At 52.2% G+C, this 142,562-nt stretch overlaps 2 protein-coding genes and 1 long non-coding RNA gene across 3 annotated transcripts; 2 read left to right on the plus strand and 1 right to left on the minus strand.

Moving 5' to 3' along the window:
* Positions 1-42,174: 42,174 nt before the first annotated feature.
* DLX5 (distal-less homeobox 5) lies at positions 42,175-47,747 on the plus strand. The gene is made up of 3 exons (XM_029070939.2): positions 42,175-42,547; positions 44,030-44,214; positions 46,061-47,747. Exons 1-3 carry the CDS (start codon positions 42,175-42,177, stop codon positions 46,388-46,390), a joined length of 888 nt encoding a protein of 295 aa, XP_028926772.1. The 3' UTR covers positions 46,391-47,747.
* A 17,119-nt stretch (positions 47,748-64,866) lies between these two features.
* Positions 64,867-69,738, minus strand: DLX6 (distal-less homeobox 6). The gene is made up of 3 exons (XM_029070148.2): positions 68,959-69,738; positions 67,585-67,778; positions 64,867-65,164 (listed from the first exon to the last, which is right to left on the minus strand). The coding sequence occupies exons 1-3, from the start codon at positions 69,515-69,517 to the stop codon at positions 64,913-64,915; spliced, it is 1,005 nt and encodes a 334-aa protein (XP_028925981.1). The 5' UTR covers positions 69,518-69,738; the 3' UTR covers positions 64,867-64,912.
* Positions 69,739-72,242: 2,504 nt separating this feature from the next.
* Positions 72,243-111,991, plus strand: LOC114813690. Its single transcript, XR_003761414.1, has 3 exons — positions 72,243-73,113; positions 93,423-93,519; positions 111,521-111,991. It is a non-coding gene; the product is annotated as an uncharacterized LOC114813690 (long non-coding RNA).
* The last annotated feature ends 30,571 nt before the right edge of the window (positions 111,992-142,562 follow it).

Genomic DNA, 142,562 nt, shown 5'->3' on the forward strand with positions numbered 1-142,562 from the left:
TTCCCCAACCACCATCTTCCCACTGGCGCCTCAAGTACGAGGAAAGGGTAGTCAGGAAGGATTCATTCAGTCCTTCATTCAGATGGATTTATTGAGCGCTTATTGTGTGCAGAGCGCTGTAGTAGACGTTGGGGAAAGTACGATACAACAAAACACAGATGTAATCCCTGCCCACAATGAGTTTACAATCCAGGGAGGGAGACAGACGTGAATACAAAGAAATAAATGGCAGAAGTGGACGATAAGCGGTGTGGGACTGGGATGGGGGGATGAAGAAAGGGAGCAATTCAAGGCCAGGCAGAAGGGAGCGGGAGAAGAGGAAAAGGGGGAAGGCTTCCTGGAGGAGGTGGGCCTTCAGCTTTGAAGGGAGGAAGAGGAATTTTCTGTGGGATTTGAGGAGGGAGGGCGTTCCGGGCCAGGGGCGGGACGCGGGCGACCTGCTAGACGAGATGGAGGCCCAGGGAGGAGGTCGGCGACACCGGAGAGGCCGAGTGTGTGGGCTCAGAAGGAGAGAAGCGAGGCGAGGTAGGAGGGTACGGTGGTGGACTGCTAATGGCGAGGAGTTTGTGTTTGATGTGGAAGCGGATGGGCAACCGCTGGAGTTTTTCCATTCATTCGATTGGATTTATTGAGCACTTACTGTGCGCAGAGCAGGAGTGGGGGGAACGTGTCCTGAACGGTTTGTTTTTTTTCAGACAAATGATCCGGGCAGGAGAGGGGGTCTGGAGCGGAGAGAGGCCGGGAGGTCAGCAAGGAGGCTGATGAAGGAATCCAGGAGGGAGAGGATGAGGGATGGGATTAACGTGGTCGGATCAGTTCTCGGTCCCCTTGGATTGTCCGTCCACACCCACTCCCTTGGTAGACGTTTGGATGGAGTGGAAAGGAAAGGAACGAATCTACCCATTCTCACTCATTCACTCACTCGTTCAATGGTATTTATTGAGTGCTTACCGTGTGCAGAGCACCGGACTAAGCGCTTGGGAGAGGAGGATACAACCATAAACAGTGACGATCCCTCGCCGCAGTCTGGAAGAGGGGGAGATAGACATCAGTAAAAATAAAATGACAGTTATATTCATAAGGGGTGTGGGGATGGGAGGGGGGAAGAGCAAAAGGAGCAAGGCAGGGTGAGGCGGAAAGGAGTGGGAGGTGACAGGAGGGCGCAGTCAGGGAAGGCTTCTTGGAGGAGGTGGGCCTCCAGGAAGGCTCTGAAGGGAGGAAGAGGAATTTTCTGTGGGATTTGAGGAGGGAGGGAGTCCCGGGCCGGGGGTCGGAGGCGAGATGGGAGAGATGGAGGCCCAGGGAGGAGGTGAGCGGAGGCAGAGGAGCGGAGTGTGAGGGCGGGGATGGAGACGGAGAGAAGGGAGGTGAGGTAGGAGGAGGCCGGGGGATGGACGGATTTAAAGCCGAGAGTGGGGAATTTTCGTTTGCTATGGAGGACGGGCAACCCCTGGAGGTTTTTGAGGAAGGGGGTGACACGTCCTGAACGTTTCCTTAGAAAGATGATCCGGGCAGCGGAGCCAGGTCTGGTCTGCAGTGGGGAGAGGCGGGAGGTCGGGAGGTCAGCGAGGAGTAATCCAGGCCCGAATCCCGAGCCCAGCTCCCGGGCCATCATTATCCGCGTCGTCCAGCTCCAGGCAGAGCCGCAACAAGAATCCACACTCCGTCCACCGGACCGCAATTTACTTCCAAGCGCTTACTGTGGTGCTCTGCGCATAGAAGCAGGGTGGTTCAATGGAAAGAGCCCGGGCTTGGGAGTCAGAGGTCACGGGTTCAAATCCTGGCTCAGCCGCCTGTCAGCGGTGTGACTTTGGGCCAGTCACTTAGCTGGGCCTCAGTGACCTCATCTGTAAAATGGGGATGAAGACTGTGAGCCTCACGTGGGACAACCTGATCACCTTGTATCCCCCCACCGCTTAGAACAGTGCTTGGCACATAGTAAGTGCTTAAGAAATGCCATCATTATAGGCCCCCACTTTCCCTCTGCTCCCCCTCCCTTCCCCACCCCACCCTCTGCTCCTCCCCCTCCTCCCTTCCCCTCCCCTCAGCACTGTGCTCATTTGTATATATTATTTATTTTGTTAATGAGGTGTCCATCCCCTTGATTCTATTTATCTTGATGATATTGTCTTGTTTTTTTTTAGTTCTGTTTTGCTTTGCCATCCGTCTGCCCCGTCTAGACTGGGTGCCCGTCGTTGGGCAGGGATGGTCTCTATCTGTTGCCCAATTGTCCATTCCAAGCGCTCAGTACAGTGCTCTGCACATAGTAAGCGCTCAATAAATACTATTGAATGAATGATAGTGCACAGGCCTGGGAGTCAGAAGGTCGTGGGTTCTAATCCCAGCTCCGCCACACGTCTGCTCTGTGACCCGAGGCAAGTCGCTTCACTTCTCTGTGCCTCAGTTCCCTCATCTGGAAAATGGGGATGGAGTTTGTGAGCCCCATGTGTCCAACTTGATTTGCTTGTATTCACCCCAGCGTGTTGTACAGTGCTTAGCATATAGTAAGCACTTAGCAAATACTATTATTATAATTAGTATGTTATATTAATTGATATAATAATAATAAAAGACACATTCCCTGCTCACAAGGAGCTCTGAGTTTTTGGGAGAGTATTGCAGAAGCAAGATGTTCGCGCTTCCTACCCCCCAGGAGTTCATTCATTCATTCAGTCGTATTTATTGAGCGCTTACTGTGTGCAGAACACTGAACTAAGCACTTGGGAGAGGACAGTAGAACAATAAATGGACACATTCCCTACCCACAGCGAGCTGACAGTCTAGAGGGGGAGACGGACATGAAGAGAAATCAATAAATGAGATATATGGACGGATAAGGGGTGTGGGGTGGGGAGGGGGGAGGAAAAAAGGGAGCCAGTCAAGGTGAGGCAGCAGGGAGCAGGAGAAGAGGAAAAGAGGTTGCGGTAAGGGAAGGCCTCTGGGAGGAGATGGGTTTTCAATAATAATAATAATAATGTTGGTATTTGTTAAGCTCTTACTATGTGCAGAGCACTGTTCTAAGCACTGGGGTAGATACAGGGTCATCGGGTTGTCCCACGTGAGGCTCACAGTCAATCCCCATTGTACAGATGAGGTCACTGAGGCCCAGAGAAGTGAAGTGACTCGCCCACAGTCACACAGCTGACAAGTGGCAGAGCCGGGATTCAAACCCATGACCTCTGACTCCCAAGCCTGGGCTCTTTCCACTGAGCCACGCTGCTTCTCTGTGCTGTTCTAAGCACTGGGGGAGATACAGGGTAATAATAAGGTTTTGAAGCAGGGGAAGGTCCTTGTCTGTCTGCAAGTTAGAGGAACTTACAGCCTAATAAGAAATCACCCCTGTTGGCTCTCAGATGCAAAATCAAATGCAGTTCCCCAGTGCTTCCTTCCGGGAATATTTGGGCCCGTGTCTCCCCACTCCTCAAGAACCTCCAGCGGTTGCCCATCCACCTCCGCATCCAACAGAAACTCCTCACCGTCGGCTTTAAGTCCATCCGTCCTCTCTCCCCCTCCTACCTCACCTGGCTGCTCTCCTCCTCCAGCCCGGCCAGCACGCTCCGCTCCTCTCATGCCAACCTCTTCACCGTCCCTCCATCTCTTCTATCTCACCGCCGACCCCAGGCCCGCATCCTGCCTCTGGCCTGGAAGGCCCACCCTCCTCAAATCCCCCAGACAGTTCCTCTCCCCTCCTTCAAGTCCTTATTCATTCAATCGTATTTACTGAGCGCTTACTAAGTGCCGAGCACTGGACTAAGCCCTTGGAGCGGGCAGTTCGGCAGCAGATAGAGACCATCGCTGCCCAGTGACGGGCTGACGGTCTAATCGATAATGGCATTTGTTAAATGCTTACTATGTGCCAAGCACTGTTCTGTCGATACGAGGTAATCGGGTTGTCCCCCGTGGGGCTCCCAGTCTTCACGCCCGTTTTACAAGGGAACTGAGGCCCAGAGAAGAGAAGGCCCACAGTCACACAGCGGACAAGAGGGAGAGCTGGGATGAGAACCCCCATCCTCTGACTCCCAAACCCGGGCTCTTGCCACTGAGCCACGCTGCTTCTTGAAGGCCCACCTCCTCCCAGAGGCCTTCCCTGACTGCACCCTCCTTTCCTCTTCTCCCACTCCCTTCCGCATCAGCCCGACTCTCTCCCTTTCTTCACCCGCCTCCCGGCCCCGCACCCCTGATGTCCACATCCCTCATTTATTGATTTCTGTTCATGTCCATCTCCCCCCACCAAGCCTCTCGGCTCCTTGTGGGCAGGGCCTGTGTCTGTTCAGTGTGCTATGGGGCTCTCCCAAGCGCTTAGGCCAGTGCTCTGCGCAAAGCGAGGGCTCAATAGATGCGATGGGATGGAGGGGAAAAGTTCATTATTATTTGGCAGCAGGAGGGCAGCTAGTAGGGCCTCTAGGTGGCGCTGCCGCCCCACCGCCTTCACCCAAAGACCTTCAATTCACTTATTCTTCAATCATCCATTTATTCAATCTTATTTGCTATCATCATTAGCAGTAATAAGTACTATTTTTATTTTTATCATTATTTAAAATATTATTTTATTGATCATTATTAGTTATAATGCTAATGGCACTTGCTAAGTGCTTACTATGTGCCAGGCACTGCACTGAACCCGAGGGAAAGACCTTGAATTGATCTACTCATCATTCATTCATTTAGTCAATCGTATTTTCTATTAGTAGTAGTAGTAATAAGTGCTATTTTTATTATTAAAATATTATTTAATTAATACTTATTAGTTATAATGCTAATGGCACTTGCTAAGTGCTTACTGTGTGCCAGGCACTGCACTGAACCCGAGGGAAAGACCTTGAATTGACCTACTTATCATTCATTCATTTAGTCAATCGTATTTTCTATTATTATTAGTAGTAGTAATAAGTGCTATTTTTATTAGTAAAATATCATTTTATTAATCATTATTAGTTATAATGATAATGGTACTTGTTAAGTGCTTACTGTGTGCCAGGCACTGCACTGAACCCGAGGGAAAGACCTTGAATTGACCTATTCATCATTCATTCGTTTATTCAATCGTATTTTAAATTATCATTAGTAGCAATTATTATTTTTATTATTAAAACATTAATTTATTAATAATTGTTAGTAATAATGGTAATGGTATTTAAATGCTTACTATGTGCCAGGCACTGCACTGAGCTGGAGGGAAAGACATTGAATTGACCTATTCATCATTCATTCATTTATTCAATCGTATTTTAAATTATTATTAGTAGTAGTAGTAATACCAATGATAATGGTATCTGTTAAGTGCTTATTATGTGCCAGGCACTGTACTAAGCGCTGGGGTGGATACAAGGAAACCAGGTTGGACCCAGTCCCTGTCCCACGTGGGGCTCACCGTTTCCATCCCCATTTCCCAGATGAGGTAACTGTGGCCCAGAGAAGTGAAGTGACTTGCCCAAGGCCACACATAACAAGCACTTAGTACAGTGCTGTGCATATAGTAAGCGCTCAATAAATACGATTGAATGAATTATATTGATTTCTGTTTGCTTTTTAAAATGATAATTATGGTATTTGTTAAGCGCTTAACTACGTGCCAGGCACTGTACTAAGCACTGGGGCACGTGATGTCTGTCTCCCCCCTTCTAGACTGTGAGCCCGTTGTGGGCGGGGATTGTCTCTCTTTGTTGCTGAATTGTACTTCCCAAGCGCTTAGTACAGTGCTCTGCACACGGTAAGTGCTCAATAAATAGGATTGAAGAAATGAATGAATGAAGCGGCAAAGCCGGGATTAGAACGATGACCTTCTGGCTCCCAGGCCCGGGATCTATCCACTACGCCACCCTGCTTCTGTTACTGAGCACTTAATAATAATAATAATTATTATTATTATTGTATTTAAGTGTTTACTAGGAGCAAAGCAGTGTTCTAAGCACTGGGGTTGATGCAGGGTTGTCCCACGTGGGGCTCACAGTCTAAATCCCCATTTTGCAGATGAGGTAACTGAGGCGCAGAAAAGTGAAGTGACTTGCCCAAAGTCACACCGTTGATAATTGACAGAGCCAGGATTAGAACCCCTGACCTCTGACTCCCAAGCCCGTACTCTTTCCACTGAGCCACGCTGCTTCTCATAAAGTATGCACAACACTGTACTAAGCGCTTGGGAGAATATAATATGACAATAAACAGACACATTCCCCTCCCACAAGGAGTTAACGGTCTAGCGGGAGAAGATAATTTGCTTGGACACGGTTCCTTACTATGATGGTACTTGTTAAGTGCTTACTACTACTAATAATAATAATGTTGGTATTTGTTAAGCGCTTACTATGTGCAGAGCACTGTTCTAAGCGCTGGAGGAGATACAGGGGAATCAGGCTGTCCCACGTGAGGCTCACGGTCTTCACCCCCATTTTACAGATGAGGTCACTGAGGCACAGAGAAGTGAAGTGACTCGCCCACAGTCACACAGCTGACTAGTGCCAAGCGCTGTTCTAAGCGCTGGGGTAGATGCAAGGTCATCAGGTTGGACACAGTCCCTGTCTTACATGGGGCTCAGGGTCTTAATCGCCAATTTACAAATAATAATCATCACAACTGTGGTGTTTCTCAAGTGTTTACTATGAAGCAGCATGGGTAGAGCCCGGATCTGGGAGTCAGGAAGTCCTGGGTTCTAATCCCGGCCCCGCCTCTTGTGTGCTGTGTGACCTTGGGCAAGTCACGTCCCTTCTCTGGGCCTCAGTGACCTCATCTGTCAAATGGGGATGAAGACCGTGAGCCCCACGTGGGACGGGGACTTTGTCCAACCCGATTTGCTGGGATCCACCCCGACGTTTAGTACAGGGCCTGGCAGATAGTACGTGCCTAACAAATACCTTCGTTATTATTATGTGACCGCGATAATAATAATAATGTCGGTATTTGTTAAGCGCTTGCAAGGTGCAGAGCACCGTTCTAAGCGGTGGGGGAGATACAGGGTCATCGGGTCGTCCCACGTGAGGCTCACGGTTAATCCCCATTTGACAGCTGAGGTCACTGAGGCCCAGAGGAGTGAAGTGACTCGCCCACAGTCACACAGCCGACGAGTGGCAGAGCCGGGAGTCGAACCCACGACCTCTGACTCCGAAGCGCAGGCTTTTTCCACTGAGCCACGCTGCTGAAGCGAGGGGGGCGGTGAATGATCGTCCGTCGCATCAGAAGAGGGAGGCCTTCCAGGCCAGAGACGGGATGTGGGCGAGAGGTCGGTGGGTGGTGAGATCCTGTCCCGGGCACAGGGCTTGGCCCAGAGTGAGCGTCGAATGGATCCCCCGGTCGTTCTATTATTATCGTCCTTGGCCAAGGAGGGTGAGGGAGCTTCCTGTCAGGGGCCCCGGCTCTCTGCCGGCCTTGCCCTCTCTGCCTGAGCTCTGCCAACCTCCCTTGGGCGGGAGAGTTTTCCCGACGGGGCAGGGCGGGTGGTTCCGACGTCCCTTCCTCCTCCTCCTCCTCCTCCTCCTCCTGTGGCCGGTCAGGGAGGGACCCGGTCCAGGGACCCACCCGCGAGGCCTGGGCCGCTGCCCGGACCCCAGGGAAGGGGTGAGCCCAGCGCGGCCTTCCAAACCGGTCCCGGGCCGGGCCCGAGGTCGGGCCCGAGGGGAAGCGGCTCTGGAAATAGCAGCCGTCTGGTCTCTGCGGTCGTCCGTCCGTCCGTCCGCCCGGTGGGTGGCCTGCGGAGGCCGCCGGGCCCGGGCCCCGGGGGGTTTGGCCCCAAATCTGCCCCTCTGCTCTCCCTGGAAACCTTCACGGACGCTCACGAGACTCACTCCCCCCCACACGGCGAAACCCGGTGGCCCGCTCACTCACAAACACGCTACTACCTTATTTATTTTGTTAATGAGATGTCCATCCCCTTGATTCTATTTATTGCTATTGCTTTTGTCCGTCCGTCTCCCCCGATTAGACCGTGACCCCCGTCAGTGGGCAGGGATGGTCTCTATCTGTTGCCCAATTGCAATAATACTAATAATGTTGGTATTTAAGCGCTTACTATGTGCCAAGCACTGTTCTAAGCGCTGGGGGATACGCGGTGATCAGGTTGTCCCACGTGGGGCTCACAGTTTTAATCCCCATTTGACAGATGAGGGAACTGAGGCCCAGAGAAGTGAAGTGACTTGCCCAAAGTCACACAGCTGGCAAGCGGTGGAGCCGGGATTAGAACCCATGACCTCTGACTCCCGAGCCGGGGCTCTATCCACTGAGCCACGCTGCTTCTCAGGCGCTTAGTCCAGTGCTCTGCGCAGAGTAAGCGCTCAATAAATACCGTTGAATGAATGAATGAACAGATACACTTAAACAGCGTGGCTCGGTGGAAAGAGCCCGGGCTCGGGAGTCGGAGGCCATGGGTTCGAATCCCGGCTCTGCCCCTTGTCAGCTGTGTGACTGTGGGCAAGTCACTTCACTTCTCTGGGCCTCAGTGACCTCCTCTGGAAAATGGGGATTAAGAACATGAGCCTCACGGGGGACAACTTGATTACCCTGTATTCATTCAATAGCATTTACTGAGCACTTACTATGTGCAGAGCACTGTACTAAGCAGTGTGGCTCAGCAGAAAGAGCCCGGGCTTGGGAGTCGGAGGTCATGGATTTGAATCCCGCCTCTGCCACTTGTCAGCTGTGTGACTGTGGGCAAGTCACTTAACTTCTCTGTGCCTCAGTTACTTCACCTGTAAAATGGGGATTAAGACTGTGAGCCTCATGTGGGACAACCTGACGACCCTGCGTCTCCCCCAGCGCTTAGAACAGTGCTCTGCACTTAGTAAGCGCTTAACAAACACCAACATTATTACTAAACGCTTGGAATGGATAATTCGGCAACAGATAGAGACCATCCCTGCCCATCGACGGGTTTACAGTCTATCTCCCCCAGCGCTTAGAACAGTGCTCTGCACATAGTAAGCGCTTAACGAATACCAACATTATTATTATTATTACACTCACACACAGTGACACGCATATACATTCACACGCATTCGTACCCCTACCCCTTCACGTGCACAAATTCACGTGCTTGCAGGCACGCACCCTCACTGTACTCATTCCCACCCTCCCACAGAGACACATTGGCAACCCACCCATACGCTCACACGCGCTCCGTCACGGACACGGTGACCCGGTGACACGGCTTCCGGCCGGAAGCGGAGACAGGTGGGACCAGAGCAGAGATATTATTATTATTATTATTATTGTTATTATTATTAGAAAGTGTCGTCGAGTCATTTCCAATTCATAGCAACGCCACGGATGTACTTTCTCCGGAGCGTCCCGTCCTCTGCCATAACCCACAGCCTTTCTAACGGTTCCTCCGCTATCGCCGTTAGGGTCTCTACCCATCTAGCTGCCGGTCTCCCCATTCTGGAAGTGGGGCGCGGAACTAGTGGCTAGGCGTTTGGGTCGGGGGATGCCAGGTCATATGACAATAATAATGATTATGGTATTTGTTAAGCACTTAGTAAGTGCCAGTGACTGTACTGAGCGTGGGGATGGATAGAAACAAATGAGGTTGGACACAGTCCCTTGTCCCACGTGGGGTTCACCGTCTCAATCCCCATTTTATTGAGGCCCAGAGAAATAAAGAGACTCGCCCAAGGTCTCACAGCGGATAAGTGGCAGAGCTGGGATTAGAACCCATGACCTTCTGACTCCCAGGCCCGGGCTCTACCCACTAAGCCACGCTGCTTCTGGGTCTCCAGCAGTGCTCGGGTCACGTCCATCCGACGCTCCAGCATTCGTTCAACTGTATTTATTGAGCGCTTACTGTGTGCAGATGCCGGACAGTGTGCAGAGTTGTTTATTTTGTTTTCCCAAGCGCTTGTACAGTGCTTTGCACATAGTAAGCGCTTAATAAATACGATTGAATGAATGAGTGAGCACTGGGAAGAGGAAAATACCACAATAAACAGACACATTCCCTGCCCACGGTGAGTTTACGGTCTAGAGGAGGAGACCGACATTAATAGAAATAAATAAAAGACATGTATGGACAAAAAGGCAGTGGGGTTGAGAGAGGGGAAGAACAAAGGGAGAAAGTCCGGGTGACGCAGAAGGGAGAAAAGGAAGGGGGGCTTAGTCAGGGAAGGCCTCTTGGAGGAGATGGGCCTTCAGTAAGGCTTTGAAGAGGGGGGCAGAGTCATCGTCTGTGGGATTTGAGGAGGGAGGGCGTTCCGGGCCAGAGGCAGGACGGGGGCCCGGGTCACTCATCCAGCAGGGCAAGGGTCACGTGTCCGCACTCCGCTCCAGCATTGCCCAGCTCGCGCGTCCATCCTCCCCTCCGGCAGTGCCCGGTCACCCGCCCATCCTCCCCTCCGGCATTGCCCGGTTCACCCATCCATCCTCCCCTCTAGCTGTACCCGGCTCACACGTCCATCCTCCCCTCCAACAGTGCCCGATCACCTGCCCATCCTCCCCTCCAGCATTGCCCGGCTAGTACGTCCATCCTCCCCTCCAGCAGTGCCCGGTCACCCGCCCATCCTCCCCTCCAGCAGTGCCCGGCTCACACGTCCATCCTCCCCTCCAGCAATGCGTGGGTCGCACGTCCAGCCGCCGCCTGGGAGTCAGTCCCAAGGGGTACCACCAGCCTTTGCCATCTCCCTTGCCACCCCTCTCTTCCTTCCCCTGCCCCGCCGGCTTCCCCCGCCTGTCACCCCCGACCCCGACACCCAGGGATCGAGGCCAGCGGCGGGCGAGAGGCCACGGGCTAATCCGTGCCCGTGGGCTCCGGGCTGGCTCCGACGGGCAGCCGTTCGGCTTTGCCGGGCCTCAGCCCCCGTCGCCCGGCGAGGGCAAAATTATACCCGAGCAACAGTCAATTAGAGACACTTATGGTCTGATTAGCCCAGATGAGCCTGCGGGGAAGGCCCAGACGGTCTATGGCCTCAGAAATAAACAACCGAGGCCCCGCCGCAAAAATGAAAACTGCTCTCTCACCCTGTGGGGCAGGAGGAGAGGGGAGAGAGAAGAGGAGGAGGAGGATGAAGAGGAGAAGGAGAGGAGGAAGAGACCTTCCTGGGCCTCGAGGCTCATCCTTGAGTCATTTCGCAGAATTGATTTATTTATATTCATTCACTTGTATTTACTACTAATAATGATAATGTTGGTATTTGTTAAGCACCTACTATGTGCAGAGCACTGTTCTAAGCACTGGGGGAGATACAGGGTCATCAGGTTGTCCTACATGAGGCTCACAGTTAATCCCCAATTTACAGATGAGGTAACTGAGGCCCAGAGAAGTGACTTGCCCACAGTCACCCAGCTGACAAGTTGCAGAGCCGGGATACGAACCCCTGACCTCTGACTCCCAAGCCCGGGCTCTTTCCACTGAGCCACGCTGCTTCTCTAAGCACTTATTAAGCACCTACTGTGCGCAGAGCACTGTAATAAGCGCTTGGGAAAGTACAATACAACCATAAAGAGAGACAATCCCCGCCCACGACGAGCTCACAATCTAGAGGGACGATCCCACATTCATTCGATCGCATTTATTGAGCGCTTACTGTGTGCAGAGCACTGGACAAAGCGCGTGAAAGAGGACGACAGTAAACAGACTCCTTCCCTGCCCACAGGGAGCTTAGAGGTTAGAGGGGGAGAGACAAACATTAATATTAATAATAAATGGACACGTTCCCTGCCCATAAGGAGCTTACAGTCTAGAGCGGGGGAGACGGACATTAATATCTGTAATTTATTTATTTCTATTAACATCCGTCCCCCCCTCCGGACTCCAAACAGATCCATTCCCTCAGCTTACAGTCTAGAGCGGGGGAGACGGACATTAATATCTGTAATTTATTTATTTCTATTAACATCCGTCCCCCCCTCCAGACTCCAAACAGGTACATTCCCTCAGCTTACAGTCTAGAGTGGGGGATTAATATCTGTAATTTATTTCTATTAACAGAATGTATCTGTTTATTGTTCTGTTGCAATAATAATAATAATAATCGTGGTATTTGTTAAGCGCTTACTGTGTGCCAGGCCCTGGGGTGGATGCAAGCGAATCTTGTCCTCTCCCAAGCGCTTAGTCCAGCGCTCCGCACGTAGTAAGCGCTCAGGAAATACGATCGAATGAATGAAGGAGTCTCCGAACGGGGCTTGGCCGTCCCTCTGAGAACCGGCCTCCTCTTGCTCCCTGCCACCCACGTCGGACTTTAAATCTGGACCGGAGAACTGCTGAACTGTGAAGCTTCTGTTTGTGTGACCCTCCCCTCAGCTGCCCCGAGAAGCTCAGGAGAAGCAAAGAGAAATCTGAATCCTTCAAAACCCTGGCTTTTCCCCGGCCCGCAAGGTTATTATTATTATTAGTAGTAGTAATAATAATAATTGTGGTATTTAAGCGCTTACTATGTGCCAAGCACTTTACTGAGAGCTGGGGTGGATACAAGCAAGCCGGGTTAGACGCGGTCCCTGTCCCGCGTGGGGCTCACAGTCTCCATCCCCATTTTTACAGATGAGGGAACTGAGGCCCGGAGAATCATAATAATATTAATTTTGGTATTTGTTGAGCGCTTTGCTATGTACCAGGCAAGCAGATCGGGTCGGGCACAGTCCCTGTCCCACGTGGGGCTCACAGCCTCCGTCCCCATTTTAGAGATGAGGGAACTGAAGCCCGGAGAATCATAATAATATTAATTATGGTATTTGTTGAGCGCTTTGCTATGTACCAGGCAAGCAGATCGGGTCCGACACAGTTCCTGTCCCACATGAGGCTCACAGTCTTCATCCCCATTTTACAGATGAGGGAACTGAGGCCCAGAGAAGTAAAGTGGCTTGCCCAAGGTCACAGAGCAGACAAGTGGTGGAGTCGGAATCAGAACCCATAATAATAATAATAATAATAATAATAATAATGTTGGTATTTGTTAAGCGCTTACTATGGGCCGAGCACTTTTCTAAGCGCTGGGGTAGACACAGGGGAATCAGGATGTCCCACGTGGGGCTCACAGTCTTCATCCCCATTTTACAGATGAGGTCACTGAGGCCCAGAGAAGTGAAGTGACTTGCCCACAGTCACACAGCTGACAAGTGGCAGATCTGGGATTCGAACTCATGACCTCTGACTCCAAAGCCCGTGCTCTTTCCACTGAGCCATGCTAACCCACGACCTTCTGACTCCCAGGCCCGGGCTCTAGTCACTACGCCATGCTGCTTCTAGTAGGAGGAGAAGTAATAGTGGAATTTGTTAGGTGCTCACTATGTGTTAAACACTCCTCTAAGCACTGGGTTGGGTACAAGTTAATTAGGTTGGACCCTGTCCCTAACCCACATGGGGCTCACAGTCTATGCAGGAGGGAGAACAGGGATTGAATAACGGTTGAGGAAAGGGAGGCCCAGAGAAGTAAAGTGACTTGCCCAAGGCCACCCAGCAAGCAATTGGCAGGGCCGGGATTAGAACCCAGGTCCTTCTGGCTTCCAGGCCATGCTGCTTCTCACAAGGTGAGGGAGCGTCTGAGTTTCAGGGAGGAGAAACCGATTCATTCATCCTTTCTTTCAATCGTATTTATGGAGCACTCTCTGTGTGCAGAGCACTGTACTGAGCGCTTGGGAGAGAACAGTACGGCGCGTCTCAGTGGAAAGGGCTCGGGCTTGGGAGTCAGAGGTCACGGGTTCGAATCCCCGCTCTGCCACTTGGCAGCTGTGTGACTGTGGGCGTCACTTCACTTCTCTGTGCCTCAGCGACCTCATCTGTGAAATGGGGATGAAGACTGTGAGTCTCACGTGGGACAACCTGATGACCCCGTATCTCCCCCGGCGCTTAGAACAGCGCTCAGCACACAGTGAGCACTTAGCAAATACCAACATTATTAGTAAGCACTTAAATACAATTATTATTATTATTACTTCTATTCACGTCTGTCTCCCCCTCTAGACGGTAAGCTCGTCGTGGGCAGGGAACGTGTCTGTTAATGGTCATATTGTATTCTTCCAAGCACTTAGTACAGTGCTCTGCTCATAGTAAGCGTTCAATAAATACTATTGAATGTATGAATAATAATAACTGTGGGATTTGCCAAGCGCTACTACAACCTAATTATCCTACATCTCCCCCAGCGCTTAGAACAGTGCTCTGCACATAGTAAGCACTTAACAAATGCCAACGTTATTATTATTATTCTATTTGCCAGTCACCATACTAGGCACTGGGGTGGATCCAAGCAAATCGGGTTGGACACCGTCCCTGTCCCACGTGGAGCTCCCGGTCTCGATCCCCATTTTCCAGATGAGGCAACTGAGGCCCAGAGAAGTGAAGCGACTCGCCCAAGGCCACACAGCAGACAAGCGGCGGAGCCGGGATTAGAACCCACGGCCTTCTGCCTCCCAGGCCCGGGCTCTACCCTCTAGGTTTGTAAACCCATCAATGGGCAGGGACCGTCTCTATCTGTTGCCGAATTGTACATTCCGAGCGCTTAGTACAGTGCTCTGCACATAGTAAGCGCTCAGTAAATACTATCGAATGAATAGGTCAGCACCCTACGGCTCAGTGAATCAGCCCACGGCACAGGATCGTCTCTATCTGTTGCCGAATTGCACGTTCCAAGCGCTTAGTACAGTGCTCTGCACACAGTAGGCGCTCAATAAATACGATAGAATGAACGAATGAGTGAACCCAGATTCCCAGCCCCAACGTATTGTCTTCAGACCGATTTAATAAACGGGCCCAAGCCCTCCTGGATGTTATTAGAGCCCTGCCAAGAGAGCGGCTTGGAAAATTTGGCATCAATTGTACAAATAAAAGGAAATGAATAAGTTTTTCATTTAAGGGAGTTTACTTCAACCAAATATTGGTTCAGAAGTTGTGGAAGCAGCCGGATTTGATTAAACAACTCCTAAAAACCCATGTTTTCGGCGGAGCAGACACGCTTACAACCATCTGTCTTTTGACGGAGTCTCAACATAGATTTGGCTAAAAAAACCCCGACCTCTTCCATGACAAATTTATGAAAATTCTCATTATCCTACCGGGCTGAACATCGCGAAGGGCCTAAGTATAGCTCCGAGGAGCCGAATTTCCCGGCGGGATTAAAAGTGTGTCAGACGTTTCTGGGCTCTAACGCCGCCGATATTCCCGAGCCGGAAGAGCCCGCGAACCCAGGTATTCCCTGTCCCTAGAAGCCCTTTGGAAAAGTCGCCTCCTCCGGGATAATAATAATAATAAATGATAATGTTGGTATTTGTTAAGCGCTTACTATGTGCAGAGCACTGTTCTAAGCGCTAGGGGAGATACGGGGTCATCAGGTCGTCCCACGTGAGGCTCACAGTCTTCATCCCCATTTTACAGATGAGGGAGCCGAGGCACAGAGAAGTTAAGTGACTTGCCCACAGTCACACAGCTGATAAGTGGCGGAGCCGGGATTCGAACTCATGGTCTCTGACTCCCAAGCCCAGGCTCTTTCCACCGAGACACGCTGCTTCCCGACCTCTTCCCGATGTCTTCCCTGGTTTGTCCGACCGATCACCGGTATTTAATGAGGATTCACCATAACAATTATGGCATCTGTTAAGATCTTACCACGAGCCGGGCACTGTACTAAGCGCTGGGGTAAATACAGGCAAATCAGCATGGGCCTGGGAGTCAGAAGGATCTTAATAATATGAATAATAATAATGCTGGTATTTGTTAAGGGCTTACTATGTGCAAAGCACTGTTCTAAGCGCCGGGGGTTACCGGGTGATCAGGTTGTCCCACGCGGGGCTCACAGTCTTCATCCCCATTTGACAGATGAGGGAACTGAGGCCCAGAGAAGTGAAGTGACTTGCCCAAAGTCACACAGCTGACAAGCGGCGGAGTCGGGATTCGAACCCATGACCTCTGACTCCCAAGCCTTAGTACGGTGCTCTGCGCTCAGTAGTCAGCGCTTAGTACACTGCTCTGCACACAATAAGCACTCGATAAATTTGACTGAATGAATGACGGGACCTGGGTTCTAAACCCGGCTCCGCCACCAGTCTGCTGTGTGGTCTTGGGCAAGTCACTTCACTTTTCTGTGCCTCAGTTTTCTCATCTGTAAAATGGGGGTGAAGACTGTGAGCCTCACGGGGGGCAGGGACTGGGTCTAACCCAATTATTAACCTGGTGTTTAGAACAGAGCCTGGCACATAGTAAGCGCTTAACAAATACCACAATTATTCAATTCATTCCATAGTACCCACTGAGTGCTTACTGTGTGCAGAGCACTGTACTAAGCGCTTGGGATGGACAAGTCGAATGTACAGTTACCACAGTGAACCCAGGTCCTTCTGACTCCCGGGCCCGGGCTCTTTCCGCTCGGCCGCCCTGCTTCCGACTCGTCTTTGGTCCTCCCAAATCTGTCAGTGGCTCTCGGGACGGAAGGGTTCGGGAGTGAGAAGCGGCGTGGCTCAGTGGAAAGAGCCCGGGCTTGGGAGTCAGAGGTCATGGGTTCGAAACCCGACTCCGCCGCTTGTCAGCTGTGTGACTTTGGGCGAGTCGCTTCGCTTCTCTGGGCCTCAGTTCCTCATCTGTCAAATGGGGATGAAGACTGCGAGCCCCACGTGGGACGACCTGATTCCCCTGTGTCTACCCCAGCGCTTAGAACAGTGCTCTGCACATAGTAAGCGCTTAACAAACACCAACATTATTATTATTATTATTATTGTTATTATTGCCCTCCCCGATGCTTAGAACAGTGCTTGGCACATAGTAAGCGCTTAACAAATGCCATCGTTATTATTAGAAGTGAGTTCCGTAGAGTGGACTGGTGGTTAGAGCCCCGGCCTGGGAGTCCGAGGGACCTGGGTTCTCATCCCGGCTCTGCCACTCGTCTGCCGGGTGACCTTGGGAGAGTCACTTCACTTCTCTGGGCCTCAGTGACCTCCTCTGTAAAATGGGCATTAAGACTGTGAGCTCAACGTGGGACAACCTGATTACCTCGTAGCTTAGAACAGTGCTCGGCACAGAGTAAGTGCTTAACAAATAGCAACATTTATTTTTTATTTTATTTATTTACCCCAGCATTTAGAACAGTGCTTGGCACATAGTAAGCGCTTAACAAATACCAACATTATTATTACTATCTGGGCCTCAGTTCCCTCATCTGGAAAACGGGGATCAAGACCATGACATTCCCATCTGGCAGGGAATGTGCCGGGCTACTGTTAGATTGTCCTCTCCCAAGCGCTTAGTACAGTGCCGTAGCCCATCATTGGGCAGGGGTCGTCTCCATCGGTTGCCGAATTGTACATTCCAAGCTCAGTACAGTGCTCTGCACATAGTAAGCGCTCGATAAATACTCTTAAATACTAATAGTATTTACTACTGTAACACCTGTCGGCTGTGTGACTCTGGGCAAGTCACTTCACTTCTCCGTTCCTCAGTTCCTACGTCTGTAAAATGGGGATTAAGTCAGGGAACCCCATGTGGGACAGGGGCTGTGTCCAACCTCATTAGCCGGTATCTCCTCCAGGGCTCAGTACGGCGCCTGGCACATAGTAAGCGTTTAACAAATGCCATAAAAAGAAAGAAAGTGGCATTGGGTGACATCCATTTCCTTAAACAGGCAGCTTTTTCTCTCCGCCCGGACCTCGCTCTCTTCCGGTCAGCACCCGTCCTGGGTTCCTCGAAAACTGACTGTCCAGGGAAAGCCCGTAAAACGAGTCGAATTTTCCACAGGATTGGATGTAGGTACCCGAGAGCCAAACCGTGGAAAGAAAATAATAGAAATGTATTCAGGGCATCCGTCGTATATATTTTCATTACCCTATTTATTTTGTTAATGATATGTACATCACCTTGATTCTGCTTATTTGCTATTGTTTTAATGAGATGTTCATCCCCTCGATTCTATTTATTGGCGTTGTTCTCTTCTGTCCGTCTCCCCCGATTAGACCGTGAGCCCGTCAAAGGGCAGGGACCGTCTCTATCTGTTACCAATTTGTCCATTCCAAGCGCTTAGCACAGTGCTCTGCACAGAGTAAGCGCTCAATAAATACTATTGAATGAATGAATGAATTTACTGCAGGCTCAAATAACAATGTCAATACATCCCAGTACCTAAAAGCTTTCCCAATTAGATGGTTTTAAAGTGTTAAGGGTTTAATTGGATGGGTTTTAAGAAACAGCATGGTGTCATGTAATGTAATGTTGGTATTTGTTAAGCCCTTACTATGTGCCGAGCACTGCTCTAAGAGCTGGGGTAGATACAGGGTCATCACGTTGTCCCACGTGAGGCTCACGGTCTGAATCCCCATTTTACAGATGAGGTCCCTGAGCTACCTTGAAGTGAAGTGACTCGCCCAAGGTCACACAGCTGACAGGCGGCGGAGCCGGGATTAGAACCCACGACCTCTGACTCCCAAACCCGGCCTCTTTCCACTGAGTCGGAGCGCAGACCTGGGAGTCAGAAGGTCATGAGTTCTAATCCCGGCTCCACCCCTTGTCTGCTGTGCGACCATGGGGAGGTCACTTCACTTCTCTGGGCCTCAGTTTCCTCGCCTGTCAAACGGGGATTAAGACTCTGAGCCCTACGTGGGACAGGGACTGTGTCCTACCCAATTATCTTGTATTCATTTATTCGTTGATCATCTTTATAAAGCATTTACTATGTGCGGAGCACTGTACTAAACACTTAGGAAAGTGCAATATGGCAATAAAGAGGGACAATCCCTGCCGATGACCAGCTCACGGTCTGGAGAGGGGGAGACAGGCATTCAAACAAATAAATAGGCATCAATACAAATAAATAATGTTGGTATGTGTTAAGCGCTTACTGTGTGCAGAGCACTGTTCTAGGCACTGGGGGAGATACAGGGGAATCAGGTTGTCCCACTTGAGGCTCACAGTTAATCCCCAGTTTACAGATGAGGTCACTGAGGCACAGAGAAGTTAAGTGACTCGCCCACAGTCACACAGCTGACGAGTGGCAGAGCCAGGATTCGAACCCATGATCTCTGGCTCCCAAGCCCGGGCTCTTTCCACCGAGCCACGCTGCTTCCCTTTACTTATTTACAAATAAATAAAATGAGAGATCTGGACATAAGTACTGCGGGGCGGGAAGAAGGGGGAGAGCGAAGGGAGCGAGTCGGGGCGACGCAGAAGGGAGGGGGAGATGAGGGAGATGTGGGAGTGGGAGATGTATCTACCGCAGCGCTCAGAACGGTACCTGGTACATAGTGAGCGCCTAACAAATGCCATTATTATTATTATTATTCCTACTATTTCTCCTACTTTGTGCTGAGGAACCCTTGAGGCAATGGAGCGGGAAGCCCCCCCTACGTCTGCGGGCCTTATAGGGAGTCTTCCCTCCTCATTCATTCATTCATTCATTCAATTGTATTTATCATTCATTCATTCATTCAATAGTATTTATTGAACGCTTATTATGTGCAGAGCACTGTACTAAGCGCTTGGAATGTACAATTCGGCAACAGATAGAGACGATCCCTGCCCATTGACGGGTTCACAGTCTAATCGGGGGAGACAGACAAAAACATCGAGCGCTTACTGTGTGCAGAGCACTGTACTAAGCGGTTGGAAAGTACAATTGGGCAACAGATTATATATTTTTATGACCCTATTTATTTTGTTAATGAGGTGTCCTTCCCCTCGATTCTATTTATCGCGAATATGTGGTCTTGTTTTTGTCCGTCTGTCTCCCCGATTAGACTGTGAGCCCGTCGTCGGGCAGGGACGGTCTCTATCTGTTGCCGAATTGTCCATTCCAAGCGCTCAGTACAGTGCTCTGCGCATAGTAAGTGCTCAAAATATGCTATTGAATAATCAATCCCTACCCAACAACGGGCTCACAGATTAGAAGGGGGGAGACAGACAACAAAACAAAACAAAGCAAGTAGAGAGGCTTTAATAGCATCGAAAGAGATAAATAGAATTGTAGATATATCCACATCATTAATAAAATAAATAGAATAATAATTACGTGCAAATATACACGAGTGCTGTGAGGGGGGGTGGGTAGCGCGGAGGGAGGGAGTCAAGGCGATGGGGAGGGAAGGACGAGCAGAGGAAAAGGGGGGCTCAGGGTGAGAAGGCCTCTTGGAGGAGGTGAGCTCTCAGTAGGGCTCCGAAGGGAGGAAGTGTGCTTACTGTGCGCAGAGCACTGTACTAAGCGCTTGGGAGAGTCCACCCCAGGAGACGGATTTCTGCTCCCCTGCAAGGGCCCACGGAGGTAGCCCCTGCCTAGCCCTGCAGCGAAGGTTTTCAAAATATTTAACTGTTTTTTTCTCCCCTCCTCTGGTGGAGTTTAAGTTCCATTACTCCTGGCTCTGTCCTTGTTGACTAATGAGGATAATTGGTCCCTTTCCTCTCGAAAACATCCTTTTATGTATTTTGGAGGGTTATTACGGCTCTTTTCAGTCCTCTCTTTTCTCTAGGCAAACCAAGCCTGCTTCTCTTAACCTTTCCTCGCAGGGCTGATTTTCCAAACCTTTGATCATTTCTGCTGCTCCCCTCTGAACTCCGTTCAATTTGTCTGTCTCTTTCAAAACGCGGTGTCCAGGAGAGAATTCAACCCTCCTCTTGAATCCCAACCAACGCTAACAGAACCGTGGAGGGAGGCTGTGGCCGGTACGTGACCGGGGCCCGCGGGTATTTCGGGGGGGTGGGTTTCGGGGAGGAGAAAGGGGTGTTTCGGTTTGCGGGAGGCAGGAGGGGGCCCGATTTTCCGTGGGCAATCGGGAATTCCAGCCCCGAGGTCCTTCGGGGGACGTTGGCTAAAGAACCCCGTGTGGCATCCGGGGAGAGCAAGCAAAATAGCAGACAGAGAGAAGCAGCCTGGCCTAGTGGGTAGAGCCCGGGCCTGGGTTCTAATCCTGGCTCCGCCCCCTGTCTGCTGCGTGACCTTGGGCTTCCCTTCTCTGGGCCTCAGTTCCCTCATCTGTAAAATGGGGATTAAGATTGTGAGCCCCATGTGGGCCAGGGATTGGGGTCCAACCTGATTACCTGGTATCTACCCCAGCGCTTAGAACAGTGCTTGGAGCTGCAGGCGCTTAAAAAGTACCGTTATTATTATTTTCTGGATTTCCGGTGAGTCAGGAAGGACGAAGAATTCCCGAGCAACACTCGCATGGAATCGAAACGAGGGTCCGCGTCCGATGGGACGGGTCCCCGGGAAGACAGGCGCCGCTTCTGAGCCACGGCACTCGGACGCCGGAGTTGAGGTGGTCAGTCAGTCAATTGTATTTATTGAGCGCTTACTGTGTTGCGGAGCACTGTACTAAGCACTTGGGAGAGTCTGATAGAATGATATAAAAGACACACACCGAGCCCACAACGAGCTGACAGCCTAGAGGTTGGCTGGTTGCTGGAAATGAAGACACCGGATTGAAGGGCATCTGGCCCCGTAGCTGAACCAGACGAGGGATGGACTGGACATTCATTTATTCAGTCGTATCTACTGAGCGCTTACTTTGTGTAAAGCACTGTACTAAGCGGAAAGACGCCGGACCGTGACCGCGGAATTAAACCAGATAATAATAACAACAACAATAATAATAATAATAATTCTGGTATTTGCTAAGCACTTACTGTGTACCAGGCACTGTACTAAACACTGGGATGGATGCAAGCAAATCAGTTTGGACCCAGTCCCTGTCCCTCGTGGGGGTCCCGACCCCAGTCCCCATTTTACAGATGAGGGAACCGAGGCCAAGAGAAACGAGGTGACTTGCCCAAGGTCACACAGCAGACGAGCGGCGGAACCGGGGTTAGAACCCATGACCTTCAGACTCCGAGGCCTGTGCTCTATCCACTATGCCACGCCGCTTCATGCAGCATAAATAAATAAATCACACTTACTCTGTGTAGAACACTGTACTGAGCACTCAGGAGAGTACAATAGAATAGAGCGGACACATTCCCTGCCCCTGACAAGCTCACGGTCTAGACGGGAAGACAGACGTTCATATAAATGAATAAATTACGGATATGGACTGGAGTGGTGCGGGCCTGAGGAGGGATGAATAAAGGGAGCAAGTCAGAGCGACGCAGATGGGAGTGGAAGGAAAGAAAAAGAGGATATAGTCAGGGAAGGCCTCTTGGAGGAGATGGGCTTTCAATCAGGCTTTAAGGAGAGTCTTCGTAGGATATGAAGAGGGAGGGCGTTCCAGGCCAGAGGAAGGACGTGGGTAAGAGGTCGGGGGTGAGCTAGATGAGATGGAGGCCCGGTGAGAAGGTTGGCATCAGAGGAGCGGAGTGTGCGGGCCGCGTTGGAGTAGGAGAGAAGCGAGGTGAGGCAGGAGGGGGCGAGGGGATGGACGGCTTTAGAGCTAATGGTGAGGAGTTTCTCTTTGATGCGGAGGTGGTCGGGCAACCCCTGGAGGTTCTTGAGGAGCGGGGAAACGTGGATGGAACGTTGTCGTAGAAAAATGATCCAGGCAGCAGAGTGACGTACGGACTGGAATTAGGAGAGACAGGAGGCACGGCGATCAGCGAAGAGCCTGACGCGGTAATCGAGCCAGGATGGGATAAATGCTTGGATTAATGGGGTAGAAGTTCAAACGGAGAGGAAAGGATGGATTTTAGCGATGTCGCGGCGGTTGAACTGACAGGATTTAGCGACGGATTGAATATGTGGTTCGGATGAGAGAGGAATCAGGGATGACGCCGAGGTCACGGGCTTGTGAGACGGGAAGGATGGCGGTGCCGTCTACGGTGACGGGAAAGTCAGGAGAAGGTGAAGGTTTGGGTGGGAAGATAAGGAGCTCTGTTTTGGGCACGTTAAGTTTGATGTGATAGGAGGACATCCAAGTAGAAATGTCTCGAAGGCAAGAGGAAATGCAGAGAAGGAGAGGGATCGGGGCTGGAGAGGGAGATGTGGGAATCTTCTGAAATGTCTTGAAGGCAAGAGGAAATGCAGAGAAGGAGAGAGATCAGGGCTGGAGATGGAGATTTGGGAATCTTCCGCATAGAGGTGGTAGTTGAAGCCGTGGGAGCGAATGATTTCTCCAGGGGAGTGGGTGGAGGTGGAAAACAGATGGGGATCCAGCACTGAACCTCGAGGGACCCCCACAGAAAGAGGAGGAGCCTGTGGGAGAGACTGAGAAGGAGTGGCCAGAGAGCTAGGAGGAGAAACATGAGGGGACAGTGTCAGGGAAGCCAAAGTTGGATGATGTTTCCAGGAGAAGGAGTTGAAGGCAGCTCAAGGAGGATTAGGATGGAGGAGAGGCCTTTGGATGTGCCAAGAAGGTGATCGCTGGTGACCTTCGAGAGGGCGGTTCTGCGGAGCGAAGGGGACGGAGGCCAGATCGGAGGGGGTCAAGGAGAGAATCGGAGGAGAGGACGTCGAGACGGCGGATGGAGACGACTCGCTCGAGGAGTTCGGAGAGGAAGGGTAGGAAGGAGATGGGGCGATAACCAAAGGCACCCGTCGGGTCAAGGGAGGGGTTTTTTTAAGGATGGGGAGACTTAAGAGCAGAGCACTATACTAAGCGCTTGGGACAGTACAAAACAACGGAATTAGCGGCCACGGTCCCGGCCCGTAACGAGCTCACAGTCTAGAGTAACCGTTCTGTGTTATTTTCGAGTCCGATGGATTCCATTAGTGAAGACCAGACTTCGGAGTGAGCTGCGGTCGTGTTTGAAAGCGAGTGGGGAAGAAGCCATTGGAGAGAGAACAGTTGACGTTAAACTGACTGAAGGAAGTAAGCAAGCAAACGAACAAGTTGAAGACGGCCCTTTCAGATAGAGAAGCAGTGTGGCTCAGTGGAAAATGCCCGGGCTTGGGAGTCAGAGGTCATGGGTTCGAATCCCATCTCTGCCTCTTGTCAGCTGTGTGACTGTGGGCAAGTCATTTCGCTTCTCTTGCCTCAGTGACCTCATCTGTAAAATGGGAATTAAGACAGTGAGCCTCACAAGGCTGTATCTACCCCAGCGCTTAGAACAGTGCTTTGCACCTAGTAAGCGCTTAACAAATACCAACGTTATTATTATTATTATGGGTTTTGCTGTACTAAACCAGTATTGGTTGAATGATGCTGGGTTGATGTTACTGTGAAACATATTTTCAGCCAACATATTTTCACTGATGAAGAAGAGAAAAATTTCCGCTGCAAACCGAGAGTCCCGTGTGATGAACTTGTATCTACTCCAGCGCTTAGAACAGTGTTTGACACATAGTAAGTGCTTAGCAAGTACCATTTTTTTTAAAAAAAGAGCATTACTATTGGCTCAATTGTCCTTCACTGACTAATCTCTTCCATAGCTCACTCAGAAGTCTGGTCTTCACTAACGTAATCTATCGGACTCCGAAAATAACACAAAACGGTCACTCTAGACTGTAAGCTCGTTATGGGCCGGGTCCGTGTCCGCTAATTCCATTGTTCTGTACTCTCCCGAGCGCTTAATACAGTGCTCTGCACTTCAGGCTCGATAAATGCCATTGATCGAATGATTGATTGTTGCAAAAGCCAGGGCGAAAAGACAAGATCGGGCTTGAGTAGAAAGCGCTTGAGATTCTCTCAGGGCAAAGCAATCAACTGTTTTCTGGTTTAAATGGGAAAATGCATGGTTTTAGGCGTCTTCATTTGACTGAATGAATCAAAGGAGCCACTCAGCCTCTTTCCCTCCATAGCAGACATGCTCCAATTTCCCAAATCTGCACGCTCCCATCCCATTTGCGTCGCGGACGTTATTTCGAGTTGAGGTCACAATGTGGTAACAATAAAAATGCAACCCTTTGGCGGGCCTTCCTGGAGTTAAGCTGGGAGGGAAGAGCGGAAACTTTTCGAACAACAGTAAACCGAAAAAGCAGGGTCTTTGTGTCAACGTTAATGAAAGCGCTCTTTCCTCTTTGCCGATGGGTTATTCATCACGCGCGCTTAGTGCTGATCATTGCATGGATTGGGTTCCTACTTTGTGCTCAGCACTGGACTAAGGGCTGGGAAAATACTAATAATTGTAGTATTTGTTAATCGCTTACAATGTGCCAGGCACTCTACTAAGCGCTGGGTGGGTGGGTGGGGACGGGGGAATACGGGCAATTCAGGTTGGACATTCATTCAATCGTATTTCATTCAATCGTATTTCCTGAGCGCTTACTGCGTGCAGAGCACTCTGCTGTGTACTGGACGCAGTCCCCATCCCACATGGGGCTCACAGTCTTAATCCCCATTTTCCAGATGAGGGAACTGAGACTCAAGGAAGTGAAATGACTTCTTATTATGGTGCTTTGTAGGCGCTTACTATGTGCCAAGCACCGTTCTAAGCGTGAGGATAAATACAAGTTAATCAGGTTGGACACCGTCCCTGCCCCCCACGGGCCTCACACTCTTAACCCCCATTTTATCAGTGAGGTAACCGAGGCCCAGAGAAGTGAAGTGACTTGCCCAAGGTCACCCAGCAGACAAGAGGCAGAGCCCATGTCCTTTCGAAAATACCCAGGGGAGAATTAGATCCTGGACTCAGAATCCAAGAGCGAAGAGGAGAGTGGGGTCAGACACGTGGGAATCAAGCAACGATAAAAGCAGAGGGTACAGATGAACGTTAGAAGACCGTAAACTCATTATTAATAATACTTGCTAAGCACTTCCCAAGTGGTAACTACTATCCTAAGTAAGGACTGGGGTTGAGAGAAGCTAATTTAGGTCCCGCTTGGGGCTCGCAGCCTAAATAGAGGGGAGTGGGTTTTAATCCCCATTGGACAGATGAGGTCACTGAGGCCCAGAGAAGTGAAGCGACTTGCCCAAGGTCACGCAGAAGACAACTGGCAGAGCCGGGATTAAATCCCAAATCCTCTAACTCCCAGGCCTGTGTTATTTCCAGTAGGCCTCACTACTTTCTAATCCCGGAGCCGCCACTTGTCTGCTCTGTGACCTTGGGCAAGGCAATTCACTTCTCTGGGCCTCAGTTATTCCATCTGTAAAATGGGGATTAAGGCTGTGAGCCCCACGTGGGACAACCTGATCTCCTTTGATCTACCGCAGTGCTTAGAACAGTGCTTGGCACATAGGAAGCGCCTAACAAGTTCCATAATTATTATTTTTACTTTCCCACTGCTGCTTCCCTGCTGTGGGAAGGGAGCGTGTCCACCAACTCTCTTGCACTGTACTCTCCCAAGTGTTTGGTACAGTGCTCTGCACGCAATAAGTGCTCAATAAGCAGCGGGGCCTAGTAAATGGAGTACAGGCCTAGGAGTCAGAAGGACCTGTGTTCTAATCCTGGCTCTGCCACTTGTCTACTGTGTGACCTTGGGCAAATCAATTTACTTCTCTGTGCTTCAGTTTCCTGCTTTGGAAAATGGGGATTTAGACTGTGAGCCTCATGTGGGACAGGGACTGTGTCCAATTTAACTGGCCTGTATAATAATGTTGCTATTTGTGAAGCGCTTACTATGTGCCAAGCACTGTTCTAAGCGCTAGGGTGGATACAAGGTAATCAGGTCGCCCCATGTAGGGCTCACAGTCTTTGTCCCCATTTTGCAGATGAGGGAACTGGGGCACAGAGAAGTGAAGCGACTTGCCCAAGGTCACATGGCTGACAAGCGGCGAAGCCGGGATTAGAACCCACGACCTCTGACTCCCAAGCCCGGGTTCTTTCCACTGAGCCACGCTGCTTCTCAAGAGAGAGAAATCTGTATCTACCCCAGTGCTTAGTACAGTGCCTGGAGCATAATGAGAAGCAGCATGGCTTAGTGGGAAGAGCCCGGGCTTGAGAGTCAGAGGTTGTGGGTTCTAGTCCCGGCTCTGCCACTTGTCAGCTATGTGACTTGGGGCAAGTCACCTCACTTCTCTGAGCCTCAGTTCCCTCATCTGTAAAATGGGGATTAAAACTGTGAGTCCCACATGGGACAACCTGATTACCTTGTAACTACCCTGGTGCTTAGAAGAGTGCTTGGCACATAGTAAACGCTTAACAAATACCCTGTTATTATTATAAGCGTGTAACAAATGCCATAAATACCATAATACAATTATAATAAGCGCCTAACAAAGACCATAAAAAATAAGATACCACTGAGCGATTGATTGATTGATTGATTGATTGAGAGCAGGACGGGACTGTTGCTAGTGCCCTCCTGCTTATGAGAAGCAGCCTGGAATACTGGATAGAGACCAGGCCTGGGAGTTAGAATGTCATGGGTTCGAACCCGGCCTCCGTCACTTGTCGCCGTGTGACCTTAGGCGAGTCACTTGACTTCTCTGTGCCTCAGTGCCCTCTTCTGTAAAATGGGGATGGAGACTGTGAACACAGCATGGAATGTTGGACCCGATTTGAACCCGATTTGCTTGGAGGCATCTCAGCATTTTGAACAGTGCCTGCCACATCGTAAGTACTTAACAAATACCATCGTTATTCTTATTGCTCGCCCCTTAGAGTCAAAGACAACATACATTCATTCATATATCAATATTTCTTGGATGCTTACTGTGTGCAGCGCACTGTACTAAGCATTTGGGAAAGTACAGCAATAAAGAGTGACGATCCCCGCCCACAGCGAGCTCACAGTCTAGAGAGGAGGAGACAGACAGCAATACAGGTAAATAGACATCAATATAAATAAAATTGCAGATATAAACCCAAGTGCTGAAGGGTGGGGAGACGGGGGACGAGCAAAGGGAGAGAGTCAGGGTGATGCAGAAGGCAGTGGGAGAAGAGGAAAGTTGGGGGGTTTAGTCAGGGAAGGCCTCTTGGAGGAGATGGGCCTTCAGAAAGGCTTTGAAGGGGGGAGAGTCATTTTCTGGTGGATTTGAGGAGGGAGGGCGTTCCGGGCCAGAGGTAGATCGAGGGCCAGGGGGTGGCGGCGAGACAGGCGAGATCTCGGGCCGGAAACTGGTTCGGACCCCGAAAGGCCCCTAGGAGGGGACGATACTCGGAGGCTGGGGGGTCTCAGTTGGCCGCTGGGAATGGTTCTCGTTCGGAGTGCACCCACAGTCCCCCTGGAGAGGCCTGTGAGACCCCACATCCACCTTGGGCGGGTGACCCTGAAGCCATTTTGGCTTAAGGCCTCCCCTAGGCACTCCGGGAGTAGGGGGGAATAAGAGGGGGCCGGGTGGAACAACCTGCACCCCATGAAAGAGGAGATGAAGCATGAGGATAGCGCCCGCAGAGCCCAACTACCCCCTGGAGGAGGGGGGATTCTCTGTGCCTCAGTTTCCTCAACCAGCACATGGACATCCAATACCCTTCTCCCTCCCCCCATAATAATAATTATGGTATTTATTAAGCGCTTACTATTTGCCAGGCCCTGTACTAAGCGCTGGGGTGGATACAAGCAAATCGGGTTGGACACAGTCCCCGTCCCACGTGGGGCTCACGGTCTCTATCCCTATTTTCCAGATGAGGTCACTGAGGCCCAGAGAAGCAAAGTGACTTTCCCAAGGTCACGTAGTAGACAAGTGGGGGAGCTGGGATTAGAACCCGTGAGCTTTGGACTCCCAGGCCTGTGCTCTAGCCTCTACGCCATGCTGCTGATAAGACTGTTAGCTCCTTGGTAGACACGATCCCTGTCCACAAGAAATTTACAGTCCAGAAGGGGAAACACAGGGAGTGTGTCTTCTATATTGTTATAGCCTACTCTCCTACTTAACACAGTGCTCTGCACACAGTAAGTGCTCAACAAATACCATTGATTGATTGAAATAAATTGCAGAAAAGGTGAATGGCGGAGCTTAAGAATAAGTACGTCATTTCTTGAGCCCCCTTGGGGATGCTTAAGACCCCCCCCGGAGCCCCTCAAACCTTCATCCCCGATTCTGATTCCACTAGCCCCAGCCATGTTCTGCGTCCTACCTTGCCGAGCCCCCAGATTCCAGGTCTCCCCGTGGCCCCGGGTTAAGTTAGGCTGATCTCGAAAGGAAACAAGGCAGTCCTAAAAGAAAACAAAAAACACGCCTGACTCTCCCTTTGGACCCACGGTGACTTCAATCTCCAGTCTCCCCCAGCCCCAAGTCTGCCAGGGGACTCTGAATCCAAACGCCTCTCGACTGTCAGCTCGTTGTGGGCAGGGAATGTAACTGTTTAGTGTTATACTTTACTCTCCCAAGCGCCTACTACGGTGCTCTGCACACAGTCATATTGATTGAGCACCTACTCTGTGCAGAGCACTGTACTAAGCACTTGGGAGAGTACAGTATGACAATCCAACAGACACATTCCCTACCCACAATGAGGTTACAGAATAGAGGGGGAGGCAGACATTAATATAAAGAAATTGTTCAATAAATGCGATTGATTGATTCATTCGATTGGATTTATTGAGTGCTCACCGTGTGCAGAGCACTGTACTAAGCACTTGGGAGAATACAACAATAAACAATAAACATAAAAATAAATAATAATATGGCTAGATCCCGGGCCTGGGAGTCAGAAGGATCTGGGTTCCCATCCCGGCTCTTATCTGCTGTGTGACCTTGGGTAACTTTACTTCTCTGTGCCTCAGTTACCTCACTTATAAAATGGGGATTGAGACTGTGAGCCTCATGTGGGACGGGGACTGTGTTGAACCTGATTGCCTTGTATCTACCCCAGCGCTTAAAGCGGTGTTTGGCATATAGTAAGTGATTAACAAATACTATAATTATTATGGTATAATATAATATAATGATAGTCCTGGTATAATCATAATTATAATAATTGGATTGTATCCATCGAAGCACTTAGTACAGTACCTGGCACATAGTAAGTGCTTAACAAATACCACAATTATTATTATAAATGGACCCATTTTCAGCCCACAATGAGCTCACAATCTAGAGAGGGAGACAGACGTTAATAGAAATAAATAAATGAGCGATGTGGACATAAGTTCTGGGGAGGTAGCGGGGGGCGGGGAGGGGATGGATAAAGGGAATAAGTCAGGGTGACGCAGAAGGGATGGAGAGAAGAGGACGGGGGGCTTAGTCATTCCTTCATTCAATAGTATTTATTGAGCGCTTACTATGTGCACAGCACTGTACTAAGCACTTGGAATGGACAATTCGGCAACAGACAGAGACCATCCCTGCCCATTGACGGGCTCACGGTCTAATCGGGGGAGACGGACGGACAAAAACAAGACAACAATCACGATAAATAGAATCGAGGGGATGGACACCTCATTAACAAAATAAATGGGGTAATAAAAATTTATCCAAATGAGCACAGTGTGGAGGTGAGGGGAAGGGAGAGGGGGAGGAGCAGAGGGAAAAGGGGGAAAGGGGGCTCAGCTGAGGGGAGGTGAAGGGAGGGCAGTGAGGGAGTGGTCTTGTCTGAGGAGCCTCCTGGCTCCCCTGGCTCTCTCGCCATCCTTCTCCTGTGCCCAGACCCGTTGCGGGCAGGGAATGTGTCAGTTTATTACTGTATTGTCCTCGCCCAAGCGTTTCGTACAGTGCCCCGCACACAGTAAGCGCTCAATAAATACGATCGAATGAATGAATGAATGACCGGGTGCCTGTGAGTACCCACAGGGTCTGCCCCTTGGAGGGGAAAGACAGATTTCAGGTAATAAACAGACAGCTGGACACAGTCCCCGTCCCACGTGGGGCTCACGGGTCTTGGGCCCCATTTTGCAGATGAGGCCACTGAGGCCCAGAGAGGTGAAGTGACGTCTACACAGGAGAAGCAACGTGGCTTAGTAGAAAGAGCAGGGGGTTGGGAGTCAGAGGTCATGGGTTCTGATGCCGACTCCACCGCTTGTCAGCTGTGTGACCTTGGGTAAGTCACTTCACTTCTCTGGGCCTCAGTGACCTCATCTGGAAAATGAGGGTGAAGATTGTGAGCCCCACTTGGGATAACCTGATTACTTTGTATCTACCCCAAAGCTTAGAACAGTGCTTGGCACATAGTAAGCGCTTAACAAATACCAACATTATTATTATTATTATTATTATTGGGAGTCAGAGGTCGTGGGTTCTAATCCCAGCTCCGCCACTTGTCAGCTATGTGACTCTGGGCAAGTCACTTCACTTCTCTGGGCCTCAGTGACCTCATCTGGAAAATGGGGATGAAGACTGTGAGTCCCACATGGGATAACCTGATTACTTTGTATCTACCCCAAGTCTTAGGGCAGTGCTTGGCACATAGTGAGCGCTTAACAAATACCATCATTATTATTATTATTACTACGAGGGGCAGAAGCCCATTGTCCAGGTGGCCTTCCCTGACCACTTCCTCCTTTCCTCTTCTCCCTTTCCTTCTGTGTCGCCCTGACCTGCTCCCTTTATTCATCTCCCGGCCCAGCTTCACAGCACTTATGCTCAGATCCGTGATTTTATTTACTTGTATTCCTTTCTGTCTCCCCATCTAGACTGGAAGCTCATTGTGGGCAGGGAATGTGTCTGTTATATTGTTCTATTGGACTCTCCCAAGCGCCTAGGACAGTGCTCTGCACATAGCAAGTGCTCAATAAATACCACTGACCGACTGAGCTGTGGAACGGGGTCAGGATTTTCTCGCTGTTTGTTCTCATGGGTTAGGACGATGCCATTAAGGTGGGAAGGAAAAGTGATCTAAAGAAGTCACTGAGGTCCAACGGCGTATCCGAACCCCACTGCCCCCCGGAGAACACCTTGCCGTCTAAATGGGTTTGACTCCAGAAGTTTTGAGGGCGGTGGATTTTCTTTTCCCTCTTTGCATGCGGTGTGGCCCGATTAGCAAATTCAACGGCTTAGGATCAATGGAGTCGAAAATTCTAAATTGATCTTGGAATTAGGATGTTATTAAAGATGAGTCACGTTTCAGTCCCTACCATTTCCTCGCTCCGAATTCCCGTCTGCCTATTATTTCTCTTTCAACTCCACCCAGGGGAATTACTTTGTTCAAATTGGAACCTCCATGCATCTGTGAAAAGAATAAAGGTTTTGTCAATATTCCTGCCAACCCTTCATTTGGAGGAGACGGGATCTGAACTTGGGATGGAGAACCTCCCCCCTCGTTTGCCGAACGCAAAGACGTATAATAATATAATCCCATTTATTTCCTACTTAGATGAGTTTGAAGTGTTTTCAGCTGGGGTCTATTAAGTTTGTCTTTTAGAGAATGGATTTGAGTGGATCCTTAAAGTGTTTCCCTGAATACTTAGCTTAGGTTAATGAATAAACACCATTACGGTGGCTAATTATAAAAACAAAAATGTGTGGAAAGGTGAACCGCCTCACCATTCCTCCAGAACTGGGAAATCCTCCTCGTTGGGATTAAGTGGTAAATATTTCAACGGAGGGATTTTTAAATAGAGACTTCTGCTCCGACGCGGGCACGTCTGTGTGATTGTGCCAAGGCGTAGGGTTGGGAATCCTGCCTCAAAGACCCACCCCAAGATCCAGAACGACTGCCTTCTCCATTTAGCCCAGATTCCTGCCTTTCTTCCTTCCTCCCTCCCTTCCTTTGCTTTCCTTCCTTCCTTTCTTTTTTCCTTTCTTCCTTCTTCTTTCCTTTCTTTCTTTCTCTTCCTTCCTTTTCTTTCCTTTCTTTGGATTATTTCTTTTTCTTCCTTCCTCCATTTTCTTTCTTTTTTTCCACTTCTTTCCCTTCCTTCCTTGTCTTTCTTTTTTTGTTTCTTTTTATTTCTTTCTTTCTTCCTTCCTTTTTTTCTTTTTTCTTTTCCTTCCTTCTCTTTCCTTTCTTTTCTTTCTTTTTTGTCCTGCCTTCCTTTTCTTTCTTTTTTCTCTTCCTTCTTTCCTTCCCTTCCCTTCCCTTCCCTTCCCTTCCCTTCCCTTCCCTTCCCTTCCCTTCCTTCCCTTCCCTTCCCTTCCCTTCCCTTCCCTTCCCTTCCCTTCCCTTCCCTTCCCTTCCCTTCCCTTCCCTTCCCTTCCTCTCTCTTTCTCTCCCTTCCTTTACTGTTTTTCCTTTTCTGTTTTTTAAGTGCTTATGTGTCAAACACTGTTCTAAGCCATGGGGTAAATACAAGTTAATTAGGTCAGAAACATTCTTTGCCCCACTTAGGGCTCTCAGTCTAAGAGAACCGGGATTGAATCCCTACTTTTCAGTTGAGGGAATTGAGGCTCAGAAGCGACTTGCCCAAGGTCATACGGCAGACAAAGTGGCAGGGCCAGAATTAGAACTCAGATCCTTTGATTCCCAGTCCCGGGCTCTTTCTAATGGACCCCACTGCTACTCGGGGTTGGGACATCTCTTTGGCTTAGAGGGGCCGGTCGGGGTCAGCGGTGCTTGGATCCACTCAGTCAGTCGGTTATATTTATTGAACACTTGCTATGCGCAGAGCACTGTACTAAGCACTTGGGAGAGTATACCACAACTGAGTAAAAAGATACATACCCCGCCCTCAAAGAGTCTCTAGTTTAGAGGATGAACTTCCAGGCTCCTCCCTGGCCGGGACTCCTTCCCTTTTCATTCGATCGTACTATCAATCGTACTTACTGAGCGCTTACTCTGTGCAAAGCACTGTACTAAATGCTTGGGAGAGTACAATAGAGCAACAAGCAGACTCATTCCTGCCCACAGCGAACTCACTCAAACCCTTCGGACCCCAGGTCTCTCCAGCTCCAGAGCCCCCCAGAAACCCTACCTCCTCCAGGAAGCCCTCCCTGATTTATCTCCTTCTTTCCAAGCCGCATCCTCCCATCTCTTACGGCAACACTTCTGCATCCCATTTCTACCCGCCGCCGCTTCAGTCCATACTCTAGCTAGACTACTGTTTAGGCACCTATTCATTCGCCTCTTCGTTCACTCCCCCCCCCCCCCGGATCGTGAGCTCGTCTCTAGTCCATGAGCTCCTCGCTACGTAGCTCGTTGCTCCGTTGGACTCTCCCAAGTGCTTAGGACAGTGCTCGGCACATAGTAAGCGTTCGCTAAATACGATGGAATGAACCGAACGAATGGATGAAAGTTCCGCAGAGCAAAATGCTTCAACCGGCCGTGGGACTTTTCACGGTCGACTTGAGGGCAGGGGCCCTGTCTACTAACTCTGCTGTCCTCTCCCAAGTGCTTAGCGCAGTGCTTTGCACCCGGTAAAGGGTCATCTCCCTGAGGGTAGGGATTGTGTCTACTAATTGGGCTCTCCCACGCACTCAGTACAGAGCTCTGTACACAGTAGACTTGAGGGCAGGAATCACATTTCTAACTCTCCTTACTTTCTCACGCACTTAGTACTCTGCACATAGTAAGCACTAAATAAATACCGTCGATTGATCGAGTCCCCATTAGTGCTCTGCACATAGTAAGCGCTCAATAAATACGTTTGAATGAGAGAATCAATAGCTCTCCTGTTAGTTTTAAAACTCTTTGAGGACAGAGAATGTCTTCTTTTAAGGCTTGCTCCCACCTAGTTATTAGGGTGTTCTACCTAATAGATGCTCAAAAATACTGATGATGGCAATGGTGATGACAACCATAATAGTAATAATAATAATGATGATGATGGGTATTTGTTTAGTGCTTACTAGGTGCCAAGCACTATTCTAAGTGCTCTACAAGGGGAAGCAGGTTGTTCCACGTGGGGCTCACCGGCTTCATCCCCATTTTCCAGCTGAGATCCCAGAGGCGCAGAGAAGTGAAGCGACTCGCCCAAAGTCACACAGCTGACAAGTGGCGGAGCCGGGATTAGAACCCACGACCTCTGACTCCCAAGCCCGGGCTCTTTCCACTGAGCCACGCTGCTTCTCTGTGGTGATAAGGGTGACGGCGATGGCAGTTGATCGTGTGATGGTGATGAAGAAGGTGATGATAATGATAATAATGATGGAATTTGTGAAGCGCTTAACTATGCGGCAAGCCCTGTTCTCACGATGCTGTGACATGGCGATGATGATGAAGACGGTGATGATAATAATAATGATGGAATTTGCGAAGCGCTTAACTATGTGGGAAGCACCGTTCTAATGACGATGTGATACGATGATGATGACGATGATGAAGACAGTGATGATGAGGATGACGACCAAAATGACAGTGAGGACGGTCGTGATGAGCACGGTGAGTTGGGTGTCGGTCCCAGCCCCACCAACCCCCGCTCTGTGTGACCTTGGGCAAGTCATGTGTCCCCTCGGGGTCCCACTTGCCCCATCTGTAAACGGGAAATCACAATCCCAACCTCTCCCCACTTTGCCCGGCGACTGTGAGGATAAAATCGGATAACTGATGCAAAAGCACCTTGGGGAAATGAACACGGTCTGAGAGTTCAGGGTCTTATTATGGATATATTTATTTTCTATCCATCTTCATCTCTTGCGGGCTCTTCTCTCTCTTTCGTCTCTTGGGCTCTGTAGGTAGTAAATGCTACGTGCCAAAAGAAATGATCTTTCCTCGCAGCCTCGTGTCAGTCAAACTACCACTTCATCAATCAGTCGCCCGGGTGCTCCCGGGTCAGATCTCCCCGGCCGGAGTGGTTTCTTTGGAGCTACGTTGCCCCGCTTCCCACCTGTCGATTCACATTCAGGGTCTCCCCTTCCGTCCCTCCCACTGTCCCCGTCTTTCCTAATCGACTCCTCCTCCTCCTCCAAGAGGCCTTCCCTGACTACGCCCTCCTTTCCTCTTCTCCCGCTCCCTTCTGCGTCTCCCTGACTTGCTCCCTCTGTTCACCACCCCGACTTCAGCCCCACAAGCACTTGTGTTTCCATCCGTAATTTATTATTATTATTAATAATAACTGCATTGATTGAGCGCTTATTGTGTGCAAAGCACTGTACTAAGCACTTGGGAGACTACAGTATAACATCAAACACATTCCCAACCCACAACGAGCTCACGGTCTAGAGTAGTTTATTTATATTATTGTCTGTCTCCCCCTCTAGATTGTAAGCTCACTGTGGGCAGGGAATAATAATAATAATGACAATAATGATGGTATTTGTTAAGTGATTCATGTGTGCCAAGCTATGTTCTAAACACTGGGATATATACAAGAGAAGCAGTGTGGCTCACTGGAAAGAGCCCGGGCTGGGGAGTCAGAGGTCATGGGTTCTAATCCCGGCTCCGCCACTTGTCAGCTGTGTGACTTTGGGCGAGTCACTTCACTTCTCTGGGCCTCAGTGACCTCATCTGTAAAAGGGGGATTGAGACCGGGAGCCCCTCGTGGGACAGGGACTGTGTCCAATCCGATTTTCTTGTATTTATTCATTCGGTGGCATTTATTGAGCGCTTACTGTGTGAGGAGCACTGTACTAAGCGGTTGGAAAGTACAGTTCAGCAACAAATTGAGACAATCCCTTCCCAACAAGGGCTTGTATCCACCCCAGCGCTTAGTAGAGTGCCTGGCACATAAAAATAATAGTGATGATGATGGTATTTGTTAAGTGTTTACTATGAGCTGAGCACTGTTCTAAGCGCTGGGTTAGATAGAGGGTAATCAGGTTTTCCCACGTGGGGCTCACAGTCTTCATCCCCATTTTACAGATGAGGTAACTGAGGCCCAGAGAAGTGAAGTGACTTGCCCAAATTCACACATCTGACATATGGCAGAGCCGGGATTAGAACCCACGACCACTAACTCCCAAGCCCGGGCTCTTTCCACGAAGCCACGCTGCTTCTTGTATCCACCCCAGCGCTTAGTCCAGTGTCTGGCACATAGTAAGCGCTTAACAAATGCCACAATTATTATTTCCTTTTTCCCGGCAACGTGGACGCTGCCGTCCACTCCTCCCCGCTGCTGTCCCCACTGCACAACATTCATTCATTCGTTCGTTCAATTCATTCAATCGTATTTATTGAACGTGTGCAGAGCACTGAACTAAGCGCTTGGGAGAGTAAAATCCCAACAGAACAGACACATTCCCTGCCCACAAAGAGCTGACAGTCTAAAGGAGGAGACAGACGTGAACAGAGCCCGTTGTTGGGGGAGGGATTGTCTATCTGTTGCCGAATTGTACTTTCCAAGCGCTTAGTACAGTGCTCTGCACATAGTAAGCGCTCCATAAATACGATTGAACGAATGAAGTAGCGTGGCTCAGTGGCAAGAGCCCGGGCTTCGGAGTCAGAGGTCATGGGTTGGACTCCCGGCTCTGCCACTTGTCAGCTGTGTGACTGTGGACGAGTCACTTTACTTCTCTGGGCCTCAGCGACCTCACCTGTAAAATGGGGATGAAGACTGTGAGCCTCATGTGGGACAACCTGATGACCCTGTATCTGCACATAGCGCTTAACAAATACCAACATTATTAAATACCCCCCCCCCATTATGAAGTGGTGTGGGGCTTGGTGGGGGGGGGGGATGGATAAAGGGAGAGTCAGGGTGTCGCAGAAGGGAGGGGGAAGGTTGGCATGACCCCAGTTTGAATTTCCAGTGACCACCCCAATACCCTCAAGGTGACAGATGGAGATCCAGCGCTTAGAACAGCGCCCAGATCGCTTAGAACAGGGCCCAGCGCTTAGAACAGTGACCAGTGCTTCGAACAGTGCTTGGCACATAGTAAGGACTTAAAAAATACCATCATTATTATTCCAGCAACAGGAGAGCAGAGAGGTCCCCTTCCCCACAACGCCATGGTGGCTCAGGTTAACGCGCCTTGGGAGGGGGCCTTGGCGCAGCAAGAGCACAGGTGAAAGGGATTCAGATAATAATAATAATAATAATAATCCTGGTATGTGTTAAGCGCTTACTACGTGCCAGGCCCTGGACTAAGCGCTGGGGTGGATGCAGGCAAATCGGGGTGGACCCAATCCCTGTCCCACGCGGGGCTCACAGTCTCCATCCCCATTTTCCAGATGAGAAAACCGAGGCCCAGAGAAGTGAAGTGACTTGCCCAAGGTCCCACAGCAGACACGGGGAAGAGCCGGGATTAGAACCCATGAGAAAGGGACGGGGCGGGGGCAGAGACAAGGCCAGGAACTGAGATATTCATTCACTTTAGTCGTATTTATCTAGCTTTTACTGTGTGCCAAGCGCTGTAATAATGATGATGATGATGGTGTTTGTTAAGCGCTTACTATGGGCCAGGCACTGGACTAAGCGCTGGGGTGGATACAAAGAAATTGGGTTGGACACAGTCCCCGTCCCACATGGGGCTCACAGTCTTCATCCCCATTTTCCAGAGGAAGGAATCGAGGCCCAGAGAAGTGAAGCGACTTGTCCAAGGTCACACAGCAGACAGGTGGCAGAGCCGGGATTAGAACCCATGACCTTCTGACTCCCAGGCCCGGTCCCTATCCACTTCACCATTCATTCATTCATTCATTCATTCATTCATTCATTCATTCATTCATTCGTATTTATTGAGCACTTACTGCGTGCAGAGCGCTGTACTAAGCGCTTGGAAAGTCCAGATAGAGACAATCCCTACCCAACAACGGGCTCACAGTCTAGAAGGGGGGCAGAAAGACAACGACACAAAATAAAATAACCCTGCTGCTTCCCAACTGAGGCAGGGACAGAGATAGAAGCTGGGACCGAGACATGGACCGAGCCAGGGGCGGAGAGAGAAACTGAGGCAGAGACAGAGTCAGGGAGGCCGAGACAGAGAGGCCGAGATGGAGAAGCAGAGACAGAAACGGAGAACCAGCTAAACATTCATTCATTCATTCAATAGTATTTATTGAGCGCTCACTATAATAATGTTGGTGTTTGTTAAGCGCTTATTACTATGTGCAGAGCACTGTACTAAGCACTTGGAATGTATAATTTGGCAACAGATAGAGACAATCCCTGCCCATTGACGGGCTCGCGGTCTAATCGGGGGAGACAGGAGAGGAAATAGAATCGGAAAGACAGAGATGGGGGGAAAAGGCCAGAGAACAGGGGAGATGGAAGAGACTCAAGAGACAGAGACAAAGAGCCTGAGAGAGACGTGGAGGAGGGGAGGGGCAGAGAAGCAGCGTGGCTCAGTGGAAAGAACCCGGGCTGGGGAGTCAGAGGTCGTGGGTTCTAATCCCGACTCTGCCCCTTGTCAGCTGGGTGACTTTGGGCGAGTCACTTCACTTCTCTGGGCCTCCGTGACCTCATATGTGAAATGGGGATGAAGACGGTGAGCCCCACGTGGGACAACCTGATCACCTTGTAGCCCCCCAGCGCTTAGAACAGTGCTTTGCACATAGTAGGCGCTTAACAAATGCCATAATAATGCCATAAGGGGAAATAATAATGCCCCACGTGGGGCAGCCTGATCACCTTGTATCCCCCCCCAGTGCTTAGTAAGCGCTTAACAAAATCCATTATTATTATTATCTCGACGGTATTGATGCCTGTCTGCTTGTTTTGTTGTCTGTCTCCCCCCACTTCTAGACGGTGATCCCGCTGTTGGGTAGGAATTCTCGGTCTCTGTTGCCGAACTGTCCTTTCCAAGCGTTTAGCACAGTGCAGTGCACACAGTAAGTACTCAATAAATGCGATTGAATGAATAAATGAATGAATGAATGACGGAGGGGGAACTCTTTGCTGAAATTCCAGCCTCGGCCACACGGTGTCGCTGCGGGCACAGGCATCCTCCGCTCCAGCGGCGCAGCTCGGCCCGATGCAGCCCGGAGGGCTGCCTGGAGGAGGAGGCGGCTCTTTCGGGGGTCCTTCGATCGTATTTATTGAGCGCTTACTGTGTGCAGAGCACTGGACTGAGCGCTTAGAATGGACAGTTCGGCAACAGAGACCATCCCTGCCCAACTACGGGCTCACAGACTTAAAAGGGGGAGACAGACGACAAAACCAAACAAGTCGTCAGGCAGCAATACCATCAAGATAAATAGAATCCTAGATCTCTACAGATCATTCATAAATAAAGTAATAAATAATATAAACGAATATACATCAGTGCTGTGGGGAAGGGAAGGGGGTAGAGCAGAGGGAGGGAGGAGGGGAGGAGAGGCAGAGGGAACGGGACCTCCCCCCTGCTCCCGGAGCTCTCCCACCCTGGACCCTTTTCTCTCCTGGGCGATCCTCAGCCCGGGTGCGGGAGACAGGGTCAATACGACCTAAATAATAATAATAAATTTGGTATTTGTAAAGCCCTTACTATGTGCCAAGCACTGTTCTCAGCGCTGGGGGGGGCGGGGGGGGAAATACAAGGTCATCCGGTTGTCCCACGTGGGGCTCACAGTCTTCATCCCCATTTTACAGATGAGGAACTGAGGCCCGGAGAAGGGAAGTGAACAGTGCTTGGTACCTAATAAGCGCTTAAATAATACCATAGTTATTATTAAGTGGTTGGCTCAAGGTCACACAGCAGACAAGTGGGGGAGCCGGGATTAGAACCCACGTCCTCTGACTCCCAAGCCCAGGCTCTTGCCACTAGGCCACGCTTAATAATAATAATAATAATAATGATAATAATGGTACTTGGTTAGCTCTTACTATGTGTCAAACACTGTTCGAAGCTCTGGGGTAGATATAAGTTAATCAGGTTGGACACAGTCCCTATCCCATATGGGGCTCACAGTCTTCACCCCCATTTTACAGAGGAGGGAACTGAGGCCCAGGGAAGTGAAGTGACTTGCCCAAGGTCACACAGCAGACAAGTGGCAGAACGGGGATTAGAGCCCATGATAATAATAACAATAATAATAATAACTGTGGTATTTGTTATAAGCTCTTCCTCTGGGCCAAGCACTGTACTAAACGCTGGGGTGGATCCCAGCAAATCGGGTTGGACACCGTCCCTTTCCCTCTTGGGGCTCCCAGTCTCAATCCCCGTTTTCCAGATGAAGTAACTGAGGCCCAGAGAAGTGAAGTGACTTGCCCAAGGCCACCCAGCAGAGCAGTGGCGGAGCTTAGAATTCATGACTTTCCGACTCCCAGGCCCCGGGCTCTAGCCACTCTGCCCGGCTGCTGCTATGGGCCAGGGGCTTAGTACAGTGCCTGGCACATAGTAAGCGCTTAACAAATACCATCGTTATGATCTCCCCACCCGCCCCTCCCTCCAGGCCCCTCTGCAGACGGAGGGGTCGGGTTGGGGGTCGAGGGGGCGTCCGGCTGGGGACGGGGTGGCCGGACTCTGTTGCCGAATTGTCCATTCCAAAGCGCTTAGTACAGTGCTCTGCACATAGTAAGCGCTCAATAAATACGATTGAATGAACGAATGGACTGACCTGGAGGGGGGGACGGGACTTCTTTTAGCTCACCCGGGAGTGGACTGCCTATACTCCCCCCCGTCAGCGCTTAGAACAGTGCTTGGCACATAGCAAGCACTTAAGAAATACCATCCTTATTATTCTCGTACCTACCCCGGCGTTTATAACAGTGCTTGGCACGTAGTGAGCGCTTAAGAAACACCGTCGTTATTATTCTCGTGCCTACCCGGGCGCTTAGAACAGTGTTTGGCACGTAGCGAGCGCTTAATAAATACCATCATTACTATCGTACCTGGCCCGGCGCTTAGAACAGTGCTGGGCACCTAGCAAGCGCTTCCGAAACCCCATCACTATTATTATTATCGTACCTACCCGGGCGCTTAGACCAGCGCTTGGCACATAGTAAGCGCTTAAGAAACCTCATCATTATTCTTATCGTGCCCGCCCCGGCGCTCAGAACAGTGCTCGGCACGTAGAGAGCGCTTCAGAAACACCATTATTATTATTATCGTACCGATCCGGGCGCTTAGAACAGCGCTGGGCACGTAGCGAGCGCTTCAGAAATGCGATGATGATGATCACAACGCCCCCAGGCTTGAAGCGTCCACTCGGGGGGTGAGGTCGGCCTCAGTTTCCCCCCTCCCTGGAACGGCACCTCCTCCAGAGAGAGAGAGAGAGAGAGAGCGCCAGCCCGGGGGCCCCTGCCCAGCTCCTCACCCTGCCCAGCTCCTCACCCAGGGCGCCAGGTTCCGGGTTCGAGTCCAGCCGGGGCGACTCCCGGGGGCACAGACTGGTTGGAACCTCTCCCTCCCTTCCTCCTCCTCCTCCTCGTCCTCGTCCTCGTCCTCCTCCCTCCCCCTCCCAGCTTTGCGGTGCCAAACTCGTCGGGCGAGTTGGGGTGTTGCAGCCGGTCCCGGCGCCCGCAACCAATGGCACCCGAGCCGCCCGCGCTGCGTAAGAGCGCAATTAAGGATTTAACCCAGGCCGGGCTCGACCCCAGCCTGCAAAAGCGCCCCAGAAGGAGCCGGGGAGCCTCCTCTTCCTCTTCCTCTTCCTCTCCCCTCCCTCTTCCTCCTCCTCCTCCTCCTCCCCCAGCCCCCTCCCACCCCCTCCCCACCCCCCACCCCCTCTCCATCTCTCCAACTCGGTCTCCTCCTCTGGCACTGCCATGTCTGCTTAGAGCCTCTCCTCTCCCGGGCGGCGGCGGCGGCCACACGGCTGGGCGTCCCGAGGCGGCGACGGGACCCCCGGACACCCCCGGAGACCCCCGGAGACCCCCGGCCCCGGCCCCCCCTCCCCCGTCCCCTCCGGGACCCCCCTCCGGCCCCGGCCCGGCGATGACAGCCGTGTTGGACGGAAGGGTGTCCGGCGGGCGTCCGGCCGACCTCCAGAGCCCCTTCCCCGGGACCCCGACCATGCACCAGGCCGCCCCCCACCCTCCCCCGCACCCCCACCCCCACCGCCCCCCGACCTCGCAGGACTCGCCCACCAGGCCGGAGTCCACGGCCCCCCACTCGGACTTGTACGGCCCGTCGGGGGGCTACGGGACCGGCGCCAAGGCCTTCCCCTACCAGTACCCCGGGCTGGGCGGGCCGGCCGGACACTACCCCGCCAAAGTCTACCCCGATTTCGGCTATTCGACCCCCTACCCCCAGTACGGAGCAGGGGGAGGGGGCTACGGCCGGCCCCCGGGACCCTCCTGCCACACAGGTAAGGCCAAGGCTGGGGAGGGGGCCGGCCCCCCTCGAGGGGGGCTTCCCTAGCCAGGGACGAGTCTCCCCGGGTCCGGGACGGGGAGGGGGGGCACCCCCCACCTCGGGACGGGAGGAGGGAGGGGGAAAGGGGGCGAGGGGGTGTGAGGAGGGGGGTCCCACCAGCCCGGGTCTTTCCCGCGGGGGGAGCGGGACTGCTGGCTTCCCCGACCGCCTTGAAAACGGTGGTTCTCACTGGGGTGCGGGGGTGTGGGGGTGGGGTCGGGGGGATCCCGTGACGGGTTGTGAGGGGTGTGGGAGGGGGTGTCCGGCGGGGAAATCGGGGGCCGGGGAGGCAGGGGGGGCTGGAGGTTCAACCTGGAGAATTTCCGGACCGAGTTTCATCAGCTCCACATTCAGAGCTGGGCTAATATTAGCATCTCTGCGCGGGCCAGGCCAGACCACCGCCACGCTGCGCGCCTGGACACACACACACACTCAGAGACACACACACACACACTCAGACACACACACACACACTCAGATATACGGCACAGAGAACATCTCCCCCCCCCCCCCCCCAAAAAAAAAGGCTTACGAGGCGGGCTCACAAACACAGGCACAAACTAAAAACAAGAGGCCCTCCGGCTCAGACACAAAGTTAAACCGACATTCGTGCGCCAACTCAGACACAAAGGGGAGCGCGTAGACACACACACACTCTCAGAGACACGCACACACTCAGATACACGGCATAGAGAGACACCCCCCACCCCCCCCCACCAAAAAAAAACCCACACACACACACAAGCCGGACTCACAAACGTTGGCACCAACTAGAAACAAGAGGCCCTCCGGCTGAGAACAAAGTTAAACCAACGTTCGTGCGCCAACCCAGACACAAAGGGGTGCGCGTACACAAACTCACATCACACACACACCACCCCCCCCCCCACACACACACACCCCAAAGACGGGTCCTTGCGGACACACCGTCTCCCCTTCGCATCTCCCGGGGCCCGATAGGAGGGAGACCAGAGCCTGGCCCATCGTTTCTCAGAGGGTGAGCGCCGGTTAGGCACTGTAGCGACGGTGTGTGGGGAGGTGCGGGGGGAGGGGGTCTCACTGTCTCGCTAGAGATTTTGTTCATCAGACGAAAAGGGGGATGGGGAGGAGGGGAGCGGTGCCCCCGGCCCGGTTGCGGGGCGCTGGGGAGACCGGCCAAATCGAAATTTGGGGACTGTCGGGGGAGGGTGTCTTTAGGGTCGTTTCCAAGCCCCGATTTGTCCCCGGTGGCTGGACAGGAGCTGGACATGTCCTCTCTGGGGTCCTGGTGACCGTCTCTAAGGCCCAGGACCGGGGGTCGAGGGACGGATGAGGTAGAGACCGGGGGCTTGGGGAGACAGAGGCCTTGCCTGGCACAAAGTAAGCGCTTAACGAATACCACCGTTTTATTATTATTAATTATTATTATTGAGCCGGTCCTCCTCTTCTTGTTTAGAGAAAGAGGCGGCGGAGCCGGAGGTGAGGATGGTGAACGGCAAGCCGAAGAAAGTGCGCAAGCCTCGCACCATTTATTCCAGCTTCCAGCTGGCCGCCTTGCAGAGGCGATTCCAGAAGACCCAGTACCTGGCCCTGCCCGAAAGGGCCGAATTGGCCGCTTCCCTCGGCCTCACCCAGACCCAGGTAACCTCGCCGCCCACCCCTGGCCGGACCCGAGCGAACCCCGAATCCCTGGACGAGGGGGAGCCCGTCGTGGGCAGGGATTATCTCTCTTTGTTCCTCTCTCGTACTCTCCAAGCGCTTAGGCCGGTGCTCTGCACACAATAAGCGCTCAGTAAATGCGCCTGACAATTACTGAATGAAAGGGAACACCCCACCCCGCCACCGACCCCCGTCTCCCCCTCTTCCTGCTCTCCAGACATTCGGATCCGGTCATTCGTTTATTCAGTCGTATTTCTTGAGCTCTTACTGTGTGCAGAGCACTGGACTCAGCGCTTGGGAAAGCACAGGACGCATTAAAGAGGGACAATCCCTGACCAGGGCGAGCTCGCAGTCTAGGGAGCTGGAAAGGGGGAGATGGGTTGATTTGGGGGGGATCCATAGCCTCCGGGAGAGGAGGAGGAGGAGGGAAGAGGGAAGACCCTTTCCAGGATTTTCCCGGGGGCGCCGCGGGTGACTTGGGGGGGGGGGGTCAGGGAGCCGCGGACGCCTGGGACCATCCCAGCGGCTCCTTCGGGGTGTAATGAGGAAGGGGAGCCGCCGGGGATGTGGTCTTTAGTTTGGGGAGGAGGCAGGACCCCTTCCCTCCCCCTCCTCCCCTTCCCCCAGCTTCTCCCCCCCGGGCGCCGGGCGTTTTTGGAAGGATCAAGGCCTTCCCAAGCGCCGCCGCCCTGGATCGAAGGCGAATTCCTGCCTGGCCGATTTTCCCGAAAAAAGCGGGGGTGGGGAAGGGGCGGGAAAGATTCCGGATTAGGCTGGCTGGAAGGGCGACCGGGAGTAGGGGGAGCTGGGGTGGGGGTTCTACGGCCTGGCCTCCTCCCCTTACCCCCCACCCGTCTTGACGGTGTTTTATTTGCGTGTCCGTCTGGGGGGCGTCCAAACAAAAGCCACCTCCGCAGCAGAACTGAAAGGGAGACGGTAAACTAAAAAAGAAAAAGAGAGAGAAAAACAGGTCGGACCCCCACCTACCCACAGACACACACCCACACACCCACACAAACACACACCCACACCCCACCCGGATGGCTCGCTTACTCGTTCCTTAGTTTGTTTTGTCTTCTACCGTCATTTGTTCCTAAACGCTGGCTATGTGCTAAGCGCTGGGGGAGGTCCAAGCGAATTCGCTTGGCCGCAATTCCTGTCCCCCGTGGGACTCTAAATCTCAACCCTCCCGTTTACAGATAAGGTAACTGAGGCCTAGAGAATAATAATAATAATGATGACGATGGCATTTGTTAAGCGCTCACTCTGTGCCAAGCACTGTTCTAAGCGCTGGCTGGGGGGATACAAGGTGATCAGGTTGTCCCCCGTGGGGTTCACAGTCTTCATCCCCATTTTCCAGCTGAGAGAACCGAGGCCCAGAAAAGTGAAGTGACTGGCCCAAAGTCACGCAGCAGACAAGCGGCGGAGCCAGGATTGGAATGATAACGTTGGTATTTGTTAACCGCTTACTACGTGCCAAGCACTGTTCTAAGCGCTGGGGAAGGGTGGAATACAAGGTGATCAGGTTGCCCCCCGTGGGGCTCACAGTCTTCATGGCCATTTTCCAGTTGAGGGAACTGAGGCCCAGAAAAGTGAAGCGACTGGCCCAAAGTCACGCAGCAGACAAGTGACGGGATCGGGATTAGAACCCACGACTCCCAAGCCCGGGCTCTTTCCACTGAGCCACGCTGCTTCTCCTCTTCTTCTTCTCTTCTTCTTCTTCTTCTTCTTCTTCTTCTTCTTGTCTTCGCCGAGTTTGGGGGCGGGGGAGGGGGGACGGAGGGGCAGGGAGTCTCCCCCACTCCAAGTCTGCCCCTTTCCTCCCCAGGTGAAAATCTGGTTCCAGAACAAAAGGTCCAAGATCAAGAAGATCATGAAGAACGGCGAGCTGCCTTCAGAATACAGCCCCAGCTCCAGCGACCCCATGACCTGCAACTCTCCGCAATCCCCCGCCCCGTGGGAGCCCCGGCCGACCCCCCGCACCCTCGCCCACCAGGCCCACGCCCACCCCACGGCGTCCAGTACGTCCCCCGCCGCCTCGGGCTACCTGGACGGTTCGGCGGGCTGGTACCCGGCGCCCGGCAACCTCGGATCCCACTTACATCCCCACGGATCCCCGCAGCAGCTCCTCACCCTCGCCTCGGGGTCGCTCTACTAGCGCGGGGCCACCGCCGGTCCCGCTCGCCCGCCTCCTTCCCCCGACTGTCCGTCCGTCCGTCCGTCGGGGAACCCGGCTGTCCATCCCAAGATCCGCCTCCAAACGCGTCTGTCCAGCTCCCCGTCTGTCCGGCTCCAAACCGGTCTGTCCGGCTCCGGACTCGTCTGTCCGGCTCCCCATCTCTCCGGCTCCGAACCCCTCTGTCCATCTCTCTATCCGTCTCCAAACGCGTCTGCCCAGCTCCCCATCCGTCCATCTCCAAACGCGTCTGCCCGGCTCCCCATCCGTCCATCTCCAAACGCGTCTGCCCGACTCCCCATCTCTCCGGCTCCAAACCCCCCTGTCCATCTCTCTATCCGTCTCCAAACGCGTCTGTCCATCTCCCCATCTGTCCATCTCCAAACCCGTCTGTCCGGCTCCGGACTCGTCTGTCCAGCTTCCCACCTATCCGGTTCCAACCCGACTTCAAACGCGTCGGTCCACTCCTCATTTGTCCGGCTCCAAACCCCTCTGTCCATCTCCTTATCCGTCTCCAAATGCGTCTGTCCGTCTCCCGATCAGTCCGGCTCCAAACGCGTCTGTCCGGCTCCGAACCCCTCTATCTCCTTATCCGTCTCCAAACGCGTCTGTCCATCTCCCCGTCTGTCCGGCTCCAAACCCCTCTGCCCCTCCCCATCTGTCCAGCTCCAAGCGCCTCCGTCCACCTCCCGATCCATCCGGCTCCAAACCCCTCCGTCCATCTCTTTATCCGTCCCCAAACCCGTCTGTCCACCTCCCCACCCGTCCTTCTCAAAATCCTCCCGCCTGGCCATCCCCAAAACCCGTGTCCGGCTCTCTCTCCCTGTCTTTCCGTCTCCACCTCCAAAACTCTTCCCTCCCGCGCTCTCTCCGTCTCTCGGTCCCTCTGTGGGTTTAATTTTCTTTAATCCCTTTCCCCTCCCTACCTCTCTTCACTGGGCTTTTACTCTTTTTACAGAGAGAATTCAGAGAAGGCGGAGGGTGTGTGTATGTGTGTTTGTGTATTCATTTGTGTTGTTTTTTAAGCTAGGAGAAAGAGTGAGAGAGGATGAGAGAGAGCGAGCGGTTGCTATTCATGGCTCAAGCTCCGTCCCTGTAAATTATTTTATTTCCGAGGAAAGCCCCCCTTCCTCCCTCCCCCCTTTTTCTTTTTTAACCGACGGACTCTTTTGGGCTTAACTGTGGACACTTTCAAAGGTGCCTTGAAATCTATGACCTCAACTCTTCCAGAGACTTTTTGCTCCCCGTTATTTTCACCGTGTAAATACGTGTAGATAGAGGAATTAAACTGTATATTCTGGGTAAATAAAATTATTTCGACCATGAGAGAAAAGCGGCAGCAGCGGCGCGGTTCTCCAAAGCCTTCCTTTCCACCGGGCCCAGAGACCGGAGTGGAGACCCGGGGTCGAGAGACGTCTCCCCCTCCCCGGCCCTTACAACGCTGCTGCTTTGGGGTACAGAGCGAATGGGGGTGGTCGTTGGGGAGGGGAGAGGGAGGGGAGGGGGAAGAACCCCTTGATGATTCGGGAGGATCGTGTTCCACACGGAATGTCCTGATCTGGGAGCGTAATAACCTTTCTTCCCCTTTCGGAATGGCCTGCCACTTGGGGTTGTTACGCGAGAGGTCTGTGTACCGTGACTGACAATTTTGGTGATTTTTTTAAGAGACAGAGAGGTTTCCAAAGGCGATCGAAGCTCTCCTAATGCGTCTAGTGTCGGTTACCGTGTTGTGAGAGCGGGGTTAATAATAATAGTGTTGGTATTTGTTAAGCGCTTACTATGTGCCGAGCACTGATCTAAGCGCTGGGGTAGACAGGGGAATCAGGTGGTCCCACGTGGGGCTCACAGTCTTCATCCCCATTTTACAGATGAGGGGTTGTGACTGTGTGGCATGGCTGGGTCGGGGGGGTGGAGGGGGAATCTGTCAGTGTGTAGGGGGACGAGTGTGATATGGATGTGGTAGTCTGGGAGGGTGTGTATTAGTGTGTGAGCCTATGTTTGCGTGTGAGGGTGTATGGACAATGGGTGTGATTGTGTGGGTGTGTTGGGGGGGGTGTTGGGTGTGAGGGTGGTGGGGGGGAGGTGGGGGAGCTTGGTGGTTTAGGGGTGGGTGTTGGTGTATGTGTATTGGGGGGGGGGGGTGTGGGCATGGGAGGGTGTGGGGGGCATGTGGGTGTGGGGTGTATGGATATGTGTGTTGGTGTGTGTGTGTGTGTGTGTTGGTGGGAGTGTGTGTGTAGGTGGATGTGTGGGTATGTGTATGTTGGTGTTTGTGTATTTGTGTATGTGTTGATGGGTGGGTATGAGTGTGTTGGTGTGTGTGTGTGTGTTGGTGGGTACGTGTGGGTATGGGTGGGTGTGTGGGTATGTGTATGTTGGTGAGTGGGGGTGTGTGTATATGTGTTGGTGGGTGGGTATGGGTTGGGGTGGGGGTGGGGGTGAAGGTGGGTATGTGTGTGTGTGTTGGTGTGTGTGGGTTTGAGTGTGTGTTGGTGAGTGTGTGTGTGTGCGTGTGTGTGTTTGATGGGTTTGGGGGTCCCGGGCGAAGCGCTCCAGATGCGAGTCAGGCAGCGGCGACCGAGGTGACAATGTGCGCTTGTGTATCTGCGGGCGTGTGCATATAGATGGGGGCAGGTGTGTATACGAAGGCCCATGGGGGAGGCAAGGGGGCATGTTGGTACCTGGGTATAAGTGGATGTGGGTGAGAATTTATCTGCAGCTTTTTTTTTAATGTGTGCATGTGTATCTAGGTGCATGTAAAGATGTGTTTATATGTGAACACAGGAAGGTGCGTGTATACGTTAGGGCCTCGGTACACACATACATGGGTGGGTGTATCTATTATATCTAGTTTTATGAGTCTGTGTGTCAGGAGTGTGTAAAGATGTGCACGGGTGGTTGTATGTGAACACACAAGGGTGCGTGTTTAGTGTGTGGGTACTTACGCATGTGTGCGTATGTATCTTATATCCAGCTTTGTTTATGAATATGTGTGTCTAGGTGTGTGTGTGTGCACGTGTGCAAACGTGCACGGGGGTTATGGTATCTGTTCAGGGCTTACTATGTGCCGGGCACTGTACTAAGCACACGAAGGTACATGTATATGTTAGTGCATGAGTACATAAGTATGTGCGCGTGTACATTTACCTTACCTGTCTTTGTTTATGAATGTGTGTGAGTCAAGGTGTGTGTAAAGATGTGCACAGGTGTTTATATGTGAGCACAGGAAGGTGCGTGTATATGTTAGTGCCTGGGTACGTATGTAAGTGTGAGTGTGGATCTACTATATCTAGCTTTGTTTATGAATGTGTGCGTGTCGGGGTGTGCTTGTGTAAAGATGTGCACAGGTTTTTTTAAATAATAATAATAATGATGATGGTGTTAAGCGCTTCCTATGTGCCAGGCACTGTACTAAGCGCTGGGGTGGAAGCAAGCAAATGGAGTTGGAGCCAGTCCCATGTGGGACTCAGTCTCCATCCCCATTTTCCAGCTGAGGGAACCGAGGCCCAGAGAAACGAAGTGCCTTGTCCAAGGCCACACAGCAGACAAGTGGCGGAGCCGGGATTTGCTATATGTGAGCACAGGAAGGTGCGTGTATATGTCAGTCCGTGGGTACACGTGTATTGCGTGTGTGTGTGTGTGTATCTGGGTGTGTGTATGTGTGTGTCGGGGGAGGAGCTCGGGGCTCCGGGCTGTGGATTCGGGTAGGATCGGATCGAACTGGGTTCGGCCTCCCGGAACTGGGCGAGCAAAGCCTTTGCTGGCGCCGGGCCTGGGGAGAAGAAAGGCCATTATTTCCGGGCTGGCACCTCGCCCCCTCGTCCCTCCCTGCGTCGGTTTAAGGCCTCGGCCGGCCGCTCCACGGCCACCGACCTCCCCCCCGAGGACCCGCCCCCCACTGGACGAGGGACCGGCCACCCTGGCTCTGTCCGGCCCAGCCCCGCCCGCCCGGCCCTCTCTCTGTCTCTGGAGGTTTGTGTCTGTTCGGCCCTGGCCGGGAGACCGTCCTTCCGTCTCTGAGCCTGGGCCCACGCTTGTCCAACTGTCCGTCTTCCCGTGTCCGTCCAGTCCAGTCTGGCCTTGGTCATTTCAGTCGGTCTCTGTCCCCGTGTCCGTCTGCCCCGTCTGCCTCAGGGCCTGTGACCGGACGGGTCCATCTGTCCCTGTGACCGTCAGGAAGCAGCATGGCGTAGTGGCTAGAACAAGGGCCTGGGAGTCAGAGGTCATGGGTTCTAATCCCACCTCCTGCATTTGTCTGCTGTGCGGCCTTGGGAAAGTCTCTGGGCCTCAGTTCCCTCATCTGTCAAATGGGGATGGAGGCTGTGAGCTGCATGAGGGACAGGGACTGTGTCCAACCCGATTGGCTTGTATCCAACCTAGCATTTAATACAGCGCCTGGAACACGGTAAGCACTTAATACCATTCTTATTATTATACTATTATCTCTGCCCCTCAACTTGCCCCCCGCCCCCCGTATATCCATCTGTCCCTGTTCCCGTGTCTGTCTGTTTCAGTCTGGCCATGGCCCTGTTCATCTGTCTGTGTCTGTGTCCCTGTATTCATTCATTTATTGAGCGCTTACTGTGGACAGAGCACTGGACTAAGCGCTTGGGAGAGAATGATACAACAATAAACAGTGACTTTCCCCACCCACAAAGAGATTACAGTCTCAAGTTGGGGAGGCAGACATCAATACAAATAAATAAAATATCAGATAGGGACATATAAGTGCTGTGGGGTTGGGCTTGGGGAAGAGCAAGGGGAGTGAGGCAGGGTGACGTGGAAGGGAGTGGGAGATGAGGAAAAGTGGGGCTTAGTCTGGGAAGGCCTCCTGGAGGAGGTGGGCCTTCAGTAAGGCTTTGAAGGAGAGGGGAGGGTCATTCTGTGGGATTTGAGGTCGGAGGACGTTCCGGGCCAGAGGCGGGACTTGGGCCTGGGGGTCGGCGGCGAGACAGGCGAGATCTGTCTACGCTGTCGGTTTCTATCTGTCCCTTTCCCTGTAACCGTCTGTCTGTCTCTGCCCCTGGGCCTATGCTTGTCCATCTGTCCATCTTCCCATATCTGGTCCGGCCCATCCTGGACACTGTGTCCGTCGTGTCTCTCTGCCCTGTCCCCATGTCTGTCTGTCCCCTGTGCCTGTCCCTGACCATCCCCGTTTCTGTCTCTGCCTACCCTGTCCGTCTCTGGCCCTGTGTCCGGACCGGTCCGTCTGTCCCCGGGCCTGTGCTGGGCGGAGTGTTTCTGTCCCAGACTGTCTCTGATTTCAGACCCATTTTGTCTCTGGTTTTCTCTTTCTGCGTGTTTATCTCTGTCCCTGTAAATCTCCGTCTCTGTCCCTCTCCGGCCTAACTCCGCCGGTCTCTGTCCCCTGTCTGCTCAGCCCCGTCTCTGTCAACGCCCCCCTCTGTCTCCTCATGTCTCTCTGTCAGGGTCTCCCTGTCTCGCTCCGAGTGGCTGATCTCTGTGCTCATGTTAAGCAGGGGGAGTCAATGGGTGGGCTTGGGGAAGACGAGCCAGGAGTGGTCTCCGGACGCACCAGGAGGGATTCAGGGCAGAAGATCCTGGCTTTGGTGGCGGGGAGAAAGCCGATCCCGGCAAGACAGAGCGGCACCTGTGGGTTTCTGAGTCCGAGAAGAGAGACATGGGCCAGCCACTTGCACTGAACGCCTGGGCGCGGGTGACAGCCGGTACCAGGGCGAGTGAGGGCGTGGGTTACAATCAATACCAGGGTGAGTGAGGGTCTGGGTGAGAGTGCCAGGGTGAATGGAGGCATGGGTGACAGTACCAGGTTGAGTGAGTGCCAGGGAGAGAGGGGGCATTGGTGAGTGAGTGCCAGGGTGAGTGGGGGCACGAGGGACAGTGAGTGCCAGGATGACTGGGGGCATGAGTGACACTAAGTGCCAGGATGAGTGAGGGCGTGGATGAGAGTGAGTGCCAGGGTGAGTGAGGGCATTGGTGAGTGAGTGCCAGGGTGAGCGGGGGCATAAGTGACAGCCATTGCCAGGTTGAATGAGGGCATGGATGAGAGTGAGTGCCAGGGTGAGTGGGGGCATGGATGAGAATGAGTGCCAGGGTGAGTGGGGGCATGAGTGGCAGTGCCAGGGTGAGTGAGGGCATGGGGGACAGAGAGGGTCAGGATGAGTGGGGGCTTGGGTGAGAGTATCAGGGGACAAAGAGGACTGCGAGCAGGGATGCGAGGGAAAGGTTATGGGGAGATTAAGGATAAAATATTAATAATGTTGGTATTTGTTAAACGCTTACTACGTGCTGCGCCCTGTTCTAAGCACTGGGGGAGATACAGGGTAATCAGGTTGTCCCATGTGGGGCTCACAGTCGTCATCCCCATTTTACAGATGAGGGAACTGAGGCCCAGAGAAGTGAAGTGACTTGCCCAAAGTCACACAGCTGACAAGTGATGGAGCCGGAATTAGAACCCACGACCTCTGACTCCCAAGTGAGGCACTAGGGTCCTTTGGACCTTTGGTATTCGCCCCACTCTCGGGGCCACAGCACTTACGTACATATCTACAAATTATTTATTATAAATTATTTATTTCAACATCCGTCTCCCCCTCTAAACAATAAGCTCGCTCTGACAAGGATCACACCTACCGCTTAGTGGGATGCTTTGCACACAGTAAGCGCTCAATAAATACCAGTGATCGATTGATGGATCTCCTCCAGGAGGTCTTCCCGGAATAATGTTTCATCTCTCAACTTCAACACTTCCACATCACCAGAATGCTTCGGAACCCACTCCCCCACCCCCATGGGATTTACGCCCATTGGAGGGAGGGATCGTCTCTCTTTATTGCTGAATCGTACTCTCCAAGCGCTTAGTACAGTGCTCCGCACGCAGTAAGTGCTCGATAAATGCGATCGAATGAATGAATCTTTAGAGTCTGTGGTTTCCTCTGATCTCGAATATATTTTAGGATCTATCTCCTCTGCTAGCATGTTAAGATATTGAAGACAGGGATCGTAACTACTCAATCACTTAGTTTCAGTGCTCTGCACACAGTGGACTCTAAGCTTCTTGAGGGCAGGGATAATGTCTGCTAACTCTGTTGTCCTCTGCCAAGTGTTCAGCGCAGTGCTCTGCAGACTAGACGGTCAACTCCTGGAGGGCAGGGCTTGTGTTTACTCACTCTCTTATCCTCTCCCATCCTCTTAATAATAATAATGATAATGTTGGTATTTGTTAAGCGCTTACTATGTGCAGAGCACAGTTCTAAACCCTGGGGTGGATACAGGGTCATCAGGTCGTCCCACGTGAGGCTCCCAATCCTAATCCCCATTTTACAGATGAGGTAACCGAGGCCCAGAGAAGTGAAGTGACTCGCCCACGTCACCCAGCTGCCAAGTGGCAGATCCGGGATTCGAACCCATGACCTCTGACTCCCAAGCCCAAACTCTTTCCACTGAGCCAGGCTGCTTCTCTTAGTCCAGTGTTTGCGCCAAATACGCAATCGATCCGATTTATCGAGCACGATGTGCACACAGCAGTGTGCTAAGCACTTCAGAGAGTGCAATAGAGTTAGTAGGTTGATGGGTTGGGAGGGGAACGTTTGAACACGGGTGTGGGTGAGTGGGTGTGGGTGAGTTTGTGTGACTGTGTGGGAGGGGTAGTGTGCGTATGAACGTGTGAGGCTAGGTGTGGTCAGGGGTGTGTGCCTGTGTGGGTGTGAGAGACAGAGACAGAGAGAGAGAGAGACACCCAGACCTGTCTCCCTTCTAAGAGAAGCAGCGTAGGAGATCGAGCACGGGCCGGGGAGTCAGAAGGCCACGGATTCTAATCCCGCCTCCGCCACTTGACTGTGTGACTTGACAGCTGTGTGTCCTCGACAAGTCACTTCTCTTCCCTGGGCCCCAGTGACCTCATCTGCGAAAGGGGGATTGAGATGCTGAGGCCCACGGGGGAGAGGGACCGTGTCCAATCTGATTTCCTTCTATTCACCCCAGCGCTTAATACAGTATCTGCCTCATAGTAAGCACTTAACAAATACCATATTATTAAGAGCTCAGAGTTCTGCTCTTGGCTAGTCTCACCCATGCATTTCCAGGTACCTCCTCCCTCCTCCTGCATCCCAGTTCTGCCATCATCCTCCATTGACTCTCTTTCCTCCCCTCTCTCCTCCCTTTCTTTTCCCCTCTTTTGCCCCCCCCCGCCAAGTCTCTCTCCTCTCTGTTTCCCTTTCCCACCTCCAGAGGAGGAGGATTCTGGGCTAAAATTCCTGGATTTATATCACTCATGCTCCCCCTCCACCTGTCCACGGTAGAAGATCCAATGAAATGCCATTTGCCAGCCTGAGGCCGGGGCCGGGGTCGGGGGCCGGAACCGGGGTCAGCCGGGGTCAGCCTGGGCTGGGCTGAGCTGGGTTGGCGCTAGCGTTGGGCCGAGGTGGGGCTGGGGTCGGGCTGGGGCTAGGGTTAGGGTCGGACTGGGCTGGAACTAGAGTTGGTTTGGCTCTGGAGTCCGGCTGGGGCTGGGCTGGGGGGGGCGTCGGGCTGGAACTAGAGTTGGTTTGGGTCTGGGGTCCGGCTGCGGGGGGGGCGTCAAGATGGGGTCAGCCTGGCCTGAGCCCGGAATTAGAGTTGTTTTGGGTCCGGGGTCCGCCTGGGGCTGGGCTGGAGGGCGTCAGGCTGTCAGGCCACCCTGGACCCGGAATTAGAGTCGGTTTGGGTCTGGGGTCCGGCCGGGGCCGGGCTGCGGGCATCCGGGCCGGGGAAGGGCCAGCCTGGGCCTGGAACTAGAGTTGGTTTGGGTCTGGGGTCTGGCTGGGGCTAGGCTGGGGGGCGCCAGGCTCGTGCCATTCATTCATTCATTCAATAGTATTTATTGAGCGCTTACTATGTGCAGAGCACTGTACTAAGCGCTTGGAATGGACAATTTGACGGGCTCACGGTCTAATCAGCCCGGCCTGGACCTGGAATTAAAGTTGGTTTGGGTCTGGGGTCCGCCTGGGCCTGGGCTAGGAGCATCAGACTGGAGAAGGGCCAGCCTGGGCCTGGAATTAGAGTCGGTTTGGGTCTGGGGTCCGGCTGGGGCTGGGCTGGGGGGCGTCAGGCCGGGGTCAGCCCGGCCTGGGCCCGGAATTAGAGTTGGTTTGGGTCTGGGGTCCGGCCGGGGCCGGGCTGGGAGCATCGGGATGGGGAAGGGCCAGCCCGGGCCTGGAACTAGAGTTGGTTTGGGGCTGGGGGGCGTCAGTCTGGGGTCAGGCCGGCCTGGGCCTGGAACTAGAGTTGATTTGGTCTAGGGTCAGGCCGGGCTTGGCAAATCGTGTCGTCGTCGTCCTCCTCCTCCTCGGTGTGGGCCACGGGGGCGGGGGTGAGGGGTGGGGGGCGGGTGGGCGGTGGGTTTCTTTTTCTTTTTTCTTTTTCCTGGCGGGCTCCTCCGGGCGGCGGCGGCGGCGGCGGTGGCGGGCGGCGGGCGGACACGGAGGCGGCGGACACGGAGGAGCCGCGAGGAGCCGCATTCCTGTGGGTGACGGGTTGGCTCCAGGGCTGAGCCACAGGGCCCGACGCACACACACACATATACACACACTCACACACACACCCCACACACACACATCCTGCAGGACACACACAGACAGGCCCTCTTCCCCTCCCCCACAGCAAACGCACACACACACACACGTACACACACCCGGACACATCCTGCAAAACACACAGATACCCCACACAGACACGCGCACATCCACACACGAGCCCACATATACACAGCCGGCAGAAAATAGATCCACACACTCTCACAAACACACGCAGATCCACCGGCTCAATGCACGCTCTCGCACCCTCAAATGAACACACTGACATACGTACACACACACACACACACACACACACACGCTCTGACCTTGCAGGCCACACATTCCCAATTCATGCACACACCCTGACATAAACTCCCTCTCAGTGCACACACAACACCCTCCTATAGACACACTCAGGGCACACTCTCCGTGAACACACAACACCTTCACATAGACATACACCCTCAAAACACACACAACACTCTCACATAAACCCACACACTCTCAGTGCACACACAGCACCCTCATATAGACACACACTCAATGTAAGCACAACACCCTCCTATAGACACACACTCTCAATACCCACGACACCCTCATATAGACACATACTCAGTGGACACACAACACTCCCCTATAGACACACAGTCTCAGTGCACACAACACCTTTCTATAGGCACACACTCTCAATACCCACAACACCCTCCTATAGACACCCACTCCATGCACACACAACCCCCTCCTATAGACAAACCCTCAATGTATACACAAACCCCCCTCTTATGGACACACATTCTCAATACCCACAACACCCTCATATAGGCACCCATTCGCATAGACACGTTCTTCAATGCCCCCTGGGAGAACTTGCAAAGGGCACATACACACACAAACACGTTCAGCCCCACAAAGCCAGGCCCCTGCCCCCCATCCCGCCCCCCACCCCTAAAGTTGTGACCCTCCCCGACAGTGACCCTGCAGCTTCCGCAGAGGGGCTGGACGAGGCCAGGATGGAGCCGGGGGGTCGTTCTCTGGGGCGCGGGGGGATCTTCTGGCTGGGGTTGTCTAAGCTCCCCGGGCCTGGGACCCTCCCTTCAACCCCCCACCTTCCGCCCCCCGCCCCCACCGTCCAGCAGGCCCTGGGTGGGGGGAGAAGAGGGGAGTAAAAGCGCTTCCACATGTGGGATGGATTATGGATTTCTCCAGCGTAGCCTTTTCCCTCGACCACTGCCGGGATTTGGGGTGAGGGGCCGGGGGGCTCCGGGGAAGGGGGAGGGGGCCAGCCGGGCCAGGGGCGCTGAAACCCCCCGTTTTTAGGGGGGGGGGTCTCTCTGTCCGACCATCCACACCCCCGTTTCTGAACCGGGAGGGGGCCACTACAAGTGGCACCTCCCTCCACCACGAAGACCCCCACCCTTAATAATAGTGATGATGGTATTTGTTAAGCGCTTACTAATCATTTATTCAATTGCATTTAATGAGCGCTTATTGTGTGCAGAGCACTGTACTAAGCGCTTGAAAAGTACAATCCAGTCCTAAAGAGAGACAAACTCTGCCCACGACGGGCTCACAGTCCAGAGGGGGGGGGCGATAGACATCAATACAGGTAAACAGGCATCAATATAAATAAATAGAATTACAGATATAGACATATATAGATAAGTGCTGTGGGGGGGGAGGGGGAAGCAAAGGGGGGACGCGGAAGGAAGGGGGAGCTGAGGAAAAGGGGGGCTTAGTCAGGGAAGGTCTCTTGGAGGAGGTGGGCCTTCGATAAGGCTTTGAAGTGAGGGGGAAAGTAGTTGTTTGAGAGATTTGAGCAGGAAGGGTGTTCCAGGCCAGAGGTAGGATGTGGGCCAGGGGCTGACGGCGGGACAGACGAGATCGAGGCATAGTGAGAAGTTGCCTATTACGTGCCAAGCACTGTTCTAAGCGCTAGGGTAGCTACGAGGTCATCAAGTTGTCCCACTTGGGGCTCCCGGTATTCATCCCCATTTTCCAGATGAGGTCACTGAGGCTCAGAGAAGTGAAGCGGCTTGCCCAGGGTCACCCCGCAGACAAGGGGCGGAGCCGGGATTAGAACCCACGACCTCCGACTCCCAAACCCGGGCTCTTTCCACTAAGCCAGACTGCTTCTCCCTTCCCTGACCACCGTCCAGTTTCGGAGGTGAGGGGGCTTCCTCGGTTGAAGATCCACTGGACGAAAACGGGGGACCCATCACGGGGGGCGAGCGGAGGGCACTGCCAAACCTGAACACGGGCCTGGGAGCCGAGAGGGCCTGGGTCCGCCGACCCTTTTCGTTCAATCAATAGTATTTATTGAGCGCTTACTATGTGCAGAGCACTGTACTAAGCGCTTGGAATGGACAAATCGGTAACAGAGAGAGACAGTCCTGCCCCTTGACGGGCTTACAGTCTAATCGGGGGAGACAGACAGATTTCCCCTTCCCCATTTCGCCCAGAAGGTCCCGTCCCGGCTTGGGGCGGGGGTCGCTTGGGCATCCATCCCGGCTCCTCCACTTGTCTGCTGTGTGACCTTGGGCCAGTCACCTGATATCACACTGAAAATAAATTACAGGTAGGAGGAAGTGCCGGCTCTGCCACGTGCCTGCTGTGTGACCTTGAGTGAGTCACTTCACTTCTCTGTGCCTCAGTTAGCTCAACTGTAAAATGGGCATTAAGACCGTGAGCCCCACGTGGGACAACCTGATTACCTTGTATCTACCCCAGCGCTTAGAACGGGGCTTGGCAGATAGTAAACTCTTAACAGATACCCTAATAATAATAAGTATTCTTGTTCTCATCACTTCTGGCCCCTGGACCGGCTCTACCTTCCGTTCCGCTCCTCACCTGAAGCAGCAGGGAGTAGTACTAATAATAACGGTATTTGTTAAGCGTTTACCATGTGCTGAGCACTGTTCTAAGCGCTGGAGTAGACACAAGGTAAGCAGGTTGTCCCACGTGGAGCTCACGGTCTTCATCCCCATTTTACAGATGAGGGAACTGAGGCCCAGAGAAGTGAAGCGCTTTGCCCCAGGTCACCCAGCTGACAAGTGTCGAGCCGGGATTAGAACCCACGTCCTCTGACTCCCAAGCCCGGGCTCTTGCTAGTAAACCCTTAGTGACCAAAGTCCGGGCCTGGGAGTGTGAGGAGGTCACGGGTTCTAATCCCACCTCCTCCCCTTGTCGTCCGGGCGGCCTTGGGCGAGTCACTTCACTTCTCTGGGCCTCAGTTCCCTCACCCGGACACCGGAGATTGAGTCTGGGAGCCCCCAAGTGGGTCGGGGACCGGTTCCAGCCTCAGTTCTCTCATCTGGTAAATGGGGATGAAGACTGTGAAGCCCACGGGGGGCAGGGACTGGGTCCAATCCGATTACCTTTAGCCAGCGTTCAGTCCAGTGCCCGGCACGGATTGAGCACTTAACAGATATCACCCTTATTATCATTATTTGCTCCAGGCGGCCCCGGGGGACGTGTCCAAGGTTGGGGAGCCCTTATTCCACGGGCTCGCCCCCCATCTACCCCCTCTCACGCATCCAAGGAGGGGAGAGAGGGGGATCCCCAATCCCGCTTCGACAGAACGCGCTCTCCGACGGCTGTACGCGGGCGAAGGGGACAAAAGGTGCGTGAAAGTCGGCGTCTCTCCCGCTTCTGCCGCCTTGATTTAATTAGCCGGGATTAATCGGCCTGGGGCTTGATCTCCTCTAGGACTCGTCCGTGTTGTGGGAGGCGATGGGGGAAGCCGGAGCCGGAGCTCTCTCCGCAACCTGACACATAGTAAGCGCTCCACAAATACCATCATTATTATTATGATCCATCTCCCCCCCCCCCCACCCTTTCTCTCCCGGGGCTCCTGGCTCGGATGTCAACGACTCCGCCGCCCATTCGTTTCTATGAAACTCTTTCCCCTAGACGAGAAGGGGACGGTCCCCAACCCCGGGAGGGTGGAGGGAAGGGAGAGGGCGAGACAATGAAGGGGGTGGGGGGGAAACTGACGCACGGGCCTTTCATCCGGGGAGGGACAGGTGGATACAATGGGGAAACTGGAAAACGGAACAAAAAATAAAACCAACCCGGGCTTTTCATCCGCGGGGTTGAAGAGGAGGGAGGAGGGAGATGCTTCTCTTCTTTCTTTTCTTTTCTTTCTTTTATTCGATTTCTGAAAAAGGAGGGAAAGGAGGAGCGGGCCTTCGAATCGTCCCTCGTAGGGGACTTGGAACCGCCCGTTGTTGGGTAGGGATCGTCTCTATCTGTCGCCGCAGTGTACTTTCCAAGCGTTTAGCCCAGTGCCCTGCACCCAGTAAGCGCTCAATCAGTGCGATGGGCTGAATGACTGAACCCCTATTCGCGGTAGAGTTCTGTCGTCCGGTCCTCTATCCCCGACCTGAATGAGTCAGGCTTTTGTCCTTCCGAGTTGGATCTGATCGCTCCCTCTCGCATTTCACTTTCCCATTTTCCTCTTTCTACACCGTATCCCTCCTAGAGCCCCCCCTCCGCCCCCCACCCCTCCCCACAGCCCCCCACCCCCACCCGCAAATGGCAATCGAGCATTCGCGGTCATTGGCACATCCAAAATAGGGTCTCCAAAATGGGTGAATTAGCCCTACTGGGCAGTTTCAGACGTAACACTCTGTAATAATTATATTGCAGGCTGGATTAGGATGCTATTATCATAATCTGGACGTTTACAATTATCTGTAATTTGCAAAGATGCGCCAGGTCTTGATTACAGGAGGTTTTTTTTTTTTTTATCAAGCTATAAACCATCACTAAACAGTGACAGTAATAACAGCTAATTTCGCTGGCAATATAAGAGGTGTTGGGTTGGGCAAAGAATTTCACACCTGGATGTACCCACTCGACCAAGAATAGGGAGAAAAGAGATTCAGAGAACTCTCCCTCTATGCTTCCGTTCAGAGTAGTTTGCTAGACCCTGGTCATTGCTTAAGCGATACTCACGGGGTAAGTTTTCTTGTCGTTGTTATTATTGTGGTTTTCTTTTTGTTGTTGTTTTTGTTTTGTTTTTTATAAAAAAATTTCTTGTGTATTTCAACGCACGGTGCGCCCTCGCCTTTTCCCATTTTGCAATTTGTCCCCGGGCAGGTGGGTTCAACAGCGTCGACCCACTCTTGGATAGAAAAGAGGATGGGGGGTCTCTGGGGGATTCGGGACCCTCTCACCTCTGTTTCACCTGCAAACTCGGTCACTCCCAGGCTCTGTAGACATCCTTCTGTCTGTCGTCTGTCTGTACCTTTCCTGCTCTGTTTCCCCTATTCGTTCTTGGCGCCTCTCTGCCTCTGTTTACCTGTGTCTCTGCCTCGGTCTTGAGAGGGTGTGTATCCCAACTAGATTTCGATATTGAGGAGCCTGTGGATAAAAAATCCTTCTTTAATCCGGCAGGTCTGCAGGGGGAAGCCGGTTCGCGAGACCGCGCTTTTCTGCTCCAGGAGAGGCTGGAATCCAATGCGGTTTTTGTTTTTCCTCCCCTAAACTGTGACCGAGTCTTTGCATGTTGCGGGGGCGCGTCGAGGGGCTGCGTGGGGCTCTGCTCCTCCGTCCTTTGCGGGAATTCCCGGGTGCGGGATCTTCCCCTCTCCTCCCCATCTCCTGAAGAGCCTGCGCAGAGAACCCAGCGTCTCGAGGAGGGGGGTGCGCATCCTGTCGCCCCCTCCTTCCCCCCCTCCAGGGGAATGGGTGTGTGGGGGGAGACAGGGACAGGACCCCCTCCCCAACTGCCTCCCACCGACGGTGTTGGGGGGGGGAGTCCGCAGGAACCGCTATCCATCACTCTCCCCCACCCCCGGGGACCCCACGCAGAAGTCCGGTCCTTATCCTGGTCTTTTGGGGAGGCTGCTCCCCCCAGATTCTCCACGGGGCTGGACGAGGGGGGTCGGGGGGTCCCCCCTTCCCTCCCGAGCAGCTGCCTGAACTGTCTTTTGCTTCCCCTCTTGATTTCGGAAAGGTCCCGGCCTTGTAGTCGACATCTTTCGACTCAAAAGATTCGACTCACCTGACCACCTCCCGGGCGGCCCCTGACTGCACAGCCTTCCCCCCCTTCCCTTCTGCGCCCCCCTCCCCACTTTCCCTCCCCCTCCCTGGCCCCCCTCCCCCTCACCCCCTTCCCCTCCCCCCCCCTTTCCCACTTTTCGACCCGCTTGGGTCGAAGCCCAGGGCGCCGGGCAGAGACCAGTCGAACTTTTGGGGGCCTTCGGCACCCCCCTCCCCAAACCGCTCCGCCCCTCCCCCACCCCCACCCCAATTCCGGAAGGGGAAACGTTAACCCTTTGCCTTTCAGAGGCCCGACACCCCCCCCCCCCCCCGCTAAACTGCGGGAAATCGCGAGAGGCGCGGACTTAAAGCAAGAGAGGCGAACTGGAAGCAGACATCACGACAGTAATTCCCGACGTGTTAACACGCATCTCTCGGACGCCGGGCACACGCAGTGGTTTGGCGGGTGCCTAGTGGATTTTCTCAAAAAAAAAAAGTGTTGGTTTCAGTGCATGGTAGCTTTCTCCCCAAAGTAATTTGAATAATTCAGTAAAGCCCTACTACCAGCTGTTCTTCTGCACCCCTTCCCTGCCTTTCCGCATTATAATTTTGGTTAATTTTCAATTTTAGGTCCTACGTCTCTGCAATTTGTGTATGAATAACAGAATAATTTCCCTCTTTTGTTTCGCCTTTCCTGTTCCTGAATCTAAATAAAGATGGCTTTTTAGTATTAAAAGTGGAAGAAAATTACAGGTAATTATCTTTGACGGTAAAAACGCTGTAATCAGCGGGCTACATGAAAAATTACTCTAATTATGGCTGCATTTAAGAGAATGGGAGAAAAAAAAACCTTCTTGTGGATAAAAACCTTAAATTGTCTTCAATGTCTGCCTCAAACTGGGTGGCACTGCAGCTGGAGGCTTTGTTCGCCTGCGATCCTGGGGAGCGGTGAACCCAGAGTTTCACAGTGGGAAGGGGGGAAAAGAAAAGAAAACATTTTTCCTAATGTAACAATGCGAATGCTAGAAAATGACAAGACTGATCGGTTTTAAACCATTCTGAAAGCTGGCTGAGCGAAGTAGTTGCGGAACAAAAAAGGGGGACCCGCGTATCGGTAAGTACTCTGCTTTGTGCCTAATTATAGTGACTGTCCTTTTGCACGACTTCTATGTGTAGCAGCGATTAGAGCGAGTTCACTGAGGGTATCTATTGACTTCTGATAAGTGGCTTCAGTGGTTTCAAGATTCATAATTTGAAAGATGCCCAGGTCTGGAGCCATTAATTCTCGCAGTATGGGGGCTTCCTGCTTCTGTGACGAAAGGGGGGTTTGTTTGGCTTTTTCTTTTTCTTTTTCCCCCCTCCCTTTCCCACTTTCACGATTCTGGTCCTTCTGCCAATATCGCCGACGAGTCACCCATCTTGGCTTAGGCGTTTGGAGGCGCGGGGTCGCTGTCGTGGCTTTTGTACCTTTCCATTCTCGCCTTTTAATTCCTCTTTTCTCCACGAAGAGGAGGCGCACCGGTGGCTTTTAGGGGAGGGGGGGGGTGGGGGAGGAGGGGTGGGGAGGGGGAGAGAGAAAGAATCTATTTCTTCAGGCTGGGTTCGGAAAGCTACGAAACCTCGGGTATTAACCCCAGAGCAGGCCACCTGAATCGTAAGAGTAGAAGAAATGGCAGAAATTGCAGCTAACGAGTTACGGAAGGGTAGTGGAGAGAACCCCACGATTAGCTGTGTTTCTGCCTGGCAGGATTTCAGGAGCTAAATCTTTTACATAGCTCTGTGTGTGTGTGTGTGTGTGTGTGTGTGTCTGTGTGTGTGTGAGAGATTGAGCGTTCATAAATGTGCACATACATATAAATAAAATCTCGTTTCCCAGCTGACGGAATAGGGCGTCTTTTTTTGTTTGGAAACTGAGGAAGAAAGCATAATTCAGCTCCCCGTGGGCCGGGAACTTGTTACTCCGTTATTCTGTACTTCCCAAGCGCCTAGTAGAGCGCACCACGCTACGCGAGCGTTCAGTACCCGCAACTACTCCACTGCTTTGCGATAGACAGGAGAGAAGAGAGTGTGTGAGAGAGAGGGAGAGAGAAGAGAGAGGCCACCCGACGTTTTGAGGCTTTTACTCCATATATGAAAGAAGACAAAACCATACAAAGTATATGTACAACTAAAATTCAACAATATATACAGAAAGGATTCTCGGTAGAAACGTCCCTATCATTTCAGCTCCCACGCGGCTGACCACCAGGGCCTTTCCGGGCCGTCCGGGTCGATGGGCTGGGGGGGGGGGGGTCGATGGGCTGGGGGGAGGGGATCGATGGCTTCCTCGCTCTGTCTTTCCAGGGGGTCGGTGTCAGAGCCGAGGGAGGGGGTCGGGGGTGGAGGGGATGGGGAAGGGGCGGGCGAAACGGGGGTCCCTGGCTTCTGTCTTCGCGCATCCTCCCGGAGGCGCCAAGCAGCATTTTCGACCCCGTGGCCCCGTTCGAAGCCGACGGTCCGTTACCCCACAGATGAGGGCGTGCGTGCGCGTGGGCACGTGTGCACCGTGTGTGCATGCGCGTGTGCGTGGGTGCAGGCGTGTGTGCGTGAGCTCAAACCGCTCCTCTTTGATCGCGTGCTGTCTTTTAGCTCGTTAAACAAGTAGAAACGGGGCCGGGGAAGGCCGGGTCTGGAGAAACTTTGGCAGGTCCTGGAGGCCGCGGTGGGAGCTGTCGAGGCTCCGGGGTGGGCTGGGGAGGGGAGGGGGCTCCCGGGGCTGGGGGGGGGTGGTCTTGGGGATGGCCGTGTCGGCGAGGTCTCCTCCTCGGGCCTCCCACGGGGGGAGAATCCAGGCCGGTGGCTGCAGGGGGTCCGGGGACTCCTAGCCCCCCGAAACCTGGCCGGGTTCCGAGTCTGGTCAGCGTCTGCGGGGGGCGGGGGCGATTGGGGGAGGGGGTCGAGGGTCCGGGGGTGGGTGGGGGGCGAGGGTCTGTCCCGCGTGGCTCCGTCACATCATCTGAGATCTCTGCATTGTGTCTTGGTGCGGGGAAGAGTACCAGTGGGAATAGCCGGGCATGTAGCTGTTGGACGGCAGCCCCACGCCCTTGGTGGATGCGGGCACGTCCCAGACGGGTGGCAGGGCCGGGGAGCGCGGGGACAGCCCCCCGGGACCCGGGAGAGGGTCACCCTCGTGGGGGTTGCTGCCCTGCTTCAGGAGCTTCTTGAACTTGGACCGTTTGTTCTGGAACCAGATCTTCACCTGCGGGCGGGAGGGGGGCGAAAACGCGGCGCCCGTGAGGGACCCGTGCGCTCCCACTCGCCTCCCCCCTTCTCCACGCGGGGTCGGGGGTCCCTGGGGTCCCGGGTGGGACACAGACACAGGCACCTCCGCTAAGGCGGGGAGGCTCCCACCCGGCTCCCCGGACGCCCAAAACGCTCCCCCTTGGAGGTCCCGCACGTCTCCAAACCCGCGGGGCGCGCAGGCCGGTGGCGACCGTTCGGTCCATCCGGGGCGACCTCTGAGGCCGGACACTGGCCCGGGACCCTCCGGAACGAGGGAGCATAGGCACATAGTAAGCTTTTTAACAAATACCAACATCATCATCATCATCATCATCATCATTATTATTATTAGGCTCACGGCGCATCCGAGGGCCAAGGCGGGTCCCGGCTGGGGCCTGAGGGAGGGCGAGCGCCCCGGCCATTGTGACCACCGAAAGTCAAACCCGTTCTAAGGGGGGAAGAGAGCGACTTTTGCTCTGGCAAACCCAGGGGTCCCATCGCCCCTCCCCGAAGAATCTCTCTGAGAGTTTGATGCCCCCAGACCCCGACTAGCGACCCTCCGACATCCAGGCCTCCGGAGAGGTTAGGTGGTCGAATGGGGCTGGGCTTGGAGTGGGGGGTCGGTCCTTCTAGGAGGGAAAGGGGATGCCCGCGCTTTAAGGAGGTTGCCAATTAAACCTCCTTAATTTAATTGGGGGGGGGGGTCCCTTCTACCTGGTTCTCGACCCCCCTCCTCCCCCACCTCCTGGACCCCCCTCCCCTTGACCGCTCCTACATTTCGGCCCTTTGCGAAGCCCGAACCCGTCGTCGGCCACTCGAGATTAACAGCGATACTGCGCGCTGCTTTGGTCTCGTACCCAAGATAAAAACCGGTACCTGTTTAAGCGCTTGCTATGTGCCGGGCACTGTACTAAGCGCTGAATACCCCCTAGCCTGGGCCAGAACCCCAAGCTCCGCGCGGCCGGACTCGTCAAAACGTACGGTCCGGTAATGATAATAACGGCATCTCTTAAGCGTTCACTCTGTGCCAGGCACTGGACTGAGCGCCGGGGTGGATACAAGCAAAATCGGGTTGGACCCAGTCCCTGTAGGATATATTCGATTTAGATCGCATTAGATCGGATCAAAATATTATGCTCTACTCCATTAAATTATACTACTCTACGCCACATGACTCTATGCTGTTTTATAAGCCTTTCTATTACAATATATTCTATTTATTGGACCCTACTAGCCTGTGTTACATTATCCTAGGTTGTATTAGCCTACGTTCTATTAGCCGGCGCTTTAGGGTAATCTATCCCATACTCTATTAGTTTATACCACACTGGCCTTATTAACTTATATTCAAGTACATCGTATTTCACATCCTTCCAGACCGTATCCGCCGAGCCTGTAATATTCGATTCTACCCTCTGCGAGCCGAGATTTATTATGAATTTTCTCCGTATACTCCGTGAGATTTCAACGTGTTCAATACGACCACACGTGGTGTTTCGCTTTATTCGATCAATGGCATTTCTTGAGCTCTCGCTGCGGCCAGAACGCTGTACTAAGTGCTCAGCACCGCAGGCTTTATTTCGTAGCCTATCGTGTCAGCCTCGGCTCTTATTCTCTACCGCTCCTGCTACCACCAGAAACAACAATAATAACCACAACGGTACTCGTTAAGTGCTCACTACGTGCCAGCCGCCGTACCGAGCGCTGGGGTGGACACGAGCAAATCGGCTCCGACACGGCCCCTCTCCTAAATGGGCCTCGCGGTCTTGATCTCACGAGCCTACTTCGATGTTCCACTGTACTAGACCCCGCACTTTACCAGTTTGGATCAGTCGATTCCATGCCAGCGTCCGGGCTAGCCCACGCCATTTCCCCTCATTCTCTACCGTGCCCTGCCCGCTTAGAATATTCCTAATATTCTGCTCTCTACCGCATTTCCCTCGATCGGATACATATGCTGCGACGGTGGCTACTACTTTATGGGGTCCGATTCCGTGCCCGCCCCCTGCGATGTGATTTAACGCAAACCCCCCGACCCCGCGCAGAACACAGACACGACCGGCCGGGGGTTGGGATTGCGCCCTATTTCTGGTTATTAGAGCGGCTGCCTTTCGAGGCCCTTATTTTCCCCGCATCGGAAAGCGGTCTCCCCGCACCCCCCTGCCCCCTTTCTAAGGCTTCTTTTCCCCGCAGTCCGCATCAGCGGACCTGGCTGGCTTTTCCCCGCCCCCGCCCTTCTCCCCGGGAATAATAGTCATCCTAAGGATGGTGTCCGTTGAGGCGCTCGCTCCGCGGCGAGCGCTGTTCTAAGCGCCGGAACGATTTGAGCGTCGACCTTCGGGTCGCTCCACGGCTCAGGCCCGCGGGGGAGGTTTTTTGGGTTGGTTTTTTTTTTACCTGGGTCTGGGTGAGGCCGAGAGAGGCGGCTAGTTCAGCCCGCTCCGGGAGGGCCAGGTACTGCGTCTGCTGAAAGCGGTGGTTCAAGGCCTGCAGTTGCAAGCTGGAGTAGATGGTCCGCGGCTTCCGGATCTTCTTCCCTTTGCCGTTGAACCTGATCTCCCCGTTCTCGATGACCGTGGTCTTCTGCTGGTCTGCAAGCCAAGGGAGGGGGCGTCGGACAGGTCAACGGGAGTGGGCAGGGGCCGTTCGGCCTCCTGGACCCAGGAGGGAGAAGGGGGGAAAGGGGGTGGGGGGGGGTCTCTCAGTCTCTATCTCTCCTGGCTCTCTCCTCTGTCTCTATCTGGGGGCGGGGAGGACACCCCCTACCCCCCGAGGGTCAGTGGCCGGGGAGCTGGGGGGCGGGGGGCGGGTGGGAGGGCCGAGCCCCGGACGACCCCCAGCCGAGGCCTGACCAGGCTGACCGGTTCGCCCAGTTCCCGGTTCCCTCGCCAAGCGGAATCCTGGATCGGGGCTCTTTTTCTCTCTTCCCTCCCCCTCCCTGCGCATTCTCCCCGCTTCGACTGTCGGCCCTCCCTCCGGCCCCTTAGCTCGGGAGAGCCCCCCCACCCCCCACCCTCCCCACTCCCACTCCCCGGGGGGCCGGGGTCGCCCAGCAGGGCGAGTTAACAAAGGGGAGACCGGGGAAACTCAAAGAAACGCCCTCTCTCTCCGGGTCCTCGAGCGACAGGAGCTCTCCCAACGGCTTCCCGGGGGTCTCTCGCTGTGGGAGGGGTCTCTCGGTGTGTGTGGGGGGGTCTCTCGGGGGTCGCCCGGGGGGCCGGCTGCACTTCCCTCTACCGGCTCCTTGCCCCTTCCCAGTCCCATGCTGCGGACCCTCTAGGGAAGACCTAAACCGGCCAAGGGGGGTCCCGCGGGGGTCCCACGGGGATGCGGGGGGGGGGGGGAGCCTTGGCCTGCACACACACACACACACACACACGCACGCACCCCCCACAGAAACACACACGTACGGAACAGGTCGTGGACACCCTCACGCATGCACGGGCAGGACAGGCCAGGGACACGCGTCTGCATGTGTGGAATGTGCCCCAGACCTGTGGAGGTGCGCGCCGGGCACGACTGGGGTTACGCACACGTATGTTGCGCGACACGCCAGCTGGGGACACACACACACACACACACACACACAAACATGCCCATCCCCGGACACACAAACACACAGAGGCACCCACGCGTGCAGGAGGCCGGCGAGGCCTTGGCCGGGGGAAAAGCCAGGGCCCGGAGGTGGAGGTGGGGGAGGGAGAGGGCAGGGAGGGGGGGACCTGGGGTGGGAGATGGTGGGGATGGGGGGTGGAGGGGGGGTCCTCTCACCTGGATCCTCTCCCCTCGCCTGGGCATTGGCGCCCCCTCCGTGGCCGTAACCCTGGAGGTAGGGGCTGTGCTGAGAGGGTCCCATGTAGGTGTAGGCGGCGGCCAGGGAGCGCGGGCTGTAGGAATTGGGCCCGGCCGAGGCGTAGGGCGAGCCGTGGTGGTGTTGGTGATGCTGGTGGTGGTGGTGATGATGGTGGTGATGGGAGCTGGCCGCGGCAGCCGCGGCGGCCGCCGCAGCCGCAGCCGCAGCCGAATGCAAGCAGTGAAGGGGGTAGTGGGTCTCTGCCATGCCCGGGGAGCTCTGCTGCTGCTGCTGCTGCTGTTGCTGCTGCTGAGCTTGCTGCTGCTGCTGCTGCTGCTGCTGCTGCTGCGGTTGGGACTGATGCGGCGCCGGCGGCTGCTGCTGCTGCTGCTGCTGCTGCGGCTGGGGCGGAGGCTGCGACTGATGCGACGCCGGCTGCTGCGGCGGCTGCTGCTGCTGGTGCCCGAACTCCATGAAGGCCGATTTCGACGAGTCCTGCGATTCCAAGCCGTCAGACATCGTGGTCATCGTCATCATCCAAAAGTTTGGTAGGGTGTCCGCGCTCTCCCCGGCTTCTTCACCCCGGGGGGGGGGGGACCCCCCCCAACCTCCTCCTCTCTCCCCCCTTCGGCGCCGGCTGGACGCCCCTCTCCGGCCACCTTCCGAGCCCGGGAGTCTTCCAAAAAATTATAATTAAAAAAAAAAAAGATGCAAAAAGAGAGCCGAAGAGAAAATCGCACGCACACAAAAAGACCCCACCAAAAAAAAAAAAAAAAAACCCCCCAGGAGGGGGATTGGTGGTGGTGGCGGGTGATGGGGGGAAGCGCCTGAAAGGTGGATGGTCTCCTCTCTGCTTCTATTTTTCTTTTTTAATATAAAGAGATGCCGGGAGAGGGGGTCTTGCTCACCCGGAGAAGGGGGAGGGATGGAGGGGGGGGCGTCTGGTCCTTCTTCCCCCCCCTCCCAGTGTCCCTTCCCCCCCTCCCCTCCTCCTCCTCCTCCTCCTCCCGGGGATTTTTTTTCTTTGGGTGGGGTGGGGGTTGGGAGGGGTGGGGGTGGGGGGGGCCGGCTGGTACCGTGGAAGGCAGGGGATTTTTAAGGTGGCAATTTCTGCGAAAGTTGCGGCTCCGGCGTGGAGACTCGAGGCGGTGGCCACGAGTCGAAATGGTTTGTCTCCGAAGGGGCAGCGCCGCCCCGCCATTGGGCGGCCCGACCCGTGACGTCACGCGCGCCCGGTTCCACTCCGGCCCGGACGGGGGCGGCGCGGTGCGGGCCCCAGCCAGAGACACGCTCGCAGACCCAGAGACACAGCCAGAGACACCGCCCAGAGACACCCGCCCTCTCTTTGCCTCCCCCTTCCCTTCCCCTCCCTCCCTCTTTCCGTCTCCCTCTGTCTCTGCTTTTCTCCCTCTCTCCCCCTCTCTCTTTCTGTCTGTCTCTCTCTCTCTCTCCCCTCCTCTCTCTGTCTCTGCTTTTCTCCCTCTCTCCCCCTCTCTCTTTCTGTCTCTCTTCCTCTCCTTTCTCTGTCTCCCTCTGTCTCTGCTTTTCTCCCTCTCTCCCCCTCTCTCTTTCTGTCTCTCTCTCTCTCCCCTCCTCTCTCTGTCTCTGCTTTTCTCCCTCTCTCCCCCTCTCTCTTTCTGTCTCTCTCTCTCCTCCTCTCTCTGTCTCCCACTGTCTCTGCTTTTCTCCCTCTTTCCCCCTCTCTCTTTCTGTCTCTCTCTCTCTCCCCTCCTCTCTCTGTCTCTGCTTTTCTCCCTCTCTCCCCCTCTCTCTTTCTGTCTCTCTCTCTCCTCCTCTCTCTGTCTCCCACTGTCTCTGCTTTTCTCCCTCTTTCCCCCTCTCTCTTTCTGTCTCTCTTTCCCCCCTCTGTCTCTGCTTCTCTCTCTCCGTCTGTCTTTCTCTCTCTCTGTCTCCCTCTGTCTCTGCTTCTCTCTCTCTTTCCCCCACTCTCTTTCTGTCTCTCTTCCCCCCCCGTCTCTGCTTCTCTCTCTCTCCCCTCTCTATTTCTGTCTCTCTCTCCCCTTCTCTCTGTCTCTGTCTTTCTCTCTCTGTCTCCCTCTGTCTCTGTCTTTCTCTCTCTCTCTCCCCTCTCTCTTTCTGTCTCTCCTCCTCTCTCTGTCTCTCTCTGTCCCTGCTTTTCTCTCTCTCCCTTTCTGTCTCTCTCTCTCCCCCCCTCTCTCTCTGTCTCTTTCTCTCCTTTCTGTCTCTCTCTCCCCCCTCTGTCTTTCTCTTCTGTCTCTCTCTATCTCCCCCCCCCTCTGTCTCCTTCTGTCTCTCTTTCTCCCTCCCCCCCTTTCCGTTTCTCTCTGTCTTTCTCTCTCCTCTCTCTCTCTCTCCGTCTCTGTCTTTCTCTCTCCCTGTCTCCCCCACTTCTGACTCTCTCTCTCCCCCCTTTCTGTCTCTCTCTTTCTGTGTCTCTGTCTTTCTCCCGCTCTCTTTCTGTCCCTCTGTCTCTCTCCCCTCCTCTCTGCCTCTCTCCCTTCCTTTCTTCTCTTTCTGTCTCTCTCCCTCCCCCCTCTCTCTTTCTGTCTCTCTGTCTATCTCTCTTCCCCCCTCGCCCCTCTCTGTGTCTCCCTCTGTTGTCTGTCTCTCTCCCCACTTCTGTCTCCCTCTCTCTGTCTCTCTTCCCCCCTTTCTGTCTCTCTCTCTCTCTTTCTCTCTCTCCCTCTCTCTCTCCTCCCCCCCCTCCCCGCCCCAAGAGGTGCTGGACCCGAGCCCAGTTGGATTTGCCTTTCCCCTCGCCCTCCCCGCTTCCCCTCCATCCCCCTCCCACTGTTCCTCTCCCCATAATTTCTGTTCTCCAACCCCCCACCATTGCTGCGGAGGGCAGTTTTTCCTTGCCTCTTTTCAAATCCTCTCCCCCGGACTCTTTACCTGGGCGACATGCGTTTGAATGTTCAAATCTCAACCCCTCTCTCATCCTCCCCCTACCCACAAAAAAAAAAAACAACACACACACGCACACACCCTAACTCTGCTATTCCCCACGCCCGATCCACCCGCGAAGTTTCCCCCCCCCCCCAAACACACACACACACACACACACACGCACACACACACACTTTCCTCCTTCCTCTCCCCCCTCCCCCCATCCCAACTCAGCTCTTCCTCTCCAGGGGGTGGACAAAAAAAAAAAAATCAAACCATGACTCTCGGGGTCCTCGCCGTTCAAGGCGATGTTTTCTATATATCGAACAAAAAAAAAATGAAGAAAGGAGGGGGGTAAAAAAAAAATCTTTTTGAGAGAGGATCAGCGAGTTCTGAAAGCCGATCTCTGGCGAACTGACAGCAATGCATTTTTTCCTATTGAAAACAGAAGCTACTGTACTGCTTTTGAAATATATGCAAATGATACATGCGGTTAGCGGTTTGGCAAATCTTGATTACAATATAAACTACCCAAGAAAAAAGTGCCTTCGTCCTAAATTTGTCTCCCGATTACAATTCCAATTGATTTTATTTTATTGTCAACATTGTTAATGATAAAAATAGAGTCGTTTTACAGTTATTTTTACTTTCTGGAAGGCGGCAATTAGAGTTCTAATCAGGAATACACAAAAATCTCCCATGATTATCTGCAGTACTTTGTTCAAATTGCAGCTATAAAATTCAGAACAATTTGCCTGTAATGATTATGGACTGGGTTTATTTTGGGAGGTGGAATAAAAGTGGATATAGCATAAATTATCCTCTAATTATACACCAGTGTCGCCTCAATTATCCTCTTATCAAAATGGTTGTCTAACTGCCGCATTTATTTCGATTCTCTCCTTTTTTCTATAAAAAGAACCTCATACCTTGTTATTATTAATCCATTTATTATTTGCAAGGGGATTTATAGCTGAACATCCAGGTGCTAGAAACCACTTCTCGCTAAGATGAACTGGGGAAAGGATCGCCTAGATCGCCTAGACCGCCTAGACTTTTGGATCGCCTAGAGCTGGAGAATCTGCCTTTTGGGTGTCTCTCTGTCTTTCTCTCTCTCTCTCTCTCCCCCTCTCTCCCTCTCCCTCTCTTACACTCTCTCCCTTTCTCTTTTCTCTTTCTCGTCTCCAAATCCGCTCAGGTCCAGCAAGCAAAGCATCTTCAACCAGAGCACGGCCGCCGAGACTCCCGAGTCGTTCGGGATTCAGGTAGGACAGACAGCAGAAAGGGGAGGGGGAGGTGGCAAGCGGTTCTACCGCAGGGTTGGGGGATTTTGGGGGGGGGAGGATGGAGATCAGAAAAAAAGGGAGATCCGGGGGGCGAGGGGGTGGGTCGAATTTCCGAATCTCGGAAAGCGAGGGGAATTTCTCCCGGGGAGATGTGTTCATTCTATCCATCGTATGGATTGAGCGCTTACTATATGCTGAGCACTCTACTAAGCGCTTGGAAAGTTCAATTCAGCAATAAAGAGAGAGGCAATCCCTGCCCACAACGGGCAGACAGTCTGGAGGAGGGGAGAGACAGGCATCAAAACAAGAAAACAGGCATCGCTATCAACAATTAGAACGCTAGATCTCTACCTATAGAAGATTTAGACTCTGATTATCTGAGCTCTGTCCTGCATCTCCACGTATAGAGAACTCTCTCTCGCGCTCTCTTTTCCCTCTCTCTTTCTCTCTCTTTCTGTGGCTAAGGGGCTACCTCGATCGGATTTATTGTCGCCGAGCGGGCAGAGGTCGAAGCTTTCCAGTCGCCTATAGAAGGGCATATAGGGGAGCTGGCTTTATGGTTATTTGGGGGAGGGGGGCGTTTAAGCGTCCAGTTGAGGGTCCCTGAAGGTCTCCACAACTCGTTGGAAGTTTTTACGTTGAGTTGGGTCGTATTTTCCGAGGGCGTGCGTGTGTGTTCATGTGTGTGTGTGTGTGTGAGAGAGCGAAGAAGACACGGATATTATTTTGCAAGGCGGTTGGTTTTCCCTCCTTCCTCCTTTCCTCCTCCTCCCGACCGGTGTTTAACTTGCCGTGCTCGCGTTTGTTGGGTGATTCATTCCTCCCATCGTATTTACTAAGCGCTCACTGCGGGCAGCGCACTGTACTGAGCGCTTGGGAAAGGACAATAGAGCAATAAAGAGGGACAGTCCCGAAGGCCATCGGCCGGCGTGGAAGCGGTCCATTGGCCGCGGGACATTTCGACCCACCGCTCTTTGTACGCCGAAGTTTAGCGTTAACCGGGAAAAGGCGGGATTCCGTGCGGGCGCGCGTGTTTGGTGCGGGTGTGGGTACGCGTGTGTTAACTCTGCAGGAGCAACACATCATCATCATCAACGAGAGAAGCAGCATGGGTCTGTGGCTAGAGCCCCGACCTGGGAGTCCGAAGGTCATGGGTTCCAATCCCGACTCCGTCACTGGTCCTCTGGGTGACCTTGGGCGAAGCACTTCACTTCCCTGGGCCTCAGTTCCCTCACCTGGAAAATGGGGTTGAGACCGTGAGCCCTAGGTGGGACAGGGACTGTGCCCAAACCGATTCGCTGGTATCCACCCCAGCGCTGAGAACAGTGCCTAGTACCTAGTAAGCGCTTAACAAATACCCTACTTAGTCTTATTAATTATTATGATCACCATCGTCATCCTGATGGGGGGGGGGGCGGTTGTGAAGCCCGTATTCAGTACCAAACGCTGTGCTAAGGCCTGGGGAGATGTAGGATAATCCGGATCCCCCTGGAAGCTTTTCCCTCTCCCCGGGAGCCGCGGGGGGCTTCGAGGGGGAGGGTCTCCGCGCCCCCCGCCCCGTTCTCAGGATTTAGTCCGGTCTGGGGCAGGGGTCTGGCGGATGATCAGATCCCCTGCAAATGGACCGGACTCGGGCCAGGTCCACTGAGGCCATCGCCCCCTCCTCCCTTTCCCGATCGGGGCCTGATTTCAGGAATCGCGTGGATCCTGGGCGTGGGGACGGGGAAGCTCTGAATTCGAAGAGAGGGGCTCCTCGGGCTCCAGCGGAGAGGTGAGGGAGAAAGAAGCCTCTTTCCCCCAGGCCTATCGAGTGCCCCCGACAAGACCCCCTACCCACCCACCACCTCCCCACCCTCTCCTGGCACCTGGGGGAGCGAGACGGGGCGAGGAGGGGCGCAGGTGCCGGGAGAGAGCGACCCCGACCCTCTAATAATAATAAAATTAGTTATAATAATAATAATGGTATGTATTAAGCGCTTACTACGTGCCAGGGCCTGTACTAAGCGCTGGGGTGGATACGAGCAAATGGGGCTGGACCCAGTCCCTGTCCCACGTGGGGCTCACGGCCTCAATCCCCATTTTACAGATGAGAAACCTGAGGCCCAGAGAAGGGAAGTGACTTGCCCAAGATCACCCAGCAAGACAATCGGCCGAGCCGGGATTAGAACCCATGACCTTCTGACTCCCAGGCCCGGGCTCTAGTCACTACGCCGAGCTGCTTCCCGCGCTTACTCTGTCCCAAGCACTGTTCTAAGCGCTGGGGTAGGTACCCAGGTTATCGGGTTGTCCCACGTGGGGCTCACAGTCTTCACCCCCATTTTCCAGATGAGGTCACGGAGGCTCAGAGAAGTGAAGCTGCTTGCCCCGGGCCACACAGCCGATAAATGGTGAAGGCGGGATTAGAACCCACGTCCTCTGACTCCCACAGCGCGGGTTCTTGCCACTAGGCCACGTTGCTTCTCACAGAAGGGCGGGGGGGGGGGGGGAAGGTGTTTTAGGGACCGGAGGATGGAGTCGGTCCGTGCCACGGTTTGGGGGGCGGGGGGCGACCTGCTTCTGGGGGTGCTGGGAAGTGAAGCGCTTAGTACAGTGCTCTGCACATAGTAAGAGCTCAGTAAATACTGCTGAATGAATGAATCAATGATCGATTGAGGGAGAGGAATATTTTCCGGCTGCATAATAAGTGGTCCCGGGCCTGTACACAGGTGCCCGTCCCAGGAGCGAGCCACAGAGGGTCTCGTGTGTGTATGTGTGTTTGGTGGATGAATGTGTGTGTTGTTTTGTGTATGAATGTGTGTGTTGTTTTGTGTAAGAATGTGTGCATGGGCGTGCGTGTGTGCATGAGGCGGGAGAGAGGTTGGACGTGTCCGCTTATAGGACTCAGCGAGGGTGATTGTGAGTTTTTTGCGAGTGTGCAAATAAGTTTGTCGTGAAGCGTGTATGGGTGGGGGAGGACTGGTTATGCGTGAGTGCGTGAGTATGTACACAACAGCGATAACGGTGGAATCTCTTAAGCTCCTACTTTGTGCCAAGCACCTTTCTAAGCGCTGGGTACTCTTCTAAACGCTGAGCACTCTTCTAGGCGCCGGATGCCTTTGTGAGTGTGCATAAATGTGTGCCTGTGTCGGTGCGGATGAATGTGTGTGGGGGGGTGTGAAATGCGGAGGTTTGTTTGAATGTGTGTAAGAGGGGGTGGACGCGTACGTGTGCGTATGGACGTGCGTATGTATTTGTAGACCAATGCGAGTATACGAATGTATGCATGGGTTTGAAGGTATGTGTGTGTTGCGGTGGGTGTATACATGTGTGCGTGTCTTCGAAGGTGTGTTTGTGGGTGCGAAAGCGTATGTGGGTGTGTGAACGTGCGTACGTGTTTGTGCACGAGTGTGAGTATACGAATGTGTGCATGGGTTTGAAGGTATGTGTGTGTCGCGGTGGGTGTATAAATGTGTGCGTGTCTTCGAAGGTGTGTCTGTGGGTATGAAAGCGTATGTGGATGTGTGGATGTGCGTATGTGTTTGTGGAGGAGCGTGAGTATACGAGTGTGTGCGTGGGTTTGAATGCATGTGCGTGTTGCGGTGCGTGTATAAATGCGTGCGTGTGGGTATGAACGTGTTGTCAGCGTTTGGGGACGAGTGTGAGTACACGGATGCATGGCCGTGCATGAATGTTTTTATGCGTTGCCACGCGTGCGGTTTTGCGCGTGTGAAGGCGTATATGCGTTCGCGCGTGTGGACGTGCGTGGGTGACTGGAAGTGTGGCGAGGCGCCTCGGGGACCCTCGAGGTTCGGATGGACCGGGCGGACCGAGCCGGGGACTTTGAGTCCGGACTCAGTTTCCCCTTCGCTCCGCAGAACGTACGCGGGCTGGAGCTGGACGACCCCCGCCCCGGGCAAACCAACCCCCCCGCCCGCCCCCCCCCCCCGCTTCTCCTCCCCTCCTTCTTCCCCCACAAATAATAATCATATTTATCGAGCGCTTACTGTGTGGAAAGCACTGTACTAAGCGCTCGGGAGCGGACACCGTAGCCTCAGTCACAATCCCGGCTCACAACGAACGACACCTCCCTTCTCCCCCCTTCCCCGACCCCGAGAAGGGAGAGCCGGTTTGGAGGGCTGTGGAGAAGCGCTCAGTACAGTGCCCTGCGCACAGTAGGCGCTCTGTAAATACCACTGGCTGATTCTGGGGAAGAAAACGAGGCGCGGGCCGTGGACCCCCCGGCCTGGGTGGAAAACTGGGGAGACCCCCAAGGGGGGGAGGCTTGTGTGTGTGTTTGTGAGCGGGCTGGGTGGGGACGGAGTCCAGGCAGCAGCTGGAAAAGGGAGACTATTTTTAGGACCAGCGGGGGGAAGGGAGTGGGAGTGTGGGGAGGATCGGGGGGCTGGATGAGGAAAGAAAGGTGGGTGGGGGGGGGAAAGGCAGCAGGCCCGGGGAAGCCGTCACCCTCTCTCGCCGCCCGGCAGGCCCCGTGGACGCTCCCGGAGCGGGGAGTCCTGCAAGTAGCCACCGCGGCCAGCCCGGGACTGAGGCTTTCTGCTCCACGCGAGCTTCTGCACGTCTCCCCCGGGGCGGAGGCAGAGGGACAGGAAAACGCCTGCTCGGGCCCGGGACTCCTGGGGAGCCAAAGCGAGGGGCCCCGCCGCCCCCTCTCCCTCACCCCAAACCCCCCACCCACCCACAAACTGACAATCTCACACACACACCCCCCCCCTCCCACGCTCACGATCACCCACACTCACAATCTCACACACACACCCCCCCTCCCAGGCTCACGATCCCCCACGCGCAATCTCACATACGCTCCCCCTCCCACGCTCACGATTACCCCCACACAATCACCCACTCTCGCAATAGCACAAGCGCTTCTCCCCACGCTCACCATCACCCACTCACAATGACCCACGCTCTCCCTGGCACAAGCAGTCCCCCTCCCACGCTCACGATCACCCCCACTCACAGTGTCACACTCACTCCCCCACTCTCCCACAACAGCGGCTGATTCTCCTCTGCGCTCAGGCGCAGTCGTACGGATCCACGCAATCATTGCGGGGAGACAGAGATCGCCCACGGACTCACAACCCCCCACCCTCTCCCACGCACGCCCAGAGATCGGAGACACTCCGAAGCAGAGGGGAGACAGAGAGAAAGAGGAAGAAGAGAGAGCGCGATGGAACTCACTCTCACCCATTCAAGCACACGCGTGTACACGAACATGCACCCGTGTGCGTACGCGCGCGTTTACACCCTCCCACGGGGGTCCGCTGTCTCCCGGGGGAGGTCTCTGTCTCCCTTATTTCAGTGACCCACGACGACGAGGGTCAATCAAACAACCGTTATTTATTGAGCGCTTACTGTGCGCAGAGCGCTGTACTGAGCGCTCGGGAGAGTCCCCTCCAGTAGAGTTGGCAGACGCATTCCCTCAGCGGAAAGAGCCCGGGCTTTGGAGTCAGAGGTCATGGGTTCGAATCCCGGCTCTGCCACTTGTCAGCTGGGTGACTGTGGGCGAGTCACTTCACTTCTCTGGGCCTCAGTTCCCTCGTCTGTAAAATGGGGATGAAGACTGGGAGCCCCACGTGGGACGACCCGATTCCCCTGCGTCTCTCCCAGCGCTTAGAACAGTGCTCGGCACATAGTAAGCGCTTAACAAATACCAACAGTATTATTATTAACAGTATTATTCCCTGCCCACAACGATATTGTTCTCGTCCGTCCGTCTCCCCCGATCAGACCGTGAGCCCGTCAAGGGGCAGGGACCGTCTCTATCTGTTGCCGACTTGTTCATTCCAAGCGCTCAGTACAGCGCTCTGCACCTAGTAAGCGCTCAATAAATACGATTGAATGAATGAATGAATGAACGAGCTGTGAGCACGTCGTTGGGCAGAGATGGTCTCTATCTGTTGCCGAATTGCACTCTCCCAAGCGCTTAGTACAGTGCTCGGCACATAGTAAGCGCTCAATAAATTGGACTGAGTGAATGAATGAACGAGCTCACAGTCTGCGGGCGGGGGAGGGGGGGGGGGTCGAGGGAGAGACTGACCTTAATATAAATAAATGATTATTAATTAGTAATGGTGTGTTGTCTGTCAAATAGGGATTGAGACTGTGAGCCCCAGGTGGGACAGGGACTGCGTCCAACCCGATTTGCTTGTACCTGCGCCAGCGTTTAGTACAGTGCCTGGTATATAGTAAGCGTTTAACAAATATTATTATTATTATTATTATTGTTGTTACTAAGAGGGAGAGCCCGGGGAAGGAGCAGGAAGTGGTAAAGTCAGGGAGCAGGGATCGAAGGTCGAGGACCCTTCATTTATTATTATTAATAAGCTTTAATATAATAACAATTAAATCATACGACAATCATATACTATTAAAATAATAATTATACTATATTATTATATTATTATTATTAACGATAAGTGATTATTAAATAATTATTAGGCTGGTAGGGGCGTCTCCAGGGGTACTGGGGTGGGAAGAAGTGCTGCTTCAGCGTCTCTGTCTCTCTGCCCCGCCGTCTCTCTCCATCTCTCCGTCTCCATATCCATCTCTGAGAAGTCAGAGGTCGTGGGTTCTAATCCCGCCTCGGTCACTTGGAGACTTTGAGCAAGTCGCTTCACTTCTCTGTGCCTCAGTTACCTCATCTGTAAAATGGGGATTAAGACTGTGAGCCCCACGTGGGACAACCTAATTACCTTGTATCTCCCCAGCGCTTAGAAGAGTCCTCGGCACGTAGTAAGCGCTTAACAAATAACATTATTATTATTATTATTATTATCATTATTATTATCTATCCATCTCCGTTTCTCCAGTTTGATCTCCTTCTGCCTGCCCAGGCTGTGTTTTCTGTCTGTCCCATTTTTCCCTCTCTGCCTTTCAGTCCTTCCCGTGTCTATCCCTGCTTATCCCCCCCCCCCCCCCCGTCTTTCCACATTCCCGCCATCCCTCCCCCCCCCCCCAACCCTCCTATTTTGGGAAATTTTTCCAGAAATTGCAGCGAACATTTTTAGCCGGCTGTTCGAATGCCTCGGGAATTTTGGTTTCCCGGCACATTTTCCGTCTCCTCGGGGGTCCCAGGCCGCCCCCGCATCGGGGGGTCGCAGATCACCAGCATCATCATCATGGCATTCGTTAAGCGCTTACTATGTGCCAAGCACCGTTCTAAGCGCTGGAGCAGTTACAGCTCGATCGTCATCATCATGGCATTCGTTAAGCGCTTACTATGATGAGCCAAACACTGTTTTAAGCACTGGGGGTAGACACAGCTCGATCGTCATCAATATCATTATGATATTTAAGCGCTTACTTTGGGCCAAGCGCTGTTCTAAACACTGGGGGAAGATACGGCTTGATCGTCACCGTCATCATCATTATGATATTTGAGCGCTTACTATGTGCCAAGCACTGTTCTAAGCGCTGGGGTAGTTACGGCTTGATCGTCATAATAATAATGATAATATTGGTATTTGTTAAGCGCTTACTATGTGCAGAGCACTGTTCTAAGCGCTGGGGGAGATACGGGGTCATCAGGTCGTCCCACGTGAGGCTCACAGTTTTAATCCCCATTTTACAGATGAGGGAACTGAGGCACAGAGAAGTGAAGTGACTTGCCCACAGTCACACAGCTGACATCATCTTTATGGGATTTGTTAAGCGCTTACTACGTGCCAAGCACTGTTCTACGCGCTGGGGTAGTTACGGCTTGACCATCGTCATCATCATTATGGCATTTAAGCGCTTACTTTGTGCCAAGCACTGTTTTAAACGCTGATCGTCGTCGTCATCATCTTTATGGTATTTGTTAAGCGCTTACTATGTGCCCAGCACTGTTCTAAGCGCTGGGGTGGATAGAAGGTAATGGGGTCGGACACAGTCCCAGGCACGTTCCCTGCCCCTGCGGCGAGTTTACAGTCTAGTTTCAAGTCTAAGCGCTTACTGTGCGCGGAGCCCTGTGCGTAGCGCTTGGCAAAGAGTGTACCAGTGGAAATGAGACAAGTGGCAGAAGAAGCAGCGTATCGTAGTGGATGGAACCCGGGCCTGGGAGTCAGAAGGTCGTGGGTTCGAATCCCGGCTCTGCCACGTGTCTGCTGTGGGACCTTGGGCGACTCACTTCACCTGTCTGGGCCTCACTGACCTCCGCTGTAGAACGGGGATTGAGGCGGTGAGCCCCACCGGGGCAAGTGCGCTCAATCAATACGAGTGAATGATTGAATAAATACTATTACTTCTTCTCGGCTTCTGTCTCTCCCCACTCGGGTCCATCTCTCCCTGCCTCTGTTTTTTGTCTCTACCTCTCTCTCCCCTTTCCTTTGTCTCTTTGCCCTTGTTTTTGTCTCTGTGTCTCCCAGCTCCCTACGAGCACGCACACCCACTCACGAAGTTGTCTTTCTCTTTCTTTCTTTCTTTCTTTCTTTCTTTCTTTCTTTCTTTCTTTCTTTCTTTTTTCTTTCTTTCTTTCTTTCTTTCTTTCTTTCTTTCTTTCTTTCTTTCTTTCTTTCTTTCTCTCTCTCTCTCTCTCTCTTTCTTTTTCTTTCTTTCTTCTTCCTTCCTTCCTTCCTTCCTTCCTTCCTTCCTTCCTTCCTTCCTTCCTTCCTTCCTTCCTTTTCTTTCTTTCTTTCTTTCTTTCTTTCTTCTTTCTTTCTTTCTTTCTTTCTTTCTTTCTTTCTTTCTTTCTTTCTTCCTTTCCTTATTCCTTTCTTTCCTTCCTCCATTATTCCTCTCTTTTTTCTTTCTTTCTTTCTTTTTATTTCTTTCCTTCCTCCCTCCATTATTCCTTTCTTTCTTTCTTTCTTTCTTTCTTTCTTTCTTTCTTTCTTTCTTTCTTTCTTTCTTTCTTTCTTTCTTTCTTTCTCTCCTCCTTCCTTCCTTCCTTCCTTCCTTCCTTCCTTCCTTCCTTCCTTCCTTCCTTCCTTCCTTCCTTCCTTCCTTCCTTCTTTCTTTCTTTCTTTCTTTCTTTCTTTCTTTCTTTCTTCTTTCTTCTTTCTTTCTTTCTTTCTTTCTTTCTTTCTTTCTTTCTTTCTTTCTTTCTTTCTTTCTTCCTTTCTTCCTTTCTTCCTTTCTTCCTTTCTTCCTTTCTTCCTTTCTTCCTTTCTTCCTTCCTTCCTTCCTTCCTTCCTTCCTTCCTTTCTTCCTTTCTTTCTTTCTTTCTTTCTTTCTTTCTTTCTTTCTTTCTTTCTTTCTTTCTTTCTTTCTTTCTTTCTTTCTTTCTTTCTCTCTCTCTCTCTCTCTCTCTCTCTCTCCCTCTCTCTTTCCTTCTTTCTTCTCGGCCTGCAGACCCTCCCGATTCCTTAGAGACCGTACTAGGGGAGTGAAAATCCATGGGGACTCATCTCCGAATCCTCTGTCGAGCGGAAGAAACGCCTCTCCCCCGGCCCCCGCCACCCCCAGATCCACACCCTGAAAGCATACAAAGACGCGCCCATAAACATCCAGCCACCGGCCACCCGGATGCCCCGGCAGAAACAGCCATAACCTGGTCTCACACAAACACACACCTCCCTGCACAATCACGCCATACGCAAAACACCACCTCACACGTTCAGCGAAGATAGCCACAGACACAGAGATCTCAATCACACAGACACAAATCACACACACACACACACAAATCACACACGCACACACACACACACACACACCCCGCCCCCCATCACTGTCCCCTGATCCATGCTTCAGGACAAAAAGCTCTAATGGGCCCTCCCCTCCCCCCCCCTCGACCCCTCCCTCCCTCCCATCACCTGCCCCTGGGCCCGAATCCCAATTTTCCCGCCTTTCCCGGGGGTGGGGAAGGGTTGGGAATCGGGAGGGAAAATCCCCCTATCCGGAGTCACCCCCACCCCGCAGCCCAGCGACCACAAGCGCCGTTCCACCGGGGATAATGTTGGTATTTATTAAGCGCTTACTATGTGCAGAGCACTGTTCTGAGCGCTGGAGTATACCAGGTAATTAGGTTGTCCCACGTGAGGCTGACAGTCTTAATCCCCATTTTACAGAGGAGGGAACTGAGGCCCAGAGAAGTGAAGTGACTTGCCCACAGTCACAAGCTGAGAAGTGGCAGAGTCGGGATTCGAACCCATGATCTCTGACTCCCAAGCCCGGGCTCTTGCCACTGAGCCACGCTGCTTCTCGTCGATCTGCAAGCGCTCATGTCTCCAGGCAATCAGTGGTATTTACTGAGCGCTTATTGGGTGCAAAGCATTGCATTAAGCGATGGGGAAAGTGCAATACGACAACAGAGTTAGTAGACGCTGATATTTATTGAGCGCGTACTGTGTGGAAAGTACTGTATTAAGCGACTGGGAAAGTACAGTACAACAACAGAGTTAGTAGAGACTAGTATTTATTGAGCGCTTACTGTGTGCAAAGCACTATACTAAGCGCTTAGGAAAGTAATACAACAACAAAGAAGACACTGGTATGTATTGAGCCCTTACTGTGCGCAAAGCGCTGTACCAAGCGCTTGGGAAAGAACAGTACAACAACAGAGTTAGTAGACTCTGGTATTTATTGAGCACTTACTGTGTGCGAAGCACTATACTAAAGGCTTGGGAAAGCATGATACAACAGCAGAGTTAGTAGACAGCGGTATTTATTGAACTCTTATTCTGTGCCAGGCACTGTACTAAGCGCTGGGGTGGATAGAAGCAGATCGCGTTGGACACAGTCCCCGTCCCACAGAGGGCTCACAGTCTCAATCCCCATTTTGCAGACGAGACATCAGTAAATATCATTATCTACTAAACATCCCTGTTATTACTATCAGTCGGTGGCATTAATTAAGTAGTCGGCATGGCCTAGTGGCTAGAGCCCGGGCCTGGGATTCAGAAGGTTATGAGTTCTAATCCCGGCTCCACCACTTGTCTGCTGTGTGGCCTTGGGTAAGTCACTTCTGTGGGCCTCAGTTACCCTGTCTGTCAAAAGGGGATTAAGACCGTGGACCTCAAGAGGGACGGGGACTGTGTCCCATCCGATTTGCTTGTATCTGCCCCCAGCACACAGCGCTTAGTACAGCGTTTGGCACATAGTGAACGCTTAACGAATATCACAATTATTATTATTGTTAGTCCAGCGCTCCGCACGCAGTAAGTGCTTAGTAAATACGATGGAACGAGTGACTGTCACGCTGAATCCGGGCTGGGTGGCGGGTTGGTGGAATGGCCGTGGGAGGGAGAGCCAGGTGGACGGACGAAGCGCTTAGAACAGTGTTTTGCATATAATAAGCACCTAACAATGCCATCATTATTATTACGAAGGGAAGGGCTACTAACCATCCGCCCATCCTTCAGCCAAACACCGATCACTTAGATCAATTAGAGAAGATCAATTAGAGAAGCAGCGTGCCTCGGTGGAAACAGCACGGGCTTGGGAGTCAGAAGTCGTGGGTTCAAATCCCGTTTCTGCTATTTATCAGCTGGGTGATTTTTGTGCTGGTCACTAAACTTCTCTGTGCCTCAATTACCTCGTTTGGAAAATGGGTGTGAACCCCACGTGGGACAACCTGATTACCTTGTATCTCCCCCAGCGCTTAGAACAGTGCTTGGTACATACTAAGCGCTTAACAAATACCACCATTAGTATTATTAATGAATCCACGCATTCATTCATTCTATCGTCTTTATGGAGCGCTTACTGTGTGCAGAACACTGGACTAAGTGCTTGGGAAAGTACAATACAGCAATAAAGAGAGACCATCCCTGCCCACTATTTACTCACAGGCTGGGGAGGGGGAGACAGATATCAATCCTCCCCCCCTCCAGTTAACCCACCCCCACACACCCACCATTAATTCAGTGCATTCAATAGTATTTATTGAGCGCTTACTATGTGCAGAGCACTGTACTAAGCACTTGGAAGGGACAAATCGGCAACAGACAGAGACAGTCCCTGCCCTTTGACGGGCTTACGGTCTACTATTCATTCATTCAGTCGTATTTATTAAGCGCTTACCGTGTGCAGATCACTGTACTAGGCGCTTGGGAAAGTACAAGGCAACAATAAAGAGTGACAACGAGGCCTCACCCACTCACTAATCACCCCACAAACTCCTCATCCACTCCACCCCTCCAAATAACCCTCCTGTCCACCCAATAACTAACTCAGCGACTAACCCCACCCCTTCCAGCTAACCCCCCAACTAACAAACCCCATGTCAACTAGCCCCTCAACCCTCACTAACCCCCCACCTAATTCCACCCTATGAAGTAACCTCTCACCCGCCAACTCACCCATCAACGAACCCACCCCCCCCCCCACCCACGAAGCAGCGTGGCTCAGTGGAAAGAGCCCGGGCTTGGGAGCCAGAGGTCATGGGTTCGAATCCCTGCTCTGCCACTCATCAGCTGTGTGAGCGGGGGCAAGTCACTTCACTTCTCTGGGCCTCAGTGACCTCATCTGGAAAATGGGGATTAACTGTGAGCCTCAAGGGGGACGACCTGATTACCCTGTATCTACCCCAGCGCTTAGAACAGTGCTCTGCACATAGTAAGCGCTTAACAGATACCAACATTATTATCAATCCATCCACGGTATATATTGAGTGCTTACTGCTGTGGAGCGCTGTAATAAATAATAAATAATTATGACATTTTTTAAGCTCTTCCTGTGTGCCAAGCACGCTGGGGGAGATACAGGTTGTTCCACATGGGGCTCACGGTCTTAATCCCCATTTTACAGATGGGGCAACTGAGGCATAGGGAAGTTAAGTGACTTGCCCGAGGTCACACAGCAGACGAGTGGCAGGGCTGAGATTAGAACCCACGACCTACTGAGTCCCAGGCCTGGGCTCTGCATGGCTCAGTGGAAAGAGCACGAGCTTGGGAGTCAGAGGTCGTGGGTTCTAGCCCCAGCTCTGCCACTTGTCACCTGTATGACTTTAGGCAAGTCACTTAACTTCTCTGCCTCAGCTCCCCCATCTGTAAAATGTAGATTACGACTGTGAGCCCCATGTGGGACAACCTGATTACCTTGTTTCTCCCCTAGTGCTTAGAACAGTGCTTGGCACGAAGGAAGAGCTTAACGGAGACCATTATCGTTATCATTACAACATGGTGCTTCCCTGTACTGTGCTAAGCGTTTGACTCTCCCACCTTCCATCCGTTCACCATTAACTCATCCCAACATACTAGCCTAGTAGGGCCTTGGGCCCCTGCAGGGATAACCGGCTTGTCCTGAGTCTCGGATCAATTGGCCTAACTAATTGTAATAACAATAATAATATAAGAATAATGTTGGTATTTGTTAAGCGCCTACTATGTGCCCAGCACTGTTCTAAGCGTTTGGGTAGATGCGAGGTCATCAGGTTGTCCCACGTGGGGCTCACAGTCTTAATCCCCATTTTACAGACGAGGTCACTGAGGCACAGAGAAGTTAAGCGGCTTGCCCGAGGTCACACAGCAGACAAGCGGCGGAGCCGGAATTAGAACCCACGTCCTCTGACTCCCAAGGCCGGGCTCTTTCCACTGGGCCACGCTGAGTAAAGTGGGGGTGGGTGGGGGTCGGAGCAGGTGACCGGCCGGGCGTTTCCTCCCCCTTTCCAGCCTCCACTTGGATGCCCAGTATTGGGAGCATGGAAAATTGGGGGAGTGGGGATTTCGGGGTTTGGGGGATTTTGAGCCTATATGTTCCTGCTTTGGAAAAAAACAGCAGCTTCTTTCCAGCCCCTTTCCTTCCCGCCAAGACCAGGCAGCTACCTCTGGTTTAAAGGCACTTTTAATAATAATTAAAATAGCTTAACAAATACCATAATTGTGCCAGGCAATGTACTAAACGCCAGGGTAGATACCAGGTTGGACACAATCCCTGTCCCACGTGGGACTCACAGTCTTAATCCCCATTTTACAGTTGAGGGAACTGAGGCCCGGAGAAGTGAAATGACTTCCCTAAGGGCACGCTGCAGACAGATGGCGGAGTTGGGATTAGAACCTAGGTCCTTCTGAATGGAATGGGGTTCTAATCCAGATCCTTTTGACTCCCAGGCCTGGGCTCTACCCACTAGGCAACACTGCTTCTCTAACCATTCCCCTTCCCATTCCTCCTCCCCTTCCCCTATCTCGGTCCTCGACTCTTGTCGACGTCCTTCTTCTCCTTCTATTCTTCCTCCCCCTCCTCCCCCTCTTCTTTCTCTTCCTTTTCCTCCTTCTCCTCCAGTTCCTCCTCCTCTTCTTCCTCCTCCTCTTCTTCCTCCTCCTCTTCTCCTTCCTCTTTTTCCTCCTCCTTCCGCTCCACTTCTTCCTCCACTTATCCCCCTCTTCTTCCTTTCCCTCCTTCTCTTCTTTCTCCTCTTCCTCTTCTTTCATTCATTTAATCGTATTTATTGAGCGTTTACTGTGTGCAGAGCATTGTACTAAGCGCTTCTCCTCCTCGTCCACCTCCTCCTATCCTCTTTTCCTTTTCTTCCACCTCCTCTTCTTCCTCCTCCTATCCCTTTCTTCCTCTTCTTTTTCCTCCTCTTCTTCCACCTCCTCCTCTTCCTATCCACCTCCCCCTCTTCCTTCTCTTCCTCCTGCTTCTCCTCCTTCCTCTTCTCTTCTCTTCCCTTCCCATCCCTTCTTTTTCATCCCCTTTCTCCCCACGACCCCCTTCCCCATCCCCCTCCTCACCCCCCGCCCACACACCCAACTTTTTCCTCCCACTTCTGGAGGGAGATCCAACCCCAGCCAGGAAAGGCTCCTTCTTTCCACCTCTTTATTGCACCAACCCTCGCGGCCTCTTTGAATCTATAGCGAGGCGCTTTAAACTGAAATAGTGGAGGGGGCGTTGGGAAGGGGGCGTTGGGGGAGGGGGAGGAGGATGCCACTCTGGGCATGCGTCCTACATCACTATCACGTTTGGGGTTTTTTCCGGACAAAGATCGAGGGTCCTTGGGGAATATGGAGTCGGATTTCCCAAGGGACCCTCCTCACTTTCTCCCATCCCACTCTTCACCTTTCCCTTTCCTCCTCTCCCTCTTCTTCACCTTTCCCCCTCCTTACATTTCCCTTTCCTCCTTTCCCTCTTCTTCCCCCACCCACTCACCTTTCCCTTTCCTCCTTTCCCTCTTTTTCCCCCTTCCCACTCCTTACATTCCCTTTTCCTCCTCCTCTCCCTCTTCTTCCCCCCTCCCACTCCTCACCTTCCCCTTTGCTCCTCCTTTCCTTCTTTTTCCCCCTTCCCACTCCTCACCTTCCCCTCTCCTCCTCCGCTCCCTCTTCTTCCCCTCTCCCCTTTCTCCCCCTCCCCTTTCCCTCCTCCTATAATAATAATAATAATGGCACTTGTTAAGCCCTTACTAGGCACCAAGCCCTGTTCTAGGCTCTGGGATAGATACAAGTTCATCAGGTTAGACACCGTTCCTGTCCCACATTGGTCTCACACCCTTATCCCCATTTTTTACAGATGAGGTACCTGAGGCCCAGAGAATAATAATGATGGTATTTGTTAAGTACATACTATGTGCGAAGCACTGTTCTAAATGCTGGAGGGATACAACGTGATCAGGTTGTCCCCGTTGGGGCTCACAGTCTTCATCCCCATTTGACAGATGAGGTAACTGAGACCCAGAGAAGTCAAGTGACTTGCCCAAAGTCACAGAGCCGACAAGTGGCGGAGTCGGGATTAGAACCCATGATCTCTGACTCCCAACCCCCTGCTCTTTCCACTGAGCCACGCTGCTTTTGAACCCTATAATTCTACTTATTTATATTGATGTCTGTTTACTTGTTTTGGTGTCTGTCTCCACCCCCCGCGCCCAGACTGCAAGCCCACTGTGGGCAGGGATTGTCTCTATTGCTGTATTGTACTTTCCAAGTGCTTAGTACAGTGCTCTGCACACAGTAAGCGCTCAATAAATACGATGGAATGAATGAATGTGGGACAGGAACTGTGTCCAACCCGATTACTTTGTATCTACTCCAGCCCCTAGAACAGTGCTTAGAACAGAGTAAGCACTTAACAAATCCCATCATTATTATTACCCTCTCCTCTCCCTTCCCCTTTTTCTCCCCTTTCTACTCCAGTCTCTATCCCTCCTCCTTCATCTAGGAGGGGCCGGGGAATCAGAAGGTCATGGGTTCTAATCCCGGCTCCGCCACTTGTCTGCTGTGTGACTTGGGCAAGTCGCTTCACTTCTCTGGGGCTCAGTTCCCTCCTCTGTAAATCGGGACTGTGAGCCCGTCGTTGGGTAGGGATTGTCTCTATCTGTTGCCCGAAATGTACTTTCCAAGCGCTTAGTATAGTGCTCTGCACACAGTAAGTGCTCAATAAATATGATTGAATGAATGAATGAAGACTGTTAACCCCTAGTGGAACAGCGACTGTGTCCAACCCAATTATCTTGTACCTACCCCAGCGTTTAGAACATTGTCTGGTAAATAATAAGCATTTTACAAATACCATCATAATAGTCATTATTATTATTCCCCTCCCCCCCTCCCTCCCTCCCCTCTCCTCCCTCCCTCCTTCCTTCCTTCCTTCCTTCCTTCCTTCCTTCCTTCCTTCCTTCCTTCCTTCCTTCCTTGCTTCCTCTCTCCACTCTCCACTCTCCCTCAGGCTTTTCCTTCGGGCCTATAAATTCTTTCTTCTATAAGGTCAGATAAACTCTGGGCAGAGGCCCTTTTCCTCCCCACTGACCGCAGGCTCACTGCCTGATTTCTAGACTTCCTCCTCCTTCCATCCATCCATCCTTCTACCACCAAAGGCCGGGCTGGGACAAGGCTTTAGGATCCCTTGACAAATTACAAGCCCCCCCCACCCGCTGCTTCCTTCGAGCCCCTTCCCCAATTCCGGCGCTGGATAAATAATAATAATAATGATAATGGTATTTGTTAAGCGCTTACTATGTGCCAAGCCGTTCTAAGCGCTGGGGTAGAGACAAGGTAATCAGGTTGTCCCATGTGGGGCTCACAGTCTTCACCCCCATTTTCCAGATGAGGTCGGTGAGACACAGAGAAGTTAAGCGGCCGGCCCAAGGTCACACAGCAGATAAGTGGCGGAGTCGGGATTAGAACCCACGTCCTCTGACTCCCAAATCCTCGACTCTTGCCATTAAGCCACCCTGCTTCGTGGATTGAGGGAGGGGGTTCGGTGGAGAAGGGGTAGGGGGCCCGGGAGCAGGAGGAGGGGTTACACTCCAGCTCAGAGGAACCTCCCCCTCCATCCCCCTTGACAGTCACCCCTTCCCCACCGCGTTACAGCGATCCCAGCAACATCCCAGGACCAAACAATAGCCCCCCCAACATCCACTGGGGGTCCTAACCGCCCCAAGTCCCGGCTCGGGGGTCGCCCTTCCCAGCCAGGCCCTCTGCCCCTCCCCTCTCCTCCTACCCCCTCCTACCTTTCCCCGCGAACAGCACGGCCTAGTTTATCGACCCCGGGCCAGGGCGTCATAAGGTCACGGGTTCTACTCCCGATTCCACCACTTGTCTGCCGTGCGGCCTTGGGCAACTCACTTCACTCCTCTGGGCCTCAGTTACTTCGTCTAGAAAACGGGAATTAAGACTGTGAGCCCTGTGTGGGACAGGGACTATCCGACTATCCCGTCTCTACCCCAACGCTTAGTCCAGTGGCCGCCACACAGTAAGGGCCGAACAAATACCATTAATAGTATGATGATGATTACTGTTATCACCTCCGGGGAGCCTAGCTTTAATTCGCAGCGAAGCCAACGACGGTATTTACGATTTTTAAAAGAAGCCGTCGATGTTAAAACGGGAAAACTCTGCGGGGGCTCGCACCCCCTGCCCCCTCCCCTCCTTTTTCCAAGACATTATTAGCTCTGACAAGGCCGCGGTTCGGGTTTGGAAGAGAAGGGTTTGTAAAGGGTTGACAGGCAGGAAAAGGCGGCAATCATGGACTCTTTGGCTAAAGGGTTTTCCCCCCCCCCTCCTCCCCTTTCCCTCTCCCTCTCCCTCTCCCTCTCTCTTTCCTTTTTATCAGAATGTTCTGTTCGATGTCATTTATCCTTGATGATAGAAAATTGCGCTGTTGCTAGGGCACCGCTGCCGAAATAGAGGGCAGGAGAGAGGCACGTTCATTTTCCAGCTTGAAAGCTATTCAAATGAATCTGCCGGAGGGAGGGCGAGAAGGAGGGAGGGAGGGAGAGAGACAGAGAGACAGAGAGAGAGAATGAGAGAGAAAGAGAGACAGGGAGAGGGAGAAAGAGAGAGAAAAAGAGAGACACACAGAAAGAGAAAGAGAGACACAGAGAGAAAGAGACACAGAGAGAGAGAAAAAGAGAGACAGAGAGAATCCCAGAGATAAACAAATGAGCATAAATCGCATTCCTCTCTTTTCTTCATTTTCTTGTTTTCCTCCTCCTCACCCCCCTCCCGCCCCTCTCCCCCCACCCCGCGATTTCTGAATCTGAAAGCTGGCACCTCCGGCTATGCCCCCCCCCCATCCCCCCAAAAAAGATATTGGAAATTGAGGCCCAATTTATTTTAATGCGCGGGAAGCTGCAGAGCAGGTAAACCTGGGAAAGGAGCCTGGGGAGGGTGCCCCCTCCCTGCCCCCTCCCTGCCCTCCTCCTCCCCCCCCCCCCCCCCGTGCCCAGCCCTCCACTCTGTGCCCTGGAGGCATCGGGCACAAACGCGATCACAAGCGCCCTCGCGCGCACTTGCTGCTCGAAGGGAAGATAAAAATCTTTCAACACCTTCCTTCCCTATTGGGTGGAATTCCCGGCGATGCTTCGGGTGGACTGACAGCCGCCGACTTGCTCTTCTTCCTCCTCCTCTTCCCCTCTTTCTTCTTCTCCTCCTCCTCCTCTTCCCCTCTTCCTCCTCCTCCTCCTCTTCTTCTTCCTTCTCTTCCTCCTCCTCTTCCCTTCATTCTTCTCCTCCTCCTCTTCCTCCTCTTTCTTCTTCCTTTTATTAGTAATAATAACAATAATAATAATGTTGGTATTTGTTAAGCGCTCACTATGTGCCAAGCACTGTTCTAAGCGTTGGGGAGAGGTCTGAGGTAATCAGATTGTTCCACGTAGGGCTCGCAGTCTTCAGCCCCACTTTACAGATGAGGGAACTGAGTCACAGAGAAGTTAAATGACTTGCCCAAGGTCACGCAGCTGACAAGAAGAGGAGTCGGGATTAGAACCCATGACCCCTGACTCCCAAGCCCGTGCCCTTTCCACTGAGCCACGCTGCTTATTTCTTCCTCCTCTTTCCCCTCTTCCTTCTCCTCCTCTTCTTCATCTTCTTCCTCTTCCTCCTCTTTCCTCTGCCTTTTCTTCCTCCTCCTCTTCTCCCTTCCTTCTCCTCCTCTTTCCTTTTTTTCTTTCCTTTCTCTTCTTTCCTCTTCCTTTTCTTTCTCTTCTCTTCCTCCTCTTTCTCCTCCCCCTTCTCGCCCTTTCTTTCTCCTCCTCCTCCTCCTCTTTCCTCTTCCTTTTATTCCTCCTCCTCTCCCCTCTTCCTTATCCTCTTTCCTTTTCCTTTTACTTCTCCTCTTCTTCCTCCGCTTCCTCCTCCCCCTTCTCTCCCTTTTCTTCCTCTTTCTTTCCATTTTCTCTCTTTTCCTCCTCCCTTGGGTCCTCTCTTCCTCCTTCTCCTCCTCTTCCTTTTCCTTCTCTTCCCCTCTTCTTCCCTTCCTTTTCTTCCTCCTCTTCCTCTTTCTTTCCCTTTTCTCCCTTTTCTTCCTCCTTCGCTTCCCCTCATCCTTCTCCTCTTCTCTTCCTTTTCCTTCTCCTCCCCTCCTCCTTCTTTCCCCCTTCTTTCTTCCTCCTCTTCCTTTTTCTTTCCCTTTCCCTCTTCCTTCCTTGCCACCTCCTCTCCCCTTCTGCCTCCTCTTCTCCTTCCTCCTCTGCCTTCTCTTCCCCTTCCTCCTCCCCTCCTCCTCTTCCTCACCTTCTTCCTCCTCCTGCTCCCCATCACCTGCTACTGTCAGGTGTATTTTTGTGTCCACGTACTGAACGAAACTTACATGGAAGACTTTAGTCCTTTTGGGATAGACCCTCTAGCCCGTATGCTCGTTGTGGGCAAGGAACGTGTCTACCAACTCTGTTCTATTGTCCTCTCCCAAGCGCTCAGTATAGTGCTCCACACACAGTAAGGGCTCAATAAATACCATCGAATGACTGACTGATTTCTCTAGGCCGCTGGCCTTCTCTGATCGGAAATCATTCACAGTGGAATCGTCCGTGTCCTCTTCTGAAGTTTCATTTTCCAAGAACCCCTCCTCCCCCTTCCCCGGCACGGTCTCCCCAGAAGCGGGGGAGCCTCCCCCAGGCTCGATGCCAAAGTGGGGTTCAGAGGTATAGCAGTAAAGGGGGGGGGTCCCTGTTGGTGATCCCGAGACAGAATCCATTTTCTCTCTGAGCGGGACAGACTGGAGAAGTTTGCACCTGGGACCACGGGCGCTGTGGGGACTGCGAACACCGTGAGCACTGTGAGCACTGCAAGCACCATAAGCACTGTGAGCACCGTGAGTATCGTGAGCATCGTGAGCACCATGAGCCCTGCTGGGGGCCGACCCTCTCTCTGGGCAGGGAGGGAGGAAGGGAAGGACGGGGAGTCCAGGTGATTCATTTCCAGGAGTTGAATTCATTCTTTCAATCGAATTTATCGAGCGCTTACTATGTGCAAAGCACTGTACTAAGCGCTTGGTGAATCGGACCCCCCCCGTCTGAGAGACTGCCTGAGCACCGCTTTCTGAATGATTGTCTGAGCGCCTCTTTCTGAGCACCTCTTTCTCAGCGTTTCTGCCTGGCTCCTCGGAGTGCCTGTAAGTGTCTCTGACTGACCACTTCTGTCTGATATATATGTATATATATGCATATATATGTACATACATATGTAGTAATAATAACAATGGTATTTGTTAAGCACTTACTATGTGCCGAGCACTGTTCTAAGCGCTGGGGTAGATACAAGGTCCTTAGTTGGTCCCACGTGGGGCTCACCGTCTTCATCCCTATTTTACAGATGAGGTCACTGAGGCCCAGAGAAGTGAAGTGACTTGCCCAAGTTCACACAGCAGACAAGCGGCGGAGCCAGCATTAGAACCCACAACCTCTGACTCCTAAGCTCGTGCTCTTTCCACTAAGGCATGCTGCTTCTTGCTGCTACATATACAGATACATATGTATATGTACAAATAGGCTCCTTGAGAAGCAGTGTGGCTCTGTGGAAAGTCAGAGGTCGCGGGTTCTAATCCAGCGCTGCCACTTGTCAGCTGTGTGACTTTGGGCAAGGCATTTCACTTCTCTGTGCTCAGTTCCCTTATCTGGAAAATGGGGATGAAGACTATGAGCCCCACGTGGGACAGCCTGATTACTTTGTATCTACCCAGCGCTTAGAACAGTGTTTGGTACGTAGTAAGAGCTTAGCAAATACCATTATTATTAAATAGGTATACATGTACATACATACATATATAAACATATACGAATACCGATATGGACTATATATATCCCTCTGCTCCTCCCCCTCTCCCTTCCCCTCCCCTCAGCACTGTCCTCGTCCACTCAACTGTATATATCTTCATTACCCTATTTATTTTGTTAATGAGATGTACATCGCCTTGATTCTATTTATTTGCTGTTGTTTTAATGAGATGTTCTTCCCCTCGATTCTATTGTTGCTATTGTTCTCGTCTGTCCGTCTCCCCCGATTAGACCGTGAGCCAGTCAAAGGGCAGGGACTGCCTGTATCTGTTACCGATTTGTCCATTCCAAGCGCTTAGTAAAGTGTCCTGCACATAGTAAGCGCTCAATAAATACTATCGAATTGAGACCTTGAGCCGAATGTGGAAGAGAGACTGTGTCCAATATGATTAACCTGTGCTACCCCAGCACTTAGAACAGTGTTTGACACATAGTAAGCACTCAACAAGTAACATAATAATAATGATACTTATGTATAAATCTGTATATGTATATATCTATCTGTAAATATCTGTCATTTATTTATCTATTTATTAATTTCTATTAATGTCGGTCTCCCCCTCTAGACTGTGAGCTCGTTGTGGGCAAGGAATTTGTCTGATGTTCTTTTGTCCTCTCCCAAGCGCTTTGCACACAGTAAGTGCTCAATAAATGATTGATAATAATAATAATCTGTTTCAATGCCTCTGTCTGAATGCTTCTGTCTGAGTGCCTCTGTTTAAGCACCTGGGTGACTTTCTGAGCGCCTCTGTCTGAGAACTTCTGTAGGAAATCCTGGGTGACTGAGTGCCTGTCTGAGCATCTCCACCTGTCTGAGCGCTTTTGTCTGAATGACTGTTTGAGCTCCTCCAACTGCCTGAGCACCTGTCTGAGTGACTGTCTTAGTTCCTCTGTCTAAGCTCCTTTCTGAGTGATTGTCTGAGCGCCTCTAAATGTCTCTGCTGCAATATCTAATTGACGGTCTGAGTGCCTTTCATTCATTCATTCATTTAGTTGTATTCATTAAGCGCTTACTGTGTGCAGAGCACTGGACTAAGCATTTGGGAGAGTACAATACAATAGTAAACATACAAATTCCCTGTCCGAAATGAGCTTAAAGTCCAGAGGGGTTGGAGACAAACATCAATACAAATCAATCAGTGACAGATATGAATATAAGCGCTGTGGGACTGGGAGGGGGAAAGAGCAAAGGGAGCAAGTTTGACCCCCTCCACACCCTCAGAGTAATAATAATAATGATAATGTTGGTAGTCGTTAAGCAATTATTATGTGCAGAGCACTGTTCTAAGTGCTGGGGTAGATGCAGGGTAATCAGGTTGTCCCACGTGAGGCTCACAGTCTTAATCCCCATTTTACATATGAGGTAAATGAGGCCCAGAGAAGTGAAGTGACTCGTCCACAGTCACACAGCTGACAAGTGACAGAGCTGGGATTCGAACCCATGACCTCTGACTCTCCAGCCCGTGCTCTTTCCACGGAGCCACGCTGCTTCTCTAGCATGGCCTAGTGAAGATAACATGGGATTGGAAGTCAGAAAGACCAGGGTTCTAATTCCAGTTCCGCCACTTCCCTGCGGTGTGACCTTGGGCAAGTCGTTTTGCTTCTCTGGGCCTCAGTTGCCCCACTTGTTAAATGGGGATTAATGCTGTGAGCCCCATGTGGGAAGGGACCGTATCCAACCCAATTTACTTGTATCCTCCCCAGTGCTTAATACAGTGCCTGGCACACAGTAAACACTTAACAAGTGCCATAATAATAATTATTATTATTATCTGAGCACCTCTGTCTGAGTGACTCTGAGTGAGTCTCTGAGCGCCTCTGTGTAAGCCCCACTTTTGGAAACCCTGTCTGAGTCACTGCCTGAGCACCTTTCTGAGCACCTCCATCTGAACACCTCTGTCCAAGAGACTATCTGAGCAACTTTCTGCGCACCTCTACCTGAACACCTCTGAGTGACTGTCCAAACGTTTCTGTCCGAGTGACTGTCTGAACACCCGTCTGATTGACGGAGTGCTTCTTTCTGAGTGTCTGAACACCTCTGTCTGAGCGACTGTCTCAGTGCCTATGTCTAAGTGACTGAGTGAATATGTCTAAGCTGCTCTTTTGGAACACCTGGCTGAGTGAGTGTTCTGAGCGCCTATCTGAGCGCCTTCATCTATTTGAGCACCTCTGCTTGAGTGACTTTCTGAACGCCTTTGTCTGAGCACCTCTGAGGGCTTCTATTTATCTGAGCGCCTCTGCCTGAGCGCCTCTGAGTGACTATCTGAGCGCCTCTGTCCAACTTGAGTGCCTCTGTCTGAGTGACTATCAGCGCCTATTTTGGAACACAGGCCTGAGTGAACGAGCACCTCGACCTAAAGCCCGGGCCTGGGAGTCAGACGGTCACTGGTTCTAATCTTGCCTCCTCCACACATCTGCTGTTTGACCATGGGCGAGTCACTTCACTTCTCTGGGCCTCAGTTTCCTCATCTGGAAAACGGGGAGTGAGATCGGGAGCCCCATGAGGGACAGGGGACTGTGTCCAACCCGATTTGCTCGTATCCACCCCAGTGCTTAGGATAGTGCCTGGCACCTACTAAGTGCTTAACAAATACCACAGTTATTATTATTATTATCTGAGCGCCTGTCTGAGTGACTGTCCGAGTGCCTCGCCTCTGTGTGAGCACCCCTGTTGGAACTCTTGTCTGGCAGGTACCTGTCTGAGTGACTGTCTGAGCGCCTCCAGCTATCTGAGCACCTGTCCAAGCGCCTCTGAGTGCCTGTGTCTAAGCGCCTTTGTCGGGACTCCTGTCTGAGTGACTAACTGAACACGAGTATGAGCACCTCCTTCTATCTGAGAACCTCTGCCCGAGTGACTATTTGAGCGCCTCTGAGTGACTACCTGAGCACCCCGAGTGACTGTCTGAGTGCCTCTGAGTGACTACCTCAGTCCCTCTGAGTTACTGAGTGCCTCCGTCTGAACACCTCCATCTATTCATTCATTCAATCATATTTATTGAGTGCTTACAGTGTGCAGAGCACTGTACTAAGCGCTTGGGGAGCACAATTTGGCAACAGAGAGAGACCATCCCTACCCAACAATGGGCTCACAGTCTAGAAGGGGGGAGAGAGACAACCAAACAAAACAAGTAAACAGACATCACTACCATCAAAATAGATAACTAGAACCATAGATAAATGCGCATCGTTAATAAAATAAATAGAGCAATAAATATGTACAAATATATACGAGTGCCGTGGGGAGGGGAAGGGGGTGGAGTAGAGGGAGGGAGACGGGGCGACGGGGCGGCAGAGGGAAAGGGAGGGCTCAGTGTGGGAAGGCCTCCTGGAGGAGGTGAGCTCTCAGTAGGGCTTTGAAGAGGGGAAGAGAGTTAGTTTGGCAGATGTGAGGGGGGAGGGCATCTGAGCACCTCTCTCTGGGTGACCATCAGAGAGCCTCTGTGTGAGAAACTGTCTGAGCACTTCTAACCCCAAGTAGAGGAGAGAGGGTAGAAGGAATGGCTGCGGGAGTTAGGGTTAAGGTTGGCTGCCCTAGAGGATTTTCTGATGGCGCCCCCAAACTGCCCCTTTCCCTAGTTTCTTGCTCCCCGTAATTGGCGAGTACTGGGACTCCCAGGCCGGGAGACCTCCTGAAGGACTCGGTTTTCCAGGGTTCCTAAACAGTTGTGTGTGCATATGGGGGAACTCCCTCACTTTGTTACTGGGAATGGGGGGGGGAACTTGTTTCTGGGGAATCCCTGGAGCCGACCCTGCCATTGCTCTGTGCGTTTTCCACTCCCAGCATGGTCCGAGAGCAGGATTTGAACCCGCTCAAAATCTGAAGAGGGCAAGGCCACAGGCTTGTCCATAGGCAGGGGTGGTGAGGAAGCCGAGAATTCAAGTGGTCCTTGCTGCCACCTACTCCTCCTCCCTCTCTTCTCCTCCTCCCTCTCTTCTCCTCCCCCTCCTTCCTTCTCCTCCTCCCTTCCCTCAACCTCTTCTTCTTCCTCCTCTTCTTCCTTCTCTTCTTTTCCTCCTCCTCTTCCTTTTCTTTGTCCTCCTCCTCTCCCTCCTCCTCCTCTTCATCCACCTCCTCTTACTCTTCCTTCTCCTTGTTCTCCTCCTCCTCTTCTTCCTCCTCTTCCCCATCCTCCCCCCTTCACCCTCCTCCTCTTCTTCCTCCACTCTCTCTTCCTTCTCCTCTTCCTTTTCTTTGTCCTCCTCCTCTCCCTCCTCCTCCTCTTCTTTCGCCTAATCTTTCTCTTCCTTCTCCTTGTCCTCCTCCTCTTCTTCCTCCTCCTCCCCTCTTCATCCTCTTCTTCTTCCTCCTCCTCCTCCTCCTTTTCCTCTTCTTCCTCCTCTTCCTCCTCTTTTTCCTCTTCTTGTCCTGGTCCTCCTTCTCCTCTCCCTCCTCCTGGTGCTCCTGTTTTTCCTCCTCCTCCTCCTTCTCCTCCTCATCCTATTTTCTTTGTCATCGTTCTCCTCCTCCTCCTCCTCCTCCTTCTCTTCCTCCTCCTCTTTCTTCTCTTGGTCCTCCTCCTCCTCCTCCTCCAGCTTCTCTCTGCTGCCCAACCAGGCCGGCCCATGGGGTCGGGCCTGATGGGAGGGGGTTGGTGAGTTGGGGGGTGGGCACAGCTCCCAGCTGCCTCTCCGCCCCCCACGGGGTGGGATTCTCCCCCTGCTGCAGTGCAGGTAGGGACCCCAGGGCAGGACAGGCCTTGCTGAAGCGTGCGGGTGACCAGGTCCAGTGGGGCCGGGGATGGAGACGCCAGGGAGGCTGGGGACAGAGGTAACTCCCAGGTAAGGCCAGCCTCCCTCCAGCCCCCAACCTCCTCCATCCCCCAACCTCCTTCACCCCTCCAGCTTCCTCCCCACGAGCTCCTCCTCCTCCCCAGCCTCTGCCTCCCCAGCCTCCACCCGCTTACCTCTTTTCTGCTAACCTCCTCCCTTCTCTTCCTCCTCCTCCTCCCCCCCAGCCCTCCCTCACTGAGCCCCCTCCCCTGGAGCTTTCCCCAAGCCCCGCCAGAGGGTAACGTTGGTCCGGGGCCGCTGCACCCCACTGACCTGCCCTTAGACCCCCTGAACTCTGGGGGTCACAGAAACGAGGATGGAGAATCCTGACCTTTATCCTGGATTCCAGCCCCCAAACCTCGTTGGTGGCAATGGCTGGCAGTCCCCGGAGTGGCCTGACCATGAGCCTGGGTTTGGGGAGGGGACTGCCCCGGCCCTCAGATCTGGAATCCCATGCTGGGATTTCCCTCTCCCAGACTTCTCGCTGAGGGAGAGGGGAACCAGCCCAGGGAGGGGGGAATTGGTTCTGTACAGGTTTTGATTAAAGTGGGATCTCTTAGGCTTGCCTTCCTCCCCTCCCTTCTTCCCTCCTTCCCTCCCTTCCTTCTCCCTTCCTCCCTCCTTTCCTGCCTTCTTCTTTTCCTCCTTTCCTGCCTCCTTCTTTTCCTCCTTTCCTTGCTTCCTCTCTCATCCTTCCTCTTTTTCTCCTTCTTCCCTCTCTCCTTTCTTCCCTCCTCCTTCCTTCCTTCCTCCTTCCCTCCCTCCTTTCTTCTCTTCTTCCCTTCCTTCCTCCTTCTTTCCCTCCCTTCCTCTTTTTTCCTCCCTCCCTTCCTCCCTCCTTTCTTCCTTTTCTTCCCTCCCTCCCTTCCTCTTTTTCTCTTCCTCCCCTCTCTCCTTTCCTCCTTTCCTGCCTCACCCTCCCACCCTGGACTCCCAGGAGCTCGAGGCCCTGGGCAGGAGAGGAGAATAGAGTCCCCCTTGTCTCCTAGAAAATGTATTTAATTAAAGTTTACACAGCTCGGAGAGAGTAGTAATTTTCTAGAAAATGAGATCGTTTCAGACCCATTGAAGCTTCCCACAGTCCCACAGATCAGGGCGACCCGGCAGGGTGGTTGGCCTGGGGCCTACCCCTGGGTTGGAAACTCCAGAGCCATGTCCCAGAAGCCTCCGTCCTGAGCAGCGCTGCTTTGCGGATGCTCTTATTGGCGGTGGTTGACGGGGGAGATCCCCATCCCTGGTGGTTATTGATGAGAGACCTTCACCTCAGGGGGTGATTGACAGTAGAAACCCTTGTCCCTGGTGGCGACTGACAGTAGAGACCTGTGTCTCTGGTAGTGATCGATGAGAGACTTCCAGCCCCGATGGCCATCGACAGGGAGACTCCCTTCCCTGACGGTGATTGATGGGACGCTCCTGTCCCTGGTGGTGATGGACAGGGAAGACCTGTGTCCTTGATGACGACTGACAGTTGGGGACCCATGTCCTTGGTGACGACTGACGGGGAGAAACCCTGGCGGTGAGTCACAGGAGAGATCCATATCTCCGGTGAGGATCGACAGGAGAGGCCTGTGTCCCAGGCAGTGATTGATATGGGAGGGTCCCATCGCCAGTGGTGATTGACAGGAGAGACTCATGTCCCAGAGGATGGTTGATGGGATAGAACCTCACTCCAGCGGTGATTGACAGGGGAGACCCCTGGTGTCCAGGGTGAAAGATACTTTTACAGATTACTGTGTGCAGGGTGTGTTACTTTGTATTTCTTCAAAAGGCCCAAAATGTTGGTATCTGTTAAGCACTTACTATGTGCGGAGCACTGTTCTAAGCGCTGGGGTAGACACAGGGGAATCAGGTTGTCCCACGTGGGGCTCACAGTCTTCATCCCCATTTTCCAGATGAGGGAACTGAGGCACGGAGAAGTTAAGTGACTTGCCCACAGTTACACAGCTGACAAGTGGCAGATCGGGAATTAGAACCCAAGACCTCTGACTCCAAAGCCCATGCTCTTTCCACTGAGCCACGCTGCTTGCCCCATTTCTATCTTCCAGAGCTGCCCGTGAAAGCAACTGCAACTATTCAAACACACACACATACACAAACACACTTCCCCCACACAAACACATTCAGATATACTCACACAGGTACCCACATCTGCTCACACACTCAGTCGCATGCTCACTTGTGCGCATTCACATACACACCCAGCCCCCGTGTCCCTGTTCACATATACTCACACTCACACACCCCATCACATGCTCACTCATGTGCACACTCACCCCCCTGCCTATTTGCCTATACCCACACAAGCATCCTCATCCACTCATCACATACGCACTTGTGCTCACACATGCCGAGAGGTCCCCCCCGACACGTTCACGTATACTCACATAGATACCCACATTGACTTGCACGCTCAGTCACCCGTTCACTCGCGCACACACACACACACGCACACAGACACCAGATCCCTCTAGCCCGGGAGCTCTCGTGGCAGGGAATATCACTGTTTATAATCGTACTTTCCCAAGTGCTTAGTACAGTGCTCTGCACACAGTAAGCGCTCAGTAAAGACGATTGAATGAAATGAATAATCCTGCTGCTGGCAGAGCCCCCCTTCTCTACCCCCCCACCCTGTGCTCCACCTCCTGCTTCCACCCCCTGCTGCCATTCTCTGTTCTGGGCTTCCACCCCCTGCTTCCCGTTCGCACACTCTGCTCCGCTTCCGCTCCCTGCTCCTACCTCATGTTCTATGCTCCCACTCAGTGCTCCCGCCTGAGTTCCCTCCCGGGGGTCCTGCTCATCCGTGCCTCCTCTTCCTCCCCGTCTCCGGCTTTACCTCTCTGAGGCGGCCCCTCGCCGCCCCCCGCCCCAGGCCCGGCTCCAGGCTGACCCACTGCAGACCAGGGCAGGCTGACCCAGACATTCCAGCTAATGGGCCAGCCCGGATCTGGTTTGGCTATTAACTTGGCGGTGACCACAGAAATCCCCTCTCATTTCTCCTGGGGGTTGGGGGGTTGGTCCCGTGGGGCAAGGCCCGGGCGAGAGCGCCGGGGCCCGTGGGGCGAGGCCTTGGAGAACGGGCCGGGGGGAGAAGGGGACAGGGCCCACCAGCTGTTTTGAGGCCTCTCTTTCGGCAAGTTTGGGGTTCTCTGGGTTCTCGAGCAAGGTCTCTGCCACCCCGACATCCCCTGAGCTGTCCGGCGGGGGACAGGGTTCTCTGGGCTTGGCCACAGGGGAAAATCAGGGGTGGACAGGGGAGGAGAATCTGGGGCACTGAATGGTCCGTGCTGGGTCACTGGGGGAGATTAAGGATGGAGAAGGGAGAGTCAGGGGTGCCGGGTGGTCCATGCCGGGTCACTGGGGAGAGTCAGGGAGAACGTGAGCCCGTCAATGGGCAGGGACCGTCTCTATCTGTTGCCGATTTGTCCATTCCAAGCGCTTAGTACAGTGCTCTGCACATAGTAAGCGCCCAATAAATACTATTGAATGAATGAATGAACACAGGGCGGGGTTCTGGACTACAGGGTCTGCTGGAAAAAGCTGCCTCGCTCCTCCGTGACTCCTGGATAGGGCTCATTCCCCTCGGCTGCGGAATGATAATAATAATTATGGAATTTGTTAAGCGCTTACTACGTGCCAAGCACTGTTCTAAGCGCTGGGGTAGATACAGGGTAATCAGGTTGTCCCACGTGGGGCTGACACTTTTAATCCCCATTTTCCAGATGAGGTAAGAGAGGCCCAGAAAATGAAGTGACTTGACCAAGGACACACAACAGACAAGTGGCGGAGCTAGGATTAGAACCCACGTCTTCTGACTCCCAAGCCCGGCTCTTTCCACTATGCCACACTGCTTATAATAGTAATAATAAATAATAATAATGATAATAGTAATAAATGTGGTATTTGTCTGTTATACTGTTATATCGTACTTTCCCAAGAGCTTAGTAAAGTGCTCTGCACACAGTAAGCACTCAATAAATATGATTGACCGATGATTGACTGTTAAGCGCTTACTATGTCCAAAGCACTGTTCTAAGCACTGGGGTAGATACAATTTAATCAGGTTGGACAGAGTCCCTGTCCCACCTGGGGCTCACAATCTTAATCCCCATTTTATAGATGAGGGAAATGAGGCCCAGAGAAGTGAAGTGACTTCCCCAAGGTCACACAGACAAGCGGCAGAGCTGGGATTAGAACCCAGGTCTTTCTGACTCCCGGGCCCACGCTTTAGCTACTAGGCCACGCTGCTTCTCCGTCCCGCTGCTCGCTCCCCACCCCAGTTGCTGGACAATTCTCACTGCCCTGGGTTCTGGGGAGGACCTCTTTGTCAGAGTTGCATAATACAGATTGCGGGGGTGTCCGCACTGGCCAAAAAAATGACCTGTTCATAGCGTGGGAAGTTCATTCATTCATTCGATAGTATTTATTGAGCGCTTACTATGTGCAGAACACTGTACTAAGCGCTTGGAATGGGCAATTCGGCAACAGTTAGAGACCATCCCTGCCCAATGACGGGCTCACGGTCTAGGAAGCAGCGTGGCTCAGTGGAAAGAGTCCGGGCTTGGGAGTCAGAGGTCATGGGTTTGAATCCCGGCTCCGCCACTTGGCAGCTGGGTGACTGTGGGCGAGTCACTTCACTTCTCTGGGCCTAAGTTCCTTCATCTGGAAAATGGGGATTAAGACTGTGAGCCTCACGGGAGACAACCTGATTACTCTGTATCTACTCCAGCCCTTAGAACAGTGCTCTGCACATAGTAAGTGCTTAACAAATACCACATTATTATTAAATGGGAGAGACAGACAGCAAAGCAAAACGGAACAAGACAAAAAGAAGACAACATCATCAAGATAAATAGAATCAAGAGGATGGACACCTCATTAACAAAATAAATAGGGTAATAAATAATATATACAAATGAGCACAGTGCTGAGGGGAGGAGAAGGAAACGAGCCAAGGGGGAAGTGTCTACACTGGCCAAAGAAATGCCCCGGATGTGGGTTTGCACGGGACAGAAGGATCAACCGTCTAAATTAGCCTAAGAAGGGACCTGTATGTGAGTTAGTCATACAAGGAGGGTGGGAAGAGTGTCTACACTCATTGATTCAATCGTATTTATTAAGCGCTTACCGTGTGCAGAACACTGTACGGAGCACTTGGGAAAGTACAATATAACAATGAGTGACAATTCATGCCCAGAAGGAGCTCAGAGTCTAGAGGGGGGCAGGCTCCCCAAAGAAGTGACCCGTTGGTGAGTCTCGCCCACTTTAGAGCCGGTTGTTGGCAGGGATTTGTCTTTATCTGATGGTGAATTGTCCATTCCAAGCGCTTAGTACAGTGCTCTGCACACAGTAAGCGCTCAATAAATATGATTGAATGACTAAGTGGTATTAACTGAGCGATTATAGTGTGCAGAGCACTGTACTGCACACTTGGGAAATTAAAATAAGCAGTAAAATGAAAGATAAATGAAAGTAAAATGAGAAGCAGCGTGGCGTAGTGGATAGAGCTTGGGCTTGGGAGTCAGGAGGTCATGGGTTTAAATCCCGGCTCCGCCATTTGTCAACGGTGTGACTTTGGGCAAGTCACTTCACTTCTCTGGGCCTCAGTGACCTCATCTGTAAAATGGGATTTAAGACTGTGAGCCCCACGTGGGACAATCTTAATGCCTTGTATCTCCCCCAGCGCTAAGAACAGTGCTTGGCACATAGTGCTTAACAAAATGCCATCGTTATTATTGTTATTTGCTTGCATCCACCCCAGTATTTAGTACACAGCCTGGCACATAGTAAGTGCTTAACAAATACATTTATCATTATTAATAACAATAATAATAATTTTAAAAAACCAACAGAGCTGGTAGACTTGATCCCTGCATGGAAGGAGCTTACAGTCCTCAGGGGGAGGCAGGTATTAAAATAAATTTTAAACACCTTCAGTCTTGATTTGGGAGAGCTGGGGGGCTGGGGGAGGGAACCGAATCAGGGGAGTCTACCATTCATTCAGTGGCATTTATTGAGTGCTTACTATGTGCAGAGCACTGTACTAACCGCTCAGAATGTACAATTCGACAACAGAGACAATCCCTGCCCATCGATGGGCTTACAGTCTACCATGTGACCATCAATCCAAATCTCTTAGTATTATTATTACGATGATAAATTAAGTGCTTTGTATGTGTCAAGCACTGTTCTAATCTCTGGGGTGGATACAAGGTAATCTTTTTTTTTCCTAATAATATTTAAGTGCTTGCTAAGTGACAGATACTGTACTAAGCGTTGGGATGGATAATGGGGCAAGTTACTTAACCTCCTGGGGTCCGTTTCCTCACCTGTATAGTGGGGATTCGCTAACTGTTGTCCTTTTCTACCCGACTTAGACTGTGCGCCCCGTGAGGTTCTTGAGGAGGGGAGAGACGTGACTGAACTTTTTTTTCTTTTTTTAGGAAAATAATCCGGGCAGCAGAGTGAAGTGTGGACTGGAGTCGGGAGAGACAGGAGGCCGGGAGGTCAGAGAGGAGGGCGATGCAGTGGTTAGTCAAGGATCACGACAAATACTTGGATCAGGGTAGTAACGGTTTAGATGGAGAAGAAAGGGTGGAGTCCAGCGACGGTGTGACGGTGGAAAAGACGGGATTTGGGGACAGACAATACGTGGGTTGACTGAGAGAGATAAGTCTTGGATAATGCTGAGATTCTGGGCTTGTAAGACAGGGAGGAGGGCAGTGTTGTCTACAGTGATGGGGAAGTCAGAGGGAGGGAGGATTTGGATGGAAAGATGAGGCATTCGGTTCTGGATGTGCGCTAAACATTTATCAAACATCATCCTAAGTGCTGGGGTAGATACAATACAATCAGATCACACATGGGTTTTTGGAGGGTTTTTTTTCTGCTCTCATACTTGTTAAGCGCTCACCACGTGCCAGGCACTGTACTGAACTCTGGGATAGATGTAAGCTGATCAGGTTGGACGCTTCCCTATCCCACATGGGGATCACAGTCTTAATCATCATTTTTACGGATGAGGTAACTGAGACCCAGAAAAGTTAAATGGTTTGCCCAAGGTTACACAGCAGACAAGCGGCAGAGCCGAGATTAGCAGAGTTCACAGTCTAATTCATTCACTCATTCAATCGACCATATTTATTGAGTGCTTATTGGGTGCAGAGCACTGTACTAAGCGCTTGGGGAGTGCAAAAAAACATTAAACAGACACATTCCCTGACCATACTGAGCTCACAGTCTAGAGGGTAAGACAGACGTGAGTATGAATATAAGTAGATTGCAGATATGAACATAAGTGCTGTGGAGCTGTGCGGGGAGGAGATGAAGGGAGCGAGACAGGGTGACGGCGGAGGGAGCGGGAGAAGAGGAAAGGAGGGCGCAGGCAAGGAAGGCCTCAGGGAGGAGGTGGGCCTGCAATTAGCTTTTGAAGGGGAAGAGATTAATCATCCGTCGGAAACGAGGAGGGAGGGCTTTCCAGCCCAGAGGTAGGATGCGGGAGAGAGGTCAGTGAGAGTCTAAGGGGGAATGAGAACAGGTATTTCATCTCTCTTTTACAGATGAGGAAACTGAGGCCCAGAGATATTAAGTGAATTTCCCAAATGAACTTCACTCATCACCAATTCCCCTACATTATGGCCAGCAGCACAGCCTACTGCCATCCTCCCCACCTGCATCACCAAAAACTGGCATTCATTCAATTCGTTCAATCGAATTTATTGAGTGCTCACTGTGCGCAGAACACTCTACTAAGCGCTTGGGAAGTACAATTTGGCCACAAATAGAGATAATTCCTACCCAACAATGGGCTCACAGTCTAGAAGGGGGAAGATAGAAAACAAAACAAGTAGACAGGCATCAGTAGCAACAATAATAGAATTGTGGATATATACACATCATTAATAAACTATATAGAATAATAAATATGTGTATATATACACAAGTGCTCTGGAGTGATATAGGGGATGAGCTGAGGGAGGGAGTCGGGGCGATGGGGAGGGGAGGAGGAGCAGAGGAAAAGGGGGGCTCAGTGTGGGAAGGCCTCCTGGAGGAGGTGAGCTCTCAGTAGGGCTTTGAAGAGGGGAAAAGAGTTAGTTTGGCAGAGGTGAGGAGGGAGGGCATTCCGGGACAGCGGGAGGACGGGGGCCGGGGGTCGACGGCGGGACAGGAGAGAACGGGGGACGGTGAGGAGGTGAGCGGCGGCAGAGGAGCGGAGCGTGCGGGGTGGGATGGAGGAGGAGACAAGGCAGATGAGGTAGGAGGGGGCCGGGGATGGACAACTTTGAAGCCAAGAGGGAGGAGTTTTTGCTTGATAAATCATCTTCATCTCCGTTAACATCGCCAATGACATTCATTCATTCATTCAATAGCATTTATTGAGCGCTTACTAGGTGCAGAGCACTGTAGTAAGCGCTTGGAATGGACAGATCCGTAACAGATGGAGACAGTCCCTGCCCTTTGACGGGCTCACAGTCGACAGAACCACCACCAGTCCCATCGGCACCGCGGACAACGTGGCATCTTTATCCCCATCAGCCCCGCCAATGACAGGACCACAGCGTCCGCGCCAGCACCGCCAACAACATAATAATAATAATAATAATGTTGGTATTTGTTAAGCGCTTACTATGTGCCGAGCACTGTTCTAAGCGCTGGGGTAGACATAGGGGAATCAGGTTGTCCCACGTGGGGCTCACAGTTTTCATCCCCATTTTACAGATGAGGGAACTGAGGCACAGAGAAGTTAAGTGACTCGCCCACAGTCACACAGCCGACAAGTGGCAGAGCTGGGATTCGAACTCATGAGCCCTGACTCCAAAGCCCGTGCTCTTTCCACTGAGCCACGCTGCTTCTCCATGAAGACATGGTGTCTTCATCCTGCTCCTCTACCGTCTATCACTGGGGCGGCTAGGCCTTCCCTCCTCTTAGCCCCAGCCCTCCCTGCTTGTTCACGGCTCAAGGCCCCCCACGCCGACCTTAATCGGTTTTCCCGAAGTGGAAGCCGGAGAAAGAAGGGGAGAGTTTTCTCTTTTGCTGCTCCTTCTTTTTCCTCCACCCCCTTTCTCCTCAGCTCCTCTCGGCCTCCAGGCCGTCAGTCCTGCTTCCACCTTCCCTCTCCTCTGGGGCTTTGAGGGTTATTTCGTGCCCCACTAAACTATGAAAAAACATAATTCCGTACTCTCCCAAGCACTTAGTTGCTTCGCCCGCAGCAAGCGCTCAATAAATACGATCGAATGAACGAATTGAATGAATTCTGGGTTTTTATGAAGTGCGCCGGAGACAAGATAATCAGATCAGTCCCTGTCTCACACAGGGCTTATGCTCTTCAAAGCCTTAGTGAAGGTCCATCTCCTCCTAGAGGCCTTCCCTGACTGCACCCTCCTTTCCTCTCCCCCCCATCCCTTTATCATCGCCCTGCCTCGCTCCCTTTATTCATCCCCTCCTCCCAGCCCCACACCACTTACGTCCAGATCTCTCATTTATTTATCTCTATTAATGTCTGTCGCTCCTCTAGACTGTAAGCTCACTGAGGGTAGGGAATGTGTCGGTTTATTTTTATTTTGTACCCTCCCAAGTGCTTAGTTCAGTGCTCTGCACACAGTAAGCACTCAGTAAAGACGACTGATTGGTAGAATGAATAAATGAATGAAAGAATGAACAACCTAAGAGGCAGGGAGAACGGGGAACTTATCCCCTGTGTAGAGAGGAGGTGACGGAGGCCCAGAGAGGTCAAGCGACTTGTCCCAGGTCACCCAGCAGGCCGGGGGGCAGAGATAGAACCGGAACCCGGGTCTCCTCCCTATCCCAACAGCTTCCCGCTAGGTTCCGTTGCCTCCCTCTCGACTGAAAGCTTGTCGTGGGCAGGGAACGTGTCCAACACGGCTTTACTGTACTCTCCCAAGGCTTAGTGCGGTGTTCTGCACAGAGGAAGCGCTCGATAAATACAACCGATTGAGCGATACTTGCTGCCTAGCTTCCCGATGTCTTCACCTCGCCCTTGTCTCTCTGGCGTTCCTGGTTATTCCATTACCCTCCTCATCTCCCAGGAATGCGATTTTGGGGTTTCTTTTGGCTCTCCTCGCTGGTGATCCCGAGGACGTATATAGCACTTTGTATTTTTTCCAAAATCCGCCAAGAACCCGTCATATTTTCCTATCTGTCATCTCGAAAACTCACACTCCCTGGGTGCCACTTCCCTTGAAAAGAGGATGGAGCCTCCTCCTCTTGGCTCTCTCACTTTCTCTCTCCCCTCCCCGCCTTGCCGACACCCCATGTCCGTGAGACCACTGGTCTCTCTCCGCTTGGTGAAGCGGTGTAGTCCTAGTGGATAGAACCCGGGCCTGGAGGTCATAAGGACCTGGGTTCTGATCTCGGCTCCACCACCTATCTGGTGGGTGACCTGGGGAAAGTCCTTTACTTCTCTGGGCCTCAGTTACCTCACCTTTACAATGGGGATGAAGACTGTGAGCCCCATGTGGGACAGCAAATCCAATCCGATTTGCCTGTGTCCTCCCCAGAGTTTAGTACAGTGGCTGGCACATAGTAAGCGCTTATCAAATACTACAATTATTAAGCAGCGTGACGCAGTGGAAAGATCCCGGGCTTGGGAGTCAGAGGTCATGGGTTCGAATCCCAATCTGCCACTTAGCTGTGTGATTGCGGGCAAGTCACTTCACTTCTCGGTGCCTCAGTTACCTCATCTGTAAAAGGGGGATTAACTGTGAGCCTCACGTGGGACAAAGTGATTACCCCAGCGCTTAGAACAGTGCTCTGCACATAGTAAGTGCTTAACGAATACCAACATTATTATTATTATTGTTATTAGCCCCAACTTCCTCCACAGTGGGGTCCGCCACAGGACTCCCCTGGCCCAAAGACCTTCCCTTCTTCTCCCCCAGTCAATATTCTTGTTAACGTCTTCGGGCAGGGTGTCATAATAATAATAACATTTGTTAAAGGCTTACTATGTGTCAAGAACTGTTTTAAGCACTTCTTTGAACAGGGTGTCATAATAAATATTTGTTAAATGCTTACTATGTGTCAAGCATTCATTCATTCATTCAATAGTATTTATTGAGCGCTTACTATGTGCAGAGCACTGGACTAAGCGCTTGGAATGGACAAATCGGTAACAGATAGGGACAGTCCCTGCCGTTTGACGGGCTTACGGTCTAATCGGGGGAGACGGACGGACAAGAACAATGGCAATAAATAGAATCGAGGGGAAGAACATCTCATTAAAACAATAGCAATTAAATAGAATCAAGGTGATGTACATCTCATTAACAAAATAAATAGGGTAATGAAGATATATACAGTACATATACAGATGTATAAAGCGCTGCTTTAAGCGCTGGGGTAGATACAGAGAAGCAGCTTGGCATAGTGGATAGAGCACAGACCTGGGAGTCAGAAGGTCAAGGGTTCTAATTCCGGCTCCGCCACTCATCTGCCTTCCCTTCACTTCTCCGTGCCTCGGTTCCCTCATCTGTAAAAAGAGGATTGAGACTGGGAGCCCCAAGTGGGACAGGGACTGTGTCCAGTCCGATTTCCCTGTATGTACCCCAGTGCCCAGCACAGTACTTATCACTTAAATGCCATAATTATTATTGTGATATGCATTCTATCCTCCTCCCGTAATTAAGTTTATAGACATGTATAATCAACCGTTCTGTCAATTTAATTATTCTGATTACTCTCTAAGTCTGTCTCTCCACATTAGAAGGGAAGCTCCCCTTGGAGGGGAGATGTCTCGGTGGGTCTCCCGTGAACTGTGAAGAAGCAGCCCGGCCTAGTGGATAGAGCACAGGCCCAGGAGTCAAAAGGATCTGGGTTCAAATCCCCGTGAATGTTTTCCCTTACCTGAAAAGTCCATCAACCATGGTGCTTTCTTACATTCAGTCATATTTATGGAGTGCTTACTGTGTGCAGAGCACTGTACCCCCAATTCTCAGGGGAGCCCCAGCGTGGCCTAGTGGATAGAGCCCGGGCCTGGAGGGAGAAGGACCTGGGTTCTAATGTCGGCTCGACCGCTTGTCTGTTGGGTGACCTCGGGCAAGTCACTTCACTCCTCTGGGCCTCAATTCCCTCATCTGGAAAATGGGGATTAAGACTGTGAGCCCTATGTAGGACAGGGACGGCGTCCAACCTCATTAGCTTGTATCTACTCCAGCGCTTAGTACAGTTCCTGGCACATAGTAAGCACTTAACAAATACCATTAAAAAGAATTCTCCAATGGCTCATTTAACCTCTCACTCTATTCAATTTTACAGCTTCCTTGAGCGCTGAAAGGGCGAGCACCATCTGGGGGAAGCCTGTCTCCGTCCTCTGGAATGAACTCCTCTTCGGGATATCCTCGCTGCCTCGGAACTCCTGGGAGAGGGAGAGATCGAGGCGGGACTAGCCGACGCTGTCGAAGGGAAGGAAGAAGGCGTGGTGTTGTGAGGTTATTGTTTCAAGATTGGGAGCCCCTGGTGGGACAGGGATTTGGGGCAACTTCGTTAGCTTAGATCTACCCCAGCGCTTAGTACAGTGCCTGACACACAGTAAGGGCTTAACAAATACTATAAAAAACAGAAAATACACAGCCGAATGCTTTAAGAATACCATAAAACAAAAAAAAAATTCACAGCCGAATGCACCGACTTTCAAAATGAAGGCACGGATGGGCCGTCTTCATTCATTCATTCGATAGTATTTATTGAGCGCTAACTATGTGCAGAGCACTGTACTAAACGCTTGGAATGGACAAATCGGCAACAGATAGAGACAGTCCCTGCCCTTTGACGGGCTTACGGTCTAATCGGGGGAGACGGGCAGACAAGAACGATGGCAATAAACAGAGTCGAGGGGAAGAACATCTCATAAAAACAATGGCAACTAAATAGAATCAGGGTGATGTACGTCTCATTAAACAAAATAAATAGGGTGATGAAGATATATACAGTTGAGCCGACGCGTACGGTGCTGAGGAGTCTGAAAGACTCCTGATCTTTTGGGGGTTTTGGGGGTTCCTTTTTCGAAATGATCTCTGGGGAAGTGGATTGCTGGGAGGATTGCAGAGGTCGGAGGAGGTGGAAGACAAAGCTGAGGCCTTCAGATGGGTCGAGGGGCTTTCTGTGGGGCAAGGAAGAAGAACCAGCTGTCCAGGCTCTCCCGGGGTTTGGGTACAGCATGTCATGACATGCAGAGAAGCTACACGGCTAGATCACGGGCCTGGGAGTCAGAAGGTCATGGGTTTTAATCCTGACTTGGCCAGTCGTCTGCTGTGTGACCTTGATCAAGTCGCTTCAGTTCTCTGGGCCTCAGTTACTTCATCTGTGAAATGGGGATTGAGACTGTGAGCCCCACATGGGACGGGGACCGTATCCAACCTGATTTGCTTGTCGCCACCCCAGCCCTTAGTACAGTGCCTGGCACAGAGTAAGATTTTAACAAATACCACAGTCATTTTTAAAAGGTAGGGCCTGGTGGAAAGAGCACAGGTCTGGGAGTCAGGAGACGGCGTTCTAATCCCGACTCCATCACTGATCTGCTGTGTGATCTCGGTCAGGTCACTTCACCACTCCGGGCCTCAGTTTCCTCCTTCGTAAAATGAGGACGACGATCCCGGACTCTCTCCGCCCCTCCCAGGGATGTCGTGAAATGTGAAAGCTGCTTGGTCTAGTGCACAGACCCCGGGCCTGGGAGTCAAAAGATCATGGGTTCTGATCCCCCTCTGCCACTCATCTGCTGAGTGACCTTGGGCAAGCCACCTCACTTCTCTGTGCCTCGGTTCCCTCATCTGTAAAATGGGAATTAAGACTGTGAGCCCCACGTGGGATAGGGACTGTGTCCAACCCGATTACACTGTACCTACCCCAGCGCTTAGAACGGTGCCCGGGACATAATAAGCGCTTACAAATACCATTATTATTATTATTAACTGGTGCAAAAGAGTTTGGGACAAATAAAGGTTCTCTTCAGATCTGAGGTGTGATTATTTGATTATTTGCCTCCCTTTGCAAAGGCAAAGGGTCCTGCCCCCAGCCCTCTCATGAGGGGAGGGACTTTGGCCCTTTCCTAGGACTGGACATGTGGGTGACAGATCAGCCTAGCATCAGTCCTCCCAATCCCCAAAGGACAGAGGGACTCCAATTCCATCTCCCATCCATGTTCCATCGAGGTAGGTTGGCCTCATGGCCTCGGAGTCAGAAAGTTCTAATCCCGGCCTCGCCGCTGTCTGCTGTGTGACCTTGGCCGAGTCACTTCGCTTCTTCGGTCCAGTTCCCCCATCTGGAAAATGGGGATTAAGACTGGGAGCTCCACGAGGGCCAGGGATCGTGTCCAACCCAATTTGCTTCTCTGCGGCCCAGTGCTTAGAGCAGTGCCTGGCACATAGTGAATGCTTAACAAAGACCACAATTATTATGGTTATTATCTCCCTCTGAGGAATGGGGACCCCAGTGGATGCCCCCTGGAAATCGCATGAAGTGACAGCAACACTGTGGTAAAGACGTCTAGGCCGGAAGCTCGTTGTGGGCAGGGAAAGTGTCTACTAATTCTGATTTATTGTCCTGTCCCAAAGTCTTAGTACAGTGCTCTGCACATAGTAAGGGCTCAATAAATACCACTGATTGATTGAAAGGTTCCCCACCCTCTGGGGTGGGGAAGGCGCTTAGAACAGAGCTTGGCATATAGTATGCACTTAACGAATACCACAACGATCATTATTATTATTGTTATTATCAACCTGATTACCTTGTATCTACTTCAGCAGTTAGAACAGTGCTTGGCACATAGTAAGCACTGAACAAATTCCTCCATTAACTATTATTATTATCATTATTCTTAGACTGTTTCCAACCTCATTACCTTGTATCTACCTCAGGGCTTAGAAGAGAAACATAGTAAGCGCTTAACAAATATCATTATTATTGTTACTATTATTAATAATAACAGCAGCAATCTCCCTCCTCCCCAGATAAACTGGAGAAAGTGATGTGCTTTCAAAAGCCCCCGACCCCCGCCGGGCCCGATACAGTCCTGCCGTCCTCCTGTGAGATGACTTTCTAGACATCCCCCTCTATTCCCACATGAATGCTTCGTTAGGGTAATTAGCCGTGTCTCCTGACCCAGAATCAGAACGAGTCTCTCCTCTGGGTAACCTAATGAATAACAATTGATTCGTCATTATTAATCAGAACGTCACTTAACGGATCCGGGTCCCCACGCGCTGCCGGGTGAGAACGCGTGAGTCTTTGCCGGAGATGATAATGATATTAATAAGGAAGATGGTGTTTGTCAAGCGCTTACTATGGGTCCAGCACTGTTCTAAGCGCTGGGGGAGAGACAAAATAATGGGTTTGGACACAGTCCCTCACCCTCGTGGGGCTCACAGTCTTAATCCTCATTGTCCGGGTGAGGGAACTGAGGCACATAGAAGTGAAGTGATTTGTTCCAGGCCGTGCAGCGGACGAGGGGCGGAGCGGGGATTAGAAACCACGTGCTTAGACCTTGGGCAAGTCGCTTCACTTCTCTGGGCCTCAGTTGCCTCATCGGCAAAATGGAAGTTGACACCGGGAGCCCCGTGTGGGACCGGGACTGTGTCTAACCCGATTCGGTCGTATCCACCCCAGCGCTTAGTCTAGTGCCTGGCACGTAGGAAGAGCTTAACAAATACCAGAATTATTATTTTTGTTTACTACGACTTCTACTGCTATTAGGAAGCAGTGTGGCCGAGTGGCTGGAACACGGGCCTGGGAGTCAGGAGGATCTGGGTTTGCTGTGTGACCTTGGGCAAGTCACGTTGCTTCTCTATGCCTCAGTTACCTCCTCCAGAAAATGGGGATTAAGAGTGCCAGCCCCTTGTGGGACAGGGACTGGGTCCAGCTCGATTAACTTGTGTCTTCCCCTGGATGAAGAACAGTGCTTGGAACAAAGTAAGTGCTTAATAAATACCATTATTATTATTATTATTATTACTGCTGCGGCTTCTACAGTTACTTACTATTTCTACTGCTGCAGTGTGAGAAGCAGTGTGCTTTAGTGGATAGAGCCCAGGCCTGGGAGTCAGAAGGACCTGGGTTCTGATCCCGGCCCCGCCACGAGGCTGCTGTGTGTCCTTGGGCAAGCCACTTCACATCTCTGAGCCTCAGTTCCTTCATCTGTAAAATGGAGAATAAGAAGGTAAGCCCCATATAGGACAGGGACTACGTCCAAACTGATTAACTTGTATCTACCCCATCGCTTAGAACAGTGCTCTGCATGTAGTAAGCGCTTAACAAATACCACCATCAGTAGTAATTATTATAAGTAGTAATAGTAGCTGCTAATACTACTGCTTTTACTACTCTTAATCAATGGCATTTATTGAGTGCTTACTGTACGCAGAGCCCTGTACTAAGCACTTGGGAGAGGACAATGTAACAGAGATGGTAGATACGTTTCTCGCCCATAAGTTGCTCCCTCCTTCTCCTCTCCCTCCTCCTCCTCTTTCATCCCCCCTTCTCCTGCTCTTCCTCCTCCTTCTTCTCCTCTTGCTCTTCCCCCTTCTCCTCTTTGTCCCACCCCCTGCCCCTCACCCTCTTCCTCCTTGTCCTTCATCCTCTCCTCTTTTTCTAGTTTCCTTCTCCTCTTTCTGCCCCTCCTCTGCTTCCTATCCCTCCTCTCCCTGCCCCCTACCCTCCTCCTTCTCCTTCATCCTTCCTTCCTCCTCTTTCTCTACTTTTCCTTCTCTTTCTGCCTCTCCTCTTTCTCTTCTTTTTCCTTTCATTCAATAGTATTTATTGAGCGCTTACTATGTGCAGAGCACTGGACTAAGCGCTTGGACTGGACAATTTGGCAACAGATAGAGGCCATTCCTGCCCAATGACAGGCTCATAGTCTAAACTGCCCCTCCACATCCTTCTTCTCCTCCCCTCCCTCTCCTTCCCCCTCATCATCTTCCTCTTCCTCCTCTTTCATTTCTTCTCCTTCCTCCTCCTCCTTCTCCCCCTCTAGTTTTCCTCTCTTCCTTCTCCTCCTGCCCCCCGGGTCCTGCTCTCGGCTGCCCTTACTTCTTCCCTCTGTGGATTCCCCACGGGGATCAACCCCGGCAGGGATTGAGCGGAGGCGGGCTGGGAGAGGCAGGCGGCTGCTCCTCCTGGTAGTCCCTATGCCCACTGACTGCCCCGGCCCGCTTCCTCTGAAACGAGTGCCAGCCCGAACCCGCCTCCCACCGATCTGTCCGCCCTGAGAATCTCCTCCCGACCGGGCCTGGGGCCAAGATCAGGCCCCGCTTGCCTCCCCTGCCTTTCTCCAAGGGACACTCTGCCACTCATTCATTCAGTCAGTCAATCCTATATACTGAGCGCTTACTCTGTGCAGAGCACTGGACTAAGCTCTTGGAACAGGACGATAGAACATCTACATTCCCTGCCCACAGTGAGTTTACAGTCTAGAGGTCATTCAGTCAAACCTATTTACTGAGCACTTATGCTGTGCAGAGCACTGGACTAAGCTCTTGGGAGAGGACGATAGAACAGACACATTTTCTGCCCACAGTGAGCTTACGGTCTAGAGGTCATTCAGTCAATTCTATTTACTGAGCACTTACACTGTGCGGGGCACTGGACTAAGCTTTGGGAAGAGGACAGTAGAACAGATACATTTCCTGCCCACAGTGAGCTTACGGTCTAGATAGAGGTCATTCAGTCAATCCTATTTATTGAGCGCTTACTCTGTGCAGAGCACTGGACTAAGCTCTTGGGAGAGGATAGTAGAACAATAGAACAGATACATTCCCTGCCAACAAGGAGCTAACGGTCAAGAGAGGGAGATAGACATGTAAAGAAATAAATAAATGAACGATGTAGACATAAGACATAAGAGAAGCAGCGTGACTCAGTGGAAAGAGCCCGGGCTTGGGACTCAGAGGTCATGGGTTTGAATCGCAGCTCTGCCACTTGTCAGCTGTGTGACTGTGGGCAAGTCACTTAACTTTTCTGTGCCTCAGTGACCCCATCTGTAAAATGGAGATGAAGACTGTGAGCCCCACGTGGGACAACCTGATTACACTGTATCTACCCCAGCGCTTAGAACAGTGCTTTTGCACATAGTAAGCGCTTAACAAATACCACTATTATTATTATTAAGTGCCGTGGGGCTGGGAGAGGGATGAATAAAGTCAAGGTGACACAGAATGGAGTGGGAGAAGAGGAAAGGGGGGCTTAGTCAGGGAAGACCTCTTGGAGGGGATGGGCTTTCAATAAGACTTCGAAGGTGGGTGCAGTGATGGGCCTGTTGGGTACGAGGACGGAGGGCGTTCCAGGCAGAGGCAGGATGTGGGCGAGGGGTCAGCGGCCAGATAGATGAGAATGAAGCAAAGGGAGTAGGTTGACATTAGAGGAGTGAAGCTGGGTGGTAATAATGATAATAATAATGATGTTGGTATTTGTTAAGCGCTTACTATGTGCAGAGCACTGTTCTAAGCGCTGGGGTAGTTACAGAGTCAACAGGTTGTCCCACGTGAGGCTCACAGTTAATCCCCATTTTACAGATGAGATCAGTGAGGCCCAGAGAAGTGAAGTGTCTTGCCCACAGTCACCCAGCTGACAAGTGGCAGAGACGGGATTCGAACCCGTGACCTCTGACTCCCAAGCCCGGCCTCTTGCCACTGAGCCACGCTGTAGTAGGAGAGTAGTGAGGTGAGGTAGGAGGGGGCCGGGGGCTGAGGGCTAAAGGGCAGCTGGCGAGGACTTTCTGTTTGATGCAGAGGTGGAGGGGCAACATCGGAGGGGCTTGAGGAGCACGGAAACGGGTCAGTGCCTGGGTTCTGGAACTCAGGCTGGACTAGGGAGAAGCAGAGTAACCTAGTGGATAGGAGTCAGAAGGACCTGAGTTCTAATTCCACCTGTCAGCTGTGTGACTGTGGGCAAGTCACTTCACTTCTCTGGGCCTCAGTTACCTCATCTGTAAAATGGTGATTAAGACTGTGAGCCTCACGTGGGACAGCCTGATTCCCCTGTATCTACCCCAGTGCTTAGAACAGTGCTCGGCACATAGTAAGCACTTAACAAATACCAACATTATTATTATTATTCTCTGGGCCTCAGTTCCCTCATCTGGAAAATGGGGATTAACTGTGAGCCTCACATGGGACAACCTGATGACCCTGTATCTCCCTCAGCGCTTAGAACAGTGCTCTGCACATAGTAAGCGCTTAACAGATACCAACATTATTATCATTATGTGCGTATATGTTATTTATTTATTTACATCCATATCAGTCTCTCCCTATAGAGAGAGAGACTGTTGCGAGCCTGGAACACGTCTGCCAACTCTGTTATATGGTACTCTCTAAAGCCCTCAGTACAGTGTTCTGCACACTGTAAGCGCTTAATAAATACCATTGATTGATTGATTAATCCCAGCCCTGCCAATTGCTTGTTGTGGGGCCCTGTGTAAGTCACTTTACTCCTCTGAGCTTCAGTTCCCTCATCTGTGAAATGGGGATGAAGACTGTGAGTCTCACGTGAGACATGGACTTTGGCCAACGTGATTAACTTGTGTCTACCCCAGTGCGTAGTACAGTCCTAGAACATAGTAAGCCATTTAACGGTAACAAATACCATTAAAAAAACCTCAAAAACCATGTCGATAGGTTGAAAAAATGACATTCAAATCACCAGATCCCACCTATGTCAAAACAACCCAGGTCTTGCGAAGCAGCGTGCGATTCAGATGACCTGAGTTCTAATCCTGGCCCCGCCACTTGTCTGCTGGGTGACCTCGGGAAAGTCATTTCACTTCTCTGGGCCTCAGTTCCCTTATCTGTAAAATGGGAGCCTCATGTGGAACAGGGACTGTGTCCAACCTGATTAACTAGTGTTTGCCCCAGTGCTTAGAACAGTGCTTGATACACAGTAAATGCTTAACGAGTACCAAGAGAAACAGCATGGTGTAGAGGAAAGAGCACGGGCCCGGGAATGGGACGGACATGAGTTTTCATCCCGGCTCCACCTTTCGTCTGCTGTGTGACCCTGGGCGAGTCACTTCACTTCTCTGGGCCTCAATTCCCTCACCTGTAAAATGGGGATGGAGAGACTGGGAAACTACGTCCAGCCCGATTCGCTTATATTCATCCCGACGCTTAGTACGATACCTGCCACATAGTAAGCGCTTCAGAAATGCTCTAATTATTAACTCGTATTTACCCCAGTGATTAGAAGAGTGCTTGGCACACAGTAAGTGCTTAACAAGAGCTATTATTATCATTATTAGCCCTGCCATTTTCCTGCTGTGTGACCTTAGGCCGGTCACTTCACTTCTCTTTGCCTCAGTTACCTCAGACCAGCGACGGAGCCGGGATTAGAGGACCCAGGGCCTCGGGCTTCTAGGCCCAGGCTCCTTCCACTAGGCCGCTTCCCCATGCTCCCCGCCACCCCGTCCTCTCGCCCTCCCTTTTTCCTTCCCGTCCCTCCCGGTCTCCCCCGAACGTCTTCTTCCAGCGGGCGGCCCCCCGCTCTATAAAGCCGGCGAGCCCCCCGCCCCTCCGAGCTCTCCGAGATGCGGCTTCACGTTCCCCGGAGGGGCCACTGAAAATATACAGTCCCCAGCCGGGAGTGATTTAGCCAAATTGAAAGCAGACGGGGGCCACCGAAACGGGAAGGTGTCAAATGTTCCTGCTGACCGTCGTGGGTTTGATGTGGCTGCGGCGGGGTCTGCCGCTCCCACCCCCCCCAACTCCCGCCATCCCCACCCCCAGATCCAGCCACCACCCCCAACGTTCCCACCCGCCTCTCTCCCTGCCAGGATGAAACCGAGGAAGTCTTAACCGAACCCACATGGGGCCGGAGAGCAGCCTCCCCCATCCCCGAATGGCCCCCCGAGGCTGAACGGAGGGGTCCTCCCCGTGAACCTCTTCCTCCCTCCTCTCATCCCGTGGGGTCTGAACATCCGCACGCCAGGCCTCTAACGCCGCCCCGAAGTAGACTGAACGTCCTTCATCCACAGTCACCCCCGCTGCATCTCCCCCTCCTTTCCGCCGGCCCCCGACTCATCCATCGAGTCTTAATGATAATAATAATGTGGGTAAGCGCTCGCTATGCGCCGAGCACTGTTCTAAGCACTGGGGCGGATACAGGGGTCATCGGGTTGTCCCCCGTGCGGCTCCCAGTCTTCATCCTCATTTTCCAGATGAGGTCACTGAGGCCCAGAGAAGTGAAGTGACCGGCCCGCAGTCACACAGCTGACGAGCGACGGAGCCGAGATTCGAACCCATGGCGTCAGACTCCCAAGCCCGGGATCTTTCCACTGAGCCACACTGATGATGGGGTTCTTCTCATGAACTCCCCGCCTCAAGTGGAGAAGCAGCGTGGCTCAGTGGAAAGAACACGGGGGTGGGAGTCAGAAGTCATGAGTTCGAATCCCGGATCTGCCACTTGTCAGCTGGGTGACTTTGGGCGAGTCGCTTCACTTCTCTGTGCCTCAGTTGCCTCATCTGTCAAATGGGGATTAACTGTGAGCCTCACGTGGGACAACCTGATTACCCTGTATCTACCCCAGTGCTTAGAACGGTGCTCTGCACATAGTAAGCGCTTAACAAATACCAACGTTATTATTATTATCAAGTTCCTGCAAGGGTCTGACCTCTGGACATCCATTCCACAGGCCTCAGACGCCGCTGAGAAATAGACTGAGCAACCTTCTTCCCCGACCACCGCTGCTGCTCATCCTCTTCCTCCTCCCTTCCTTCATTCATTCAATTTATCAAATTTATTTATTCAATTCATTTACTGAGCGCTTACTGTGTGCAGAGCACTGTACTAAGCTCTTAGAAAGTACAGTTCCTCACCTTCCTCGTCCTCCCTTCTCCTCTTCTTCCTCCCCTTCCCCACCCCACTAGGGGTATTTACTGGATGCGTTCTCATCCCGGCTCCACCACTCGTCAGTCGGTCAGTCAATCGTATTTACTGAACGTTTACTGTGCTAAGCACTTGTGAGAGAACGCTAGAACAATAGAACAGGCACACTCCCTGCCCACAATGACCTTACAGTCTACTGCGTGACCGTGGGGAAGTCATTTGACTTCTCTGCGCCTCAGTTCCCTCATCTGTAAAATGGGGAAGAAGACAGTGAGCCCCATCTGGGACAGGGACAGTATCCAACCTGATTATCCCGCATCTATCCCAGAGTTTAGTACAGTCCCTGACGCATATTAAGCACTTTAAAAGCAGAGCACTGGACTGATCAATCAACCAGAGGTATTTACCGAGCGACTTTTGAGTGAAGAGCACTGTACTGAGCTCTTGAGTAAGCCTTGTAACCCTTTATTCATTCATTCAGTTGTATTTATTGGGCGCTTGCTGTGTGCAAAGCACGTACTAAGCACTCGGGAGAGTACAATACAACAACAAACAGACACATTCCCTGCCCACAACGAGCTCACATTCTAATAATAACAATGATGTTGGTATCTGTGAAGTGCTTACTATGTGCAGACCACTGTTCTAAGCGCTGGGGGAGATACAGGGTCATCAGGTTGTCCCACGTGAGGCTCACAGTCTTCATCCCCATTTTACAGATGAGGGAAACTGAGGCCCAGAGAAGTGAAGTGACTCGCCCACAGTCACCCAGCTGACAAGTGGCAGAGCCGGGATTCGAACCCATGACCTCTGACTCCCAAGCCGGGGCTCTTTCCACTGAGCCACGCTGCTTCTCTAGAGCTTCTCTCAGCGTGGCTCAGTGGAAAGAGTCCGAGACTTGGGAGTCAGAGGTCTTGGGTTCTAATCCCGGCTCTGCCACTTGCCAGCTGGGTGACTTTGGGCAACTCACTTCACTTCTCTGGGCCTCAGTGACCTCATCTGTAAAATGGGGATTAAGACTGTCCCACATGGGACAATCTGCTTACCTCATATCTCCCCCAGAGCTTAGAACGGTGCTTGACACATAGTAAGCGCTTAACAAATATCATCATTATAGTAAGCGCTTAAAATACCATCACTACTAGAGTAAGCGCTTAACAAATGCCATCATTATTATTAGAGGGGAACTTACAGTCCTAACGGCATTTATTAGAGCACTTCCTTGATACCAAATCTAGATTATGAGGTCCTCGAACTCTACTGAACTCTACTGTGAGCCCTACGTGGGACAACCTGATGACCTTGTATCCTCCCCAGCGCTTAGAACAGTGCTTTGCACATAGTAAGCGCTTAACAAATGCCATTATTATTATTATTACTGTGCTCTCCCAAGCATCTAGTACAGTGCTCTGCCCACAATGGCCAGTAAGCTCCTTCAGGGCGGGGACCATGTCTGGTAACTCTATTATACTCTCCCCAGTGCTCCATACAGTGCTCCGCCCACAATAGACGGTAACCTCCTTCAGGGCAGGATCGGATCTCACAATTCTATTTTCTTCTCCCAGGTGCTCAGTTCAGTGTTCTGCACCCCGAAAGCGCTTAATAAATACTACTGATTGATCGATGAGCAGAAGGAGATACTGGAGAAGTTAAGTAGGACGCAGTTCTTGCTCTCTAGCGGTTTCACCGCGTCAGGGGTGAGGGAGGATGCAAAGTCCTACTGGAAGCTCACCTCCTCCAGGAGGCCTTCCCAGATTGAGCCCCCCTTTTCCTCCGCTCCCCCTGACTCCCTCCCTCTTCTCTACCCCCCTCCCCGCCCCACGGCACTTGTGCATATATGTACATAGCTACAATTTTATTCATTTATATTAATGATGTGTATATAACCAAAATTCTATTTATTAATATCGATGATGTTGACGCCCCTCTACTCGTTTTGATGCCGGTCTCCCCCCTTCTAGAATGTGAGCCCGTTGTGGGCAGGGACGGTCTCTTTTTGTTGCTGAATTGTCCTTTCCAAGCGCTTAGTTCAGCGTTCCGCACACCGTACGGGCTCAATAAATACGAATGGATGAACGAATGGATGAACGAAAAGCTTTTCCCCATTTTACAGCTGAGGAAACTGAGGCCCGGAGAAGTTAGGTAACTTGTCCGAGATCATTCAGTCAACCAGTCAATCAATCCATCGTATTTACTGAGCACTTACTTTGGAAAGTCAGGTAACTTGTCTGAGGTATTTATTGAGCATTTACTATGTGCAGAGCACTGTACTAAGCGTGTGGGAGAGCATTCTTTCATTCATTCAGTTGTATTTATTGAGACGTATTGTGCGCAGAGCATTGTACTAAGCGCGTGGGAGAGCATTCTATCATTCATTCAGTTGTATTTATTGAGCGCTTACTGTGTGACGTACTGTGTGCGGAACATTGTACTAAGCGTGTGGGAGAGCATTCTATCATTCATTCATTTGTATTTATTGAGCGCTCACTGTGTGCAGAGCACTGTACAGAGCGCTAGGGAGAGGACGGTACGAAAAGAAACAGACGCATTCTCTCCTCAAAGGGAGCTGACGGCCTAGAGGGGAGCAGAGCTGGGGCTAGGACTTGGGTGTCCGGACACTGGGCCCTACGTTCTGTCCGCCGGACCTCCCTACTGCCTTGCCGGGCGACTCCCCCGTCTCACGTCCGTGGCTGGGATGTGGCCCTTGATCCTGAGAAGGAGTGTGGCCTAACGGATGGAGCCCGGGCCCGGGAGTCGGAAGGACCCGGATTCTAATCCCGGCTCCGCCGCACGTCTCCTGGGCGAGCTTGGACAAGTCACTGGACTTCTCTGGGCCTCAGTTCCCTCATCTGTAAAATGGGGATGGAGACTGCGAGCCCCATGGGAGACAGGGACTGTGTCCAACCTGATTAACGTGGATCTAGCTCTTAAAGTGATGCTTGGCATATAGTAAGCGCTTCAATACCATAATTATTATTATTTTCCTGGAGGGGAGTCAGGTGGTCCAGCGACACGAGGTGATGCTGGGGGGCAGAGCGTTTCTCCCCATTTCCCCGGTCTAGGACGTGTTGATCCGGGAGGGGAACATCCACTGTTACGTTGGTTTTTACTTTTAAATGATATTAGTTAAGCGCTTATTATGTGTCAGGCACTGTACTAAGGCCTGGGCAGACACGAGCCAATCAAGCGGGACAGTGTCCCCGTCGCACGTGGAGCTCACAGTCATAATCCTCATTTTACGGCTGAGGGGACTGAGGCCCAGAGAGTAATAATGATATTACTACTACTACTAATGATGATGATATTTGTTAAGCGCTTACTATGTGCCAAGCACTGTTCTGGGGTAGATACAAGGTAATCAGGTTGTCCCATACGGGACTCACTGATTTGCCCTGCTGTCCGTCTTCCCCGTTTAGACCGTGAACCCGCTGTGGGGCAGGGATCGTCTCTATCTGTTGCCGAAATGTACATTCCAAACGCTTAGTACATGGTAAGCGCTCAATAAATACTATTGAATGAATGAAGTGAATCCCCGTTTTACAGTTGAGGTAACTGAGGCACCCAGAGGTTAAGTGACTTGCCTAAAGTCACCCAGCTGGGCGGAGCCGGGATTAGAACCCAGGGCCACACAGCGGACAAGTGGCGAAGGCAGGATTAGAACCCAGGATGCTTGTATCTACCCCAGCACTTATAACAGTGCTTGGCACATAGAAAGCGCTAAACAAACATCGCAATTATTATCCGTATTATTTGAGAAGCAGCATGGCGTAGCGGCTACAGCCCGGGCCAGGGAAGTCAGTAGGTCATGGGTTCTAATCCCGGCTCCTCCACTTGTCTGTTGGGTGATCTTGGGTAAGTCACTTCACTACTCTGGGCCTCAGTTACCTCAGCTGTAAAAATGGGGATTGAGACGGCGAGCCCCACGTGGGACAGGGAGTGTGTCCAACCCGATTTGCTCGTCTCCACCCCAGCGCTCAGTACAGTGCCCGGCACGTATTTAAGTGCTTAATAGAGACCATAATTATTATTATTAGCATTCCATCGTGCCCATCGCCGGCCCCTCCTCGCCGCCCGGGCCTTGATGGCGCGAGGCCACGGAGGGGGAAGGTAGGCCCAGCGTGTGGCCACGTGGGAGCGCGGCGTCCGAGCCTCCCTCCCAGACGTCCCCCCGGGTTCGGAGGGGGCGTCGGCCCCGGCTGGCGGCGGGCCTGGAGCCTGGGCGGGCCGGGGGGCCGGAGCTGGGAGGGGGGCGCCCCCACTTTCTGCCCACACTCGGTATTTAAATCCTACTCTGGCGGTTTCTGACAGTGCTCAGGGCGATTTTGCTTAGCCCAGCGGAATGTCCCAGACCGACTGGCAACGATTTAGCCTCCTCCCTCCCTCCCTCCCTCCTTCCCTCCTTTTCCAGAGGGACCCCGCCGTCCGCGCTGGGGAGAGCCAGACAGCGGCCAGTGGGCCGTGGCCGGGGGCCAGTGTCAATCGGCGGTCGGGAGCGTCTCTCCCACTCCGGCGCTACTCCCAGAGCGCCCTTTCACCCCTCGCCAGAAGGCGGGCTCCCCCGGAGGCCTTTCCTGGCTCCCGGGTCACCGGGGACGGGGGATTTCCGGGGCCCGGCCTGGAGATCCGCAACAGAACTCCAGGCCCCTCTTCCCCATCCCGCAGCTTGGCTTTCGGAGGTTCGGTCCCCGTTGAGGTCGGGGGCGACGTAACGCCGGGGCTTGGGGAAGGGGAGGAAGGCGGATCCCGTCACCCCTTTCCCCCCAAAAAAAAACACCCTCGCCCCCCGTCTCCAAGGCCACCACCAAGTCCACACGCCAAGGGTTGTACAGTGAGTTGGGGGCCGAGCCCCTTCCAGGCCGTTCTCTGCTTCCCAAGACGAGCTGTCTCCTCCCGTAGACCGGCAGCTCGTTGTTCGTTCATTCCCGGCTCCGCCGCTCGTCAGAGGTGTGACTTTGGGCAAGTCGCTTCACTTCTCTGCGCCTCCGTTACCTCGTCTCGAAAATGGGGGACTACGACTCTCCTCCGTTCAGACCGTGAGCCCGTTATTGGGCGGGGATTGTCTCTGTGGCCGAACTGTACAGTCCAAGCGCTTAGTCCAGTGCTCTTACGCATAGTAAGAGCTCAGTAAATGCTATTGAATGAATGAATGGATGAATGAATGAAGACTGTGAGCCCCACGGGCAAGACACTTCACTCCTCTGTGCCTCAGTTACCTCGTCTTGAAAATGGGGGACTAAGACTCTCCCCCGTTCAGACCTTGAGCCCGTTATCGGGTAGGGATTGTCTCTGTTGCCCAATTGTACAGTCCAAGCGCTTAGTACGGTGCTCTACACATAGTAAGAGCTCAATAAATACTATTGAATGAATGAATGAACGAAGACTGTGAACCCCACATGGTAAGCGCTTAATAAATACCATCATTATTATTACAGTCTTGGACAGGGAACGTATCTGTTAAATCTGTTTTATTGTCCTCTCCCCAGGTCTCAGTACAGTGCTCTGCACATACTAAGCGCTCAACAACTAGGATTGATCGATAGACTGCGGGTCTTGCAGGGCAGGGAATGAGTCTACTAACTCTGGTGTCTTGTCCTCTCCCATGTGCTTAGAGAAGCAGCGTGGCTCAGTGGCAAGAGCCCGGGCTTGGGAGTCAGAGGTCATGGGTTCGAATCCCGGCTCTGCCGCTTGGCAGCTGGGTGACTGAGGGCAAGTCACTTCACTTCTCTGTGTCTCAGTGACCTCATCTGTAAAATGGGAATTAAGACCGTGAGCCGCACGTGGGGCAACCTGATTACCTTGTATCTACCCCAGCGTTTAGAACAGTGCTCTTCACATAGTAAGCACTTAACAAATACCAATATTATTTTATTATTATTACAGTGGTCTGGACAGAATAAGCGCTCAATAAATAGGATTGATTGTATCAACATTTTGGGGCAACATTGTGGACCAAGTGCTATGTTCGGGGCGATGGAGTCTGGGGCTATGGATCGAGCGCTCCTGGGTTCTGACGCTATTTAGGATCGACATTCTGGACCAACATGTAGCAGAGGGCTTGACACATTTGATTCTGAGCCCCCTGAGCATCAGGGAGAGGTTTGGCCTAACGGATAGAGCCCGGGCCTGGGCATGAGAAGGATCTGGGTTCCAATCCCTGTTCCGTCACATATCTACTGTGTGACCTTGGGCAAGTCAATTCTCTTCTCTGGCCCTCATTTACCTCATCTGTAAAATGGGGATTAAGAGTGTAAGCCTTTTGTGGGACAGGGACTGTGTCCAAACCCAATGAACTTATAGATACAAGAACAGGGATGGCGCATAGTAAGTGCTTAACAAGTACCATTATTATTATTATTATTCTTGTTATTCCGGCCAGGAAACTCTGTTGTGGGGAGGAGAGGGGAAGTGCAGCCTGAGCGGTCCTCTGAGAGACGTTCATTCATTCATTCAATAGTATTTATGGAGCGCTTACTATGTGCAGAGCACTGTACTAAGCGCTTGGGATATACAAATCGGTAACAGACAGAGACAGTCCCTGCCCTTTGACGGGCTTCAGTCTAATCGGGGGAGATGGACGGACAAGAACAATAACAATAAATAGAATCAATAGAATTGAAATTTACCCTACTAGACCCTCAGATGCTATTGATGCCTGTCTACTTGTTTTGTTTTTGTTGTCTGCCTCCCCCTTCTAGATTGTGAGCCCGTTTGGGGCAGGGATTGTCTCTATCTGTTGCCAAATTATACTTTCCAAGCGCTTAGTACAGAGCTCTGCATACAGTATTGAATGAATGAATGGATTTCCTCTTCTCCCACTCCCTTCTGTGTCTCCTTGTTCTTGGATCTGTTCCCTTTATTCATCCCTCCTTCAGCCCCACAGCACTTATATCCTTGTCCACCATTGATTTAGAGAAGCAGTGTGGCTCAGAGGAAAGAGCCCGGGCTTGGGAGTCAGAGGTCATGGATTCGAATCCCGCCTCTGCCGCTTGTCAGCTGGGTGACTGTGGGCAAGTGACTTCATTTCTCTGGGCCTCAGTTATCTCATCTATAACATGGAGATGAAGACTGTGAGCCTCACGTGGGACAACCCGATTACCCCGTATCTACCCCAGCGCTTAGAACAGTGCTTTGCACATAGTAAGTGCTTAACAAATACCAACATTATTATTATTTATTCATATTAATGTCTGTGTCCCCCTCTAGACTGTAAGCTCCTTGTGGGCAAGGAATGTGCCCACCAAGTCTTTATAGTATATTGTTCCAGACACTTAGTATGGTGCTCTGCACGCTGTGAGCGCCCTATCTACCGATTGATCGATTTAGAGAAGCAGCGTGGCTCAGTGGAAAGAGTCCGGGCTTGGGGGGGTCAGAGGTCATGGGTTCAAATCCAGGCTCAGCCGCTTGTTAGCGGTGTGACTTTGGGCAAGCCATTTCACTTCTCTGGGCCTCCGTTACCTCATCTGTAAAATGGGGAGAAGACTGGGAGCCCCACGTGGGACAACCTGATCACCTTGTATCCTCCCCAGCTTTTAGAACGGTGCCTTGCACATAGTAAGCGCTTAACAAATGGCATCATTATTATTTAGATCTCGGGGCTTCAGCTTTTTGTTTGGGGCCTTCCTTTCCCTCTGATCCTCTGGATAAATACTTTTCTGGTCCTCAATATACCGGTCCTCAATAAATATTATTGAATGAATGAATGGATCCCCTGATTTCCAGCTCCTCTGGCTCCCCCTGGTTCCTCCAGCTCCCCCATCTTCCCTGGCTCCCCGGCTTCCCCGGCTTCCCCAGCTTCCCCGGGCCGGACCCCGGTTCTGCAGAGAGCGCCCATTTTTCAGACCCCAGCAGTTCACAAAACGTATGCCACCCACCCGGGTACCATGAAACAGCCATTTGCTGGCGGGGCCGGGCTGTCCAGGGAGGCTGGATTCGCCCCCCCGGAGGGGCATTCTTCATGCTGGACAGTGGGAGACCCCGGAAGCACTTAGAAAGACTCTCTCATTCAATTCGATTGTATTTATCGAGCGCTTACTCTGGGCAGAACGCTGGACTGAGCTCTTGGAAGAGTACAATTCCCTGCCCACAACCAGCTTAGAGTCTAGAGGGGAAAGACAGACATGAATAGAAAGAAATAAAACACAGATATGGACATTAGTGCTGTGGGGCTGGGAGGGGAGATGAATAAGAGGAGCAAGAGGGGCGACGCGGAAGGGAGGGGGAGAAGAGGAAAGGAGGGCGCAGTCAGGGAAGGCCTCTGATATGGCCTTGAAGAGGAGAGTCATTGTCTGTGCCACCTGTCGGCTGTGTGACTGTGGGCGAGTCATTTCACTTCCTCTGTGCCTCAGTGCCCTCATCTGTAAAATGGAGATTAACTGTGAGCCTCACGTGGGACCACCTGATTACCCTGCACCTACCTCAGCGCCTAGAACAGTGCTCTGCACGTAGTAAGCGCTTAACAAATAGCAACATTATTATTATTATTATTTGAGGAGGGAGGGCGTTCCAGGCCAGAGGCGGGACGTGGGCCGGAGGGTGGCGGTGAGAGAGATCCCGTCCATCGTCTCCCTGGAGGTTGTGTGGGGATTAAGGGGAGGGTCCAAGGGCAGGGGATGTGCTCCCCTGATCCCCTCTGTGGACCCACTGGGATGGGAGGGTCTCGGGAAAGGAACCCCCAGGGCAGCAGACTTCCTTGGTGGCCCCCAAAACAGACCGCCGCACCCAGTGACGACCTCCCGGCTGCCCGTCCACTCCAAGGGATGCCAACCTCACCATTTCATTCATTCAGTCGTATTTACTGAGCGCTTACTGTGTGCAGAGCGCTGGACTAAGCGCTTGGGGGAGGACAGTAGAACAATAGAAGAGACATATTCCCTGCCCGCAACGAGCCGATAGTCTAATGGGAGAGACGGACATTAAGAGAAATCAATAAATGACAGATGTGGACATAAGTGCTGCGGGGAGGGACATTTGATATTCACCCCTACGGCACTTAACGTGCATCTTTTTAAATGACATCTTCCAAATCCCTCATTACTCATTTATTCATATTAATGTCTGTTTCTGCCTTGAGATTGTAATCTCACTATGGACGGGGAATGTGTCTACCAATTTTGTTATAATGTACTCTCCCAAGAGCTTAGCACAGTGCTCTGCGCTTAGTAAGCACTCAAAAAATATCATCGATTGATCAATTGACAGCCCCGCTAGATCCCCACTTCTTCTCCCTCTTCTCTGAATTCCCTCCCCCAAAGAGTGAGAGCAGGAGGAGGAAAGGTTAGGGCCTGTTGGGAGGTAATAACAATAATAATAATAATAACGGTATTTGTTAAGCACTTACTTTGCGTCAGGCCCTGCACTAAGCTCTGGGGTAGCGTGGCTCAGGGGAAAGAGCCCGGGCTCGGGAGTCAGAGGTCATGGGTTCGAATCCCCGCTATGCCACTTGTCAGCTGGGTGACTGTGGGCAAGTCACTTCACTTCTCTGTGCCTCAGTGACCTCATCTGGAAAATGGGCATGAAGACTGTGCGCCTCACGTGGGACAACCTGATGACCCTGTATCTACCCCAGCATTTAGAACAGTGCTCTGCACATAGTAAGAGCTTAACAGATACCAACATTATTATTATTATTATTATCACTAGCAAATTGGGTTGGACACAGTTCCTGTCCCATGTGGGGTTCACACTCCGCATCTCCATTTTACAGATGAGGGAACTGAGGCCCGGAGAAGTGAAGTGACTTGCCTAACGTCACGCAGCAGACAAGTGGCAGGGACAGGATTAGAACCCAGGACCTTCGGACTCCCAGGCCCGGGCTCTATCCACTGTGCCAGGCTGCTTCTCACACACACGCACAGATCTAAACGCACACAGATGCTCATGGACAAATTCATTCATTCATTCAATCGTATTTATCGCGCGCTTACTATGTGCAGAGCACTGTACTAAGCGCTTGGAATGGACAAATCGGTAACAGATAGAGACGGTCCCTGCCCTTTGACGGGCTCACGGTCTAATCGGGGGAGACGGACGGACAAGAACAAATGCGTACCCACCGCCCCCCGCACACAAACACACAAACAGACACACAATTCCTCAATCTGTCCTTGCTCCCTTCGTCCACCTTGCCCTGATCTGACCCCGGTGCAAATCCATCCAGCGTCGAATCCTTCTCGCTCTGTATTTATTTTGGTTGAAAGCTATTAAGTTGTTTCAAAGGCCCAGCCAAAACACAGTCGCGAACCTGCGTAAATCAAACCGATGTTCCTCTTTCTGCCTTACCCCGCGGAAACGATATCTGGAGACTGTCAGAGCGTGGTAACGCATACCCCGAAGTGACTTTGTTATAGGAAAGGAGTCTAATTTTTTTTTTCCTTTTTGTAACCTTGTGAAATTTCCCCATTAAAAAGCAATCACATCTTTCAAACCAGAAGTGATTGCGTTTGGCCTCTACCGCTTGAAAGTGTCCGGCGCACGGAGCTGACACGGTTTTCACTCAGATGAAATCAGCTTTCAAAATACATCACGGCAAACAACTTTCGACTCCCCAAATCTTATAATCCTATTAACGGAGTTTCATTTTTTTTTTTCTTTTTCTTTTTTTTCACACTGTCACGGCTCAGACCAGCCTGGCTGGATTTCACCCCGGCGAGGCAGAGCGAGCCCGCGGCCCCGAGTGAGAGCCACGACTGAATCAGGAAGTCCTAGCTGAGCCCTGCCAGGGCCTGTGGTTAGAAGCTTTTAATGAGAACCGTAAGTAAGCCTTTAAATATCATCCTCTGTGTTTCACCTAACGTCCTTCACGTGTAACGTGTTTATCCGTTCGATCGTATTTACTGAGCCCTTAATTATGATAATAACGACGATGACGGTGTTTGTTAAGCGCTTACTATGGGCCAAGCACTGTTCTAAGCGCTGGGGTAGACGCAAGGTCATCAGGTTGTCCCTCGTGGGGCTCACAAAATTCATCTCCATTTTACAGATGACGGAACTGAGGCACAGAGAAGTGACAGCTCGTAAGTAGCAGAGCCTGAATTAGAACCCACAACCTCTGACTCCCAAGCCCGGGCTCTTGCCACTAAGCCTCGCAGCTTCTCTGCTTCACGCTGCTTAAGGTGTGTGGAGCGCTGTACTAAGCTTTTAAATCTCATCTTCTGGGTTTCACCTAACGTGCTTCATGTGTAACGTGTTGGTCCGTTATTGAGCACTTATTGTGTGCAGAACGCTGGACTAAGCGCTTGGGAGAGGACAGTAGAGCCATATAACAGACATATTCCCTGCCCACAATGAGCTGATAGTCTAAAAGGAGAGATGGACGTTAATAGAAATCAATAAATGACAAGATGTGGACGTAAGTGCGGTGGAGGGGGACATTTGATATTCACCCCTACGGCACTTCGGAGTCAAAGGTCATGAGTTCGACTCCCAGCTCTGCCACTTGTCAGCTGTGTGACTGTGGGCAAGTGACTTCACTTCTCTGTGCCTCAGTTACCCCATCTGTAAAAATGGGGATTAACTGTGAGCCTCACGTGGGACAACCTGATGATCCTGGATCTCCCCCAGCGCTTAGAACAGTGCTCTGCACATAGTAAGTGCTTAACAAATACCAACATTATTATTATTATTATTATTATCGGGTTGGACTCAAGATGGACGGAGAGGCTAAGGTGGAAGGCAGAACGGATAAACACCGTCAGCTCGTTGTGGGCAGGGAACGTCACTGTTTATTGTTGTGTCGTGCTTTCCCAACCACTTAGTACAGCGCTCTGCACACCGTAAGCCACTGAGAACTACTGGGATTGATTGGGGCAATCGATCAATCGAGGATATTTTTTGAGTGCTAAGCGCAGAGCACTGGGGTAATAATAACTGTGGTATTGGTTAAGCATTTAGTTGGTGCCAGACACTGTACTAAGTGCTGGGGGAGATATAAGGTCATCGGGTCCCACTTGGAGCTTACAGTCTAATTATGAAGGAGTGCAGGGATTGAATCCCTATTTTGCAGATGAGGGAACTGAAGCCCAGAGAAGTAATAATGTTGGTATTTGTTAAGCGCTTACTATGTGCCGAGCACTGTTCTAAGCGCTGGGGTAGACATAGGGGAATCAGGTTGTCCCACGTGGGGCTCACAGTCTTAATCCCCATTTTACAGATGAGGGAACTGAGGCACAGAGAAGTTAAGTGACTTGCCCACAGTCACACAGCCGACAAGTGGCAGAGCTGGGATTCGAACTCGTGAGCCCTGACTCCAAAGCCCATGCTCTTTCCACTGAGCCATGCTGCTTCTCTAGAAGTGAAGGGACTTGCTCAAGGTCACACAGCGGACAAGTGCTGGAGCCGGGATTAGGTGATCCTGAATCTGCTCCAGCACTTAGCACAGTGCTTGACACCGGCTATCTGCTTAACAACGACTTTTATTACTATTATTGGCATCATTATTAATAATGATTATTACTATCATCACTGCCCTTTCACAGTGACTGGAGAAATGGCAAGTGGCCGTGCCAGGTCGGGGGCATCTATTGACCCGCATCAGAGGGCCCAGGTGTCCAGTGGAAACGTAGTCAAGTGGTTCCCAGTGGTTCCCAGGAGTTCCCAGTGGCTCCCAGTGACTTCCAGTGGCTCCCAATAGTTCCCAGAGGCTCCCGGTGGCTTCCAGTGGCTCCCAATGGCTCCCGATAGTTCCCAGGGGCTCCCGGTGACTTCCAGTAGTTCCCAGTTGCTCCCAGTAGTTCTCTTTGGCTCTCAGTAGTTCCCAGTGGCTCCCAGTAGTTCCAAGTGGCTCTCAGTTGTTCCTAGTGACTCTGAGTAGTTCCAAGTGGCTCTCAGTGGCTCCCAGTAGTTCCCATTGGCTCCCACTAGTTCCCAATGGCTCCCAGCAGTTCCCAGTGACTCCAAGTAGTTCCAAGTGGCTCTCAGTGGGTCCCAGTAGTTCCCAGTGGCTTCCAGTGGCCCTTTGGAGAAGCTCCCTGTCAAACAGGGGCTGCATGAATCGGGCAACATTTCAACGTCCTCTGAAAAGCAGGTTTCCCCTCTCCTGGGAAACAGTCATTCAGAGGAGGAGATGGAGTTTTGTACATTGCTCTGCAAGCAGGAAGCGCTCAATAAATACTGACGACGACGACGGTGATGATTCATTCAGTAGTATTTATTGAGAGTTTACTATGTGCAGAGCACTGTACTAAGCGCTAGGAAATGATGATATGATGATGACGACGAAGGGCCCAGCTAACGGTCACTGTTGAGGGGGCCCCAGGGTGGACTCTCTACCTGAGCGCTGCCTTATATCTTCCATTTTCCCCTCTCTGCCCTCGTTCCCCTGTCGATGGTTTGAGGAGGTAATGATAATAATAATAATAATGATGGTATTTAAGTGCTTACTATGTGCCAAGCACTGTTCTAAGCACTGGGGGAGATACAAGATAATCAGGTTGTCCCACTTGGGGCTCACAGTCTTAATCCCTATTTCACAGACGAGGGAACTGAGGCCCAGAGAAGTTCAGTGACTTGCCCAAGGACACACAGCAGACAAATGGAGGAGCCGGAATTAGAACCCACGTCCTTTAACTCCCAAGCACGTGTGCTTACTATGTGCCAAGCACTGTACTAAGCACTGGGGAAAATGAGAATGTGTCTGTGGTTATATTGTACTCTCCCGAGTGTTTAGTACAGTGCTTTGCACACAGTACGCATTCGGTAAATACAACTGAGTGAATGAATGAGAAGCAACATGTCTATGTGGATAGAGCCCGGGCCTGGGAGTCAGAAGGACCTGGGTTCTAATCCAGGCCCTGCCATATGTCGGTGGTGTGACCTTGGGCAAGTCACTTTACTTCTCTGGGCCTCGGTGACCTCATCTGTAAAATAGGGATGAGAGTGTGAGCCTCCTGTGGGACAGGGACTGAGTCCGGCCTGACTAACTTGCATCTACCCTAGTGCTTAGAACAGTGCATGGCGCTGAGTAAGTGCTTAAGAAGAAGCGCTCAGTAAATACGATTGAATGAATAGACGTGCCTCACATAGACCCACAGCCTCAGTCTCCCAGCCTCATTCGCTCAAGTCGAAACATTCGCATACACATAAGACAGCCTATCCACCCACCCACCCACACATCATTCATTCAATCGTATTTATCGAGGGCTTACTGTGTGCAGAGCACTGGACTAAGCGCTTGGAATGTACAATTCACCGTGTGTGTGTGTAATAACTCTTGATTCTATTTATCGTGATTAAGTTGCCTTGTTTTTGTCTGCCTGTCTCCCTCGATTAGACTGCGAGCCCATCGTTGGGCAGGGACGGTCTCTATCTGTTGCCGAATTGTCCATTCCAAGCGCTTAGTCCAGTGCTCTGCACATAGTAAGCGCTCAATAAATATTACTGAATGATTGAATGAATTCCACATCCACACTGGGTAAGAGAACAGTAGCCGGAGTCATAAGATGACAGAAAATCCCAAGCCAGCCGGAAACGTCCCCCCCAACGCCCCCAACTCTCTGCCCCCCGTTTTATCGCCACAAAAAGAAATCACAAAACGCAAATTGCCCAGTGTAAACAGCCCGTATATGGTCCCCATTAGCTCCCTGGCAATAGCGCGGTTTTCTTGCACAGCAGATTAAACGTTTTAGAGTTGATGCATCTCCAAAACCACAAGAAAAGCCGGCTGGATTTGCTGGGCAGCGACTTCTAAGCCCGAAGCGGGGGCTGGATGGAGTGATAGGCTTGGGCTGGCTGGAGGGAACACGCTAAGCGCTCAATAAATACTACCCATCGATTGAGTGATTGATGATACTCGCCGCGCGCCTACCGGCGGGGCCGGGGCCAGTGGAACCGGGGAGAGGAAAGAGGCTCCTTCCCCGACTGAGCCCTCCTTTCCTCTTCCAGAAGCAGCGGGGCCTGGTGGCAAGAGCATGGGCTGGGGAGTCGGAGGATGCGGGTTCTAATCCCGCCTCCGCCACGGTCTGCTGGGTGACCGTGGGCAAGTCACTTCACTTCTCGGGGCCTCAGTGACCTCATCTGGAAAATGGGGGTTGAGGCTGAGCCCCACGTGGGACCACCTGATGACCTCGTATCTACCCCAGCGCTTAGAACAGTGCTTGGCCCATAGTAAGCGCTTAACAAATACCATCATTAGTATCGTTATTCCCCCACTCCCTTCTGTGTCACCCTGACTTGCTCCCATTATTCGTCCCCGCTCCGGGCCCACACAATTTATGCCCCTATCTGTAATTTATCTATTTATATTAATGATGATGATGATGATGTTGGTATTTGTTAAGCGCTTACTATGTGCCGAGCACTGTTCTAAGCGCTGGGGTAGACATAGGGGAATCAGGTTGTCCCACGTGGGGCTCACAGTCTTAATCCCCATTTTACAGATGAGGGAACTGAGGCCCAGAGAAGTTAAGTGACTTGCCCACAGTCACACAGCCGACAAGTGGCAGAGCTGGGATTCGAACTCATGAGCCCTGACTCCAAAGCCCGTGCTCTTTCCACTGAGCCACGCTGCTTCTCAAGTCCATCTCCTCCTCTAATAACAGTAATAATAGTTATGGTATTTGTTAAGCGCCTACTAAGTGCCAAGCACTGTGGTAGATGCAAGGTAATCTGGTTGGACACAGTCCCTTTCCCACATGGGGCTCATAGTCTTAATCCCCATTTTCCAGATGAGGGAATTGAGGCCTGGAGAAATGAAGTGACTCTCTTTTGACTCCCGGGCCTGGGCTCTATCTACTAGAGACGCGGCGCGGCTCAGTGGAAAGAGACCGGGCTTGGGAGCCAGAGGTCATGGGTTCGAATCCCAGCTCTGCCGCTTGTCAGCTGGGTGACTGTGGGCGAGTCGCTTCACTTCTCTGGGCCTCAGTGACCTCATCTGGAATATGCGGATTAACTGTGAGCCTCAAGTGGGACAACCTGATGACCCTGTATCTCCCCCAGCACTTAGAACAGTGCTCTGCACATGTGGGATTAAGAGGGCGAGCCCTACGCGGGATAGGGATTGTGTCCAACCTGATCAACCTGAATCCACCCCAGCGTTTAGTACAGTGCCCGGTGTAGTGGATAGAGCCCGGGCCTGGGAGCCAGAGGGTCACAGTTTCTAATCCCGGCTCTGCCACTTGCCTGCTGTGTGACCTTGGGCAAGTCCCTTCACCTCCTTGTGCCTCATCTGTAAAATGGGGATGGAGACTGTGAGCCCCACGTGGGACGGGGACTGCGTCCGTCTCGATTTGCCCGCATCCACCCCGGAGTTTAGAACAGTGCCTGGCACAGAGGAAGTGTTGGTATTTGTCAAGCGCTTACTATGTGCAGAGCACTGTTCTAAGTGCTGGGGTAGACACAGGGTGATCAGATTGTCCCACGTGGGGCTCACAGTTCTAATCCCCATTTTACAGATGAGGGAACTGAGGCTCAGAGAAGTGAAGTGACTCGCCCACGGTCACACAGCTGACAAGCGGCAGAGCCGGGATTTGAACCCCCGACCTCTGACTTCCAAGCCTGGGCTCTTTCCTCTGAGCCACGCTGCTTCTCAAGTGTGTAACCAACACCGTAATTATTATTCTAGCAAGCGCTCAACAAATTCTCTTCCCCTCTTCAAAGCCCTCCTGAGAGCTCACCTCCTCCAAGAGGCCTTCCCGGACTGAGCTTCCCCTTTTCCCTCTGCTGCCTCTCTGCCCCCCCCTTCACCTCCCCTCAGCTAAGCCCCCTTTCCCCCCTTTTCCCTCTGCTCCTCCCCCTCTCCCTTCCCCTCCCCTCAGCACTCTGCTGGTCCGCTCATTTGTATATATTTGTATTACTCTGTTTATTTTGTTAATGAGGTGTACATCACCTTGATTCTATTTATTGCTGTTGTTTTAATGAGATGTACATCCCCTTGATTCCGTTTATTATTACTGTTTTTGTCCATCCGCCTCCCCCGATTAGACCGTGAGCCCGTCAATGGGCAGGGGTTGTCTCCATCCGTTGCCGAACTGTCCATTCCCAGCGCTCAGTCCAGTGCTCTGCACATAGTGAGCGCTCAATAAATACTACTGAATGAATGAAACGCCATAAAAAGAAACAATGCGGTGCTCTGCACACAGTAAGGGCTCAATAAATACGATGGAATGAAATGGCTGGGTCCGCTCCACCTGCCCGTCCGCAGAGCACGATCGCCGAGCGCCGGCTCCACCAGGCCGGGCAGGATCCTTGTCATCCCAGCCTAGGGCTGGTATTGACCAGACGCCTTTAAACAAATATCTGGCGCGCTGCGGGGAGGAAATAGCCAATAACTTCCGATCGGCTGGGAATTTAGAGCCGGTCGACTCCTTCGCAGGGAGCGGGAGGGCGGCTTTCTCTCGGGCCCCGTCGGCAGCCGGACGGAAGGCCGCGCGAACTGACCTCCGGGACGGAAAGCGGGTCCGGTAGTGGGCAGCCCCGCTTCCCCCCCAGGGCCGATCACATAATCGATCGATCCGTCAGACGTGTTTATTGAGCGCTCACTGCATGCAGAGCACTGGACTGGTGGCTTGGGAGAGGACCCCACAACGACTCTAGACCCGAAGCTCGCCGTGGGCCAGGAATTTGTCCGTTCTAATGTTATATTGGACTCTCCCAAGCGCTCAGTCACAGCGCTCTGCACAGCACTCAATAAATACAACTGATCGACTCTAACAGACACAGTAAGGCTTAGCGGCTACAACATGGGGCTGGGAGTCAGAAGGACCTGGGTTCTAATCCTGGATCCGCCACGTGCCTGTTGTGTGATATTGGGCAGCGTGGCTCAGCGGAAAGAGCCCGGGCTTGGGAGTCAGAGCTCATGGGTTCTAATCCCGAATCGGCCGCTTGTCAGCTGTGTGACTGTGGCCAAGTCACTTCACTTCTCTGTGCCTCGGTTCCCTCATCTGGAAAATGGGGATTAAGACTGTGAGCCTCATGTTGGACAACCTGATTACCGTGTAAATCCACCCCAGCGCTTAGAACAGCGCTTTGCACATAGTAAGGGCTTAACAGATACCAACATTATTATTATTATTCTCTGGGCCTCAGTTACCTCTTCTGAAAAATGGGGATAAGAGTGTGAGCCTCATATGGGACAGGGTCGGTGTACAACCAGATTAACTTGTATGTACCCCAGCGCTTAGAACAGTGCCTGGCACACAGTAAGCGCTGAACAACTACCATAATAATAATGATAATAATATTATTATTGATAATTATGGTACTTGTTCAGTGCTAACTATGGTCCAGGCACTGTACTGAGTCCTAGACCGTACTAATTATTATAGGGAATGTGTCTTTTCTACTATTCTACTGGACTTCCCCAAGCGTTTAGTACAGTGCTCTGCAGACAGGAAGCGCTCAATAAATATGATTGGCTGAGTAGAACAGGCACATTCCCTGTCCCGGGGAGGCAGGAGAACTGCTTCTAGGGATCACAGAGCATCTAGGCTCAGGGATATAGCTGGGACCGGCAGCGTGGGCCTAGGAGTCAGAGGACCTGGGTTCTAATCCTGGCTCTTTCACTGGACTACCGGGTGACCCCGGGCAAGTCGCTTCACTTCTCGGTGCTCCCATTTTTCTCTTCTCTAAAATGGGAATTCAAGATCTGCTCTCCCTCCTACTCGTTATGGGCAGGGAATTGTGTCTGTTATATCGTTGTCTTATACTCTCCCAGGCGCTTAGTACAGTGCTCTGCACAAAATATTATGATCGAGTGATTGACGTAGACTGACACCCTCATGGGGATTGAAGGCTGTCTGACCCGATGATCTTATGCGCTTGCACTTAGTGATTAGCACAGAGTAAACCTAATAAATAAAACTATTTTAATTTTCTTCACACACGCACACAAGGCCAAGGCACGGTACTAGGTTAATAATAATAATGTTGGTATTTGTTAAGCGCTTACTATGTGCCGAGCACTGTTCTAAGCGCTGGGGTAGACACAGGGGAATCAGGTTGTGCCAGGCGGGGCTCACGGTCTTAATCCCCATTTTACAGATGAGGGAACTGAGGCACCGAGAAGTGAAGTGACTGGCCCAAAGTCACACAGCTGACAAGTGGCCGAGCCGGGATTCGAACCCATGAACTCTGACTCCGAAGCCCGTGCTCTTTCCACTGAGCCACGCTGGTTTTGGGAGTAAGGGCGTGACCTAGAGGACAGAACACAGGCCAGGGAGTCAAAGGATCTGGGTTCTAATCCCTGTTCTGCCGCTCGTCCGCCGAGTGACCTTGGGCAAGTTGAGTCCAACCTGATTAGCTCAGAGATCTACTACAGAGCCTGGCACATAGTAAGCACTTAATAATAATGATAATGTTGGTATTTGTTAAGCACTTACTCTGTGCAGAACACTGTTCTAAGCGCTGGGGGAGACACAGGGTCATCAGGTTGTCCCACTTGAGGCTCTCAGTCTTCATCCCCATTTGACAGATGAGGGAATTGAGGCCCAGAGAAGTGAAGTGACTTGCCCACAGTCACACAGCTGATGAGTGGCAGAGCGGGGATTAGAACCCATGACCTCGGACTCCCAAGCCCGGGCTCTTTCCACTGAGCCCCGCTGCTTCTGTGAGGAGAGAGCGGGCCCTTCCGAAGCCCGCAGGTGGCCCGTTGGGGCTTCCCGCTGACCTCCCTTGGCCAGCGGACTCTCTGGCTCACTACGGCCATTACACGGGACCGGATACTTCCCCGAGAGGATTAGCGGGGATGAGAGGGGGAAAAGGTGCTGGTCATCTGATTCCCACAGGGATTTCCGCTCCTCCGCTAGGACTGTCGCCCCGGCAGGTAATTTTCCTTCTCGTCAAAGGCCGTAACCAACCGTCGAACTCACCAGGCCACAGAGTGCCTCAGTGGAAAGAGCCCGGGGTTTGGGAGTCTGAGGGTTCGAATCCCGACTCTGCCACTTGTCGGCTGTGTGACTGTGGGCAAGTCACTTCTTTTCCCTGGGCCTCGATTCCCTCATCTGTCAAATGGGGATTAAGCCTGTGAGCCTCACGTGGGACAACCTGATGACCCTGTATCTCCCCCAGCGCTTAGAACAGTGCTCTGCACATAGTCAGTGCTTAACAAATACCAACATTAACATTAACAGAGTGCCTTAGTGGAAAGAGCCCGGGTTTGGGAGTCAGAGGTCGAGGGTTCTGATCCCACCTCCGCCACTCATCAGCTCTGTGACTGTGGGCAAGTCACTTCACTTCTCTGGGCCTTGGTTACCTCATCTGTAAAATGGGGATGGAGACGGTGAGCCCCACGTGGGGCCACCTGATGACCTTGGATCTACCCCAGTGTTTAGAACAGTGCTCTGCACGTAGTAAGCATTTAACAAATACCATCATCGTCATCAGGCCACAAACCGGGCTTCTCCCCATCCCCTTGGCCCCACGTCCCACTCCGGTCCGGACCACTCGTCAATTAATCGATCGGTAGTGTGTTATGGACCATCTACTCCTCATTTATGTTGATGTCTGTCTCCCCCGTCTAGACTGTAAGTTCAGTGTGGGCAGCGAATGTGTCCCTTTATTCTTATATTGTCCTCTCCCAAGTGCTAAGCACAGCGCTCCGCACACAGTAAGCACTCAATAGATACGATTGAATGAATGAATGTGAAGACTTTGAGCGAAGCATCATGAATGTGACTCTTCCAAGTGCTTAATACAGTGCTCCGAATGTAGTATATAGTTGAATGAGTGAATGAATGAAAGCATTACAGCCTAATGGACAGAGCCCAGGCTTGAAAGTCAGAAGGACCTGGGTTCTAATCCTGACTCCTCCACTTGTCTGCTGGATGACCTTAGGCGAGTCACTTCACTTCTCCGGGCCTCAGTGGCCTCATCTGTCAAATGGGAATGAAGACTGTGAGCCCCATGTGGGACCAGGACTGTGTCCAACCTGATTATCCTGCGTCTAGCCCAGTGCTTAGCACAGTGTCTGGCTTGCGGTCTTTAAATTGTAAGATCCTTCTGTCACTTGTCTGCTGTGTGACCTTGGGCAGGTCACATTTTTATGGTATTTGTTAAGCACTTATTATTGCCAGGCCCTGATCTGAGCGCTGGGGCGGATACAAGGTAATCAGGTTGGACAGAGTTCCTTCGTTCGTTTATTCATTCAATCGCATTTATTGGGCGCTTACTGTGTGCAGAGCACTGAGTAAGCACTTGGGAGAGCACAGCACAACAATAAGCAAGAATATTCCCTGACCACAATGAGCTTACAGTCTAGACACTGAAACAAATTAATAAATTACAGATACGGACCATAAGGGGTGTGGGGCTGGGAGGAGGGAAGAGCAAAGGGAGCAAGTCAGGGTGACGCAGAAGGGAGTGGGAAAAGAGGAAAGGAGGGCGCAGCCAGGGAAGGCTTCTTGGAGGAGTTGGGCCTTCAGGAAGGCTTTGAAGGCGGGGAGAGTCATCGTCTGTGGGATTTGAGGAGGGAGGGCGTTCCGGGCCAGAGGCGGGACGGGGGCCGGGGGTCGGCGGTGAGACAGGTGACACAGAGGCCCAGTGAGAAGGTTAGCACTAGAGG

Source organism: Ornithorhynchus anatinus, chromosome 8 (assembly GCF_004115215.2).
Source record: "Ornithorhynchus anatinus isolate Pmale09 chromosome 8, mOrnAna1.pri.v4, whole genome shotgun sequence".
Lineage (NCBI taxonomy): Eukaryota > Metazoa > Chordata > Mammalia > Monotremata > Ornithorhynchidae > Ornithorhynchus > Ornithorhynchus anatinus.

What these genes read in the sequence shown, in the direction of transcription:
- DLX5 (XM_029070939.2), top strand. Translation starts at nt 42,175, where the DNA reads ATGACAGCCGTGTTGGACGGAAGGGTGTCCGGCGGGCGTCCGGCCGAC. An exon ending in GGGACCCTCCTGCCACACAG is followed by an intron (nt 42,548 to 44,029) that starts GTAAGGCCAAGG and finishes CTTCTTGTTTAG; the next exon opens with AGAAAGAGGCGGCGGAGCCG. An exon ending in TCGGCCTCACCCAGACCCAG is followed by an intron (nt 44,215 to 46,060) that starts GTAACCTCGCCG and finishes TTTCCTCCCCAG; the next exon opens with GTGAAAATCTGGTTCCAGAA.
- DLX6 (XM_029070148.2), bottom strand. Translation starts at nt 69,517, where the DNA reads ATGATGACGATGACCACGATGTCTGACGGCTTGGAATCGCAGGACTCG. An exon ending in GGCGAGGGGAGAGGATCCAG is followed by an intron (nt 67,779 to 68,958) that starts GTGAGAGGACCC and finishes CTTGGCTTGCAG; the next exon opens with ACCAGCAGAAGACCACGGTC. An exon ending in TCGGCCTCACCCAGACCCAG is followed by an intron (nt 65,165 to 67,584) that starts GTAAAAAAAAAA and finishes TCCCGCCCGCAG; the next exon opens with GTGAAGATCTGGTTCCAGAA.